This window comes from Acanthopagrus latus, chromosome 9 (assembly GCF_904848185.1).
Source record: "Acanthopagrus latus isolate v.2019 chromosome 9, fAcaLat1.1, whole genome shotgun sequence".
Taxonomy (NCBI): Eukaryota; Metazoa; Chordata; class Actinopteri; order Spariformes; family Sparidae; genus Acanthopagrus; species Acanthopagrus latus.
Window position 1 is genome coordinate 23,407,568 of NC_051047.1, and position 144,179 is coordinate 23,551,746.

General features: G+C 41.5%; 4 protein-coding genes across 15 annotated transcripts; 2 read left to right on the forward strand and 2 right to left on the reverse strand.

Annotated features, from left to right (window-relative positions):
* Positions 1-218: 218 nt before the first annotated feature.
* On the forward strand, positions 219-9,209 carry ccnt2a (cyclin T2a). Of its 3 annotated transcripts, XM_037110753.1 has the most exons (10): positions 232-444; positions 1,164-1,245; positions 1,355-1,483; positions 1,784-1,844; positions 2,404-2,466; positions 3,287-3,332; positions 5,514-5,677; positions 5,762-5,832; positions 5,971-7,261; positions 7,419-9,209. In XM_037110753.1, exons 1-10 carry the CDS (start codon positions 287-289, stop codon positions 7,490-7,492), a joined length of 2,139 nt encoding a protein of 712 aa, XP_036966648.1. In that variant the 5' UTR covers positions 232-286; the 3' UTR covers positions 7,493-9,209. The 3 variants fall into 3 exon arrangements, 2 of the variants coding, with proteins under 2 accessions (XP_036966647.1, XP_036966648.1); XM_037110752.1 differs by lacking the exon at positions 7,419-9,209 and having other exon boundaries at positions 230-444; positions 5,971-7,406; XR_005077133.1 differs by lacking the exons at positions 5,762-5,832; positions 5,971-7,261; positions 7,419-9,209 and having other exon boundaries at positions 219-444; positions 3,287-3,723; positions 5,514-5,652.
* On the reverse strand, positions 8,105-21,868 carry map3k19 (mitogen-activated protein kinase kinase kinase 19). Of its 2 annotated transcripts, none has more exons than XM_037110749.1 (17): positions 21,747-21,868; positions 20,974-21,143; positions 20,188-20,382; positions 19,724-19,884; positions 19,378-19,493; positions 18,255-18,418; positions 17,694-17,754; positions 16,707-16,794; positions 15,900-16,022; positions 14,944-15,098; positions 14,752-14,786; positions 12,568-14,667; positions 11,854-11,958; positions 11,422-11,660; positions 11,053-11,305; positions 10,756-10,964; positions 8,105-10,498 (listed from the first exon to the last, which is right to left on the reverse strand). In XM_037110749.1, the coding sequence occupies exons 2-17, from the start codon at positions 21,133-21,135 to the stop codon at positions 10,375-10,377; spliced, it is 4,290 nt and encodes a 1,429-aa protein (XP_036966644.1). In that variant the 5' UTR covers positions 21,136-21,143; positions 21,747-21,868; the 3' UTR covers positions 8,105-10,374. The 2 variants fall into 2 exon arrangements, with proteins under 2 accessions (XP_036966644.1, XP_036966642.1); XM_037110747.1 differs by having other exon boundaries at positions 16,707-16,797.
* A 1,261-nt stretch (positions 21,869-23,129) lies between these two features.
* Positions 23,130-85,806, forward strand: ramp1 (receptor activity modifying protein 1). Of its 6 annotated transcripts, none has more exons than XR_005077134.1 (5): positions 23,130-23,405; positions 23,486-23,560; positions 24,104-26,974; positions 63,177-63,481; positions 81,690-83,226. XR_005077134.1 is itself a non-coding variant. In XM_037110757.1 (5 exons), the coding sequence occupies exons 3-5, from the start codon at positions 26,917-26,919 to the stop codon at positions 83,507-83,509; spliced, it is 453 nt and encodes a 150-aa protein (XP_036966652.1). In that variant the 5' UTR covers positions 23,130-23,405; positions 23,486-23,560; positions 24,104-26,916; the 3' UTR covers positions 83,510-85,806. The 6 variants fall into 6 exon arrangements, 4 of the variants coding, with proteins under 4 accessions (XP_036966652.1, XP_036966655.1, XP_036966653.1 ...); XM_037110757.1 differs by lacking the exon at positions 81,690-83,226 and adding an exon at positions 83,254-85,806 and having other exon boundaries at positions 63,343-63,481; XM_037110760.1 differs by lacking the exon at positions 81,690-83,226 and adding an exon at positions 83,254-85,806 and having other exon boundaries at positions 63,346-63,481.
* Positions 85,807-99,479: 13,673 nt separating this feature from the next.
* On the reverse strand, positions 99,480-142,543 carry ube2f (ubiquitin-conjugating enzyme E2F (putative)). Of its 4 annotated transcripts, none has more exons than XM_037109684.1 (10): positions 142,278-142,542; positions 138,640-138,821; positions 136,495-136,524; positions 133,349-133,414; positions 124,168-124,235; positions 121,971-122,041; positions 121,486-121,543; positions 114,951-114,983; positions 113,882-113,944; positions 99,480-103,112 (listed from the first exon to the last, which is right to left on the reverse strand). In XM_037109684.1, exons 2-10 carry the CDS (start codon positions 138,752-138,754, stop codon positions 103,062-103,064), a joined length of 555 nt encoding a protein of 184 aa, XP_036965579.1. In that variant the 5' UTR covers positions 138,755-138,821; positions 142,278-142,542; the 3' UTR covers positions 99,480-103,061. The 4 variants fall into 4 exon arrangements, with proteins under 4 accessions (XP_036965579.1, XP_036965580.1, XP_036965578.1 ...); XM_037109685.1 differs by lacking the exon at positions 99,480-103,112 and adding an exon at positions 105,475-105,669; XM_037109683.1 differs by lacking the exon at positions 99,480-103,112 and adding an exon at positions 105,746-105,965 and having other exon boundaries at positions 142,278-142,543.
* Between the last annotated feature and the right edge of the window lie 1,636 nt (positions 142,544-144,179).

A 144,179-nucleotide genomic window follows, 5' to 3' on the forward strand; every position in this document is an offset into this window, starting at 1 on the left:
GTGGGTTAATAATCTGTGGGTTTAATGGACTCTTCATGTCCTTTGCTACGAATGGAGGTGACCCAAACTAAACGCAGCGTTGTTTAAAATGTGAATAACCGTATAAAAGCTGCTGAAATACAATAATATCTCCTCAAAATGAAACAGAATCACAGTGTTTACAAATGCGAATACTGTAAAAGTGCACCATGGTCTCGCCACCATCGAAGAAGAAGAAGAAGTGGTTTCCTGTGCGACACCGACGTCACGTCCGGTTTCTCGATGCCCAAGCGAACGTTGGAGAGCAATGGCGGCGTGCCGGGGATCTTCGTCGAAATGGTTTTTCACCCGGGACCAGCTCGAGAACACGCCGTCCCACCGATGTGGAGTAGAACCAGACCGGGAGCTCTCCTACCGGCAACAAGCGGCGAATCTGATCCAAGACATGGGTCAGAGACTCAACGTGTATCCTTTGTAAACAAACTTATCCCTCGACGGGACTGCAAGCAGACATGGCGCTAGCAGATCGAGCGGGCCCCTGTTAGCTTTAGCTTATTTAAACAGACTGCTGCGGTTAGAGAGGCCGTTTATGGACTATTTCGTGTTGTACGTTAAGTTTCTCTGCTTGCAGAAATATTGTTAATCTATACGACAATCGAAATGTGACATCTCAATATCCTAGTTTAATCTGTAGCCATGCGTTAATACAGCATGCTAACTAGCTAGCAGAGGGTTGACGTAAAAGGCCATTTGGCGTGTTTGCAGCTGTTGCTAGTCCACCTGTCCGCAGAAATATGTGTATTTACCTCTCGGTTCGACAGGGTTTAGTCTATTAATTAACGTTATGCCTCGTTGGAATACATACACTGATGCACAGAGTTGGTATTTGACATACTGCTGCTATTTTAATGCAACACGAGTAGCGCGAAATGATCGCGAAGCTAATGCAAGCCCCCTAATTAGCTTGCTTGCTTTAACTGTCACAGTGTCGTTGACTCACCTGTTTAGTTGTCTTTAGTTTGATTTTAATATGTTTTTTTTAAAATTACATTTGTTTCGGTACGTTGTCGGAATATCCCATGTCTTGCCTAGAAGTGAGGGCATGCAAGCTAACTGTCCCCGCTGCTGTAGGCAGCGTGGTTTACACAAAGTGAAACTAAAATCTACCTTGACTGGCCCTCCAGCTCCCAATTAACAATAAATACAGCCATTGTTTACATGCATAGATTTTATATGCACCACTCTTTCACCAAATTCCACAGGAATGTAAGTATTTCGTTTCATACTCACGGCATTGACCTGAAACACATGTATCTCAGTTTTGGTATAATGACACTGTTGGTATGTATTAAAATGTCTCCACACTTTTGCACAGATAATATCCCCAACCACTTTATTCCTGGCCGCTAAAGTGGAAGAACAACCCCGGAAACTCGAACATGTCATCAAGGTTGCACATGCTTGCCTGAACCCACAAGAACCGCCTCTAGACACAAAAAGCAATGTAAGTTCATGAAGCTTTCCATATTATGTGGTTGATTTAACCCCCCTGTCTGCATCTGACTTTCCAGTTTCTCAGTGGTCATGGTTTCCCTTTGTTTACCTGGCTGTGCCAAATTCCCTTGCCCTCTACAAAGGGCCTTATTTTAACTGCCCCGGCCTACTGTTACACCCAACAAGGCTTGCATTACCATTAAAATGAGCCTCTTTGTTTGGAGTTTTTGGCCTTTTGAAACAGTTGTTAGGGGGATAGATTAATAGACTCATTACAATTGTGTTGTAATGACTGTCTATCAAACTTCAGGCATACCTCCAGCAAGCTCAAGAGCTGGTGATACTTGAATCCATAGTGCTGCAGACCCTGGGTAAGTAGTGGTGACTGGAATGGATGATGAGATGAGATAGTTTTATTTATCATAATCATTTTCTTTGGATTATCTTTATCACTCAGGGAGTAATGCTACTGATCACTGTTGAATTTATTCATCACAGCCTGTTGAGTAAATTGTTTTATCAGCTGCTGTATGGGTATCTTGTCATTTCAATATATTTCGATAAATCATGTAAAGGTGACACGTCATTCCCTCATCGATAGTCCTGAAACATGTTATTGATATGGCGTTAGGAAATGTTATTTAATGTCACTGCACGGCAACATTTTGCTTTATGGCCGCCACATTCTGTGCCCACTTATTGATTGCCTTCTGTTACCCAAAGAAAAAGTGGTCAAAGCTGATTGGATTGCACTTCATTTGAAACGTACATATATGAATTGACCATCAAGCTCAGGTATTTCTATACAAACTAGATTCTGAATCGATAGCCTTAAAATTTAGCAATTGATCTGTTTGATTAATCAAGAAATGACCTGTCACCTCCCAACTGTGTCTGTGTTGAACTCACCTGTCATGTATTTTGTTCCAGGCTTTGAAATTACTATTGATCACCCACACACTGATGTGGTGAAATGTTCCCAGCTAGTGCGAGGTAGAGGCTTCCTTCTTTGCTCTTTGTGCCCTCTGCTCTTGTTTGTCCCACCTCAGATATGGGTGGGGAGGGGGGTCAAAACCTTGCTGATGTAATGGTTACGTGACCACACACACCTTGCTCTTTTGATGACCTTTTGAGTTCATTGTATGATAAAACACATAAAGAACAACATTTATCGACACTTATTTGGCCGAGTCCAAGTCTGAAACGTAATTATTTTACTTGCTATATCCTTCTGAAACTTAGAAACTGACACCCCCTTAAATATCAGTGGTTCTGTGTGCCATTTGCTTTGTGTATCCTGTATGATGGCAGAACCGGAACTCCATACCTATATCTGTTATTTGGGGGCTAGGGAAGGTTGCTCTTGTTGAAGTTACCAGAAAATTTAAGAGAATAAGTAATGACAGTGTTTCTGACAAACAGACTTTATTTGGGCATGCAGCCCAGGTATATTAATGGCTGCCCACTTACATTTGGCAACACAATTTAGCTTTTTTTGGCGTAAGTCCAAGAGAGACTCTGTCTGCGATTGATTAACTAGTCTGCCGTAGCTCCACTCCACCAATCCACTGACATTCATTAAAGCTCTGCAAAGAAACACAGTGTGGTAAATATGTATAAAAAATTCAATTTATCTTGCAGTGCAATTTAAACTAGGCACCAAATGTTGTTTTCAGTCTTGGCCCAGGCTTAATCAGTGCATTGAAAATCACATTCAGTTCCTGATCTAATGATAGTTAAATGCTTTGTCTTGCAGAAATGTAAATCATTTTTTTCTTCCCTGTTTTTCTCTTTTTCTGTCTCTCTCTTACAGCAAGCAAGGATCTGGCACAGACTTCCTATTTCATGGCTACCAACAGGTTGTTATCCTGCCCCTCCTTTGTTGCACTTTGACTGCACACCATAGCTTCCTGTAATGCAGGGTACCCTATCAGTGTCCAACGGGCCCTACTTGCGCTGGTGGTTGTTGGGATGCTTGCCTTCTCCCCTCAGCTTCCCTCCTTTGTTCAAAGGGAGCGGGACAGGGTGGCTTGTAGCGTTACCGGCCCCAGTCGCAGTGCGGTGTATTGTACAAGGGACCAAGTGTTGGCACAGATGGGTTGAATGCAAGATGTGAAGTGTAGTGGTGCGCTTGAAACCCACATGTTTGTTCGGTTGCGAAAAAGTGCATAAGTCTAAAAGACACTTTGGTAGCCTGAATAGCAGCTAAAGATTTCACAGATGTAAACATTTCTCGTAGAAGTGCTTCCGGTAAGTACCGCAAATACACTTTTACATTTATTTCTTTTTCATATCCATTTGTTAAAAATGCATTATCTCTTCAAATATTTCTCACCATATGCAATATTTGCTTGCCTTTACACATTTTCTCGCTCCTCTAAAACATTCTTTCATACATGTAGTTCACGTGATAGATGTAACAAGAATAATGACCCATTAAGGACCTCCAGAATATGTTCTGCCTACAATTTCAGTGTCTCTTATATACTTGGTGATTAGATTTTATTCTAAAGTGAGGAAAATATGACTTGTAGTTGGAAATCTGGGTCCTTAAAGGGTTTGTTTAGAGTAGGCCATGGTGGAAAGGACTTTTTAGAATGTAATTAGCTTTTTGTACAGCTACATGTACTTCAAATCGGTTGACACTGTCTGGATGCTGACTGTTTGTAGTCTTGCACTGAGTTGGCAGTAATTCAAGCTGCAGCAAAGGATTCTAGAGAATAGTGGTTGAGGAGTCTCATTCAGATAAAGGCAGCTTGGGTTCGTGGTCCAACCAAGACTCAGTGTTTTATGACCTTGGAATGAGACTCGGCAACTAACTCTCTTCTCCAGAACTGCTTGTTACACTTCTAAAGATGGAAACCCAATGACCGTTCTAGAAATAGCTCCATATGCTAACAAATGTACGTTTTTAATGTAGTCAAGAATAATTTTTCCTAATGTTTTAAATGATTTGGCATGTTGGTTGTTTACCGTCACTGTTAGCGTTGTTTAAGATCACTGTAATGTGATAAACCAGACTCCAGACATTGTACTTGTTTTAAATTTCAGCGATTAAAAAAAAAATATTATTATTATTATTATTATTATTATTATTGCTAGTTCTTTGTTATATACAACTTGATGCTGAGGCATGTTGTCAGGAAAGTCATGTTGGATTTACTCACTTAATCTTCATGCATTAGGATTACAATATTTTCCGGTCTTAATAGTAAATGTTTTTTGGGGGGGGACCAATTTACATGAGAAATAAATCCTGAAGTCATGATTTAGTATCAGTTTCTGTCTGTTTTCACTGTAAAACAAATATGTTGTACTGTCCAATTATGATGTAAACTCGCATATTCTACAGTTCCAATTTCAGTCTTACAAGACAATGTTATATTTCTGAAATGATGATTTTACCCCTGGATCACCATTCAGATTAGATTAGCTACGATTTTAGAAATAGTAAGGATCTGAGTATTGAGACAATGTTTACACTTCAAAAAAACACTAGATTTATACCTTTTAAACAGAGTCCCAAAAAAGAGAGGCAAGCACATAGAGATTTGTAGGGGAATCCGCCGGTCAGTTTGCTGTACAATGATGCAACTGTCACATGGGTGGCCCCATGTTTCAGTGTTTCACAATGGCAAGGCCACGCGTGGCCCCTTCCCCACTTCCCTCATTTTTGTTATTATGTCCCAACATTTAAACCAGCCATTAAGCCTAAATTATTGACTCTTACTTTCCATTACATCACAGAATCATGAAGTTAGTTCATGTGTGTTTTGAACTGTTTTTCAAATGAGCCGTTATGATCAGAGTTTGATGTTTCAACAGATAAAATCATCTCCTCCAACCAAAGCCTACAGTTGATTAAACCTGTCTGCTCCCTCTTGTGTTTCTTTTCTTTCTCTTTTCTCCACATGTGGAACCAATCGTGACGAACACCTGGCCTGGCACATGCTTGTACCTTCACATATGTGAAATATTCATTCTTTCTTGCACACACTGCACACACTCATCACTTACGCCTATCCTCACACACTGTACAGTCTACACCTCACTACCTTCTGCCTCCAGTACAAGCCCACGGTGATCGCCTGTGTTTGCATACACCTGGCATGTAAGTGGTCCAACTGGGAAATCCCAGTTTCCACTGACGGAAAACACTGGTGGGAGTACGTGGACAACTCTGTCACTCTCGAGCTGCTTGATGGTGAGATTGAATGATGTATTTTCCTTTTTCCATGATGAGTTACAGCGAATAAGTTGTTTGATGTCGATATTCTTGTGTTTGTAGAGTTGACCCATGAGTTTCTGCAAATTCTGGAGAAGACACCCAGCCGTTTAAAGAGGATACGAAACTGGCGGGTAGGATACGTTTCTGTTCTATTTCATGCCTTGGAAAGACATTGTTGACATAGTGTTGAACCACTGTCGAACCACTGTCGGCTTAACACAAAGTAAAATCAAGCTGTAAACAGGGTTACAAATCTCTCTACCCTTTAGGCAACACAAGCTGCCAAGAAGCCCAAGTCTGAGAGCTCTCAGTTGTCAGACAACTCCTTTCCTGGGCCTTCCATGCTCTCAGATGGTGATGCTTCGCTCCCAGGACTCTCCTCCAACCCAAGTTTTTCCAAAGGAGGCGCCTCCTTCACTGCATCCCTGTCTCTGGACAGCTTGACTGGCACATACAATCCAGGTAGCCACAGTGAGTGGCCCCAGGGCAACCAGAGCATAGCAGGGTACTCTTCCAGCTGTATAAAACAGGAACCCCTCAACATCTCCCTTCAAGAGCCCGCACTGTCTTTGCAAACCTCCACTTCCTCTTTGCTTCAGCATGCACCGGTATACAGGACTGAAAAAACAGTTGACTTCAGCCCTATCAAACAGGAACACAAAGGAGCTGGCGGGAGTTCGGTGGGCAAGCATCAGCCACCACCTCAGTCTGCCTACCTTCCACCCGCTCAGCCTCCTCCACCACAATCTACTTCAGCTCAGAAGCTGTCTCTGGACAAATACAGAGAGAAGCATGCAGAGCTGGCTGTCTCTGGTCAGAAACGTAGTCATGAACAACATGGAGGGGTAATGGACTATGATGTGAGGGGGGATATGTCGTCTTCCTCCTCTTCTAGCTATGCACCATCCTTTACGAGCCAAGTAGACCATAGAAAACATTTACAGCCCCACCAATCAACCCACGGTAGTGGTGGAGGCACCACTGCCTCCCCAATGAAAATGAAAGTCCCTTCCTCAACTTCAGGGCAAGATAGGCGCCATCATGGTGACAAACGGGACAAAGGCTCGCTCAAACTCCGCCTGGCTGTTCCTGGGTCTGGTGGAAGCTCCCAGCTGGATAAAAGTGGACAATCAAGCAAAGATGAGCTTAAAATGAAAATTAAAGTTTCCTCATCAGAGCGCCACAGCTCATCAGATGAAGGCATGGCAGCCAACAACAAGAGTAAACATTCCAGCCCTCTGGTGAGCAAGGACAAACAACATCGTGGAGCAGATCACAACCTCCATCGCCATCACAAGCACAGTCACCCTCATCCACACACACACAGTGGGAATGGGCGAGGAGGCCCTGAGGGCCCTGGAGGCCTACTACGTGGTCCTCCAGGACTGGTCAGCATGGAAGGGACTACACTTGCCCCTCCCGGATCCACCTCTTTGTCTTCATCCTCATCGCGCAAGAGAGTGCACGCCGAGGCCAGCCACAACCACCACCCTTCCTCTGCATTCTCCACTTCTTGCTCCAAAGTGAGCAAAATCTCCAAGGGTGGCACTGGTGCTGCAGGTACTACAGCTTTTTCTCTCCCCTTTCTCCCCCCTTGCTCCTCTCCTGTACTGCAGTGTGTCTCGTCTGGCTTGCAGATCTAAGGCTAACCTCCCCCTCCCCCCCTTCCTCCTCCTCCTTATTCTTGTTTCTCCTCCTCCCCTCCTGTCATACTCAGGTGGGCTGCGGACCTCTCAGCAGTACCCTCCTCCTAGTGAGTCGCCACATGAAGTGGGAGAGCAGAGACACTGAGTCCACCACTCTGCAGCCATGGCCAGCACATGGAAATGGCAGCAAACTACCCACAGACTCTGAAGACTATGCTCACCTCCCTGTTAAGTGCCCTAGGAAAATAACTCTTTATGTGATGATAAACCCTTTATTGAAAGGCAGAAAAAGTCTGCAAACAAAAGTATTGTTGGACATCTCGATTTCTGAGAGACAAGAATGATGAAAAAAAAAATGCTTCCTGACTGTCAGATCGCTGAGTTGTGTACTCAGTCCTGTCTTTCTGTTAGTGTGTTGAATTGCTGCTTGGTTCTCCTTCATCCTCAAATGAGTCTAGGAATGTGCAAAGATGTGTGTGTGTGTGTGTGTGTGTGTGTGTGTGTGTGTGTGTGGTTTCATCATGGGGTTGGAGTCCTTTACCTACATTTCAGATCTCCATATGGGAAACAAAAGTATTAGTAAGTACTATAAAAAGGCATGGAAGGTGCGCTTTTCTTCATTTTCCTCCTAATTTTTTTTTTAAGAGTAATTTAATTGAATCACATTTATGCGGTTGTATGGAGGAAGCCGATGGGCCAGCTGGAGATGAGTTCAAGCTATGTTTGCTGGCATTCCATTTAGTACTGTTTAGTACAGTTTTTTTTTTTTTTTTAGTGTAAAGTTTCATCTCCTCAATTACTTTCTTGTCTTGATTTCTTTTTATACTTAAGTACTGTGCGTACGATTTGCATGTTTCAATCATCAAAGGGATTTCAAAGGAGAACACGTACTTGCTGTTTACAGAAAGTGGAGATAAATGTACATACGTTTTTGTATGTTTAAAGAGAAAAAAAAAGCTATACCATGACTACTCAGGTTTGGAGCTGCTTGTAAGTATAACAAGATAACTATAATACCTATAAAAGACTTTTATTTTGTTGGTTGGGCATCATCGGGTGAATGATTGCAGCATTCCAGCGGTGTGTGCTTCTTACAGCCTTCCTACAGAGGGCGCCGTACTGTGCTTTCCCCATCACAGGAAACATCAGTTGATGCCCTCAGTAACACCGGCACATCCAACACCTACTTATCACATCAGAGCGATGCAATTTGTACCAAAAATTATTATTTTTTTGGACCTCTAAGTAGACCTTAAGCTGGATGCCAAAGGTTGTGCCTCAAAAAGAAAAAAAAACTGACAGACAATAGTAGTGTGCTCTTAAAGTTTACATAACCCTTTTTACTTTGAAGTGCATCAGACATAATATCATGACATGAAGCTGTAGCTCTTAGATGTCAGCCCATGAAGGGGGAACATGTAAGTATTACTGAATCAACCTTTAATCAGAAAAAAAAAAAAAATCTTTGGAATCGGTTTCCATTCGAGCTAGAGTTGTCAGAACAGTGAGCAATTGGCCATATGCAACATGACCTGCTGGGTAACGCAAGTATCTGCAATGTGGACGTTCCTCATAGGTTTTGTCACTGATGTCCTCATCCAGTTGGTTGACTTTACATTTGCAGCCATGTACCTGTCCGGACACGTCTTTACATTAGTTCTCTACATTAAACTCGATATTGTTCTCAAATGTTGACATGAGCGTCCCCTCTGTTTTTGATTGGGTTACTCATTCATGTGCAAATACACGACAAACCAGAGGCTGGATTGTTTTTACCCCGTTTCGGGCACCCAGAACAAAAGCAGTTGTGGACAAATGAGCCAAACCCACTCTTTGCATCCTTTTCCCCCCCATTTTCATTTCAGTATTACAAATAAACTTCAAAGTTGGCGCTACCCTTACACAGTATCAAAACCTTGGTTGTTGCTGTCATTTTATTATGCATGTATCCATGTTACTAGAGTCAAGGAGTAAAGAAACTTATAACAATGAAAAGTTTTTATAAGTTGCTTGTCCTATACAGTTTTACATTCTCATATGTCAATAATCCATCGGAGGAAGTATAAATTCACATGCTCGGCACTGAAAAATGACAAAACTGAATAGTTATGGAAATTAGTTTATAATTTAAGATGGAATATGCATTGGACACATTTAATCACAACCTAATATCAGCCAGTAAAGAAAGCTCTAATTACACTGTTAAAATGTAAAACTGAAGGGACAGTTAACCCCGGAATTAAAACGACACCTGCAGTGCTGTTTATCCATCTACGTTGTTTTGGTGTGAGCCGCATAGTTTTGGATATATCGGTCTTCTTTGGAATGTAAAGGAACTGCAATATGTGGAAATCTCATCAGCAAATTGTCTTTGTTAAACATCACTGCACAGAATGAAGCATGCATCTACTCGTGGATGAGTAGCTGATGTTACAGCAAAGCAGAGGATGGTGCTACAATGAGCACAGATATGTACGCTTCCCTCTGTGTGGTGATACAGAGAAAGTAATCTCTAGTTCCCGAAACCGATCTGTGGATTATCTTCTGGACCTTTTTTTTGGGGTACTTCGAGTACCACAAGCAGAGTGCCTGTTATTTCCACTAAAACTGAGAGAAGCCAGACTTCTCTACAGCCAATATCTCCAAAACCTGGCTACTTGGATCAAAACAATTTAGGTGGATTAATAGCACTAAATAGAAAAATGTGGTTTTCATTCTGGGGTGAACTGCCTCTTTAAGGCATATGATTGGCACATTTGTAAGATTGCTATAGAAAATACCCAAAGTCAATAACAAAAGTCTGGCATCTATTGCTTCACATTTTAAAGGTGCTATTGTTTTACCAAGTGAAATGTATAAAAGTGCTTCTCATGCAGAAGGGTCTGCTCCAAACACACTACTGATGCATCACCGGGAAAAGGCGGCGACGGCCCCTAAAGGGTCACAAAAGAATACTTTGTGTTCTGAGTCATCAATCTGAATGAAATTGTTTAATATCCCCGCGGACTTTAAAATATTCCATTCTTGTTATCGACACTCTGAGTGGCCACAGCAGTTTTTCTGTGTTGCCCAGGAGTTCATTCTGGTCTCATTTTGGGGGATGAATGAATGCTTCAGCAGCTGGTTTGCAGATGGCCGTAGTCTCTGGTCACTGGAGTTCAGAGAAAACACAAAAATCAAGGGAACTTTATTTCAAATCAACTGTATAAATACAAAAATATCCACTGAAGTATGTGTCAAGGTCATGTAAATATATTTTTTCTTTATAATTACATCCCTGATTCCAAAAAAGTGTGGACACTGTGGAATCAGGGTTGTAAATCAGTCAGGTGATTGTATGAAAGACCTTACATTTACTGTAACAACAGGTATGTTTGGGTTTGGACCCAGGAAGACAACAGGACTCACCTTGTCAAGCAGATATTTACAAAATCTTTGGCGTTATCTGAAAACCCATCTGGCAAAGAGGGCATCAACCCTCTCTGAGCGCCAATGTAGAACAAGGCAGCCATCTTGTCCATGTGTGCCAGTGGGGGTTTCCCTGTGGCCATCTCAAACACAGTGCAACCCACACTCCAAATATCTGACTTCCTGCCATATCCCGTCTCACTGATAACCTGAGGTGTGGAAAGAAAAATTCAAATTTAAAGTTCAGCCGACCAGTTAAACAGAATCCTCCTAGCCGAGAGGAAAACCTGAATCTACCTCCGGTGCCATCCAGTACGGTGTCCCGTGGACTGATTTGAGCAGATCTCCACTGTTGCTCGCTGTGTGGTTCAGACAGCTGAGACGACGGGCGCAGCCAAAGTCGATGAGCTTGATGACACCGGTGGGCATCAGCATGACGTTGTTTCCCTTCAAGTCACGATGAATCACCCTGTTCAGGTGCAGGAAGGCCACCCCTTCCAGGATCTGATGGGTGTATAGAGCCAGAACGGGCTCTGGCAGAGGACCAAACCTGAAGGCAGGAGAGCGGACCGCGTGTGTTAAAGACTCATAATGACTTGAGGTCAGGCTCAGTGCTTCAACAGATACTTCTGGGTAAGTTGTGAAGGTATCTCGGATCAACCTAACCTGTGAAGGATGCTAGCGATGGATCCTCCTGGGATGTACTCCATGAAGATGGAGACCACATGCTGATTAAGTGAGGTCCCCAGGAAGCCCACGATGTTGCTGTGTCTCAAAGTTTTAAGCAGCTCCACTTCCCCCTGCAGGCGACTGTACTCTCTCTTTGCAGCATCGGGGTCTGAGGCGTCCAGGCTCACCTGCTTCACAGCTATCAGCTGGCCCTGACTGGTCAGGCCACAGTGCACCTGGTGAGAAGGCAGCAGTGATTGTCAGGGTTAGTTAAACATCAATACCTGCTGCTGTGCCCATGATGTTTTGAGATGATAAATAGTGTCCTGATGGTCAACAGACCTACAGAGCAACACTCATAAAACTGGTGAGGATGCTATGTCATTTCCTGTTTTTTTCTTTTCTGAATATGTAAAGTAGCACACTTACTGTTCCGTAGGCTCCCCTACCGAGTACTTCCCCCTTTGTCCAGGTGATGGTGTCGTCGACAACCAACCCGGAGCCAAGCAGAGCAGCACTGTATGTTGAATTGACCTGCAGTAACAATGAATATCAGCAAAGTAAATGAGAAAGTGGGGTGACTTGGATTGCCAACCGGAAATCACTGATGGATTTGCAAAGCCTGTGAAGAAAAAAAAAAAAATGTCTTTGAAGCTTTGGGGGATCAGGATAATCTGGTTTCTCAGGGTGTTGAATTAGTTTATTGAAAATGTTCAGTTGATTCTTAAAAGATTAGTAGGCACATGAGAACGTCATAGCGTCTTAATATTTGTAAGTAACCGTGTGAAAGTGGTTTTGGGTTGAACCTTATATTTCACAGACATTTTCTTTACTCGCTTTTCTTGACTTGGAAGAACAGTTGTTTGTTTATTAATTGTGTAGGTGGCCAGTGTAGTCGGTAGAAACAAAAACAGTTCTTATATTAAAATGCTTGTCATGATTTCCGGTGAGAAATATTGCTGAATTGCTTTTCAAATGTGTTTTGAGCCCCACAAGCTGAATGTCGCAACTCTGCAACTCACGCCAAAGAATTATAGATGGATATCTAGCACTACAGGTGAAAGGAAAAATATGAATTTTTGATTTTGGAGTGAACTTAAACTAAGGATTAAAATTTAGATTAAGGTCATTAGAATAGTTTACCTCAGGGAATGCATTTCTTCCCAAAACAGGATCATCTTCCCTGTTTGACATCTCCTTGCTTGCTCCCAGCTTGTCAGGACACGGGCCAACCGATACATCCCTCTCGTCCAATGAGATCAGCTCCTCGGCCAGACACTGCAGGAGGTCGTCTGTAAGTGGCCCGTCTCCCACCTCGTCCAGAAACTTCTGGTAAACCGGTGACATGATGGTGTGGCTGCTGCTGTCGGACGAAGTCCAGGTGTTGATCTTCGGCTGTTGAGGACTTTGAGACGATACTGGCTCATGAACCGGTGGGTTTGATGACTCCTCATCACGAGAGGAAACTGCTGCTGCAATCAGTGTTTTGTCGTCTGATTTTAATGTTTCAGACCCGTATCTAGAAAGAGCCTCCTCTATGATAGATAACATTTGAGCTTGAGAATTATTATGACAAACATCTTTTGCCAACTCAGCCTCCGTGTGTCGATCCAGTTTCGGCACAACCTTCATTTTTTGTCGGTCTTTCCTTGGTAGGGGTGTGAGGTGAGGTTTCACCCTCGGGGATGCAGGTTTTGATTTGCTTTTAGCTGAGACGACCAGCCTCTCCCCTGGACCTCTCCTCTGTGCTTGTTTCAAAGGTCTGTGTTTGACTTTAGCAGACTGCACTTGTCTCTCCTTAACTTTGTCGCAAGAGCTTGAAACTCTGAGATTATCGTAGATAGGACCAGCAAACATCTCATAGATGGCTGGCCCTTCATCTCCACTCTGTATTTGCTGAAACATGTCTTTGTAGGTGACAAAGTCCACAGCAGATTTAGATCTTTGTGTCCCCGCTACAACAAGTCTCTTTATTTGTCGGATCACTGGTGGGTGCTGTTGAGATCTTATCAACTTGTCTGGAGTTGCTCTTTTGCTCTGAGCATGATCGATCACCTTCTTCCGTGGTGACTGAGTGCCGGTGTCGCAATGAGCACCTTTAACAGATTTAAGCTTTGATTTTACTTTTGTGACTGTCTCTCCGCTGATTATTAGCTCCGGGCTTTTCCTGGTTTTATCTTTAACTTGTGTGGAAAGTGAGGAGTTCCTCGGAATGCTTTTGGACTTTGAACGATTCACGATGCTGCGGTCTTTGTGCGTTAGTATGTTGAAGGACTGGTGGTTCGTTTGGATATTTGCTCTTAGTTCACAGTTAGTTCGGGTTCTTCTCTCCTTGCTCCGGAGAGGCTTCAGGGCTTTCAACATCCCCTTGTCTCTCTTGCGATCCATGTTGGACTGCAGAGCATTTACAGCTCTCTCCTCGGCAGTGTCAGTATCCAACTTTACATCCTCCCTACAAGGGATCGGCTTATCTACCTGGGTTCCTTCAGAACAGAGATCCTTCTTTGTTCTTTCTGGGCTGTTCAGGTTATTGCTGTAATTCCTGTCAGGGCATGTAATAGCATCACCCTGGTCAAACCTTGTCCCGTGGCTAATCCAGGTCTCAGGCTCTGCAGCATGGTCCACATTGTCCTTTTCCTCCTTAGACATTGATGTGATAGGTACGTCCGTGTTCACAGTTGAATTCACAGTGTCTCCTTGCTTGCCATCAGGCTCTTTTGTGTAACTCATATTGCTGGCTTTGCCTTCACAGTGACAGTTTAAAGCTTTTTCAGTGCCGAAACGATTAGTTGCATGATTGATAGGCTCTGGAATACGACTGATCCTTGGCTGAACATTAAAATCCTGCCTTCTCTTGCCAACCGAATCAGTCTCGGTGCAGCTTACATTGTCTGAATGCCGCAACAATTTGTCTCCGATGAACTTCAGATGGCTCCCGCCTGACGTTCTCTCATCTTCCTCCTCCTCATCCTCCAGATCGATGGAACTGTGGCTGCTGCTGCTGCTGGACCCGCTCTCCTCACTACCACCCTTAGTGCTCAGTGGGCCAGTACGTGGACTGCCCCAGGATAGTCTCTCTCTCCTCAGTCGGGTCCTGGAGCACAGGGGGCTCCGGCTGATGGGCTTCAGGGGAACGTGGTGCTTTAGTGCTGGCAGAGCGGCAATATCCCTCGGCCTGCTGTCGAGTGGTGCCAACAGCTTCGGCGTTCTGGGATGCAGAGTCGGCAAGGGACCCTGTGAGAGCTGCAGAGAATAAAGACATTGACAATTAATTTGGGAGTGATATAAGCTGATGTAAGGAGGTGTGTTTGTATGTTTGAAATGTACCTTTTGTTCATTTACATTGTCTTGAGAACCCAGTCCTGTTGAGAGGAAGGGAATATATATTAAAAATGACATACACAGAGACACAATGCTGTAAGAATTGCACAGAGTCTTAAAGATAAATAAGTCAAAGCTGCCACATTACTGATTATCTTGCTCAGAAGCTTGGACACTTGAGTTGGAACATTTACGTACGTGTCTGGATGTGCGCCCTGGCCTGGATCAGAGTGTTTGAAGACAGCAGTGGTTCCATGATGCTGGGGGCTGATTGGCTGAGCTGGCTGGACTTGGCCACAGACAGCAGGCCGGGGGAGGACGGGGATGCAGCAATCACACTTCTTGTTCTCTGCCTGTGAGGGACAATTCAAAATCACATTTCAGAAACTTCTGAAGGTTACCACAAATGTCTTGAGTCTTCTGAATTAAAGAAACTGGAATGATCAGAAAAGGAAAGGGCAGTAAGTAGATTTCCATTTGCTCCAAAGCAATACATGTATACAAATTAATTGTTTTTTTCACATTATAGGTCAAATATTAATAGCTCAATAAGCACTTTAGATTAATAATTACTTTTCACTGTTGACTTTATCACATGCTTCCAACCACCACAATTAAAGGGTGTAGGAGACGTGAGGGTTTAAAGTTTAACCAAACCCTAAACCGTTAAGCCTAAAATCTTCAGGTTCAGGTCGAGGGTATGTGCTTTACAATCACTCAGACGTCTTTGTTGACTTTTAATTTAACAAAAAATAGTTTAGAAGAGCCAGCGACTCAAGGTGGGCATCAGTGTTTAATTTCCACCACTCACATGAGGCTGACACTGTTTTGTTTTTTCTCAGCTCTGATCTCTGATGTTGATGTATCTGCTATCGTTTGGCCTTTCATACACTGGCAGTTTTTTTTCCTCCCCAACTTATGACCAAAAGAAAAAAACAAATGGCATAAATGACGTTCGTCGGGTGCAGACGTTCTGGAGGTATAAACACTCTGGGTCACATCGGATTCTGCTCTGAACTGGAGCCGTTCACCGATGGAAGCAGAGCTCTGATATTACTTTGAAAATTTTGGGATGAAAAAGCGGATTTTTCTTCACTCTGTAGTAGTTCGGCAGAGCTGACCTCAGTCGTTAGGGGAAAGGGGAAGGTTGTTACCTGTGTCTGGGGGGTACTGGGAGGCAGGAGGTCCTGGTACTCAGCAGACCAGACGATGGAGCAGGATCTGGTTGGCTCCAGCGCCGGCTGTTGTTGCTCAGGCTCGGCAAAAACAAACCTCCTCTGAAAACACAAACACAGTTTATTTAGCCTTGGACATGAAGCGAGTGATTATATTCCCATTAACAATATTACAATAAATGCTGATGAGTTTTATTGCCTCGCGTTGAAGTGAACATTAGGCCAAAATCCTCATTTCCTCCCATCTTGCTGTATTACTGGAAGCTGATGCTATGAAATTAGAGACCCGCTCAAAGACCTTTATTCTCCTCGGAGAGTTTGGACTTGATTCAGCGGTGAGAGCTCCACATAACAGACAATGGGCTGATTCAACCAAGCCCTCTCTCCCCCTGTCTCTGTGTTTCTAACCTGTTTGGGGAGAACAGGTTGTCCTCTGGACACAGTGACAGGTGCCTGCAGACAGAACAGGAGTGTAACCAGATAGGACACTCTTGTGCTGCCTGTGTAGAAGTAAGAGGCTGTTGTTGACTGGCCTGAGGAGAGTGTGTTGTTTATACGAGTGACTGTGTGTTGGGGGAGGATGGAGAGTTTACTGTACACACTCAAAATGTGTGTGGTTACGTATGAACAGATGTCGATGTTTTCATATGTAAATGCAATCAGCTCAGTGCCATCAGCTTGTAAATAATTGTGTCTCAATAGCAAGTATATGTTTATGTCTGTGTGTGTGTGTGTGTGTGTGTGTGCGCGTGTGTGTCACAGATTGTGAGGTTTCACTCGCCCCACCTGCTTCCCCTCCCTGCCTCCTGGTAGGCTTGCCTGATGTCTCTCAGTGTTTCCATGGCGTTTTGGAAACAGAGGGGAATTCCCTTATCTGCTGCAGACACACACACACACACGCACAGTTAGATCCACCAATTAGAAATCTATTGTATTTTCAGTGCTCACAGTTCTACAACAAATGTAAAACTCAGTTACATATTTGCATTTACAAAAACATTGTTCAGAAAAAAAAATTACACAATTTTAGAGAAATGCCACAAAACATAAATAGCAACAACCAAAACCTGACTTCACTTTGCATTTCCTTAATGATTTTGAAGCAGTTTGGAGAAGCTGCATCAGTGTCAGTTGTCAGGCAACAAATCTGATGTGTTTCTAGATGCCAAACCCACATCATAACACTAAAATGTGCTTACCTTTTTCTGAGCTCCTTAGTGTTCAACTCTGCTTCCATATCGAGACCACGTTTAAGGACTTAATCAGATACGTCCTCCCTCTGTTGACCTAATGATTATACCTATAATCTGTCTCTCGTCTCTGTATCCTCAACATATCCAGTCCTCACTGTGACTCTCTCCTCTCTGCCTCTCGGCCATGCTGTTGTGGCCGAGGTGCAGGCCGGTGGGCAGGTTTGTCATCTGAGAGGTCGTACTGTGTGTGAGGAGACCCCTCCCACCAAGCCACGCCTCCCTCAGTCTCCTCCCTTTACTAGGTGATTTTATCTGACGGCCTGTTTGGGAGCTGACCGGTATATTTTTGTCACTATAAAATACCAAAATTGGATAAATATTTTGACCTTCTTGAAGTAGTAGTAGACACCCATGTCCCCTTGTTGTGTTCTGCCCCAACCCCTTTTATCCTTTATGTCTAAAGATAGATATTTTTGTCCTTCTCTACTAAGCCCATAAAGGAAATAGAAAACTTCCATTTTCATACACTGACAGTTCACACCTTCATCACTAACACCAGTAAGTCTGCAGGAGTCCTTACCTTGGTCGAGGTCTTTATGGTGGTCAGATTTTGGAGGGTACCCTGGAGACTCCAGCACTTCCTGGAAAGAACAAAGACAAGCAATTAATTCATTATATGTCCCAGACTGCAGAGGTCCTGCAGCACAAATGTGAGGTCAGAAAGTTTATATTCTTGGGAGTTTCAACGCTACACACCACGCTACACTTCTGCAGCTTTTCCCCGTAAACCACCTGCTCTTCTCCTCCAGCTCACCAGCTGCCCTGCTCATCTGCTCCATAAACACCCATAATACGGCAGTATGGCAGCCAAGTGTCAGCTACCCGGAGCACCCCTCCTCCACACACACATGCACACACACTTATTTAAACAGCCAATTACTGCTTCCACATATTTGTCTTCTGGGTGCCGTCTTACTGCCACTCCTGCCTGAGAGCAGCCGTGCACACATGCTTACTGCCTTGTGAGTCTCACTCGCTAAAATCTTGCCAATTCAGTGAATCAGTTACTGAATACAGACGACTTCTGTTCCCAAAAGCTCTGAGGAGAGATGACAAAGGCCTTGACATCTGGATCGCTCACCCCCGTGCTGCTGTAGAGTAGAAAGCGATGCTGCTGGGTTGGTGTCTGCGTGGGGGAGGCAGCTGTGGACCGATCGGGACAGAGGCTCTCAAGGTCCAACTCTATGTCCGAATCTTCACACTCCGAGTCCAGATCCTGAGCTAGGAGGGACATGGGGGCAGCATCTGCACAAAATCAGAAATAATTATGACCCTGTGTGGCCTTTATTGACACATTTAAAAGGAAAAAACTCAACTTCCAGTTACAACCAAAGCAGGTCAAAACACTTTGAATTCCACGTGTGGGTCCCCACCCATGGACCCTGAGTCGTTTACACAAGGTGAGGAAGTGTTCTGAGGGTTCTTTTACCTTTCTGTTTGTTTTCATCTCTCTTTCCCCCCCACCCCCCACCCACCCACTGCGTCACCTTGTTCTGTGTCACCGTCCATGGTACAAACTCTGACTCTAGCTCTCTCGTGACGGGTGGCTCACATGCAGACAAACAAGCCTTTCTTACACCCTCCCACATAAGTGGCGGCTTTGAGCGCAATCGAGGAGGTTTTACTCTGAAAAACAGGATTATGAATGAGTGCGGTATGTTGTTGGTGTGTATGCATCTATGTGTGTGAAAGAGAAAAAAAAAGTGTGTGTGTGAATAGGAAGCTATGTATAACGGTGTAGACGTGTGCATGCTGTTTATTAAGAAGGCCTACGAAAGCATTATGTTTGTTCCCATCATACGTCCTTTATGATCTGTTTCCGGTCTTATTTTGTTGTTGGTCTGGAGAGAAAAACTTGACACAGAAGAGAAGCAGTGTGGCGCTGTGCATTGTGGGAAACGCTGGAGTTCAGGATCCTTTTCATCGTACAAAAAACCTTGGCTGACTTCATAATTCTAATCAGATTATAATTATTGTGAAAGAAACATCAGAATGTACAAACTACTGGATAATCCCGACTCTCCCAATGAGGAATCACATGAACCGTCTGAATTGAGATCAGAATTTTCCCACAACTTTAAAGCAGCATTAATAGATTTTCTGATTACATAGGGGCAGCGCAAGATGGACTTGATAAGGCGAACTTGCCGGCAAACAACTGCATCCTTCTATATTTAGCACAGGATTATCAGAGAGGTTTGCACCTGTGAGACTCAGGGCCTCAACCATCACGTGAATGATGTCGTCCTTCAGAGGGCTGCTGATGTTGGCGGCGTAGTGCAGCGCGGAACAGCCACTGTGGTCTCCTGCCTGCAGATCACTGATTGAAAAGGTTTAGAAAGAGAAAACTTAATTTCAAAATGTGTTTCCTTGACACATAAATCTTAACTTGGTGTGTTAATGGTTGCAAAATGTGTGCTTAAAAGTAGTTTCATTCAAGGAAGACTGACCAAATAGACAAGCTGGCGACTGCTGGAAGTGTGACTCTAAACTCTGAAGTGCTTGTCTGTACAGTATATCAGTGCGTGAGCATGTGTTTTTATTTCTTACGCCGAGAGTCCCAGCAGCTCCTTGACCACTTCCACAGGTCTGTACTCCCACGGCAGCGGCGTGGCCATGCCCTCAAACAGGTCGACGTCCCTGACAGCGAGCATCAGAGCTGTCACACCGTCGCTGTTCGGAACATCCACATCCACCCAGTCCGCCTGAGTCTGACGTGTACAGACAGACACAGACGGGATTAATACACAGCAAAATGGCACTTAGTTTGAAATTAAAAGCAGTACATAGTAAAGATGCATGCAGCCTCATGCTTTGGTTTGTGGTCTGTGACAGTCTTGTGTTCATGTGTCACCTCATAACCCTGTTAAATCATCAATTTAATATAAGGAGTAAGATTTATTTGATCCATTTCGAAGACACACCTTACACAAAAACAGACAGAATTCCCGGATGTGTTTTTTGTAACAGCTCACCGGGGGAATCATCTACCGCCTCGTGTGTGGGAGTCTTACCAGCAGGTTCCTCAGGGAGCGCACGTCTCCCTGCCAGGCAGCCTGCAGCAGCCGAGCCTGGGGAGGCAGATGAGGCCTCCACATCCACCCCAACACTTTTCCGCGGAGCATGGGAGGACTCGCGTGGAGCGCCGTCTGCCGGCTGCAGTCACACAGGGTCACATCAGCACCGGCCCTCAGGAGCCGCTCTGCCACCTGTTAGCAACACCAGCAGGTACACATGAAGTGAAACAAGAAGGACATGTAGGAGACTTTTACTGGTAGATTACAAGAAGAAAAATCAGGCTATTTAAGTGTTTAAACTCTGTCCTTTTGATTTAAGTGTTTAAGTTGTTGTTTCTAAATATCATCAGTTATGTACTGTGACTTAATTCCACTTCACAGGGGACCATGAGGGGAGTGTCTCTCCTTTGTTCCCGGTAAGTCATCTGCTTGTTTTGAATGCAGCACCTCCCCGAGAGGCTGCAGAGGAGTTACGTCAGGAGCGAGATCCGAGTCACACAAATCCCACATGCACATTAGCACATGTTGTTGTTATTGACAGGAACTGTGCAACCTGCCAGTGCCGGAAAGCTGACCTCACCTGTAGGAAGTTTCCACTGAACAATGGTCTGGTGAAAGGTCTGTTTGGCTAGGCGACCGAAACCAAAGCATGATCACGATACAATGGACATCAAACTCTCTCGCTCACGCACACATACATCTGAACAGTTGGGATGCTGTGTGTTCCTGAGCCCATTTTATGCAGCATCCCAAGTTTTTTTTGGAAATCTCGGTCGCACATACCTCAGCCCTGCCTCTACGACAGGCAGTGATGAGCGGAGTGGATCCCTGCTCCTCCTCATCTTCAGTGTCCAAGACCTCCACCTCTTCTTCACTTCCCTCCACCTCTCCCTGCTCTCTTTTCAGCATCACATCAACACTCCTTTTCTTCTCACTTCTCTCCATGATTAAATCTGTGTGAAGTGCAGAGACACAGAAGGGAAGAGTCTGTGCAGGAGGTCAGACAATACTTGAGTTTTGCAGGAAAAAAAAGGCAAATAAGTGATCGTAAACACAGCACCTGCCGCTCAGCCGGGCGTCTGAGTTAAGTCTGTGTGTTTGTGTGATCATGACCGGGATGTTTGCCCCGTGATGTTAGTCTCTAATGATCCACTGGTCCCCGGAGAGCACGGGCGAACTAATCTCACACATTATTACCTAATCAGAGTAATATACATCATCATCCATTAATGAGCTTCTCCTTCATTGACCAATGAGTGGGCGTAGCCGTGTGTGTGTGTGTGTGTGTGTGTGTGTGCATGCAATAGACACAACTCTAGCAGGGCTGGACTCACTCCAGCTTAATGTTTGACAACACTAACAGAGCAACAGTCAAGATGGCCGAAGTGTTTTAATGCTTCAGCTTGTAAAAAGTTATTAGAATGACGCACAGTTTAGAAAATATGAAGCAACTTTTTGGACATTAAATATATTTATTAGTTTTGCTTCCACCTGCTTTAAGCTAAAACACACATAAATGAAATACAATGTTTATGATGAGCTTTTTCTTTACTCACTGTACTGATGTCATGTCCTCACAGTCCCTGGTGAATTATTGCAGCTTTATGTTTCCCTCTGTCGACATCTGAAAAGCGAAGCCTTTGGTCCTTTTCAGCAGACTCTCCACTCTAGTGTTTCCTCTCCTTTCTTCTTCTTCTTCTCCCCCCCCCCCCCCGCACGCCTCCTGCTGTTGGTTTACACTTGGTCGCCTTGGAGACGGTCAGACAGGCGGGTGGCGAGCAAAGGGTTTAAATGCCAGGAGGCTGTTTGTTGCCTGACGTGCTGAGAGAGAGAGCCAGACCTGGAATATCAAAGTTGTGCCAATATGTTTTTGGAGTATCACCAAGTCAAGTGTGGAGGGAACTTAAAAGACATGCTGGCTGGCTTGCAGTCGTATTTGAACTTGCAGCAAAAAAAAAAAAAAAGATTTTTGAAAGGAACAAACGGCCTTTTCATGCCAAATTTTCATCTCTTTTGTCCTCTCCTGCCTCACAGTTTCACATGTGAACTGAATATTTTCACAAAAAAACAAAACATTTAAATAGTGGAAAGAATTCAGTGTCACACGTGATCTGGACATTTTCACATGTGGATTCAAATCTCCACCAAAAGATGGCAGAACAGTCATGTTAACGTTGCATCTTCACACGTGAATTCAACTTTTTCACAGATTTTCAGAGGGGATCAGCCTTTTTTTCCACAAACAAATGTAAATGTCCACATGTGCACATCTGTTTATACGTGACTGATATTTCCTCACTTGTGGATCGGAATTTAAACATGTTTGAAATTGCTTTTGCCAGCAAAAGACCTGCAATCAATATAATGCATGAGGATCATTTATGTCATTAATGATGAACACCAAAATCATCACTTGAATTAAACAATTGAAAACTATAATATTCACATTTAAGAGTATCATCGACTGTTTCCTGTAGTGGACAGTTTAAGTATGTTAACACAAGTGCAACTGAAAGTACAATTTTGAGGTACTTGTCTGATGTATTTCCATTTTCAGCTACTTTTTTACTTCCACTCCACTACATTTCAGAGGGAAACTCCATTTTACAATTAAGACAATTAGATTCCGATAATACATTTTTTTTAATATTATGTATTTTTGTCACAATAAATATGTCCTGACACTATGTTCTGTCTTTTAGTGAGTGTGCTGGACATGTCTTGGTCTTGTTTGTGTCCTCTCTCTCTCTCTTCCTCTCTCTCTCTCTCTCTCTTCCTCTCTCTCTCTCTTCCTCTCTCTCTCTCTCTCTCTCTCTCTCTCTCTCTCTCTCTCTCTCTCTCTCTCTCTGCACACCTGCTCATCATCAGTAATCAGCACACCTGCCTGCAATCAAACCATCACTGCCTCACAACAAGAGCCCTGCGCCGACAGTCTGAGCTGCATCATTGTGCTGTTCATGGTGTGTCAAGTGTGCCACACTTCTAGCAAAGCTTAGCTGTTGCTCAGGTCGCCTCGCCTGCCAGTTTTTCCCCCTCACACCTGTCCACACACTCTCTCTCTTCAGGATCCCCTGCATACCTGCCTTTCCTTTCTCACCAGCTTGGTAAACCAGCCAGCTCACATCACTGGGATTCCCACAGCAACATGTTGGATTTCCCTCCACTTCAGCTCAAACGCCAACCACCACCTCACCAAAACATGTCTGAGTTAACAGGTTTGAATGCTTCTTGCATCATTTTATATTAAATGCCAACAACTGATGTGATATTTATTCTTTCTCCCACTTTCTTCCAGCTGGATGAGATCACTGAGCAGCTCTTCAGGCACGATGCAACTTCAAGAGTTATTCCTTGTAATGAGCTCTTAAAGGTGCAGTATGTCAAATTATCAGCATAATGTGAAGAAATAGCAGTTTTGACATTATGATGTTTTTGTATTGTGTTGCAAAGATATGTACTGATGCTGGCCTCTAGCCCCAAACCCCTCAAGTGGTGTAAAGGTGTAAACAACAACAATCTCAACCCTGATGGTAGATTCTGATCTTTCTTTACTTCTTTGCAACTTTTATATCCTCTCGATGACCTTCCTCTCTGCTGAGTCCTTCTCCCCGTCCTCCTCCCAACCTGCCAAACGTTCTGTCTCCTTCCTCTACGTCAGAGCTAACCAAGCGTTTTCTCTTCATCACAATGCTTCATTTCCTTTTTTGATACTTTTCTGTTCACGCTCCTATCGTTCTTTTCATCTCGAAGGGAGGTGATTTAATCATTCAGTTTAATCCCCTCTGCGGTCTTTTTAGCATTCTGTGGCAAAAACCCCTTTAGGTCCCTCAAAGTGTGAAGGTTCCTCTCAACTTTATTCCTCTTTTTATCATAGTGAAACTTTCCTCCTCGCTCTGTTCTGTTTCTTTCACAGTATTTTGTCTTGGCCTGACTGGTCCACTGGAAGAGGACAATATTCGTTGGTCTTCTCTTGGTCTCGCTGCTCTTTAGTTCCTCGGTGGTTACACAACCTTGAAATAACGTTACACACAGATATTTGTGTTTTTCTGAACCTTTTCCAGACTTCAGTGACGGACTGATCTCAGTTGTCGTCAGTTTCTTTTTTGCCATTTACCTTTCACCCCCTCTGCTGCCTTTTCTTTGTGAAGCCTCCCACTGGTAGTTTTGTTGCCTCTGCGTCATCCACTCTGACCTCAGTCTGTCCCTGCGGACCTGACTCTGTTTCAGTGGGAGATGGTTCGACAGGTTTTTCCATTAAGTTATTTGATTTTGTGAGTTTTTTTTTTTTTTTTCTTCTTTTTTGTTGCCAGCAGCATCAATAGATGAGTCATCTTCAGGCCTTTTCATCCAAATGAATGCGTCTCATCACGCTGGGTTCAAAGCAAAGTGCAGCAACATTTTTATAAACTTTAAATGGCACTGACATGTTATGTTTCCTGTTATTAGTCTTTGAAATGAAAGGACAAATACTCAATATAACTAGAGTATGATGTCTATATTTCAATGGGAAACAAATTAGGTCCTCTCTACTTCTTGGATGTGCTTAAATGATCCAAAGAAAGCAAGGCAAACTCACCGTCCTCCACCCGAGTCAGTCATAACAGTAACTTCTTGTTGAGATCACAAAGTTTTCAAAGAGACATCTTTAATATTTCCAGTATCTTGAGTCTTGAGTTTAACATAGTTGACATCATATAGCTTCAGTAAAGAGTTAGAACACACTGATGCACAATAAAACAGATTAAATCAGGAGAGGATGCAGTTTAATCTTCAGCTCCGAGGGCTCTACTGAGAGATTTTGTGACGGAGGGACGTCCGCCCCGAACAGCAGCAAGATTAATCTCCCCATGAAGTGCAGACACTGGTGCTGGTGGCGGCTGATGAATCTCCTGAAACAGATGGAGTGATAAAGGTGATGAAACCTGGAGGTGGAGGAAGCAAAACGGCAGCATGAAGGTGTGTCTCTGTGCTACTGGATAGATGTGACCGGCTGCTGTGAACAGCTACTATCTCAAGTGATGAGAGGAATGAATGACGGGATGGTGTGAGGAGTGAACTGCAAGATCAGTCTTCCTGCCTGAACGCTTGCTCGAGCTCCATTCGTAATCGTATCACACACACAGAGCTGAATCAACTTATGAGGGCAAACAAGAAAGTGGATTTTGATTAACCGTGGACTCAGAATGAAACGCACCACCTTGTAGATACAAATATACGTTTCTGGTTTGCTGCAGTAAAACGCAGTGAAGGGGAAATATTTGATTCTGTTTTTTTCCTCCTCTCTCATCATGAGTCGCTTTGAACTGTGTTGCTTCCAAAGGCTGAAAATATTTATCAAATAAACAACATTAATAATTGAACAATGGGACAAAGTTAATGGGCCCATACAGTCTGATCAAGAGAGGAGAAGTCATCCACCATCCTCTTGTTCTCGGACAAGGAGAGTTTCATGTTTTTATTTATCTATTTTCTTTGTTTGTGCCCGTCTGTCTTTAAGAGTGAGGAAGTGTCTGGCAGTTGTTACAGTCTTGTTTTAGGGGGTGCTGCAGCCTGTCAGCACCCCTAGTTCCTGTATCCATGGGTGTGTTTGTTTGTTATGTTTCTTCACTTTTAAGCTAAAACATGTTAAATGTCACTTAAAATTAATGTATGTGAGATCTTGCATTCTTTGATAAAGTCTAAAAAAGGATAACAAACATCAACCAAACGACCTGCAGATGAGGAAGCTGCGCTGTAATGCCTCAGTCGACCACAAGGTGGAGATGTCGCTCAGCTCTGCACACATACTGCAGCTGTCAGAGCCACAACACAGGCGGACCGACCACCTCACCACTCCTCTGAAGTCACATCTGATGCATGTTCTCCTTTCATATTATGTGGGTTAAGGAAATGAAGTGTCACCAGAAGTTGTGTGTGAATCTGTAGAACAGTTTTCTTCAGTTCACTTCAACTGTTTTTTTAAATCTTCTGTGGAAACAGAAATGTCTACAATGAAAATACAATTTGGCCAGTTAGATTTGATTAGTTCTGCCTGTATTAAATGACTTTTGTTTTGTTTGTGCAGTTTATTAATATATGAGGTGTTTTGTCATAGGCTGCTTCAGTCGCTGGTTTGTATCCGATTAACCAATGGAAAAGTACCCAAAGGAATCCCGCGCCTCCTCCCTCGTCCAAAACTCACCCTCCCCCCCTCCCCTGCTCTGTAATTGCAGAGTTTTGGGTCTGTCACCCAGATCCTCCCGTGTCCTCCCCGAGAGGAGCAGTGAACCCTGACGGTCCCTTCAGCTCGGCTCCGCGGGTCCCAGCTGGTGCGTCCCGTTGCGCACAGCGCAGTTTCCTCCAACACTGCGCGCTCCGGATTTCTCCCCCAAAACCCGTCAGGACGGCAGCTGGGAGAGACAGCGCCAACTTTACGAGTCAGTATGTCTGATGTGTGGCTGACAACGCGTCGGTGACAGGAAGACTCGGGGGAGTTCAGGTTGAGCAGGAGGCGAGGACGAGTCTTGGCTCCCCCCCCCCCTCCTCCTCCTCTCCACCCTCCTCAACCGGAGCAATTTGCGCAAGGTGTTGCGGGAGAGGCTTCAGTCGTGGCTGAGTGAACGGACCCCCGCAGTGCACTGGATGTGTTGAGATGTTACCGTGTCACTCTTTGAGCTCTTGTTAGGTGCTCGCTCCTTTCACTCCCCCGCCAAACTTCAGTCAGCGGATCGTTTTGAGGGCGACAGGATGGGATCGCAGACCGGAGCCGCTCTGCAGAAACAGACGCTCCTGTGGTTCATCATAGGTGAGTCCCAGTGTGTGTGTGTGTGTGTGTGTGTGTGTGTGTGTGTGTGTGTGTGTGTGTCAGGAGTCATGCGTTTAGTCTAAATGTTCGGAAAAATATGAAACAAATCATGAGATGTGACGACACAGAACCAGTTCGGGTCACTTATGACGTCGACTCTTCACGTTTTTGATCACTTTCCTTCACATCTAGAGCCAACGAGAGGAATCCCCACAGTACTGATGGTTTTTAAGACTTATGGGTGAATATCGGTTTTAAACAAGTTTGATGTTCAAAACTACCAATATAATGAAATGCAATATTTCCACTGGAGCTCTGTTTTCAGAGGACAATCACATTAAAGGGGCACTATGTGGTTTTGGAGAAGAAATCCAAACTCAGAGTTTTAATGATATAAAAGTATAAATGTAAATGTATTAATGTGCATATCATTTATGTTTTCCATCACTGAATAAACAAGCTGTTCTCAGAGGAAAATAAAGAACACTGTTTGAGGCTGGAAAAGGTGGCAGGGTCCGCCACATAAAAACAAAATATAACAGTATGAAACTGTGTTGTTCTTTAAGGTCAGTTTTGTTTATTCAGTTTATTTAGTCATGAACACAAAGACTGTTTGTTTATTAAGTTTTTCTAGGCATTAAAAAACTCAGTCAGTGAGGATCTTTCTCCTCTGATTAAAATTTCTACCCCAATAATGCGATTTGGCATAATGCACCTAAAAGTTCAAGTCAATATGAGCCAAATCAAGTCGCTGCCTTCAGAAGTTAAAACCTTATATATCTTAATATATTTATAATAACACTTCCAGCTGTGTTTTCTTGCAGTCTCTCCGAATGGCCCAGGAAGTTTAAAGAGGCACTTTGTAGTTTTAGAGAAGAAACTCTCAGAAACTAAGAAGTTTAATGTTTAAAATATTAATGAGGTGATGATACAAACTCTGTATTTATTCTCTTCCATAACTAAATAATCAAGCTGTCCTCAGAGGGAAATACAGTCTCCAGAACACTGTTTGAAGCTGGAAAGGTGGCAGGGTCCGCCACATGTAGATGAAGTAAAACTGTGTGTTGTCCTTTAAGGTCACTTTGTTTATTCAGTCACGAAAATGAAGAGTTTGTGTATTCAGTATAAGACGTAAAACAAATCTCTGCTGTTTGGTTGTACGGAACATCAAACTTGTTTTTGATCAAAATTCACTCATTTGGCTCAAAGTTTTAATATGCATATTAGGGATTCGCCTCTCTTTGTGAGGGAAAAAGGTCAAAAACCTCATTAGTATAACCTTTCATAACTTTAATCTCCTCGTCGACATTAAAATACTTTGAGGTCATATTTTATTGCTATATAGTCAGGGAGTTTTTTTTTAATGATGTGATATGAGATTTATTATAGGTTCCAGTCACACTATGCAGTGAAGTGCAAACAATTCATTTGTTTATAGAGAAGATGAGCAGCAGGACAGATGGGAAGCTGCAGTCTTTAAACACAAATCTATAAACGATGGCACCAAGAGAGAGGTGAAAGTCTCTGGCCCTTAATCTGTACAGCCAAGACAGACTTGTTCAGCTGTGTTTTATCGATTAAAGGTCAAATAATGACACTCTCTTCTTACAAATAAGAGCTTTAATCAATTGTTTGTTTGGTTCCATGTTTGGAAGAGGATTAGTATCTGTTTTTCCTCCTCATCTGAATGTGAAGATAAACCGTCGAATTTGCTTTTAACTGTATTTATAATTCTTAAAAACAAAACCAAACATTCATTAAATACCACCCACACTCTTCATCTCTAACCTGAGAAGTTAACTTTTTAATTATAATATTCTTGCTGTTTTTTTTTTTTTTTTTTAAAAAGTAGGAGATTTGTCCAGAGTTCCCAGTTCAGCTGCTTTTGTTGACTCATTTTAACATCTTGAGGTCGCAGTAAGTTCAGACTGGAGGTAACGCTCTTGTCTTTGCTCGGAGGTCAGAATACATCGAGGTGGCTGTGCTGAATATACATCTGATTTAATGACGATGAGAAGTCCAGAGGTCAAAACTCGCTCTGAGGTCTTTCTCTTTCTCTTCGCCGTGCAGAACGAGCGAGGAGGTGGAAACCATCGGGTCACACTTTCAATAAGGAGGATGTAACAATACAGCGCTGCTCATTATTTCTGTAAGGAAGAAAAAAAGCGCTCTGACATCCAGAGAACCTGATCCTGCCGCGGCGCGTTTAACTTAATCAGTTTAACGGGTGGGTGTATAAGCTCCTCTCTCATTGGAGTGGCAGCATTCGTGCAATTATGTAGTTTTATCAGGTCGTTATCAGGTCAGTGCAATCACGCTTCCCTAATACAGCAGATACTGAGGCATGTTTGCTCAGTTGGGAGTTTTATGAACAAGACAAATATACGTGTAGGACAGTCGCGTCTGTCGTTCAACCTGGGAAACAACTACAGTGAAAAGGAATGAATGATCTGTATTTATGTATGTATCCATCTGTTAGCAGCTGTCAGCCACAGACGTGTTGTTGACCAAAGAGAAGAGCGACTTGAGGAATATATCCAGACTGGAATTAAACCAGATATATTTCGGGGTGGCCCGTCGACCCAGTTATTAAGGCGCTGACCGTGAACCTTTGTTACACATCGTTCGTCTTTCTCTCCCCTCATCTACCGTCATACACTAACGATCAGTCGGGGATGTTGGGATATGGGTGCTAGCTGTATACACGTGTGCTTTGAACAACAAAGTAATGCTGCTTCTGTTTCAAGGAGACAGTCTTTGGTTAACGAAAACAGTAATTAGCATTAATAAGGCACTGCGGTGCCACAGTGGTGTGTTGCAGGCTACACTTTCATTTAACAGGTTGCATTTTGTTAAGACGGTTAAAAACGCAGCTCTTTAATCGTGAACATTTAACTCTTCCAGGTCACAATCAGTCGGGTTATTCTTGTTTGGATTAATTTATAACTTCTGCAGAAGCTACGTGTGAACGGTTGAAAAGCTCAAACCATTGTACAAAAGGGAGATGGAGTGTGTAGCCGGTGTCTTTGCTTCTTCAGACTTTTATACTGGAGTTACTGATTCAATCAGTTGCTTTTAGAGCTGGAGTTCCCCCCACTGCTGACTGAGAGCACTGTTTGACAGCCCGGCCTCTGATTCCTAGTGCGTTACTTCCTCTTACTTCAAGACTGCCAAAAAAACCCAGAAACAATTGTGATGTTTCATCATTCATTTCAAGTATTCACTTAAGGCTGCTTTAGTCTTTGTCCCGTTGGTTATTTCACAAAGGTTAGCAACAAAGTAGCAACAACTGTCAGCACAGTAAAGGAAACTGTTGTACTGTTCTTTGTTAAGCACCTTGCTGTTAAAGGGGCACTATGTAGTTATGGAGGAGAATTATTTTTTAATATTTCTATTAATCAGGTAATAATACAAACTCAGAAATATTTGTTTGTTCCGTAAGTGAATAAACAAGCTGATCTTAGAGGGAAATAAGGTCCCAGAAGTCTGTTTGAAGCTGGAAAGGTGGCAGGGTCCGCCACATATAAACAAAGTTAAACAGTATGAAGCTTTTCGTATACTGAGTTTATTCAGTGATGAAAACAAAGAGAGTTTGTGTACCTAGTTTGTTTAAAAACAAGACCATAGAGCTGTGGCTGAAGATTACTGGAGGGTTATAAGCTACTGTGGTGTAGCTACTATATCTTCTATCATCTTCTATCATCAATACATGTTTTGTGAAGCATCAGTGGAAAAGTTTGCATATGCAGACCGTACAGAAGTTCATTCAAACTGTGGTCTGTCTGATATCGATGTGTTGTGCATACTGTATCATAGGCAGCTGGATGTGTTTCAGTTTCACAAGCCTCATAACGTTGTTCCAGAACCATCAATGCAACTTAACAGAAAAAGTGACGGACACGGGATCTTTGAGGTTGGAACGAGCGGTTGTGGCTGAGTGTGCTACACATGGGGCTTTTAATCAGGAGAGTGGATATCGAGAACAGAAAAATCATAGATCACGTGTCTTTACATTTTTTCTGCCAGGTTTAGGCAAAAAATATGCTCGGTTAGGTTTAGAAAAAGATGGTTTGGGTTAAAATAGATCTTTTCAGTTGCAGCAGAGCACCATTAATTATGACGTCCTTGGAACAGGACTCATCTTTGATCTGCTTTTCAATTTGACCACTCAGCTTAGAAAATATGATATTCTTGAACTTATTACAGCAAGTATGAATATTTCAGACAAACTGAACGAAGCTATTTGAATCAGCAATATTATAATTTCCACCTCTAGTCTGCTGGATCCATGTGTGTGATCAGAGTGCTGGATGTGATTCCCTTTATTAAGCATTGCCAACTATCACAGAACGTATGATGTGACCACTCAGCTGATACAGACACATCTGTCCCTCTGCTCTCCAGAACGTGTGATCTGACACTTACTGTATGAAAGACATCCAGCTCACTCGGGTTCATTCCTCGACCTCCAACACCACCGCTGACCACTAAATGCTTCAACTTCATCTGAACTGTAATGCGAGTCTCACCACTAACCCCAAAACTGACCGTCTAACATCATCCTGAAAAATGTTTCCGGTATCCGTTTACACTTCTGGTTGTTTTGTAAAAACTTGTTTCAGACTTCTCATTGTTTATGAAAAAAAAAAAAAAGGAAAATTAGCACACAAAAAAACCCACCGAACTGCTGTTTGCTCTCCAACAGAAAGTGTTCCGGTGAGCTTCCTCTGCTCTTTGGCCCTTGTTTCCTGTTACAAAGGCTCTGTGTAGGTGTGCTGTGTTTATCGAGAGACAAAGTTATGACTCATCACAGCAGCACCATCGTTACTGTTCCACCACATCCCCATCCAAAAGTTTTCCTCTAAAGAAAAAAAAAAATCATTGTTTTTTCTTACATCCCATGATTATCCCTCATTCAAGGCGGTTTCATTCATCCTTGCAGGATCCATTTACTCTGTCAGTCTTACAGGCACATTTGTAAAATCAATGGCAGGCTTTAATCAACAGCTCACAGCTGATATCAATCAAAATAAACTGTGCTGTTTAAGTCATCATTTGTGCCACGACAGAAGCCACTTTTACCTTTTCTTTCCTGGTAATTTATTTCTTGGCCAAGCGAGTCCTGGACGGATAAAGGGAGAGGACTCTTTTGCTCTTTCACATAGATATGAAGGGATTGGCACTGAGAGGCACGTTAATCCTCTTTTCCCCCCGACATGATCGTCTTTCATCCGTCGGCTCAGGATTCAATATGAATTCAGTTGAAATATTTCACACAGGCAGACACAAACACACACACAAGCTACTGACTAGACAGCAAGTGAAGTGACCAAAGGGGAATACCTTGTGGAGCAGCTCAGGGGAAAACATCTGGGCGACTCTGACAGTTTGACTGAACGTCCTGGAAGCAATCATCGTGGCTCATGTCGGGCGCTCCGGCCGAGGTTGGAGACTCGGAGCGGGTCATGAGACAACGTCTGGTGTCTCAAGAGCAAGCAGTCTGCTACTTTGTTTTAATAAGTCCTGGTTTAGGGCGAGCATTTATCAATTCCTCTTCCATGATGAGAAAAGTTATTAAAAGAAAAGCTCGAGGTAATTAATTTTTGTTTCAGCGGCTTCGTTCAGGATCAACCAGGCTCCCACCAGGAAATGCAGCTGATTTAATTTCAGCTTCTTGCAGATCTGTCTCATTAAAATACTCCTGATGAACTCTTATCGTTACCTCCCGTTCATGCTGGCCATGAAGTGAAGCCCATCACTAATGTCAGACTTCAGCAGTGTGAGTTCAAATCAAAAACGCATATCGTTGCGACAAACCAACATGTGAAGACCGACACAGATCTCTCTTCACTGCTGCTCAACAAAACAAAGCTGGAAATGTAACTGTAAAAAGGCTTTAACTTCTGACAGTACCAACTTGATTTGGCTAAACTCTGACAGAAGCCTCATAATACCTTGAACGTAAAGGTGCATTATGTAGTTTTTGGGCAAAAACTTTAGTCAGAACAGAAAAATCTTTACTGACTGACTGATTTTTTTTTAATGCTTAAACTAAATAAATAAATAAAGAAAACTTACTGGAGAAAAAAAGAGCAGGCCAGTTGTGATTAATGATACTGGTTCTGAAGAAGTTTGACCTCCCTCGGCTTGAAGGTCAATAAAGTGAGCTAACAGTAGCTTATTCAAACTCTGACACAAAACAATATGAGTGCTCATTTAGGAGTCATGTTTTAACTCTTCTTCGAGCTCTGTTTTGGTCTCTACCAATTCCTGAGGTGTATTTCTTGCTCTTTAGCTGCTAAATGCTCCAAATGTATGTTATCCTCATAAAATTTGAAGGCAATCGGCTGCCTGCTGTGGCTAAGAATAATGTTTGTTTAACACAAAACTTTTTTAGTAAAGAGCAGCTATAAGAATGCATTTTGCACAAACAAGGACTTAAGCTTCTGCCCCCAATATGTTATTGTGTAGTCCAGCATTTTTCAATTAAAATTCAATGAGAAAGGAGAAAATCACCCCAAGCAAAAATCCAGAACATCATAATGTCTAAATTGGTCAATAAATTAGTGCCATATTTACTGAAGAACACTAGTAACACTCATCATCAATGCTTGTATACAGTCCTCAAGTGACTGCTAAATCAAATAAAGTAGAATTAAAGACTAATTATAATTAAACAACACTTATTTTCAGTTTTCAAATTGGATTGCAGGGATTATAAATGATGGTGAACTCAAAGGTTATATTTCTAAATTTCCCTGGGCAGCAATCTAAAAACATACATGGGACAAATAGAAGTGTAATAATTTCTTAATATTTTATGGATTTCCCTCGGTCCACCCATTAGTGACCTTTTGGTATAGAGTATTTCTCACAGCTGGTAAAGTGAGGAGGGAAGATCACAGGGACCAGTAAATGTTTTTATCGTACTTTATCGCAGGGAAAAAATGTAACCTGCCCTTCAACTTACGTCTTTGTACTCCCAATGTTTCTTCAAGTCAAGAGCAGGAGACAAGAAACAGACTCCCTGATGATGAACTGCTGCATATTTCCTCGAAGAGATAAGCGTTTGTTGCATCAGTGTGAAAAGATTTGACTGTTGATTAAAAAGAAAAACAAAAAACTACTTCGCTGGTAGTTTTTTGGCTGACGTCCTGCAGCAGCAGCAGCAGCAGCAGCAGCAGCAGCAGGCGTGGATGTCTGACAACAGAGAGGAGGCTGAGAGAGAAGCTGACTTCACCCCCTCCGCTGCTCACAGACACATTTTGTGAGTCTGTGATGTCGGCACCAGAGATAATCATGTTAATTTCTGTCAGGTTTCTGCCCCCAGTTAAGCTCCCCTCTGTGTAGATAACATGGATTTTATATTTAAAAAAAAAAAAAAAAAAGCAGCAGCTCTTCTGGTGTGAAGGACTCGAGGGGACGTTTTTAAGAATCTATATAAATCAGTAGAGAGAGAGAGAGAGAGAGAGAGAGCGAGGACAATGACAGGAAGAAAGCAGTCTAACAAGACAGAGAGAGATAAATGAGGTAGGTGGGGCTGGATGGTGAAAGTTTTAATAGCGCTGATATATATCTCCGTCTGTTTGCCGTGCTGTGTGTTTCCTGGTGTGTGTGTGTTTATGTACATCCTGTGCGCCCCGACCCGCCCACCGGACTTTGTCTAATTAGATAGATGGAAAACGAGGGGATGAGATGAGGAAAAACAAAACTAACAAATGGAGCCATGCCTCCTTTTGATGGAGCTGTTTTCAACATTTAATATTAGATAACTTCCTCCTGTTGACTTCCTCTCCTCCGCCGCAAGTCTCTTTTTGCATCTCCGTCGCTGCTTTCTCAGCGAGAGTTCCTTACAGCGGAGGTAAATATAGATATTCACGGCAAAACAACAACAGCGGAAAATTCAAATATCATCCCCAGGTCATGCTTCTTCACTTCGCCGAGGCTTTTCAGCTTTTTTTTTTTTGTGAGCTGCGGCAGAGGCAGTCTGCTGCACTCCGATCAATATGTGCTCGCCGGTGAAAGAACTCTTTCCAAGTTCTCTCTCTTCAAAGATCCCATTTTGTACTGTGTTGAGCGGATTAGTGAGCCCAAAGACTCAGACTGTAATAGGCGAGCACAGAAACTGGTTTGTCTCCAGTTATGTGGAAAGAGAAAATCTAAGTGGGTGCTGAGAGTGTGTGTGTGTGTGTGTGTGTGTGTGTGTGTGTGTGAGATATCAACCGTCTGTGAACAACTCCGCCTAATTAGTTGCAGATCTTTTGGTAAATCTCAAACGTCTCTCTTGTCACAGTCTCTAAATTAACAAACTACCCATTTTGTGTGTGTGTGTGTGTGTGTGTGTGTGTGTACACTTGATGTATTTATCCGTTTGGATCCCCATTAACCACAACCAACGTACTCTTGTTTTGATTCCACACACTACACAGTCAGTATTATAGCCCACTCGCTCAACCTGCTGTTGATTTCGCACCTCCATTGACTAGTTTTAAATGTTGGCTGCAAACTTTTCCCTCATGAATTAATGATTCCTTCAGTATCCGAGCACTGCAGCCACAGAACAGTTCAGGTATTCAGTAATCTCTCAATTAATAAGCCTACGTTGGGACACAGGCGTTTCCTGGTTATTCATTCAGCAGATGTGGCGCGACATTAGCATTCATGTTGTGTTGAGTTCACCTGATGAATGCAAATCCAGTATTCACTTTCCTTTCATAGCTCCTTTCAGCACTCTGGTTACTCCACAGAGAAGTATCTGGTCTTTTTAGCAGCCCAGATGCTCCACGATGTTCACCAGCTATCTTTTTTCTGCCTGCTTTAAGTTGATGTGCAGGTTTTTGTTTGTTTTTCTTTTGTTAAAATCGTTGAGACTCAACCAAAACACAAAAGTTGTGAATTGTAAAAAACAAAACAGTTTGCTGAAAGAAGCGTCAGCCCTCTGTACCAGCTCATAACCAGTTTAAAGTTCCTCGTTGGACGTTTAACTAAACTTGATAGACTTAAAACTATATATTAGTATTTGCATTATTATTGTCAACATAAACAGTGAGCTGATCTTTCACAATTGTAATATTTCTTAATAAATCTGACCACAAAGATCCTTTTACTGGTACCCAGTTGGTACTCACTGACGCACTGTTTTAGCAATGATGTATAATTAATGGCTGCTTCTCCACACTACATCTACGCAAGTAGCAGCGTTCTTATTTTTTTTCTTTTATAAGAATTGTACCAGAAGCTGTGAGCATAACTCCCCCTCGCCCTCCGATCCCAAGACGTCAGCCCCCTCATTGAGACCCGGAGAGTAGATTTTACAGTCCATTTATCCGGGCCGCTGCTCTCATACATTACATTTAACCTTACGTAACAGCGACATAGCGAGCCTGTCGTCGTGCTACACTCAACCAGTGCATCAGGCTGGAATTTTTCTTTTGAAGAATTTCTTTTTTCTTTTTTTTTTTCTCACTGCAATTTCTGCTTCAACAGAAAGTACAACGCCGACATGTCAAAGTGCGCCCACAAGATCCAGAGCTCGTGACACGCAGTCATGTACAGACAGCAAGAGGCCTGAAAGGGATTTCTCCAAACATTTATCCAAGCAGACTGGTCAAATAGTAACACATCGGTATTTATAGCAATGACCTGAGGGAGGAGTGGCTCAGGCATGGAGACTTGTGCACAACGCTGGAAGTCGGGATCTGTCTCTTTCTGCCGCAGTTCTTGTACCGCCGACCGCGGAGCTGCTCAGCTGGAGCGGTTTGTGGCTTCTGGGCTACAGCACAGGACAGCAGGAGGCTCAGTCACTTCTAACTCTGCACCGCGTACGACTGTGGAATCAGCATTTTTTAGTTCCACTACCTGCTGGGAACACAGAAGAAGAGCGTAGAATTATTCAGAGACAGATATTATTCCTACGGCCTTTTACATCCAAGAAGAACTTGAACTGTGGATGATTGTGCTGGATGTTGGCAGTGGATATAAACTGTGATGGTCCAACTCTGACATCATTTCTAGTGATACTGAAGAGTTGTATTATGTTTAACATGGTATTCTGTAGGTTAGGATTAGGATACTAATGACACACTAACTTGAAGATGATGAGTGGCGAATTTAGACATTATTCATTCATTCATCAAACCTTTATTTACACACAAGATGCAGTCAGGTAGAGTTTGGAGTGGAGCTCAGACTCCATCCAAGCACAAACTGCCCCAAGAGACTGTTAACTGATCCCAACCTGAACTGCGTCATTGTCTGCTTTGACGATTCAATCAAAATGCCTCCATCCCGCTGATCCCCCCACACTCTCCTGACGAGAACTTTTGCTCCCCCCGACACTATCCAGAGATGCCGGTTTGGTGTTGAGTATCCCCTGTTAGAACTTTGGTAAACCTGGATTTGCAGCATGCTGCTCGTGTATTGGATTAGGTGTATGAATGTTAAAATGAGAGGAAGCTCTGAAGTGTGACTGGGGATTGCTCAGTCAACCTTCCAGCGGCTTAATAGGTTTTTGAATAATAAATAATCTATCTCAGGGTGAGGGATTCCTGGTGGCTTTCAGTCTCCTTGGGGATTATTTTAGGTCAGGGATTTGAACTAGTGACCTTCTGTTCCTCTGTTCTGTGAGACTGGCTCCAGGTTCAGCACCCTTGTGGATATTATTTGACTTCATGGCTTGTTTATCCCCCGTTGGCAAATTTATGTAGGATTTTCTGTATATGTTTCAGACGGTCTGTTGCAGAGTGAGTAACGCACTGGAGCTGTGATGAACTGCCTTCAGTCAGCATTTTTTAATAAATCCTCTCTCTGCTGCCTGCGATGCGTAACTCACCAATTTACTGCTGGGGATTCAGTGCTAAATTGAGCCAGGCTGTGTAGAAAAATTGGACTGAATGAAAGCATCTGGTTTTGTCCATTTGAATTGGAGCGGCTGTTAATTTTCCTAGATGTGGATTTAAACACAAACATTTGTAGCAGCAGAAGAGGAAGAAGAAGAAGCAGCAGAAAAGCTCCCAATAAATTACCATTTAGATCGTATCTGTCGGCCAGTGCAAAGAGGAGTCATGTCCATACATTTACTGTTAATCTCTCCCTCCTGACAGCGTTTAAACCAAGATGGATCTGAGCGGCGGCTTCAGTAACACACTGGGTGTCATCTCCTCACTGTAGCTGTGTGTAGATCCAGACAAATGGCCCACCTGCTCCACACTGATCGCCTCGTTTTACGGCTCATATGTCTGTGGCCGTCCTGCCTTTGACCTCAGGTAACTGAGGCGCAGCATCACCTTCACGGAGCTTTTTATTGCCCGGCCGACACGTCCTGTAAAATGTTCACCTCCTATGGAAATGGGGGATGTATAAAAGCGCTCATCCTCTCCCTCCACCGCTCTCTGTCAAATTGATCTTGCAGGAATACGAGCTACAACTGAGTTAAACATCACTTAATATCATCAAAAGTTCTTCCTCTCTGCCTCTCTTTCATCACTCTCTTTATCCCAGTAGCTCTTCTTTTTATCACCACAGCTCTTTTCTCTGCACATTAACCTGTTTCATAGCTGGTCACGATTGGTGTGTGCTCACGCAATTGTGTGTGTGTGTGTTTACGCTTGTGTGGTATGCGTGTATGTGTGCACACTGGCAGAGCAGTAACCCAGTTTTCACTGTCACGCCTCAGCAAATAATGAGCAGCGTCGAGGCAATGCTAGTCAGCGAGGCGTGCGTGCATATGCATGTGTAATACTTGTGTGTGTGTGTGTGTGTGTTTGTTTGTGTATTTATGTGTGTGTGTCCGTGGCACACGCTGTGGTTTCCACTACCAAGGCGCTGAAGTGCTTGTCAGCTCCACGACGGCTAGATAATTGCTAATGGCCCTTCCACTGTGGACGGGGCACTCGCATGTATTTACACGGACGATCCACACACCAAAAATATGCGTCCATACTCGACACCCGCGCTCAGACAATGGGAGACGGTCACGCGTCGCACACATACGCAACACACAAAAGGAAACTGGAGCACGCGGCCTCACACATCACCCTGTACGTGTGAACACAGTCGTGTGAAGCACCGAGCGAGTCCGACGTGCTCTCCATGTGGTAAAGGTGCCCTTGAGCAAGACGCTCAGTGCTCGGTTGATGTCATGGGAAGATGTGGCTGTGTCTCTGCACACACACACACTGTGTGAACTGTGTTCATTTCAGTAACCTCAGTGGAAGGAATCAAATATGTAAAACAATGGAGAAAACAGGAGGGGGGAACAGTAAAATGTTCTGATGCATATAATCTATATCTGATGCAGATCCAGCGGTTTATGTGACGTGGTGAAATTATTTAAATTTTAAGTGTCAGCAGCAAGTGCAGCAAATTTATTTAAGATGTTGACCAGACAGTTTCATGTGAACAACTTCAATGGCAGCCATTTATCAGCTTAGTTTGCCACGTATTGTTTTTTTAAATTTCATTTAGCGAATCATCTCAGGAGGTCTTTCTAAACACAACTTAGTATTTTGATATCAGGTTTGTCATTTTATCGACAGTTTAGGATTGTTTCCACTGAGATATTTCCATCTAGAAATAGTATAGTTGCATTTACAGGCAGTTTTTAATCATGGTATAATAATGATAATGATACAAATCCCTAGAATTTACACCATTGTGTTAAACCAGTTTGTTGTGCATTCTAGGGCTTCTTCAGCGTTCTGCCGCCCTTTTTTTGATGAATTGCAACAAAATGGCTGCTGTCTGAAATCTCATAAAACACAGCAAATCTTGATGTAATGATGCTCTTCCCTCACAGTCAGCAGTGAACTGACTGACTGAAACTATATTGCCATCCATAGGTCAAGTAGTGGACGCTTCTGCTCAAGTGCATTATTGTACCATTTAACCTTATTCATTATTAAATCCCAGTTATCCCAGTTGGACTCGAACTCACGGTGTTGGCAGTTTTGCTGCCTTGCTTGTTGCATTAACCCAGAAACATTCATACCCACGTGATACATGTGTATGTTGTTTCAATAAAAGTCTAAACTGATCATGAAATGTCATCTCGGACTGCTGCGCTGTCTGAAGACGTCCACTGCCACATTCAGGCGTCGACACGCTGACACACCTTTAAACCTGTATGTTACATGGGGTGAGTGCATGTGCATAAATATATTCATAAGTGCACAGTTGAATGGCTGAGTGCAAAACACACACACACTGCATGATAAATGTCCATGTGTGGCCCTCCTGTGCACCTCCAAAGGAGGAACACATATGCAAACACTTCACAGCCAAAGACCTCTGCTGATGTTGCAGGTGACAGCAGCTGCTGCTTTCAAACCATGATGTTAATCTGGATACATTTTCTGGATGGGTTTTTCTTAAGTGTCTTTTGTTTTTGCGGAAGGGATCGTCTGTAGCTTTGTGATGAAGATCTTGAGAAAGCAAGAAGAGGCAGAGTAAGATGACCTTTAAAGACGATGGGTGAATGTTTGACATACAGATGTGGCCAAACTCGATAGATTGCATTTGGCCGACAGCTGATCGGAGGGCAGGAGAGACCGTGTCCACATGTGTTCTGATTTATTAAATCACTCCAGACTGCAATTAGTTGACACCGTATCCAGATTAAGAATGCTTCATTTAATATTGTTTCTATCCAGGTGTCATTCATATAAATCCGCCCAGCCCACGTCTGCTTACAAGACATTACCTTAAGAGGCAGGAGCGAGCAAAAAGATGTAAACATGTACTGTAATCTACAATCATCTGTCACTTCAAGCAGACTGGGACGCCAAGCAGACATTTTCAGGGAAAGTTCAACTAAAGGTCATGATGAAAAGGAGAATAATATTTCCCTGGACAGTGTTTCCCTTATGAACTGCTGTGAGTCGAATGATATCCTCATAATTGTTATAACTCAGACTGTTAAAGCCTCACAGTAAACTCTGGAATATTTTTGCACAAACTGAAGACTGAAGATTTTCTCCCTCACCTCTTGAAGTGAACACACATGAAGACATTATCTTTTTAATGGTCACTTCAAACAAGAGAAATGATTAAAAACAGCCTCTGTGGACTAACGCGGCGTGAGCACCATCGCCTCCCGTTGTAGAGATCATGATGTCGGCTAGTGTGTGCAGATTTTTTTTGAAAAGTGAGTTACAGAAAAATGCAACAGATGGTGACAAAACTGTACCAGCAGCTTCTTCCATCAAGCTGTGAGACCTCTCAGTTCGTTCCTTCCGTTTTGATGCACTGATGCTGCGGAAGCTCCTAGATTGCATGTTGTCGTGCTTTGTGCATGTCTCCATCTTTTGCTGTTTGTCCTGAGAGCTGATCACAGTAATAAAAACACATTTTCACTACTCGTCTGGCATCAACAACGCCACCGTAAAGCATAAGTAATGGTTTGGCTGTGCTGATTGCGGTGCAAGCGAGAATCTTTGTTGTCGTGTTGCTGACGTTTAAAAAGTGTTTGTTCGCGTTCGCCAGTACCGCTTGAGCAATTACAGGCATGGAAAAGTTACGTGTCCTCTCGGATGGAATAATGTTTCCAGTTAATAGGAAGAAACCTCGCCAGAGTAACTAAATAGCGTCGTCCATCTTTATCTCGTGATCTCTTTCATTATAGCTTGCCAGTCAGCGCCAGTCAACTGGAAGCTTTGAAAATTTAATCAACCGTTTCACAAGCATGTAAGCGGACGCGCGCTCACCCTGTATGAACAGATTGCAGGTGTAATCTGAACATCTGATGAAAATTTTACACTTAACCTTTCAAAAGGTGGGCTGGAGCGGCGTCTCGAGGAGGAGGAAAGATTGGGGTGAGGATGTTCGGAGCACTCGGCGGAGAGACGAGAGGCGGACTAAGAATAGGAAAGAAGTCGGTGACATCGGTCGCAGGGTTTCACATGTAGTCACACTGAGAGAGCGACGGCACGAGGGAGCGGGATGGAGTTATTGCAGGTTATACTTGACAGCTCCTTACTTCAGCGATTATGCATTATGCAGATGAGTCCTGGCTGAGCGTGCAGCCGGCGTAACATCGTGTTGATTTACAGCTCACCTCTCTGTGATCTTTCTTCACGCTCCCCACTCGCAGCAGTGTTCAATTAAATTACTTTTTTTTTTTTTTTTAATAAGATAAAGGGAAAATTTGCCATGTTTATGTGGATGTCCAATCAGTGTTGATGGTAAATGTAGTCAAATGAAGCAATAAATTCCACTGGGGATACCTAGTGGCCATGAAAGGTGAGTCCTCCTGCTGCAAAGTCTGTTATTCTTCTGAGACTACTGACAGAATTGATGTTAAGGAAGAACTCAGTCACCAGAATTCATGTGGGCAAGTTTATGAAACTTTAGAGTTCTTTCTGTTGGATTTACAGTTTTATGCTGTAGATTCTGTACAAACACAGCTGGTAGTTACCCTGATGTTTGGTTTTCAGCTGGAAAATGTCCCGACATCTTGTTGAAAGTATCCAGCTGTGTGTGGAAAATGTCCCTAGGTTTTGTAAAAAACATCTTCTGTCGTGTTAAAAAATTAAGTTGTGCTGCCCGCAAACATGCGTGGAAGTGTCCTGATGTCCTGTCAAAGTAAACATCTGGTTTAGGCTGGAAAATGTCATGTTTTGTTAAAACATATAAAAAATATATAGTTTTCAGCGACAAATTGTCCCAATGCCTCATTCAAAATGGTCAGTTCTTTGTTGCCAAAAAAACCTCTTTTTAGGTTCAAATCATTTACCTGGCTTCTTGTTAAAAAAACACCTGGTTTCGACCACAAATGTTGAATTTTCGACTTAGAAACATCTGGCTGTGTTGCCACAAACACGTCTGGAAATCATCCTGACTTCTCCCGAAAAATACCCGTTTTTCAGCAACGAATTGTCCTGATGTCTCGTTAAACGCAAAAATTGTCACATCCCACAATATGAGCACTTTGGATGTTACTGATGAGAACGTTTTACATCCTGGGACATCCAGAACGGTTTCGCAGCAGGAGAATGCCGCAATATAGCTCACACTGAAAGATTTAATGCTTTAAAGACGACATTCACCATCAGCTGATTGGACATCTACATAGAATATGTGAAAAGTTCTCTTTGATACTCACACTGTATCTCCCTCCTCTCTCTCCTCCCTCTGAGCTCACAATATCATGCCGCTTTTGCGAGTCCGCCAGTGTTATTACTGAGCCTTAATGAAACCTTGTTAATGCCTTGTAGACACTCAACTCTTTGTGTCCCTCCCTCTCATCCTACTGTTCTGTTTTTTGGCTAAAAGTCCGGCGACACAAAATGTCCAGTGAAAGACACAGAGGTCTCAGCTGTTTGTGGCGACGAATGTGCCCTTTGCTGGCTTAGAGGTGCTGCTGGCACTGCAGCAGAGCTGGCTTAGTGTCTGCTCTCTGATGGGATCACAGAAAAGAGAGCGAGAGAGAGAGAGAAGGGAAGAACATGGCAGTGTTGTTTTTTTCTTCATTTTGCATATTGTGTTTTGACTGAAAGATCTTTAGGTTGAAGATTTGACATGAAAGAACTGAAAATATAACTCGTAATGATAAATTTCAGGCATAATAACCCATGCGGATGGTTTGAAGGTAAATTAAAGGAGAAGGTTAAGTTAATGCAGATTGAAGCGGAGAGACACGGAGAGCGATATCGAGGCCCCTCGGCAGGAATGTGACCCTGCGGATCCTCTTTACTCTCCTCAGGGTCTCCGGTCGCTGGAGCCGACACTCGGACAAAACAACAAAAGGCGGAGGATTTATGCCTCCATTCGCCGGAGAGTTCACTCGAGAGGTTTCTGTTACTCTCCCGCTTCAACATAATCTACAGCTGTACGTTTTACTGCCGCTGCAGGCACCTAAAGCTCACAGCGGGGAGGTCACACGGTGATAAATCAACAGGGTTTGTTGTCGAAGCTGAAACAAAATGTAGTTTTGGGGAAAATAAGTCAAACGGGGAAACACACATTTGCAGATTCAACCAAAACAAGTCATATTTCACCCTGTCGACAGAAAACGGTCTTTCAATGACATGATGTGGCAAATTAATCCAAAATTATTAGCAATGGGAAAGGCTAGATAAAGGTAATGAAGGCAGCCGCAGCAGCTCTGTGATTTCACTCACAATGTTGGACACTTCATGAGTCCTCCCCTGCAGCTCTGGAGTGGATGAGTGGTTTGGTTTTGGCTCCGGCTGCAGGCGGTGCTGTGACATGAGGCGAGACGACCACCACCCCGAACTCGCGCTCAGCCACAAAAATGTCTAATCAGCTCCACGAACTGACCGTGGCAGCTTTCCATCAGCCAGTTTGGCGCTCTAATCTCCAAAACCACTGCTGCCTCAGAGCGCAAGCCAACGAGCACACAGGATGAAAACAGACAGGGACGTGGACATGTTTATGATGTTGTCTGTCTTTCTCGGCCGTGGTAGTTTTTTTTTTAATCACAGGAAACGTGGATGAAGTGCGTCAGCAGGTGTAGACATGTATCCTGTGTGTCGTCCAGGTCGTTAACCAGATGTCGTCCAGCGCCCTCACTGCATGTTCTGTTTTATGTACTCATGTTATTAAGTCCAAAAGTCCAGAAGGATCGTGAATAGTAGAGAAAAATGTGACCTGTTGACACCTGCAGTGGTCGTGCTGAGGACCATGTCAAAAGGCTGTGTTTGCAAGCGCTATGTTGGGGGTGTGGCTCTTATTTTAAAATTTGAATGTAGGGAAAATAAAACACTGTATTGATCTGACACCGTCCCCTCAACCTCCAGATACAAAAGTCATGTCAAAAATGTGATGTGAATGTGATATGAGACATATTGTGCGATTGTCTCTGGTAACTGATTTTACTTAGAAGTCAATTAACCCTAAAACAGCCTCATCAGTTTCCAGTTTGCGTAGACACAGATTCCTGTGTCATCACCGCGACATGCAGACAGAGAGCGCGTACGTGAGTGTTGACGGCCGACCAGGCAGCTCATTCCTTCTCTCCCAGCCTCTAAATCCTCCTGACAGGGTTACGGCCTCTGTCTTCACCTCAGTGGCCTCATCAGCCCCTCTGCTCACCTCCAATCAAACCCGCTCCGACACACGCTGCCTGTGGACCGTGTGTGTTTCGCTGCCCGTGTGCGTGCATCCGCTCGCCACAGCCAATCAGAGTGAATGCAGATGTGTCTTCTTGCCCTTTCCTCTCTTTCCAGTCGCTGGGTGTGAGTGACAAACTCCTCATCTCCTCGTGTTTCTCTGAAGGAAGATGGAGAACATGACAGATTTAAACTCCTGTTGGTGTTTCAGTGCACACAGACAGTTTTGAGCACAGATGCCAGAGTCCATGTGCGCTGACTCTTTCTTCCAGCTGTTTCCTCAGATTGAGACTCTACGGACGCCTTGCCGCTCAGATCCAGGGACACGATGCCTCTCGAGGCTCGGGACGTCGATATGGACTCATGATTCAGTCCTCGCTCCCTCTCTCAGACCTTGTTTGGTATCATTGCTGCTTACCTCCATGGCCCATTTGCAAAATCTCCTCCGTGGCAGACAGAGCGGAGTCCGGACTGTATTTTCATGCCTAAGATTTGATTCACTTTAACTTATTTTCATATTTTGTTTGGATGCAGCATCTCCTTCACCAGTTAGAAGTAGGGCTGCAGTTAATGGTACCCTGAGTGGCTGTATTTGGACACAGTGAATCACTCTGTAATAATGGAGGTGTTTACTCTAGGGGTCGACCGATAAGGCTTTTTCAGGGCCGATTATTAGACATCAAGATTTCTTCCGCAATGAGGGATTACGGGAAGTGTAGTGTGTGATTAGCCACCAGATAGAAGTGAGAGAAATAATGATACTTGGCCTGAAAAAGTCCATTAACATGATCTTTTGTCACCTGGTCGTCATATTGTACAAAACAACTATTTCAGTCCAGTTGAACCAAACAGTCGGTGAGATATTTTCCGTCTGGACCAAAGTGGCGACCACCCGACACACAAACCAGCACTGCCATCTATGAAGCTGTTGGCTAGAAAAACATCAAGGTTCTGATTAAGGTGTTGGACCGCCTCAAACCTCCAAACCAGTTCTGATTCTCATTCTGATCCGTCAGTAGTTTTTAGGCTGAAGGTGTTAAAAACCTGAGGGTTAGGAGAGGAGGTCAGGAGATCATGGTGACTGTGAAGGCCACTCAGTGAGCTGTGTCCTGTTTGAAAGTGTTTATCGTTTGTCTCCACATGTGTGTTCAGAGTGTGCAGTTTGTGTATTTGGGAGGAAATTTGTGTCGCACTTTGATTGAAGATGGATTTTCTGATGATCAAGTGGTCTCTCAGTAGCTCCCGTTAACATAACGAGCAGCTTAACGATGCTTCTCTCAGCTGGAGGCTGATGTGTTTCTGTGTTTTGTTCACGCTTCTCTAAATATCAGACAATATCATGAAGTAACAGCGCTCTTTCCCTGCTGAATGTCAATACAGAGAATATAAAATGACAATTGTTGCAAGAAAAGAAGATGAAAAAAATCCATGTCTTTTATATTCCTTGTAAGAACAGAGGGTCGCGTATCGCTGCATGTATTACCTCGCTCCTCTCTGCCCTCTGGTCTGTAGATAACATGCTACTGAGGTGTTGCAGCTCATCCTATTGTTGTGTGTTAATTGTATGCTATTACCAGATAGACCCGGGTCAGGCCAGACCTCTATCTGTGCTGAAAGCCCCGCTTCGCTGTAATGATCAGCCGGTGATGGATGAGTCTCAGCTTGACAGAGATAGATGTGGTGGACACACACACACACACACACACACACACACACATGCACACACTAATGCACCACTTCTTCAGTAATTGCCACACAGTACAGTGTGTGCGGGGGTTGAGTGTGTCTGTGTGTTTGAGGAGGTGTGGGTTTGCAAAGGTGTGTCTATTTCAGTGAGCTGTGTGTCAGAGTGGAGACGCACAGCGACTTCAGTCATTATTCTATTTATTAGGAAGTGTGAGGAAAATGGAAGCGTGTCCGTGAGCTTTTCACAAGGATTCGATCAAAGGGAGCCGGACAATGAGACCCATGCAGTGCGTCTGTAAACACACAGAGAGTGTTTGAGGATAATGGAGGAACTAATGAGGGTCGGCTGTAGCTCAGGAAGCAAAGTTTGTGTTTTTATTGCACTTCCCAAGAGCGGACATCATGAAGCGCTTCAAACTAAATAAAAACAAGGGCAAGAGAAATAAAATACAAGCACATTCTAATGGTTGAATATTAAGGGAGAGTCAAAACAACTGGGCACAGATCCTAACTGTGCAGCAGGAGGAAGGAGGAAAGTGTTTCACGGGTTATTTTTTGACAGATTCATTTCCAGCTGTGACAGCCCGGAGTTCAGTCTCAGCTAAAAGGGATTAGAATTATTTTAGGAGCACAGTGGGACACTAGAGCTGAGTGGACTGGTCGTTTTGTGAATAACATGAATAAGTTAAAGAAGTGCGACTTGAGGGCAGATTGTGGACTTCTTGAGCACATCAGATCGTTATCAGGGAAAGAAGCTAAATGTAAATGCATCCAAGAAGCGTTCAGGACAGAATGAAATCCAGTTATATCCAGAATGTACTGCTTCTGATTCTAACTGCACCGGTAACCAGCCCATGGAAGTATCCTCTACAGGCAGCGTTGCACAAAGTACCCAATAGTAATTCTGAGTAGAAAGCGAAGATATCATGTTAAAATATTACTTATTAAAAGTGAAAAAGTCACTCGTGCAAATTATATTTGAAGTTTTGAAGCATCTGATATGAAATGAACTTGAGTAATATAAGTAAAAGTAAAATAAAAAAAAAAAATATTTATTTATTTTTTTTACTGTAAAACTTCCTGGAGCCCTGAATATGGCTAGACCAATGATTGGGCTAATGTTCAGCATTTTCTAATTATCGGTAATTGGTGATTTTTCTGTCAGATGCCGATAAAATAAACAAATGTGTTACTTTGGCTCTGGACACAGTGTCCTGCCCACAACAATATCAGGTAACACGTCATAATTAAAGGCTATAAACTGCACAGTAACTAGTGACTAAATGTAATAAATGGATGTAGAAGTGCAGAAGCCTCCACAGAAAACGAAAAAAATGTTGAGTGATGGAGGAGAAAAGGAGGATCACAGGTAACAGATAAACTGATCTGCGTTGTCAGCAAACGTGTGGTAAAAGTAGCCATTATCCATCATTTGTCCATTAACAAATTCGATCAAACAGGATCAGAATTCCTTTATTTGTCTCGTAAACAGGGACATTTCTGTGTCCCGGCATGCAGTCATCCAAACTTTGAGGAGCTCTGGTTCTGGTTCTGGTTCTCTGGGAACGTCCCGCTCTGTAGAGACATATGAAACCGATTACACTGCAGCACTCTCTCTCTCTCTCTCTCTCTCTCTCTCTCTCTCTATCTCTGTCTTTATTAAATACCGAATCAATTATAAACGCAATTAAATTGGTTTTACGTCAGATAGCGAACAATCCCTGGAGCCTAATCCCTGTGATAAAAATCTCATTTACTTCCAGTTGATATTGATAAGAGCGAAACCATGAAATCATTTGTTATTGCGCCTGGTTGCCAGGTCCGCCCGAGCGTTTAATGTGGCTTGATAAGTCTAGGAGGGCCTGTTAGTTCCAGTGAGGATGGATATGAATTAGAATGAATAGAAATAATCTTCAGCGCTTTTCACACTTCCGCACAGCTCTCAGCCTCCGGAGTGAAACCTCTGTATTGTTGTTCCTCTCAGAGCACCATCACAGTCACGTACAGCGCTGCATGTGTAGCTCCAGGGAGAGAAGGTCTAATCTCATGGAGTACGATGGTTGTCAACACATTTTATTTGGGTTATTTCCGGCATAAACGAGTCCTTTTCTTTCTTCAGCTTGTCAGCCTTGTGTGTGCGTTTGCATCATACAGTATTATGTCAACATTTCGCTAACTTTGCACAAAGACTGGAAAAAAAAAAAACAGCTCAACTTGCTTCTCGTCCAAAAGCAACAAAATCCACCTGCTGCCTCTTAAGATCATTAATTAAAACACTTTAAATGTGTAGAAAATGATTTTACACGCAGTGGAGAAGAGCGATGGGATCACATCACGCTCTGACTTCATGTTTGTTCCTCAGTCCGGTTTCTCTCTCGTAATTTACACCGTGACATCGGAGCAGTGGGCGCACCGAAGGAGGGGTTACATCACCGGGTAGCAGATTACAAGATCCAGCCGATTTGCCGCTGGCTGTTTCTCTGCCTGGTTTGGACAAAGACAGACACATTTAAGATAAGCATTTGCCTGTCGTGAGTTCTGGAGGAAACAAATTGGGGATTTCTGAAAAAAACGGCTGCACTGTTTCTTTGAATCACTGGTAACAGGCGGCAGCAGCAGATTCGGGAGTTTAACACACTTCAGTTCACTTCGCCACTCGTTTGTCTTTCTTTCTTCTGCTCAGTGTTGTTAGCTCACCGTCTCACTTTAACCACATCATTACGCGAGCAGCCGAGGCGACGGACATTTCTCTGTGCGTTTTCAACCTCTTCACTCTGAAAAACACAGCCGCTACAGTGGAAGATACCGAGTTTTGTTTCTTCAGAACAGTCCCGGCGCTCTCGAGATTGTGACCGAACAGAATCTGAAAAACATGCTATGCAAACTCTCACTCTCACTCTCCACACCACCTCAGCTGTCTTCCTTCTCCCAAGCTGTAGTAATTGCTACAACAAATAGAGGCCGCTGCCAACAACAAGCGTAAACATGGCACGTTATCTGCTGCTTGCATTCTCACCGGCAACTAATGAACGATCATTTTGAGTATGATTTGAGCTGCAGTTTAGTTTCAGTTTTCAGTTTACAAACCAAAGTGTCGTCTTCAAATTCTTTCTGTTATCCAGAGCCCAGAAGACTCCTCAGTTACCATCAGAATCAGTTGACTTTTTTTGCTTGAATAATGACAATTATTTGATTATCATGATAGGTTGCAATTAATATTTTAACTTTACACTGATTAATCAGGCAGTTGTTGCTCAAATTAATGGCAAACAGCTCCAACTGTTAAGATTTGAATATTTTATTATGCCTTCGAGCCAGCGGTGATGTTGGTCAGAGGCATCATGTTTTCAGGTCGTCCGTCCATCCGGCTGTCCCATTATTGTGGACGCGATATCTCAAGAATGACATGACATGAAAGATGAACTGATTATTATCAAAACAAAAGTCACTGTTACCTCACAGTATAGTCATGTAACTTTTAAGTAGCTATGTGAAAACTAATTTTCTAGCATGTTCGGCAGCCTATATTCACCTCTGGATGGTTCATCGAAGGGCGCCATAGTGGGCCCTTTATCACGCTCTATTCCACATGTAGCGGGCCTCTCTAGAGGGCACTTGTCATGTTCCCTCTACCGCAGGGACATCTAAGAGGGCTGTTTGGTTGTTATGACACTATTAATCAGTCCGACACAAACAGGCAGTTCAGCCTCTTTAGGCTACGGCACACAACCATAATTTAAAGCACTCAGTGAAAACAAAACGGCATCTGTCTGGCCCTCCCCTCAGAAACACTTCTTGTATCCTCGCTGTGTGCGTCTGTAGTTAAATGTCTCCTCTGATCTCGAGTCCATCCGGGTGGCTCGGGGCTCTATTCAAATTCAGGGACTTATTTATGCGGCTGTTTTTTTAATTATTATTATTTTTTTTTTACAAGAGGCAGTGACACATCGCAGTGAAGCACGCTGCAGGGTTTAATAATAACGCTCGAGTACCTTGGAGGTAGAGAATGGCTTGTTAAGCTTCATGGCCATCTCGAGGCGCTGCATCATAGATAGAGGATCGGGTGTGTGTGTGTGTGTGTGTGTGTGTGTGTGTGTGTGTGTGTGTGTGTGTGTGTGTGTGTGTGGTTGTAATAAAGTTACACCAGAAGTAAGAGATTAAGGGAATAAATTGCTCATTTTGACATTTCTTTGAGGGAAATCTTCCCCCTGTCGAGGATGCTGTTAGTTCTTTGCCCCCCTGGGGCTCTGGCTGTCTGATCAGGACTGCAGACAGCAGAGGTGGAGGGGAGAACTAGTGTGTGTGTGTGTGTGTGTGTGTGTGTGTGTGTGTGTGTGTGTGTGTGAGAGAGAGAGAATGAGTGACAGAGCTGGAGGTTAAACTGTAATACAATGCAATGACGGCAGCTGATGCACCGCTGCTGGCGTTCCTCTCCACTAACTCATCCGACGTGCACACCACTCGCTGAACAGATAAAAGTGTACGACTGACTCACTTTCACGCAGCTCCTCTCGTATCCAACTGTGATAAACACACGATTTACATATCAGCGGTTCACCAGGTTCACTGTGATTTGTTTTGTCTCGGAGAGCACTCTGTAGAAAATGTAGACTGAGAGGGTAAAAAGCTCATTTAGCTTGTGTTCAGACAGCCTTCGGGGGGGTTGACATTTCAAATTCCCACATTCACTGTGGCCAATGGATGGACAAGCGAGTTTGACATTTTTGTGTTTCTCCCATTGACCGATAATTTATGTCAGAACAGCATCGTATAGCAAGTTCTTTGAGAACTGCTTAAATGATCAATGTACCTGCTGAGTGAACACTGAGAGGAAAATCATTAGATTGCTTTCGACGCATCATTCTTGTGCTGTTTGTTGCACTTTCTGCACTGCAGCTGGAGTTTTCAGCAATACGAGACGCTATAAACATAAACTGTGACGATGCCTACATTGTTTATTGCCATGTGGGGGCATCAGACCCCCCAGGAACCTGAAACCCAATATTAAAAAATCGACGAGAGAAATCCTTCATTATCCAATGATCCTGTAGAGGGTCCTGTGTCAAAATCAGATTTTAAAGCTAAAGTTGGGAAATTAATTTTCATGTTCTGGTGGAAAGTTAGATGAGATTACTGATATCACTCTCATATATTTATGATTCATGAAACAAAAGCCAGCCGCTGGCTAACTTAGCTTAGCACAAAGACTGACAGCAGGGGGAAACAAATGGCCTGATTAAAGGTGCTGTCTGAAAGAAAAGCAGATTTTTTTTTTAGTCTCTTTTCCAACCCAACGCTTTGGTGTCATTATTTGACAAATCTCATCTCATTTGTTTAATTTCTACAAAAACAAAATTCTTTGCAAGGGCGTTACGTGCCAGAAAAACTGACTGAGACTACAGGAAGTAACTGTGTATGGTTACCTAGGCTAGCTGTGTCCCTCCTACATCTCTGAGGTAAGCTAAGCTAACTGACTACTGGCTTTGCAGCTAACTAAGAGTGGTACTGATCTTTTTTTTTCGAGTCTTGACTCTTAAAAGTTCACCAATTTGCTACAGTTTCCATGTTGAACTACATGTTTTTGTCAAAGCTGGCTTCCAGATGTGTCTGCTCTCGTTTAACAGATGTGTCCAGCAATCAGCAACAATAGATATGAAAAACATTATGCACTTACTTTATAACTCCCACAGATAAATCCAGACATGATTAATACACAACATAGTATAACATCAACTCTATGTAAATGATGCAACAGGCTACTTTCATTCCCACAATGCACTGCCTTTACAAAATACAGACACACGAAAAGTCGACTGCCCATAAAACTGTCAGACACTCTTTCAGACACTCACTTAATAGATCTGTTACGTGTAGTTTGGACCAGTGGAGTAAACACTCAACTCCAAACATGTGGTCAGTTTCTCACATGCTCACGTCCGTAAACCACTTCTCTTTTGATAAGTTAGGTTACAGGCTGCAGACTGCCGAGGATGAAAAACACATCTGTGCGTCAGAAGCGCACAATCATTCTGAGGGAACATGCCACAAGTGAAGAATAACCATTTTTCCACTGATGTTAAAAGGAACGTTACATTCTGCTGGTTTATTCAGCAGCTGTAATGAGAACATCAGGAAACTGGGAGAGAACAAAAAGACAGAAAAGATTTTTAGCAGACCGAAATAATTCATGTATGAGAGCAAACGGAAGCTAAATGAATCACACAGTCAATTTTTATGATATTTTATGGCCTTAATCATTCATTCTAGAGCATCAGTAGTGCTGAAGCGGTTAGCTGATTAATTGATTATTCCACTGACATAAAAAATTGGGTAAGCCTTTAACTATTTGGTAAATTATAGCTTGTTATTGGGTAACTACTGCAGGTAAGAAGCAGGTAGCTACAGTCCCATAATCACTAGCTATTTACCCAGTAAATATATGGCAACAAAAATGTGTTACTAGGTATTGTATTTACTTTCTTATTACCATTGGTAATTGCCTAGTAACACTTTCGTGTTACCATGAATTTACCAGGTAAATACTTGGTAATTAGGGTACTGTAAAAGGCTTACCAAAAATGGTTGTAAAAATGAATTTTGCTTCATCACAGAACAATTTAATTCATAGATATATTTAGTCACGACCTCGATCACAGACATCCCTGTACGAACTTTAACAGTCAGAGGATGTGAAGACAAATTTGGTGACAGATGAACCCGATATTTTAAATTACTCTTCAGTATGTATAGAGAAGAATAAATATGTCAGCGTACAGTTCCACAAACTACAGATATGTTTCTTCATTTTTGAATTATATGTCGTAGCAAGCCCTTTCTTCATGTTCGGATCAGGTTTAGGCATAAAAATACTTGGGAAGGTTAAAGAAGAGATCGTGTTTTATCTGATATTGTTGCCACGAAAGAAGATCTGGAAAATGTCCCAACGTGGTTTAACGCTCATAAGTGTTAAAGCTTTCCAGTGGTATCACGCTTGATAATGTTGAAAATATCCAGTGGTTGTAAGCTTGAATATTAAAAAAAAGTCTGTGATTTTACGCTTACAATTTTCAGTGCTTTCAGGCTTAGAAATGTTTTTCTTTTTTCTTTTTAAAAATTCAGTGGTATTGTACTTGCAAATTTTCAAAGCGGTTTCACATTTCCAAAGGTTAAAAAACATCCAGTGGTTTCATGCTTACAGATGTTAAAATAGCCAGTGTTCTCAGGCTTACAATGATTTAGCTTTTTGTTTTCTTTATTCAGTGGTATCACGCTTGCAAATGTGAAATCTCTTGAGTGGTTTCATGCATACAAATGTTAAAAATATCCAGTGGTTTCATGCTTAGTGGTTACATCCCATACAACTTATTAGTATTTAGTTTGTTTTTCCTAATATTTATTTTCCCCGCAACATTTCTATCTTAGCTAAATCATTTAATTTTCTAGCAAGCCCTAAAAATCACTGCACAAAAAAAAAAAAAAAAGAAAATCTCATTTATCATTTGGCAACAAAAATACATGACTGCTGTAACTAAAGGACTGACAGCACTGTGTTTATTCTGGCACGCTGGACACCAAAATGTCATTTTATAAAACCGTAAGGAAAGGTTGACCCGGAGCAGAACCAACAGAGGCAGACGATGGATTATTTATTTTTTTTCCCGTCTCATCTGAAAGAACAGAGCGGCTGTTCTGCACCAGCACAAACACCGGTGGCATTTTGCTCCTGAACATGCAGCACGCTCGCTAAAAGACGGAGAAGGGGAAGAACAACTCACTGTCACATAGCGCTCAAGCTGCAGACTGCTGACTGCACAGAACTGAAAGTTTTTCAATGCATAAATTGGGAGCATGCCCTGATTTCCTGCTGTAGCAACAGGAAAGACTTAAGATGCAAAATTAAAGAAGTGCGCCAGACTCGCCCCAAACTTTTCCAAGTGTAAACATCAAATAGATCAAGTTTTTACAAGGAGAGCTGAAATGTGTGGGTTTTATTATAAAATATGCATAAAACCTGTGTAACTTTACAGAATCTAAATAGAGCTGTCGGAGAGGTGGGAAGAGAAACAGATCTCTCGTTTTCTCTCGTTCTCCTCTACTACTCCGTGAACCCGAGATGATTCATGACTTTTAAAAAAAACTGTTTGAAAGTCAAGGAAGTGGGAGTTTTGATGTTAGACTGGGCGACAGGGCAGCGGTGGTCAAACATAATCCGGATCAAAAGGCCGAAGATGTAGATTTCCTTCTCTATGAATCATCAGGGAGAAAATGATGAGAGAGGCAGAGAGAGGGAGGAGGAGGAGGAGGAGGAAGAGGAGGCCGGTTCATTTGTGAACATCAGATCCGGCTGCTTAATTATTCGTAGCCTTTGACAGAAAACATCTGCCTGCCTCTTGTCTGTTTGTCACTTCCAAAATGAAAGGAGTCACCGGCTGCTGCGCGTGAAATATTTATCAGGCTGGATCATCCGTGACTCAACAGTCTGAGACGACTGTCTGTCCTCTGTGAATGTGATGCCAGGACGGCTGCTTCATTTATTTATGAGACAGTTTAGTCAGACTGTGGAGCATTTACTGCTTTTAACTCAGGCTTATTAACAAGTGCTGTCTTATAGTGTGGCTTATAACTGTGGTGTGGCAGTCACTCCACGGGGAAATGGGACAGGTTGTTACAGGGTCAGCCGACCAGATCTCTTCATCTGGAGGTGAAACTGAAAAGTGACGGAGCCTGGAAGGTGTTTTGAGAACGGCGAAGTGTGTTTCATGTCAACAGTGGGGGACTGTGGCGTCCATGAACACTGCCAGCTTTCCTTCCTTTCATATTGGAGATAATAATTTGAATATTCACCTTTTATTTGTCATTCAAATACATTTGCTTAGCCCTTTGTTGTCCGTCTGTCTGACTGCTGATGTTTCTGAGCGATGTCAACTTTGTTCCGGATTACAGAAATTTGTTTGGAGAAAAGTAAGTTAACGCGCATACTGGCCAACAATTAGAACACTCTGGCTTCAGCGCAACGTATGCAGACCGCTCCCAGAACTGATTCTCTGATGTGAAATATAAAGTTTTGACTGCATGTGGTGTAGGACTGCGTGAGTCCCGTGCACAACAAGAGGGTGAGCCTGCTGTTTTGGGATGGCTTATTCAGTTTTTCACATTTTCCTCCATCCTCAAGGGGAATACGGTCCCCAAAACACTGTTCGCAGCTAGAAAAGTAGCTACTTACAAGGTTCCCTGCAAATATACAACTGTATGAAATTGTCTTGTCTTTTGAGGACAGTTTGTTTGTTCAGTTCATTCAGTCATGAAAATCCATCCCTTCTTTCCCAAACCTTAATTGTGTAAAACCGAAAATACTGACACTTTACGACCTGTTTCTGGATAAAATGGCCGTACACACCTCCCGTAGAACATACAAAATAGTAGGCTGGCACTTTTTAACGCCTGTAGAGTCTTGGGGTCTCTGTCACACACTCACAACATTTACAGGCCGCGCTCTGTATTACTGCTGCTGCCCTGCAAAGAACAAGATACTGCAACCCAGGAGTTCGCTTAAAATAGCAAGGTTTCAGGTACATTGAGACTGATATTCACATACTCAGCAGCTGCTCATACGTGTAAAGTCTCAAATAAAAAGCAAATCAATACACATATTCCAATTTGTTTTATTTACTGGTGCGACGCTGGATCAGCTACAGACAAAAGCATGGACCTGGAGGTCTTACTTTTGTCATGTCGTGCTGTGTTAGGACAACTGATGAACAAGTCACTAGTCTAACTCATGGACCTTTATTTCTGCGCTGTGTCCTTGACCTCACCTCACCACTGACATGAGATGAGCTTCGGACGGAGACCAGTGGCATCGAGAGCGGGAGGAGAATGTAATTAATACATGTGTGTGATGGGAGTATTGTTTCATTGGTGGGAATCAGGACTGGAAATGGTAAATCCAGAGAAGTTGGAAGGGATTAGTTGTCATCGTCTGATCGTCATCATGCTGCTGTTATTTCTGCAAATGAGAGCTGAACGATGGTGGGGGAGGTCCAGAGAGGAAACTTCACAGTAATTGCATAATATATTTAATAACTACTCAAGTTATTTGAGTAGATGCTTTGTAATTGTCATCATCAGGGGAAATAATTACTCAAGGCTGGGGTGGGATTTGGCGTGAAAGTGACAGAGTTGTCGTAGGATGGAGACTGGAGATGGAAAATAATTCAGAACTGGGCAGCAGGGAGAGAAAACATCCTTCCTTTTTAACTCTTTGTCCTCTGTGACAAGCATATGAAGACTAAAACTGTCTGCGGCGGGAGGACACGACTAAAACTTCTCAAAAAACGCCTCCAACCTCCTTCTTCATCAAGGCGTCGTCATCAATGCAGTACATTGAAAATGATCATTTTTCCTCTCTCAGGAGCGCTCACTCTGCCAACCCCTGCTGCTTTGTGCATTACTGTGGGATGCTGCCGAGGAACATGTTAGAAATTCATGAGAAAAACAACATCTGACTCTACTGAACAGCACAAGAAAGAGAACGGAGGATGTTCATGCAGTTAGTTTTCTCTTCTGGGTTGTGTTTACTCTCAGATTAAAGGTCCTGTAGGAATTTATATTTGTGTGTATTGTCCTTCAAATCTAAAAAAAAAGACCAAACCTCAGTTAAAAAAAACACACACATCATGTTTATTGATCAGCTGTCTCAGTTTTAATGACAGTGTTCTGCGTTTGAAGTTTCATCTTCACTCTCTCTTGCACAAAGTTCCTGAAACAGGTCGACCTGCAAACTGTAGAAAGTTACGCCACAAAAAGCCTCAGAAAGAGATTCTGTAAAATCTCTCCTGTGACGCAATTTGCATTAAGCGATCGAGTCAGCGTTTGAGAATGCCAAAAAAGTTGAGTTGCCGCGTGCTGTGAAGTGTCATCCCTGAAGTTTCCCCCCCCCGCCTCATCTATATTTAGCCCTTGATTTCATCCGTCGTGAATCTCGGCATCAGCTGCACGTCTGCTGCGCCCCCCACCCATCTCTGTAGTCACTTTTAATATGCATGTAGTAGCTTAATATTTCATCTGCCTTCCATCTTGGCCTGTTTGCTTCCATTTCAAACAAATTCCCCATGTAATCCCCACTTTTTTTCAACAACTTGTCCTTGTTTCTGTTTATTTCAAAGCATCTCCACATGTCAGGCATAAGCTCAGAGGCTGTTGTTTGGAAAGGCTCCAGATATGATTTGAATATCTGGCAGCATGATGGAACCGCCGCAGATGAGCGGCTGTCGAAGTTTAAAGATGGGAGTGTGTCAATGTAAAATGTCTAATTTGCAAATGGTCTTTGAGGCATTCAAGAGGGAAATGTGGTGAAGAAATTAAAGGTCAAGTTCACCCAAAAATGAAACCTCAGTCTTCATCTCGCCCTCATGCCTATGAAATGTTGTGTGAAGTTTCATAGTCAACAAAAGATTACTGGAGCTTCACAGCAAAACCGTGTTGCAGCATTTTCCTAAAAACACAAAAAAACAATACAAAACCAAAAAATAAATAAATAAAAAAAGAAATACAAAGAACTTAAAATGGCTTCATATAGCTTGTTGGGTAAATCCAAGTCTCCGGAAGCTAGAATTGATTTGAATATACGTTATTTGCTCCCTTTTAATGCAAAAAATCTTGTAGATGCTAGGCTAAAAGCACTAGCATGCACCCCGTCTGATGTGTGCACAAGCTGAACCACGCATAAAGGAAAAAAATAAATAAATAAATTAAAAAAAAAAGCATTTTAAGACAAATCCCCATCTACCTCAGTTGTTTGGGATTTGCTGTAACGCTCCATACATGTTTTGTTGACTATGAAACTTCCCTCCTGACTTTCCACTGGCATGGGAATTAGTGAATAATGACACGACAAGTAATTTTTGTTTTGTTTTGTTTTGTGAGAAAATGTCCTTTAATAACCTTTAGGTGAGGGTCAGAATTAACTCTATGTAAGTTCACACGCAAACACACAAATCTCCCGGCAAACAGACACTAAACGTAACACATGGTCCCCGCATCTTTCATCTATCTTTTGTAAACAAATTAAATAATGAAAATAGAAAAAATTCTTTCAGTAATGAGCCCCTGATGTGCAGATCACTTTGTCTTGCTGTGAGATTAGATCTGTTTGTTTCCGTGCTGTCAGTTTACGGCGTTATGCCTCTTGGATGACGATAAAGACGGTGCATAACTATAAATAGACAGATAGTCCAGATCTATCTCACACACGTACACGAACACACATGAAGCACACAGAGCCCCCTGGAGCTAGCTGCTGGATTGGCTTCTACACAGACAGAGGTGCATTCTGGGAGTTTTCCCCCCCGACAGAGAGGGGAGACGAGGCAGCATGTGCCGGGTCAAAGGTCACTGTCTACTTACAAGAATGACTTCAAGTGCAGTCTCTTGTTGTTGAGTGTTATTCGACCAGACAAGTCGACTAAGAGCCTGCTTGTATTTACAGAAGGAGGCTTAATGCCCGGGTCAAGTCAAGTCAAGTTTATTTAGCCCAGTGTGCTGTTTCTGCAAGCTTCGCCCCAGAACTCCTCCAAAAAGTCTCCAGATGAAAAATGTCTTGAGATCAAAATCCTCAAAGTGTGTTATGCCAGAAAAAAGGTCAGAAGGAGGGAACTGTCTCAAAAATACTGATTCACGACAGCAAGAAAGAAGAGTAATGAAGTTAGATAATCCCCTATAGTAGTACAGTATGTCTTGTGTCTCAATACAACATCTGCTTGAAGGAATTAAAGAGTTAATAATCTTCTTTGTGGTTTGGTGGGGGAATGATGATGTTCTTGGCATTAAACAGGAACAGTTAAGTTACTCAGTGAAAGACACAAAAATGTTCAACATTATCACAAAACCACAATCTTTCCCAACCTCTCCCAGAACTCCTGGAGCTGCTGAAACTACTTAGTCGTATGTTTTTTGGGTACGGCACACCCCCAAACCCCCCAAAATGGAGCCAGGATGCGTGACCTCGGTATTTCTAAAATGCAGACTACGACCCTCAGAACTACAAATATGTAGCACTTCCCTCACTCAAAGAACATCTACTGGATACATGATCAAGACAACAACTTTATTTCGTAACACAACATGATTGGGAGTGTTGTTTAATGCTGCAGAGACAAGGTTGAAGATTGAGAATGAAATTGTACATTTCCTGTAAAAATTAAAAACATGAACATATCCACAATTTGCAGAAACTGTTGCCGTTTGAAACATATTCCTGCAGTAGTAGTAGAGCAGGGATAGGGAGAAAGTCGGACCCATCTCGGACCAAACTTCAGCACCCTGACACACACACGCACATGAGTTATTCTCGGGTTGAAACTCGGCCTCAGTGCATTATTTTTAGTTTCATCTCCGAATCGATATATGGATGCAGGAGGAAATGAGAAAATCTTCAGTCAATCATGACCTTCCCGCCAGTCTGGTACAAAACATCGATTGAAAGCGGAGAGATTCATGCAAGTGATTGGATGAAGATGACTCATGTGAAGTTGAAATAAAAAGCCAAAAAAACACTTTTTCAGACTGTCTGGGCTGTTTCACTGTAAACTTTTGAGTTTCAGGAGGAAAGATAGGATTTTTTCTTTGCAAAAAAAAATATGTTTTTCCATTTGACTACTAGATAAGTTTCCACAGTAGCAGGAGCTTCGTACTGAATATCTTCTGCTGCTACACTAAACACTCATGGGAAGACTTTGGCTATACAATGCTGCTGCCTTCTGATATGATGTACTGGCAGCATGCCTTTATTTAAAACCAAGTGATAAGGAAACTGGCAGAATATAATTAAAGTGGTGGTGATGTGAAACAGTGCTCCACATTTGATAAGAAGATGTTCAGCTAAAAGGCAGAGAGGAATAAATGTTACTACTTATTATCACATTTAACGCTGAACACGATCTTACATTATTCTTTTGGTTGGTGCAGTACTGACACCTAGATTGTAGAGCACAGATTGCCGTCATCATTATGTAATTAATTAATTTTTCAGGCTCTGATGCGTCAACATATATGCAACTGAGCCATCATTAGCATGTTTCAATGAGCCCACTCACATGGATGGATTTATTATGCAGATATATATAGAGAGCGCTGGCCTGAGGGCCCTGCAGTCAACAGGGATTTGGGTTCATTTTTACTGTTTCTACGCACATTTACACCACAATGTTGGTCAGTGCAAAAGTCATGAAACATACAGGTTTCAAACTATGTCTCTCTCATGGAAAAACAACCATAATGAAAATGACTTGTCTCTAAGAAGAAAGTGTTGTTGACGTGTGATATTGTTATATCATTTCAAAACCTTGTGTGGCAGGTGGGGTGATTGGATGGATCCCTACCAACAAAAGCTTCTTCTTATCATGATCTCTCCTCCTCGTTTCCCTCTGGTGGAAATAATTATTTTTTTTCTGACGTTGCATGGCGGCAGCTAAAAAGAGCTAGAATAGTTTTAAGGATTGTTGAACGCCTCGATGGTCAAAAGGCTCAAAGCAAAGAGTTGTTCAAACACACCGTTTAAGTTGTAGTTCTGAAGTGTCATATCTCACTTTCTACTTCCTACCTTTGTCTGGTTTCCCACCCTGTGGACTCCTCACCTGTGTTCTGTCAGTTAATCAGTCATCTTTGTCCATCCATCTGTTCTGTGTTCCTGTGTCTCCCCGTCACTTCTTCCCATCTTGTGTCCTGGCTTTCATGTCCTTTCCCTCGCAATATTTCTGGTTTGTAGTTTGCTTTTTGGCTTGAACTTTTTTTTTACCTTGGAGTTCTTGAGTTTTTTTTCCCCTGACTTTTGTTGCTTCTCTTTTAGATTTGGATTTTCTGGTCTGATTTGGTATTAAAGCTTGCTTTTTATTAAGTTGCTTGTGTGTCTGCGTTTGGGTCCTCTTTGTGAAACTGCGACACCAAAGTTACCTTTGTTGATGCTCTGCAAAGACCCTGTAATGACTAGATGTGGGTCCAGCTTGAAATTGCATTGACAGCTGGAAAAAATAAAATAAATGAAGAAAAGAAAAATATTCTCAATACAGTTGTGCATGTCAGTAAAGTTCTAGTCACTTTATTTCGCGTCCATGTAAACAGTTGCTGGAATCAGGCTCAACCATGTGGCAGATATAAGAGCTGGCACATGAATCATTTTCGGAACGGTTTTAGAAGGTGTCATGGGGACGAGCCATCTGATCAGATGACTCACAGCAATATATTTGTCGACATATTGTTGCAAAGAGATTGTAGACGTGACGCGACTCTCTCTCTCTCTCTCTCTCTCTCTCTCTCTCTCTCTCTTCTTTTATGTCTGTGCTTTTCACAAACAATCTTGATCTTTGATCACCGTGTTTGATCAGAGTCGTGTAGACGAGCAGATAAACCTTTTCATCCTCCCTCTTCACAGCTTGAGTTGGAGTCTTTGTAGGAACGTAAACAAGTTTGTTTTTAAACCTTCATTCTATACGGTTTTCCCTCCATGTTTATCGTTTCTTATCTGTTTCTGTCCCCCCATCCCCCCTGCAGTATGGCATCCACACATAAGCATATGCATTTGCATGCATAATACAGTTGATGTAAGTGATTCTGAATGAGTGAGACATACGCAAACCCATCAGTCCACTCCTTCACAAACTCTCAGGGGGCAGGAGAGAGAGAGAGAAGTTGTAAGAATTCAGAAAGGAAGGGTATGAATGGAGGTTTACTGTGTACAGATCCTCTGAGGCAAAAACATGAGAAACAGCCACTTATCAAGAAAATGAGAGCGAGAGATGAGTGTCTTGGGAATAACAGAAAAAAAAAAAAAAAACGAGATGCAATGCAAAGTATGAGGAGGCTGCAGGGGAACAGGAAGAGGAGAGTCAAGAGGAAGTCTTAAAAGAAGGATGATCAGGGAGAGTGTTTTAAACGAGACAAATTCATGTTCCACATGTAGGTAGCACTGCTTTTGAATGTAAAGTTTACATTACAAGATTACTGCCATTAAAAAAGTGACTTTTTATGTTACACCATTACAGACTGGGAACATTTGCGCTACCAAGAAATGAAAACTCCCCTCAGCAATTCTTTGTGCAGGCTGCTACTTATATTGTACTTGTACTTGCATTTAAATCTATTGATTCTGTTGAGAAGTTTTTAGTTTTTTTTCTCAATTAGAATTAAAATTAATAAATAAGTTGAATCATTTAAAAATCCGTACATGAAACAAAGAGAAGCCGACGTTAGCTGACAGGTAGCAGTTGAAGCACTTGGCAGCTAACGACCTTTCAGCAGCTTCCTCTAAAAAAAAAAAAGAAAAAAAAAAGGCTCATATAACAATCATACCAACCACTAAGTAACCAGTTAAATAGTTGTTTTTTGTAATATTGTGAGCAGTTAAGCAGCTAACACTGTGACAGCAGATGGTGTTTATGTGTCACGTCCCACAGATGGGGAGACATCTTGGGTTGCAGCGATCGGAAAACAAACAACAACATTTAAGGTCATGGCAGCTTCTCACCCCACTTTAGTCTTCAAAGCAAGCAAGATGGCTTACGCTGAGTTTTCTGCCTTTTCTCTCATCCACATTCTCTCTTTCGTCTCCCCTTCACTCAGCAGTGTCTCAGTGTGTGTCGGCGCTGGCGTGTGGACCCCACTACGAGCTCGCCATCGAGGAGTTCTGCCTGGCCAAGTTCAGACTGGACATGCAGGAGCTGGACCAGAGACACTGGTGTAGCTGGGAGGACACAGTCGAGTAAGTATTTTTGGCTCGTGATCTATACAATCCACCCAAGTTTTTGATCATTTTCCAGCAGCTGATTAGATTCTGCGTGAGAGAAAACAGAGAAAGAGAGTAAGTGAGTGGAAAGAACGAAGGGGGATGAGAGACAGTCAGTGCAGAGAACAAAAGATGTATGTTCCTGGCATGAACACAGATCTTTTGTGCCTGTACAAATATTATCTTTGCAAAAGACGTCTGGCACCACAGGATTTCATTGCTCTTACGATTTGAGTGCCAGTTATCGACACCGCAGCAATTAAATAATCCTCATGATCATCAAACTTTTTTGTATTCAGACAATAAAACCTTAATTGTAATATCATGCTGCCTCCCTGAGATGGCTCATAAGGCCCCACTCCCCTACTTTCATCAACCTTAGGGGAACCCAATTAAGCAGGTCTCTAATAAGTCTGACCCCAGGCTGGTTTGTTGTAGTCTCATGAGCAGCATTGGCTCTGATCTCATGAGAAGTACGCACTGTTGCTTTTCAATCCCTTTCACATTGCTTTGGTCGCAAGCCAACTATGTCATAGTAGGAGTGGAAAATAACCAGCTGCAACATCAATTTCGGTAAAAGAGCAGTGACGCTCGGCCTATATTAGGACCTTAATATTCACTTAGCTTGCACTAACTGTAATGACTCTAAAGACAATAAATCCCAACACAGGCTGCACTCTTTGTGTTTAGATGAATAATGAATTGTCAACAGTGGGAACCTGAACCACGACAGCAACACAAGGCTCTGTTTTTCAATGTGTACATCGTCCATCCACGTGGAAATCCTGGTGCATGCAGACGAAACATTTATCTACATTCAATAAGCTGCAAGAACCAGTGGAAAAAGTGGCTGCTTGAGTTTACCCATAGTCGTGCGTGTCGCTGTTGGGTAGATGTGGTTTACACAGTACATAAAATAAGCGTAGCAGAAAGTTCAGCTATGTCATGTTTGCATCGTACCAACATGATTGACTCGATATCCTGAAACATTATGGCTAAACTACAACCACAGGAATAAACATGGATGCTAGAAGAATTATGGTAACGCTTTACAAAAAAATAGAAATGTAACACTAGAGCAGATACCAACACTTTAAACTGCAGGTCAGAGCAGTCACATCAACTACACTGGAAACAACAGCAAGGAGATGACGAGGGAGTGAAATTACACAACAAACTTAAGTGTTATTCAACATTTTTTTGTGGTCATGTCTAGGCTGGCAGCAATTGGATGAAGTGAGGGAACAGTTGCCATATTTTTTAATACAGAAAATGACATATCTTACAATTAACAATTATTTGAAATCCCAGTCTTTCCCTCATCTTAACCAAACACAAAACCCTGGACTCTGGTGTAACGTTCCTGCACTTTGTATGTCCATCATCCACCCTGACCACATGGTGCATGGCACATAAAAGTAGTTTCTCATTCAGTCAAAGAAACACTGACACAGCATACGATCACTTTGTCATTACGTCACCACGATGTAAATACAAAAGCAGTTCAGTAATGTACAAACGTAATTTCTAGGAGACCGTCTCAGGTCTTGGTTATAATGATATTGTTGCTGAGTTCTGGCACCTCAACAATATCAGTGCAACAAGGTCTGCTGGGGCATGAAACAAGCCTTCACATAACATTTATATTACCTAACTGCTTTATTTGGAGGTGAAACTGAAATAGAGCAGTCAGAGAGTTTGTAGTTATCTCTCATTTCAGGAAAACTACACACACAACAAGGTAAAGTTCAGTCAGAGCCTATTTTATCAAACCACTGACCATTTAAGGCATATGGCTTTACCGTTAGGCTTATTGCTCTCTGAGGGAGAATCTCAAAGAATGTGAGCAGTGACGATGTTTCTGGACAACTAATCCCCCTGCTGATAAACATACACAAACATTACACAATTTTAGTTACATCAACTACACCAAAAATATAGCACACATGGAGGAGGCTGGGGTGGAGGAGGAGGAGGGAGCTGGTACCAGAACAGGAAAGCGAGAAGTGTCGGGTTATTCTGTACACCTGCATGGATGTGATTGGATGTTAGTAGTTATGTTGAAGTATAAATGAAACAGACGATGATGTGGATGAAAGTCATAGTCATTTCTCTTGTTGTCGGACAGAAATTGCATCTTTGAACAACATCTGATCACCTTTCTTAGAGTTTGAGTTTCAATCCGAAAAACAGAAAAAGCAGGAAAAGAACAACAAAAAAAGAAGATGGATGAGTAAAAGATTAAAATGTCAGAATTGCTCAGCTGAGTAGAAGAGGTCAAATATCAGCACAGTTGCTTCCTCCTCGAGGAAAAGCTGCATCTTGGCCAAGACGCCACTGGGGATCTCTAATTCAGTTCAAATGACATTTGGTGTCTGCGTACGTGTCTGTGTGTGTGTCCTTTCCTCAGATCACAGAATATTCCTCTTCCCATTACACTTTACAAGCTTTCACAGAGAGAAAAGCGCTCAAGTGTCAAACTGACTTTGCATGGCTGCCTTTCGTCTGCATTCAAAGACATTTAAATTAAATACAGTATGTCACCTTCAGTGAAAACAACCCAGTCACCAGAATGAATGTTGGTGATGTGGGTTTCTGCAAACTATAGCTACTCTATGTTGAAACTTCACATGTCGTGATGTCTGCTTTTCATTTTTCATGTTTTGTTTATGGGTTGAGACACAGAAGCAGAGTTCTCCTTACAAACAGCCATCGGTTTTGCACCCTACAACATGCTCACATGTGTTTTTAACACCGTCTTGAACAGTGGTCTCTGGTTTTGCAGCATCTTCCATGCTTTTATATGTTTAAACACTGTCATGTACAGTGGTCTATTGCTTGGTAGTCTTCACATTGAAAATAACTTACGGTTTAATGCTAACAAGTGTTGAAACACCATCTTGAACAACAGTCTCTTGCTTGGTAGCCTTCCTGTTAACATCATCCAGGAGTTTCAGGCTTACAGAGTTTATTTGTTGTACATTAGAGCTGCTGTTTTTATATACAGTGACCGCAGCATCTCACAAATGACTTTCTGTGACCTTTCAAGCTAATGACATCCATTATACATTTGCACTCCCACAGCCCCTCGTGATACTATTTGCTCTCCTGTCAATATGCTGTGGTGTTCACATCAACTCCCAGCATGCAATGAGAAAAGGGAAAAGAAATCCCCCTGAACAGGTCACCACACCATTAGCTGCCACTCAGTGCAGCGATGTCTCAGTTCAATTCAGAAGCAGTGCGGCACTCAATGACACTAATGAGCAGATAATCACAACAGTCTGTAGTATTTCTAATCAGTCCACTGGAGATGGAATAGCAAATATCCACCTTTTCAATCAGATTGAAACCAAATACACAAAGGTAACCATGGATGTTAATAATAGTGTGGATCAATTCTGATGCTGCGTGAAACATCCAGACAGTACTGGGCACAATTTCTGAATGAATGTTGAAGATTTTCAGATTTATTTTTATTTTCTTCAGGGGCACATTCAGTTGTGGCAACATCCTCTGAGAAGGTACGTGAAGCAGGAGAAGTTGATGTTTCACTGCGCTGACTTGTAGGTTTCTACTGTGTCTGTATGACATGACCGCGGGCCTAATTTATATCGTATTAGAACAGTTCGATGATAAACTTGATGACGGTGACGCTGACTGAATTTTGTGCAGATTGATTTTGATTGGTGAAGTCCAAACTGAGCTTGCATCTGCAGACGTGGCGTTTTCTGTGATGGATTGGTAAAGTCAAGCAAGTCCCAAGAGTCTTATAATCAATTCTCACAGCTTATGGAAATGTCTGGAAATCAATTGGAATACATTCTGACGTGTGAAACTCAAAAAGGAAGAGGATTTACAATGCATTTAGACATTTCGCGTCAGCTGTGGTGATCCTTCTAAGCGGCTCGCCGCACCAGAAAAGCTGTTTACATCCAGTAGGCGACGCGTGACTCGATCACAAACTCGGATATCAGCATGCACCCAATTCCACACGAATTCATGTTCAAATATTTACTGCTGGATGTTCGGCTCAGTGAACCACTGTAAGATGTCAGGCTTGTTTAATTACCTCCAGAAAACAATTCCCAGGGAGGTGATGCAGCAGAATGGACGGCGGTCACCTCATCACCTAAAAACCTTGAAAGAGGTTAGATATGACTTCTTAGCAATTATTTGGGGGAAAAAAAGAAAATGAGATGACTTCAGACAGGAAAGAGGAGAAATTCAGCTGTTGACACGGTGATCTTTAATTGGGACGAGCTGAATTACTCATTCCAGCCCCGCTGAGACAGTGATAAATTAGCGGGTTGCATTTAGTTGTATGATAATTCGGAGAAGAATGTTGTTGCAGTTAATCACGTCCGTCTGCCAGCACTGACCCAGGTATGGAAAAAGACACTTAGCAGATGGAAAATATGACGAGTGTGTTAATGCAGATGGAAGGCAGATGGAAAGACGTGGACGTCCAGCTGGAGACAGGAATGATAACACGTCTCCATCTAGGTTCAATTTGAACATTTTCCAGCGTGTTGCTCTAAAAATTAAAAAGCACTCTAAAGCTGTCTGCATTTGATCCGCTCATCTGACACTCTCAACGACGCATAAAACAAACTGAGGCTTCTAATATATTTTCATGTCCTTTTTAGGCTCATAAATGCTAAAAATAACGACAGGGGATACACGTCCGTCTGTTAGTCATTTGTTTGTCCTCCGTGCTTTTATTTTTAAAACCTCTCACAGTTCCGTCTCTAATTACGGCTCAATGAGACGACATCATGATTAATCAGGACGCGCTCCTGTTGATGCCGCGTGGTCACTCACCCGCAACACAGGCCGCTCATATCAGAGTCGTCATTAGAGGCTGAGTCATGCAAAACAAAGGTGAGCTGGAGGGAGGAAGCGGCTCATGTAGCTAACTGATGTATGATCTTTTTAAAGGCAGTATGAACACCAGTGGTGAAAGATCCTTCACTTGAAATATAATGTAACTAGACGGCACTGAGGTTTTTTTTCTTTTTCAGTTGCAGTACAAGTGCCTATTAGTTCCATTATATTTGAGACAAGACAGACGACTCTTCAGCTGATGTCTCCAGAACAATCTAGATGGATGAATACCTCCACAGACAGGAGGAGTCGAATGTCCAAGTCCCTCCAGATCGATTAGAGTATATTCAGATCACCTGTTGCTCAGCTGTGGAGACTTCCTCCTAATTACTGATTAAGAGCATTATGGGACATTCCCTCATGACCAATCAGGCTGCGACAGCGTCCTTTCACGAAGGCTTAAGAGGAGGGCACTGACACACGCAGGTCATCTGATTCTCTCCCAGACATACTGCAATTCTTGACTTAACAGCTTCTATCTTAGCCAGGAACTGATCTGTCTTGTGATGTAGTTGAGTGACTATTTCAAAAAGTCATGATTCAACTTAAAGTCACCTGCATCAGAGGTTGCCTGCAGGTTTCGGTTTCTTTTGTTGTTTTTCTTCCCTGAAGCCTCTTTATTCACGTTCCATTCATTTTCATTCAATTTCACTTAATTTCGAAAAGCTCAGGTTAAAAATTAGTATCATTAATTTAACCCTTTTAAAACATCAAGTGAATGATTGACGCAGCAGAACACCAGCATATGACAATTTTGTCAATAACTCAGAAAAACAGCCCTGTTTTTCAGCATTGTGACGCTTCATTTTAAAACAGTTTCTGAAAGGGACACTTCTTCCTCCTCTTAATTAGAAAAATTCAAATTCGAAATCACAATTAATACCTCTGAGATGCAGTGGAGCAGAAATAGAAACGCTCAAGTACCTCGAAGTTCCACTCTCGAGCTTTCACCTCCGTCGTGGTCTTTATTTCCTCGTTCAGCCATTAAATCTCTCACTAAAGTTTTCATAGCTTCTGGGGCCCGGGAGCTTTCTGTGTGAGGTCAGGGTACCGAAGACGCCTCAATAATGCAGGCGTCGCCTGGGTCACGGCACGTGCCAGGAGGAGGATGTGCACAGATTTAGTCTGACTCTGATGGTTGGTAACTGTAGTCATTCCAGGTTTTTAAATTGGGATTAAATATAAAATGATGAAATTTGCCAAAAAGGAACTGATCAGATAAGAACTGCTGGAGAGAAAAATATGTAATGATAAAGTACTCGGTATTCAGCTGTCATGTCCAATTACTCGGTGCCAGCGGCTTCTCTGTACAAAGAAAGTAGCAGTTTAATTGCTTTCAGCCGGTGGGTTGCAACTCCAATTACTGAGTGTCTGAGTCTTCTCAGTGGTCTTTTTCTGCAGCCATTAAAAGAGGAAAAAGCCTTCTGGTAAACCGCTGCGGCACGAGTCTGTGTTTTAATCCAATCCAATCCACACAGAGATGATACAACTCAATCATATTGTTTACCAGAATAAGAGCATTAGCAGAACATCATTAGTCAAAGTCCACAGAATTTAACAGAAGCTCCAGAGATGAATTAAAAATTCTCCTTCCTCCTGTGAGCCTCTGAGTGGGCGGGCAGGTGTGCAGGTCTGATTGACAGCTGAGGAGGAAGGGACGCCGTGGCGCGATGTAACGTGGGCCGCACTTCAAAGGTGTCTGCTGTGAAGGCTGTTATGTACAACAGTGCGTGGACAGGCAGGAGACCACATCATGAAAACCAAAACAGTAAAAAGAAAAGTGATATTTATGTCTCAGGAGCACAGAACGTGTGCCTCATGACGCTGTACAGCATTGTTGTTAATGTTGTAGTGTGGTCTTCTTTTTTTAATCTCCACTCATCAATAAACTACATCGCTTCACTCAAGAGGTTGGCTCAACCTCATCACCCCCAGTTTTCCATCCTGTATTATGCCTGCAGTAGATGACTAGATCAGCTTATAGTTTGGAATCAGATTCAGCCAAGAATCACATTATCATGATCAGCATCCGGACCAGAGCTCACTTGTAACCTTCTACTTGTGTATTGTGTTGTTGTTCCTGATGCACGTACGCGTGAAGTGTTCTGCTGAATAGGCCCCAGTTCACAGTAATTTCACTTCCATGTCCAGATGTTAATGTTAGTAAGGTGAGAGAATTCCTGAGTTGTATTTTCTCACAAATTTCTCAGATTTAAACTCTGAATAGACTTTACCGTCAGGGCCCCTCAACTTTGTAACAACCAACCTGAGGAGACGAGTCTTTTTTTAATTGATTTTTTCTTTCTTTTTTCCACTTACTGTTCTACTACTATTCTTTTTGCTGATTTTTCATCGTTTAATCTGTTCTTAAGACCTTTGATGTGATGTTGTCTTTTTATTGATTCATTTTTGTATTACTTTTCTCTCTTTCCTCTCTGATTTTGCTGTTTTTTTGTCTTTTATTCATTTTTTCTTACTTGTAGTGACTCAAGGCAGTTGGACCAGTCATAAAACGTTCCCTCTAGCCACTGGAGTACACATCCATCCAGCTTGTGACTGAGAGTCATTATTCTATTTTTAAGTTATTATAAATTACCATACATAAGGTTATACTGACAATCAGGTTTTTGCTGTTACTTTAAGCCAAAGAGTGATCTTTTCTAAAACCAAAAACCTAACCTAAAATAAATCGCAGGGTTTGTTTTTCAGTTTTAAAGAGATGAGAAACAAATACGTAAAGATTGGAGCTCACATCACTAATATGCATTTGATGGAAAAAGAAAGTTCACTTGCCCTCCATCTATTCCTCTAAACTTTAACATCAACAACTTGAGATAATCCGCTGCGTGTGAATATGTATGAGCTCCGTTAAGAATGCTTCTGCTTTAGTCAATCCATCTGCCAGCCTCCGTAACACACGACCCTGTAGGCTGCATCTGCTCATCCGTCCGCTCTGTCTGTCGGGCTACTCGGTTATTTGTGGCACATTATTACTGCGTTCAGGGTGACAGCAGCTCAACGTAGCCTCCAACACGCACACAGCTCCTGTTGCATTATGCATGATACGGTTCAAAAACACCACAGAAACAACTTTTCTTTAGTTTTAGTTTTCATTTTCTATGTAAATAAACTAATTAGGCTCGACACAGAGCCTCCGAGGGGAAAACAGAAGTTCCAAAAAGTTCTCATTATGAATCTTCAGGGGTGAGAAGACAAGTGAAAACATGTGTTTCAAGCACTGGTCAATGTTGAGATTTCGGGCTATTTTGCTCCCATGACTGAAATGACTCAAAATGTATAAAAATTTTCATTTTAGCTCTGATTTTGTATTAATGAAGTGTGAATCAAACCTAATTTTTGTTCAGAATTTAATTAGAATTGGGTTTAAAACCATAAGTCCACTTCGGTAGCACTTATTACACCAAACAACCTGGTTTTATTCCCAACTGTATTCCGAAGGTTTTAACAGGTTTCTGATTCAAACATTTTATGCTGAAAAACAAGGCCCAAGTGGTTTTTGTTTTTTTATGGCTGACAGGATTTTTTGTTTTATGTATTGATTAAACTGCAACCCAATCTCATTATTAAGTAAGTGTGTTTATGCTAAATCACAGATAAGTTAAAGCTTTATGAGGTTTAGGTAAACAAGTTGGTAAAGTTTATGACAACATCATGTTTTGGCTTAAAATACCTGTTGTGATCAGACAATCGTGGCTTGTAGATTTTACAACTTCCCTTCAACAATATTTACTTCTCGTTGTCACGAACACGGCTGGGAATTGTCTCGCGGCTTAACTGAAAAATATCCTGTGGTTTCACACTTAGAAAAGTTGAAATGCACACCTGAACAGCGGTCACCAGCTTGGCAGCCTTGTTGCAACTACACCATCGTCCCTCCTCCTCCCAACATGAAATCCAGATAGTAAAGACGTGATGTGAACGCAATATGACGTGTTCTTTGGAAATGTCGGTACATGTATCTGATGACGCATACACATTTTAATGAACAGTATCTGTGGATTGCAGAAAAACGTTCCTTTCCATTATATTCTGATTTACAGAACATTTTATTCAGGATAAATATGCTAAATTATGCTAACATTTCAGCAAAATAAGACAACGATTTTGAACTTAGCTTTATTCAATATTCAGACTTCTGTTTTTGGAAATATATGCTAGAAGGCATTTTAATTAGAAAGTGTCTACTTTGCATATTCATCTGTAGTTTCAGAAAACTTGTGCAGAAAATAACTGTCTGAAAGCAATCGGTGAAGTTTTCAATTTGCTGTACGCTCTCCCTTTAATGCTCCTGTTCCAGCTGTGCAGTGTTGGTTTTGGTGACCTTGGAAGCGATGAGGTAATTAGTAATTTTGTCAAGTCAGCTTGTTTAAGCACCTGGCTGGATTGACGTTGTTTCAGAATCAACAGTTTCCGCAATAAATCCAAAGACCAATAATGTGTGCTTGATTAATCCTAATTAAGCTGTTTATTCTCCCCCTTTGCCCTTATCTCTGTTTTTGCAGGCTCTTTGGTTAAAAATAGCTCAGTGTCTTGGTTTTGCAGGAGCTTTTCTCCTGTGCGATTGTTGGAGGGTATTTTGGTCGGTCAGTCCTACATGCATGCCTGTCGGCCGTCTGTAATTATTCAAAAACCCTTTATTGAGTGAGCTCACATCAGGTTACGAGCAAGCCCGGGCCAGACAAATCCAGCGAGCTCTGTAGAGTGGAAGTGTAATGAAGTTCCCTTTCGACGGGCCTCCGTGACTAAACAGCTGATTAGTCTGTGATTAGAAGTAGATTACCGTATGTTTTCACAGCTCTCATGACTGGATGGCATCAAGTATTGTCTAGATTGCCTCGAGACTGCAGATGTTATGTTAAGAACACTAGGACAATGATTTTGAATATTTGCCCTACTCAGGAGGGTTTTTTTAAGTGGGATTAAAGTTTGATTAAAAAATAGTCTGTCGTTTTTGAAGATCATCAAACTGGCTTGGATGCCTCGTCTGCTGCTCGGAGGGAGAAACCACTACATTTATTCTTGTTAATTCAAGGGAACAAACATCGTCTCTTCCCCTTCGCTGCTGCAGCTCCAATTCATTATAATCTTCCACCTCCTCTATCATCATTATGATATATTGGCACGTGCACACAGTTCTGTCTTTGAGAATCCAATTCAGAACTGAGTACATACACTGAAGCCCTCAGAGGCAGGAGGTGTTTCCCTGCTCTAATTGAGCCATCTCCTTGTATGTCAATACTGCAAACATTGTGTTTGATGACTCATTGGTCCCTCTGGGTTTCTGTTGAAGCAGGGATTCAGGATGAGTTTCCCCAAAACCATTTTTTTTCCTTCATTGTTCACCAGGGCTGGGTGGCCCAGCTAGCTCTGGAGGAGAGCCAGACCTCCTGGATGTTAAACAGAAAGGGTCTCAAACACAACATACACATGCAGGTGGGTAACTGAACAGAAAAGCAAGCTTTAGAAAGGAAAGAAAAGAAACAAAAGGCAGGTGGCAGAAGACACGCAGTACAAAAGTTAATGCAACAAACAAATCGAGGACAAGCCAATGAAGAGCTGAGGACATGAGGAGCAGGACTGACGCAGGGCTGCAGACAGGAACAGGAGACATGTGACAAACAGAACAGACGGACTGAGTAACTGGAAAACACAGACTTCAACACAGGACACTGGTGGAGAGGAGGAAAAGTCAGGAAAAAAAAGGAAATGAAAAGCAAACATGACACATGAGGACAGAACTAATAATACAGCAAATAAATACACCACAAACTCAAACTATTACAGAGGAGGAATAAAGATGGCGCTCAGATCTGATCTGCCTTTTACCATCAGGATTTATCTTCACTCCTGTTTATCAACCCGACTGCAGCAACAGTCCAGAGATTTTTTTTGTACTGTAACGTTCTCGACATGATTCTCTGGGTTTGAACCCGGTTGGAAAACTTTGCAGTAGTGAGAGTACACAACTCAATATTATTTTATTATTTAAGTCTCTGTCGCTACTTTCACCACAGACTTTTGGGTAAATTATAGTTTCAGTTTAAGTCAGTTTATGTTTTAATTTTACTATTTCTTACAATATATTCTACTAGGATTGTTCAATTAAATTCAAAGCAAAGAAGAAAAGTTCTGTTGATACCATCTTGATTTATAGAGTTCCAATTGCACTAACAATTACGCATAGTTTACATAGATTATAATATATTTTAATAAATCTTTCAAGTTAATGTACTTTTTTTTTCGAAAGGCATGTGGCAAACAAAATTAAGAGAAAGAAAAGAGGAGATACAGAGAGAGGAGAGAGAGAGAAATGTCACGTCATGATGACAGTAATTATTTAAACGATAACAAAATACAATAAACTTAAATAAAACCAAGTTTTTGGTTCCCTTTCTTGTTAGTTATAATGCTTCTGACGCAAAGGTCAGCACATGTGAATGATGTGAAATTGCCTTGCTGTAGCATCTGAGTTAGTTTATTTGTCCAGGTGTGGTCGGGGATATTTTAGCACAGACAAGACAAACATTTATATACACACATGTATAAACTGTATAAACAGGCGCAGGAACAAATTCATACCCGGGGCAAACACACACTTGGAGCACTCCAACACAAACACGCATGCTGCACATGTGCAGTTATTCACACAAACACGAGCACACGTGTGTCGAAAACAAACGTCAGCGCAGAACGAGCTTCGTCTGTTCAGCGTGACACCGACTGACTGATTGGAAACCGATAGAGAAGGAAGATAAGAAGCAACCGAGAGAAAACTGTGTGTGTTTTGGAGGCCAGAGACGACAAGAAACTGCTTCAATGTTAGAGAGAAAAAAAAAAAAAAAACTCTTTCAAAAGTTTTCACTTGTTGTGTAGGAAAGAGAGGGCTGCGCACACACACACACACACACACACACACACACACACACACACACACACACACACACACACACACACACACACACACACTTGTGCACAGGCTCAGATGTTTAATCTCCCTGGAGGGAAAGGGATGCAGGAGGTTAGCAGAATAACAAAGTAGAAAGAGAAGGAACATTTTGTGTGATGTCCTCGGCGGTGACAGATTGGCCTGTTTTCTTTTGGATTTCTTTGGTTTCAGAGGGAGGACTCTCTCCCTCTCTGCTCTGACGTGACAGAAAGGCTCCACTTCATCACTTCCATTTACTGTGGAGGGTTTGGGTGATGACACATTGTTCAAGATTACAGGACAGATGCCAGGTCGTGTTTAGACATTTAGAACTGGAGCTAAATGAGCGCAGATATGTATCTTTGTGTCAAATGACAATAGGCTTTAATCTACAATAGGCTTCTCTGTCTGCTGTTCTCAGTGCCTGCCGCACTCTTTTCATGCTTCATGACCCATTTTCCTTCTCCAGGGGATCTCTTTGTTATCCTATCAGACATTCTCCTCAGTTATAATGAATATAATAACCCTATCAAATCGATTTTATGTTTCATAAATTGCCCACCAGCCGATTTCTTAATCTTTTGATGACAATGGGTGTTAATTTAGTGTTCTTAATAGACTCAACTGTTCTTGTTTGTGTGTAATTAAAGGGTAATCCCGCCAACTTTACATGTTAGAGTGTGTTTCCAGGTCTTGTGGCATACTGCATGTGAAAAAAAGTAGCGTAAAGGCTCTTGTGGCCCCAGAATAAGCTACATGTTGTCTGATAAATGATGTCACTTTGTGGTTAAGTTGCATTGTGGGTAAGGTTTTGAGGTGTCGTCTTTGCACTCCAGTAACACTGTCGGACTTTTATTCCACACATTCTTCTTCCTTGTGCCTAAGTTCCCCACATCACTGGAGGCATCATGCAGCTTCCTCTGGAGCCACAAAAAAATTTCTACCTACATTTGTCCACATGCAGCAGTTTTCCCCAAGACCTGGAAACATACTTTAATGTGTAAAATTGGTGCATTTGCCCTTCAACATTGTAGATTTATATTCAGGACGGCGTCACATTACTACATATTTTATGATAACAACTGTTTAAAATTCCAATGTGTTCTTCAGATATCTGTGCAAAAGTCTAATACCAATAACTTTTCTCATTTAAATCTGAATAAGCGATGATCAGTATCAGCCTTCTTTATAATCGTACACTGAAACACTCAAAACATACACTTGGATAATGATTCAGCCTGAGCCCAGACCACACACACTCACAGTCAGACATACTTCTTCAGTTGACTGTTTACAGCCTTTTTAACACAAACAGCCAAACATCTTCAGTTTCAAGAGTGCTTCAGTTGCATTTCCATAATTAAGGCTCCAGGAATAAATACACATCATGTAGTTTTTGTGAGCTTTTCAAGCGTTTGTTTTTCTCAGAGCACTGATTATGCTCATGTTTATAATCATGAAGCTTCACCTTACAGAACGGAGTATGCAGCTCTTTGTTATTCATGTACACAGAATGACTATGTATTATTATTATTATTATTATTATTATTATTATTATTATTATTATTATTATTATTATTAACCCTCTAGAGGGTTAATACAGAGCGTCTGTACGATGTTTCTTTTAAGCCATTTGAAATCATTTCCAGTGTATCAGAACACAGAAAATAAAGTCGTAAACTTTGTGATGTAGAGTTTACATTGAAACATTGATGAATTATTAATTGATCATCTAAAATGTCTCCTCTTACTCTTTATAATCTTAATGCCGTAATATTGTGCAGTCATCAACACAGCAGACTGCCACCGTCCTTAAAAGGGGACACTTGGCCCGTAACAAGGTGCATGTTTAATGCCATAACTCTTTTAAGAAGAAGAATCTTTATTTGATCACATACTATACATTGATGAGACTGGTAATCTGCATTTAACTCATCCTGAGGGAGCGGGTTGACCCTCACACCTGGGGACCAGATCTTATCCAGTGCCTTTGGTCAGGGAGACTTAACCTGGAGTTGATACCGACTACTGTGCGGGTTAATTAGCCTGGTGGTTAAAACTCTGCTTCCCCAGCAGGATTCAGACCCCCCATGACATTCTTACTGTGAGGTAAGAGTGCTAACCACTGCCCTTCTTTTACCATGACACTTGAAAGCACCGGAACATGAAGTCTTGATGTCCCTCTTATCCCAGAGCACTGTCTTTGGTTCTTTGCCTACAAAGTACTGATAAACTGGTCCTCTTCACATGAGACACCAAAGCTTGTGACACACTGTTTCTTGGAGTCAGAACTTAAATTAAGCCACAAGTTTGTCACTGATGGGTCATTCAGTCAGGTGATGACAGTCCATTCGGGTGGCTGAAAACAGTCCTCTGTTAAAAAGAAATGCATTTGGCTGCACTGGTCGGGAAGGTTGAAATGAAATACAATCCAGGAGGTCCTGTTTGAGGAATGGATACATCAGTATCAATGATTATTAGCACGGCACATTTTGGACCTCTAGGAAGTCACAGCAGCCGTTATTTTGTATTTTGTTGCAACGATTGCATGCCAGACTGAAGAAAGACGCAAATGTTGCTATATAATCCACCAGGCCTGTGACTAGTCTCGCTCCAATGAATGAGGGGACGCAGTTTGTCTGAACATGACCAAACAGCCTGACCCTGGAGATGTTTGCCACTCTGATGGTGATCTCAAAGAGAAGTTTCACACGGCTAAATATAAACTGCTCCTGAATATAATATGACGCAGAGGTTGTCCGGAGGGCAGTGGCAAACAAGACATGAGTGGGCTTCGCAATTTACTTTTTCAGACTTTCAGGAAAGTGTGACATGTTAAAAGCTAGAAGGTGACAGCATGATATTAGTCTGTTTTAAAAATAGTATTTCCAACTGTGTGAATGGTTCCTGCAGAAATGATCAGTCCTCCACTTAAGCTCAAGCTTTTAAAGGCTGGGAGGAGGATTTGTCACTTGAACAAAAACGTTTCAAACTGCATCCGGATCCACACAATAGAGGAATCTTTTGTTGCAAGCCCGTCTTCATCAGAAAAACGGCTGCATAGGTCAAATGTGAAATAATGCCATGTTTGAATGTGGGTGGAAGCTGTAGCGAGCCAAGTTGGTTAAACAAGCCCCCCATATTGGAAGCTACCAAGATAGCCACGCAAGTTTTATCACAGGATAATCGTGTTTGTTTTGGAATAAACCGACAGTCCATCTCATGGTAGCTTAAATACACAAAAACTTACAGCTTCACTTACATTTTTCCAAGTCACAATTTGTTGTGAATAAAATAAAATACCATCTTTTTTTTTTCTTAAACCGCTGGGTGAACAACATCCTCTCGCTCAACACGCGTCACCAACATCGATGCGGCCACTGCCTCAGGACAGAAAAAGTACTGAAATAGATTAAAATCATAATAAATCTGTGCATTTTATGAGGAATATACAGGAGCAGCTCTGCAATGTTTAAGTTACAGGTTTTGGTGTGTTCAACACTAACACACCTGTTTTATGACAGACTGTGACTTTGGCTGTGATCAAGGGCGTGACTTTGGCACTCCGCTTAAACGGTGTTAAATGATACACGAGAAACAAACTCTGTCTTAACACAGAACGACTGAAGACTTTGGCATCTGTTTGACCCTGAGCAGAGACATAACCTCCTTGGCAGAGATTATGTGACTCATTCAAGGCTCGGACAACCTCACTAGCATCTTTCTGCCTTGAAAGGACAGCAGCGCTTACATAACTATGTCACATGTCACCTTGGCTTCATACCTGTCCACCTTATGTACTGAGCTCTGTGGCTGTCCCCCAGTGGAGTAAAGGAACAGTCCGGACTCATTTCACAAGTCACTGGAGCAGCTTTGCACTGTCTTTATTTATTCATTATCCAGGTTTTATTTATTCACACTGTGCTCCTCAGTCAGCAGATCAAACTACTAAAAACAGCATGCGGCTGCCTAATTCAGCTGCCTCTGTCCTTCATCTTTGACATCAATAAACACGAACTGTTAAGCTTTAATTTTAGGCCCGTCTCTCACTTCACGTTTGTATCTATCTCTTTATTTTGATAGTTTAACTCTAATTGTCTCCACGTCTGAGTTGATCTGAAGATGAATTTTTCATTTGCTCCCAGACGATATACGAGTACAGGTTTTTGAAATCGTTTTCCGAGCATCATTTTGCAAGCTCAAACTCCTAAACATCCCTTTTTCAAAAGCCATATCGCCTGAAAAAATAAATGTAACATTGCACACCTCATCTCCCACACACTTTCGGATTAGAAAATACAAAATCAGAAACCACTCAACGTGAGAGTGGGCACACAGTTATGCACAGACTTGACCATGCTTACTGATGTGTGCTGTCAGATAATGCAAAATGATATGGAAGTGATGGGCTGGACAAAACTGCACCCAAAACAGGAGCAAAAAACAAAACAAAAAAAAAAAGGTATGTGAGCAGTAAACAGACAGTTTGATATCATTTGAATCTTGTTTATGTCAAGTCCTTTCCATAAAATTCATATTAAGTGGGCGCTGGGCTCTGAAACCGGGTGAGTAAAAGCAACAGGTGAATCTTTGAGATGTGACGCTGCATCATTTTCAGGAGAATGCGACACTGACTTACCTCCCAAGGAATACTTTGACCTTTTGCTAGAAGACGTTAACAGCCTGTAGAAGCCGGGCATATCATTATCAGTGGATCTAAAGTAATTTTAAATGGGTGCCAGGGCAAGAAACACTGTTACTGTTTAGAATAGCTAACCCTGTGTGGAGCAGCGCCGTTTCTTTGTCTAAATAAGATGAGCCATCTATGTAAACCTTTTTTGTCCGACGTCCTGAGGTTCAAACTGGGATGGCAAATGCAGTCTGGAATAGATAATTCAGGGAACTCAAACTCAACATCCATTAGTCGATGCAAACATAAACACCCAGTACGCAACTGGATTAGAGAGTCTGGCTTTCACGATAAACTTTAATAATTTGGCCTTTGAAGCCTTTGGATTACATCACTGGGGTTTACAGTCTCATCTAGAATGCCACTCTGTAGAGCGCATACCTCCGCCAAGGCCCAGCAATCTCCTTTAATTCACTCAAGTCAGCCATAACTGCTTTACCATAATTTAAGCTCATCAGATACAAGATCAGCATCAAATTGTACTGAGTCACAGACCAGTCACTTAGATGCACATACATTTTTTTTTCCCATCAAGATCCAAAAACCCCTTTCTTTAAGAAGGCTGAGGAAAAATGTCCTGGATTGTTCCAGATCCACACAAATTCTATTCTGGGATCGAGACTCATCCTCCATCCAAGTTTTGTGAAAAAATCTGGACACTAATCCTGCTGACAGACAGACCAACCAAATAGACAAACAAACACATGTTGCTAAAAGTTGCATTTCTCTGCTCTCTGCATTGTCCTAAAAACAAATAAACACTATTTACTGCAACTGTGTTAATCTTAAATGCCACTGCACCTACTGCGGCCAGCAGTAACCCTGTTACCACCGCGCAGTCATTGCTGTTTATTGATCCTCACAGAGAAAACAACAAGAGCATAACAAGATATGGACTCTTGATTACTGCGCTGATCGAAACCAGTATCATTTGAAATTTCATTTCATTTCATTTTTGTTACTGTAAAAGAGGAGCAGTAAGCTCTGTGTTGCCCACCAACACATCTGATATCTCTAATACTCAAGATGCATTTCATAAAGCGGACAATCTGTGGTAGTACTACTGGTCACGGTACTGTTAGGATGGAGATCAGTGGAAGCAGAAATTAAATTTTACACACTCCTGACTGCCTCATTGTTGTTTCCAAGTCCCCGTCTTTCTTATGGAATGGGGGAAAAAATGCATTAAAACTTGATGGTCAGTACATGCATAATACAAGGCTTGTTCCTTATACATGTACACATGAAATTGCGGAGGTTAAAAACATAAAAATAGTGCTGAATGTTTCGGTCGTGCACAAGTTTAACAGTGTGTAACTGCTGTGGTTTTACCTCCCACAGGGTGATTTATTCTGTTCTGTAATGAGGTAGGACGATGAAAAAGGAAATAGTTAAAAAAAGAAATGAAATACTTGATCACATTCAGCAGCACACACAAACACACACGCTCTCATTGAAAATGCATGCTGTCAGGTTTAATTTGACGCTGACCGTATCCTCATGCGGTGAGCTTGTAACCGACTGCATCTCTTTGTGTACACGACCCTGGCCTTGACTCTGCTGCGACTTCTCAGTCGGTGAGTCATAAACATCCTCCGAAAACCTCAATGCTCATTAGACCAGCAGTATGACCGGAATTCTCTTTTTTCTCTGATTTGTAGAACTGCAAGGATAAAGCAGAGGAAGGAAGTTCACAAGCAAACAGAGTGAACCTGCCACCCGAAGCAGCCACAGTTCTCTGTAGCGCTGGTCCCATGCCAAGCTGCCCTGAGCTGTTTACAACTACAAAACTTCACCAGAGAAACACCTCGTGTTCGGGGCGCATCATCAAAAGATGTTAAAATATTAGAATTATGATACCAGTATCCAGAAGCAGCAAAATAAATAAATAAATGAATAAAAAGTGCTGATGAATCCGTTGCTCTGCACCAAATGGCAAGCAATCAACATTAGCGACTACTTGGTGAAGTTAGCCTCGGGCATTTAGCTAGAGCATTAGCCCCAGAGATATTTCCCTCTAGGAAATGGTGGAGACCAAAACAGAGCTAAAAGGACTTGCATTAGTAAAGTCGCCAGAAAGACAACTGTTTTCATTCTACATTAGTCAAAACAGCTCTAACGGAATGGTACTCTATGTCAGGGGGGTTTGTTCCCTATTTGCTAAATATACGCGGAACAGCCACAACATTTAAACCACTCACCTGGCCTCCAAACTTCCCAGATCCAAATCTGACTGAGCATCAATCGGATATGTTGAACCATCTCCGAAACATTAATGGGTCAGACTCATTACGGCATGTCCAACAGATGCTTGACTGGACTGGGTGCTGGGAAAATTGGAGACCAGGTTGACACCTTGAGCACTTGTCACATCTCTTGGGAGAATCTGAGCATTGAGGAGAGTTGTTGCTATGAGGGGGTATACTTGGCATTGCAACAAGATGATCAATATTATTCACTTCACCTGTTAGTGGTTTGTTTTTTGTGGCTGATCCATGTATGTCATGTCTGATTAAGAATTTCAAAAAAAAAAAAATCTACAGCACAAATCGGCAGTTTATGTGCTTTTATGTGCGTCATGGAAAAAGAACGACCTCTTCCACCACCTGGCCGTGCCACTAATGAACCTCAGTCAATCAACTGTCACTGTGTAAGTGTGCGTATGCCTGTGGTCTATGTAATTATGATATGCCTGCTTGGACCTTATACAGTATACTCTAAGTGTTATGATGCATCTGACCTTAATTTGTGTGGTCGCAATGTCCTCGGTGTGCTCAGTCATAGTCATGGGTCATTAACTCAATTATGGCCCAGTGAACTCCGACGATCGACTCATCATGGAGGAGCAACACACTCACACATTGTAGGTCTAAACTATAAACCGAACGCACACGACTGGTGCCTCTCGCTCCTTTATTCTTTTTTTCCTGGAAGGTCTCTAACGGTGAAGGTCAAGTGTCCTGCCTCTGAGTCACCTGGATAATTTAGCACCTCCTAGTTACACATCTTAATTTATCTGCTATAGCCAAGATCAGGCTTGAGCTCATCCTGGATGGTATCAGATCTTTGGATAAGGTTAGCTGTCTCTAAGGTTAGGGTTTAAGAATGACTAAGAATTTGGGGCAGTACCTGCATATGTGCAATGTAAGAACAAAGACTGGTATAATTCCTTTTTGATTATTTTTCGTTCACTTAATCCTTTTCTTTCCTCTCACCAACATGCAGACTCTACGGCGAGCTGACAAACTGCACCTTCCTGGTGGCGGAGAAGATGAAGTGTTACTGGCCCAACAGGCTGGTGGACGAGTTCTTCATCCGAGTCCACAGGCAATACTTCCACGACTGCTCGCTGTCGGGGCGGCTTCTCAGGGACCCACCCAACCGCATCCTGGGTCCCTTCATCATAGTTCCCATCCTGGTCACCCTCCTCATGACTGCCCTGGTGGTGTGGAGGAGCAAACGCAGCGAGGGGATTGTGTAGTGAAGGGACAGAGAGGGGCAGGGTCACAAGACTTAAAGACAAGAGGTACTTTTGGGCCCTTAGGTTCAACCTCAGTGACCAAAGGATCTCTTCTCGTGAGTGGTTGAGCTTTCAATCGGACCATAAACATGTTTTCATTGGCCCTTGGAGAGGAGCTTAAAGACAAACTTAAAAACTACTTCATTGACGCTTGAATGCACATCGATGTGAAACATTTGCAGCGACAGTCTAACTTGGACTCAAATCATTTGTTTGGTTTGCAGAGCAAAGAGGAACAGAACTGCTCAACTGAATCTGATGTGGACCAGGATAGTGACTGGTGGAAAGATACTGTAAATACAAGGGGGAAAAAAACGCTTTATTGAGAGAAACTGCTTCAAAGATGTGGTGATATTGTTACTATATATACAAGAATTTAACAACTATTTTTGGAGACCATGAAAATATTGCTCACTGTAACTGCAAGAAATGAAGTGCAGTGCTGAACCGTTTTACACAATGGCAAGGATACAACAGGACAGTCCGTCCAACCTCTGTTAGGGAACCCAGGTACATCAGATATTATGTGTATATAAATATACTGTATTTATTTACAGTGTCATCTGTCAGTGGATTGAGAGACAGAAAGTCTTTGTAACACAATCAAGACAGCAAACCACTAAACTTATGTGTATTGTATCTGAAATGTATACTCTGAATCAAGCAGCCAGCTCAACCCAGTCACCAGCATAAATGTTTGCCAAGTATGTTTTTGCAAAACCACAGACCAGTTTAAACTTACGATTTCTTTAGGTTGCTGCTTAATGTAGCGCTTAACGGAAGTTCCCTTTTCTATTTCTCTCTCGTCACAGCACTCTGCTTGTGCACTGGTTAGGTTTAGACACATAAACTGATTGGTTACAGTTTGAGAAAGTCATGGTTTGACTTCAAATGGCCTCGCCCCCTTTTTGGTCACCGCAGACTGGCTGGAGATGGTCCACCCTCCTGTGAAAAATAATTGGCTTTGATCACAACAAAAACAGCTGGAAAACTCCCCACAAAGTCAAACTGGGGTCGCCGGTTGGCAGCCTTGTGGCATGTGATAACACCGCCACCGTCCCCTCTACCTCCCGATAATAGGCATATAATGTCCCGCGTTTGGTACAAATGTCAACCTTGGATGTATCTGTGGTTTGCACTAACATTCACCACTGTCATTATATCCTGGCAGCTGGGCTGGGCTGGCTTTCTGTGTTCACACTATCAAGCTATAGTGGGAGCTGAATGTGTCTGTTTTTAGTTCTCATTTCCTTTCCTCTGCTCATATCAGAGACCCTGGCCTCAGGTCCTCAACGTCTTGCCATAACTAGCATTCCATCTCTCTTCCGAATGGGAGACGAAGCATGCTTAATAGCATAGTGCACACTGAACCAGCTGGAGGAATCCAGGTGGTAATGATGTGGCAGAGTAAAGATCGGCTGATGTGCAGTGCAAAGGACTGAAAGACAGCACAGCATGGAAAGGACAGTCACTGCTCAGGGGTCTATTCCCCAGTTTGGACGGGCTCAGTGGTGGCATCACCTGCAGCTTCCATCATTCATCACCGGGGGAACTAAAATGAAGAAATGCCAGCGAACACACAGGTAGAAATAGCCAAGAGTGAGGACTCTGAAGGCCAACATACAGAGGCAGAAGTCAGACACACAAAACATTTAATTAACCAAAAAATTCTTATACTGTCATTTTTTTTTCTCTCCCTCAAACACCTCTTTTATCTGTGCTGTTTATCATACAGAATAAAACACCATACCAACAAAATACCACATTGATTTCAGCCAATTGACGCACCGACATTTAAGATGTGAAAAGAATGAGAACAAAGAGTAGGAAATTCACAGCGGAAAGATCACAATCTATCTACAAAGAGAACATGAAGCAATGGATTAGCCAACGCACATCTCTGTTGAACATTGCCATAGCCTAAAGCACAGTGTGTGGATCACAGACCTAAGGTTTCTATTGATTCGTGATCTCCCGGTGTGGTACCATGTGCAGTGTGAACTGTTTCCTCATTGATATTTTTGAATGCTCTCCTTCCTTTATAGATTCATTGACCTGTAACCTGCCTGTCAGCAAAACACACTTTAAAAACACACCCACACTTCCTCGACATGATCTTACTTTGTACTTTGTGCCAAAAGCGGAGGGAAACGTTTGCTCTGAAATGTATAATTCTTTTTGTTGGAGTGACTTCTGATGATTGAATTTTTTGACCGTGAAGAAAAGTTAAATAAAATGTCTGATTAATGTGTCTGATACGTTGAGGATTGGCACTTATTGTCTAAAAGGCTTTTGTACCGTCTCTCTAACACTTTAGAAAAATATGTGTTGAATGTGAATTATGAGTCCTGCATTAATGTGTGCATGGCTCAGTGCACCAACACTGAGTCATAATGAACGCACTATGTCTAAACCCAAGTGTCGTTTGCTGAAATGTGAAAAATATGAAAGAAAGAACTATATTTAGTTCTCTGCAAACAAAACAAAGGCCTCATGTTTTATGTCCTGAGGAATTATCAGTATATTTAAATTAAGTCTCATCACCTCCTCACTGTGTGGGCATTGCAAGAGGAACTGAATGAACAGTAGTCATACAGCATTATGTCTAGATCTTATATCTGATGCCTCTGTAGTGGAGCTGTCAGAGGACCTGCTCAGATTCAATCACAGACCATACGAAAGGTGAAGCTCAGAATAATCTGAGTACGCAGCTTGTTCTTAATTACGTATTGCATCTAATTATTAAGTCATTCGAAACAAGTCTGAGTCAAGTGTCAAGTCATTAGAAACATGTCCCAAATGACTTGCCACTTGTCTTGAATCTGTTGTAAATTTCTTGAAATCTCACGCGTGAAGTCATTAAAGACCAAGTCCAAGCTATTTGGGACAAGTCTAATTCAAGATTCAAGTCACGCAAGACGTATGATTCAAGTAGTCCTTCAAGACGACCAGTCGGGTTTCATGTAATTTGAGACGTATTCAAGACAAATGTCTGGTCATTTGAATTAAGTGCCGAGTCAATCGAGACAAGATCAACACAGGTGTCAGGTTTCCACATCCGAACTGAAAGTGGCGTGGGAACATCTTACTTCCCTGTAACTTGTACAGACTCTGGCTTCACTGATTGACATCCGTTCAGGCAGGAAAAATGTACATTTTTAGTAAACTGACATAATTCCCACCATAACCTCACCCTCCTTCAACATGAGCAGATATGAGCCTGAATGACTGACAACATCTGTGTGGGTTTCAGAGTTTAAAACATCAGGAGAGTACAAAAAAATCCACTGGTAGTTGATTTGTCACCTCCGATAATTTGGCACTTCCTGTGCATTTTATTCTTTCATTCAACAGCCCCTTTGTTCATTGTGGGGAAGAAAAAAAGAATAAAAGCCCCTCATATTATGAATTGCCATCTGCAGCATCATTTCTCTGTAAGTGCTGTGAAGCCCATTGTTCAGCCGAATTCTGATCCTTCCACTTGTGTCACACTGACTGAGTGATGAGTTTGGGCTTGTACATTAGACTGACTGATGTTAATTGGTTAGCTTAATCCCACCAATGCTTCTGATGTAAAGGTGTACACAGCGTGACACATTCTGAGATCAGTCAGGGTCAACAGGTCACCCCTGCTGGCTACCAATTTCAGACACAAACCTTAATAATAGGTTGAGTTTGGCTACTGATATAAAACGTTAACATGACGTTTGTAAGCGTTTGACATAGCAATTTAATGGAGGCAGTGGCTATTGTTAGCTTACCTCTTATGTTGACACTATTTGTAGGCACCTTTCTTACAAGCTAGGCTAACCGGGCAGCCGGCAGTTTTGAGCTGCAATAGGGGAGAATCTTTCATTCTCTCCGTGGTTTTTAATGTTCATAAACCATGTCTGACTATCCTAAAACATAACAACACATTGTTGATGCACTGAGCTAGCCGCTAACCTGCTGCTAACTATGTATACATAACTTTATGTTTCTATGTGGTCTATGTTTGAAGGCAGGTCTCAGTCAGCCAGCGTCTTCGCTTGACATTTGAGGCTGCGCCCTCGGTGTGTTCTGGGGCAGTCAGGCAGTCACACTGTGCATATGAATCTTGCCTTTCCCCCTAGACAGATGAATGTACATGTGATGTTATCATCAAGTGAGCGCACAGTAAACATTGACATAGGTGATCAAATTTAAAGAACATATTAAGATGTGCCTATATGTCTCTTCACAGCTTGACCGTCACATATTTTCATCAGCACAATGTCAAATATGTCAAAAAAATACGATAAATGCTGTATATCGCTCTCAGCCATAACCTTTTCCACCAACACGTACTCATCTTATTAAAGATTTGAGTCTCCCAGGCGAGTTGTTGATGAAGGAGAAAAGCAACCTGAGGAGATTTAGATGCCGGAGCCACACGTGTGTGCGAGAGCGGCAGATAATGTGATGGGAGCAATGATGCACCAGAATGTTGATTTTCATATAACAACCAAGGACAGTGAGTGGGCTGAGGTCAGAGGTCAGGCTCAGAGGCACAAGTCGGAAACAGTCGCCCCAAACCATGTGGCTCGTTTTGCTGCTCAGAGGAATTCAATCTTAGAGTGAAAAGGCCATTTTGGAGTATCATGCAACAGTTTAAAACTGAGTCTTTATGAATTTGGGAATAGGGAACAAAGAAAACACTGAAATCAGCAGTACAGGTTTAAAATGAACTTGCAAAGCATTTCAATTTCAATTTCGAAACAAAATTTCATCAGAGAGTTGAACTGAGGATGACGGTTATGAGCTGTTTAAAAAATGATCAAGTAAAATTACCTGACTGTACTTCAGCTTTAGTAGAGCAACTTCATTCATAGTCCTAAAGCTCCTCTGAGCAGGTGCATTAATAAATGGTGATGTATGGTAATCCTCCTGAGGGGAAAAAAAAAAGGCTTTTAACACCATCACACTGTTGGCTGCTTTTATAAAGTTTCTTTCCATTAAAATATTTTACCAGTAATGGGTGCTGCAGAAGAACAAGAGGGTGTAAAAATGGTCTCCTTTCCAGTCGAGAGCAGTTCTCTACTTCTACCTGTAACATATTTTCTCAGAAATCTGACATTGGAAGATTAGATCTCCAGGGTGGACCTGCTTTACCACACAAAGGCACACATTTTATCTACCCTCTCTATCTAGGTCAGTCACGCCGATCTTTATTTCTACCTCCCTATGTTGTCTCAGTGTTCCCTTAAGTGTGTTTTTTTTTTAACGCTCAGTAATTACTCCTCTGTTCTTCTGATTAAAATTCCCTCCCCAAAACTACATGATGCTTCTATTTAAGAGGGAATGCTCAGTCAGTCAGCCAACCAACACACATACACACATTAAATCTTTAAAATTTTGGCCACAGACGGCACAAATTAACATTTGACTGATATCATATGATCCCTGCTGCAAGGCGGTGCATGTAAGATGAGGCAGTACAAGGACTTATTATCAATGCAAACAGAAATCGTAATATTAGGGTAATTTCAGCTCACTGAAACATTGAATGTTATAATATTGTTTTAGTCCCAAACCCTCAATATTTCATACTTCAGGGCCATTTTCACACTTGTGCAGAATAAAAGAAGATATAATATTATGATTATTATACTAAACTGAATAAAAAAAATGTACATCATAGAATTATGTTACCTATAATACAAATTTAATATGTGTTTAAGCGATGCTTCTTCTTCAGAGGATATGAATGGCTCTTGAATGATTTGGTTTCTGTCGTACGAGCTTGTTGTATCACTTCTGCAGCCGGAGGAATCTGTGTCCCTGTGGAGACCAGAGGAACTGCCTCAGAGCGTGAGACTGACCTGGTGGAAGTGTTTACCGTGGTCTGGAAGATTAGATGCCACTACCTGCTGCGCGCGTACACACACACACACACACACACACACACACACACACACACACACACACAGTTCACGGCTCTTTTTGCACAGCAACTGAACTTCAGACTGATGCCCCAGCACAAGAAACCTCCCTGAAAACACACATCAAGCGCTTTGATCGTCTTTAAAGGTCCTATATTATCAAAAACATGTTTTCTCTGGTCTCTACATATATAAGCTGGTCCTCCCTGAGCCTACCAACTACCAGGATGAGGAAAGCAAACAATTCCTGCATCGTCTCTGCAGCCCACACACTGGCAAAACGGCGCTCCTGCAGGCTGTTCAGATTCAGCTCCTGTCGTTACGCAATGACAGGAGTCATTTACATCCCTTTTTTAGAATCTGTTCCTTAATTTCTGACACTGACATTGATTGTGCAGCCGGATGTCTTCGTTCACACCAGCTCAGCTCCACCTCAACCATCGGCGAGCGTGTCCCTCAGTGCAATTTAGAGCCATATGGAACCTTATTCTGGAAAATGTTTGTATAGTGAACGAAGAGACAAATGATTTCTGATTCTTTTTAAGTACATTTTCTGTGACCAGGCAGCGGCCATGTTGGTGTTAGTGATGTGTGTTGAGCAAGATGTAGTTCAGTGAGCGCTGTAACACAAAACTAGATATTGCTATTGGTAGCTAATTTACAACAACCTGATACTTTATTGACTTTGAAAATTATCTTTATTATCTATATCTATTTATAAACTTCATATGTCTAGTTCATGGCACAGTTCAAGCAGGACTGAAAAATAATTTCTCTCCCTCCGATCATTATCATGCATATTTTTTTCCTAAAATAAGGTCTCATGTGGTCCACTGGAAGGGCTGAGACTTTGGCTCTCTATGTAGGAGAGTTCAATCTTAACATATGTCTTAGCTTTTATCCAGACAGCATACATGTCACACTCTATAATGGGACTGTTTCTCTCTGATGCCAATAAAATATAATCACCACAAAATGTATCTCCCTGGAGAAAGATACTTTACTTTGGGGACACTTTGGTCCAACCCAAGCTGCCTTTTAATGGTTAAACTATATATATGAAAGTTTCCTGCTGCTGCGATTTCTGTGACCAGCTGAAAGGTTGGAAATGAAGAGAATCCGGCAGATATCCGTCTGAAATGGTGGAGGAAGAAGGGCACGTCTCAGTGACGGATGTCAGAAAGTGCTCCCAGTCGCCTCCTCCGAGTGTCCCCCACATGTTAATAACAGATGTCTTAATGTCATTCGCAGATGTCTGCCGTTCATGATAATATATGTTATTTTCAGCGCTCTGTATGTGTGTGTCAGAATTCAAATCTCCTCTGCTCCCAAGCGGCTCTGGTGTATTTTTGTCTTGTTCGCAATTTCCCAGCGGAACCTCGAGCAACGTTTCAATCTGCCCACAGACAGCCGAGGAGATGAGACTCTAACGACAAGTGCCCAGAAAAGTAGATTTACAGGGCCGACAGCTCCGGTGGATCAATGAACAAAAATAACTCTCTCGCTTGTGTTTGTTGGACTTTGGTTTCAAATGTGTTAATTGAGCTTCTCCATACTTCTCTTTTCCATCTCAGCGTGGTGTATGTTGCGCAAAACTGTAAATTAAAAAGCACACATTCTCTGGGTCATGGGTGGTGCTTACGTTCGTGAGTCACGCAATGTCCATTTATCTTTTCAGTCACATTAAGCAGCTCCATCAGACAAGTCTCACGCTCTGAAGCCCAACAGTCTCCAGAGATGGAGGAGCACAGGAAGGAGTCATACAAGACTCCAAATCAGGAGAAAGTAACTGAAAGAAGGTTTAAGAGTATTGACATGTAATTGAAGGAGGAAAACTGAGGTGATATGTGAGAACGGCTCAAATTTTTAAAAAATTTAACAGCAAGAACACGACTGGCTTAGAGAGGTTATGGTCTGAAAGGTCAAAGTCTGATCAAATAAAAAAAAAAAAAATCTTCGCTTTGTCGTTTCTGATTGGACTTATGTAACCAGGCGTTGCATGCGTTGTGTTTTGTGGAAGAGGCCCACACCAGGATATCTGGAGGCGATCTCTGTTTGTTCTGACAAAACAGGTGAATAACAAAATCCTCCGGTCAATGATGCCCACAAACCGGAGCTCCTACACCAATTAAATGGCGGAGGAATATTTTAGCATACTGAACAAACAGCTGAGGCTAATAAACAAACGTAGACATGTGATTTATAAACAAAAAGGCTGAAACATGGGACCCGCGAAAGAGGACATAGGAGTGCAGAAATGAGTGTAAATTATAATACTACACAATGAAAATGTATATTTACCTCTGTTATACATATTATTGCTGTTTAATGGACCTTAAATATATTCAGTATCGTCATTTGATATAATGGTGGCAGGGAGTACTGTATGACTGCTGTATGACGTGGTTGTCCATCAGCGTGCACTGTTCATTTTTCAGTTGCAAATATTGGAAACCCCACAGCTAAGTGCAATTGTTAGGTTACAGAAACAAACAGACAAAATTGTAAAAATGAAGAATACTGTAGCTGACATATAATTATTTTGTTTTATTATCAAAAAGGGACCCTGTGGAGTTTCTGACCACGAGAAGCACTGCTGAGGAGCGTCAGTGTCAGTGTTTGTCAATTTAAAAGATGATTTTTCAACTCGAGATAATCACAGTTTGTCATAAAACAAATTAACAATAAGAGCTTGAAAATACATTCATTTGATGGACTTGTGGTAATGACACCGTCTCGTTTAAATCTCACCAATACCCGTAACTGAATCCTCGTTGAAATGGTCCTGTAGTATATTAATATTATATTTATATCATCAAACTCAAGAAAAACGCAGGTGCTCTTCGAAGAAAAGGAGCAGGACAGTAGAAGAACGTTTGTTTTGTCTTCTCAGGATAAAAAAGAAAAGAAAAAAAAAATCAGTCAGCCGATGAATAGTGCAAAGAAATTTTAACCATGCACCAATACAGCCTGCAGTATCTGTCAACATTACTATCACACATAAACTGCTCATTTAGTTAACAGAAATTAACAGTCTTCTCTCCAGAGGCTTTCATTTGACTGATTGTAATATCCTCAGCATGGTTCATTAGTACAGCAGGAGACTGTTGGAGAAGGCCGATTGAGATTACTTTGCCTTTGGAAACTAATTAGCCAGTAAATTCTGTTTGAAACCTCAGAAACAGCTCATGAGGTCGCTGGTGTTGGACGCTGCTGACGGCAACATTTAAGCAGGTGTCACAGAACAGTGCAGAGCAGGGAAACATTTTTCATTTTTGGAATAAAAATTCAGTTCATCTTAGAAATTGTGTTCATCTAAAAAACAATGTTTCACTGCTTTTTGCATGAAGTGCACAGTTCAGACCTTTCAGTTTTCTGTGAAGAACGAAATGTCTTCACAGTCAAAGACATAACGTGATAATTTTGCATTGCAATGTTTAAAAACGACAACCTTTGTTCATCTTTTGGTGGGTTGTGTATGTATATTTTCAACAATGTTCAAACCAGAGGAATCCACAAGTTTTCTCAAGTTAACAGAGAGTTTCATTCATTTTCCTGTCGCTATAACTTCCAGGAGACAGTTGGAGTGTGGAAGAATGTCAACAAATGAGACTTTCACCACCAACAGAGCAAGTTCGAACGCAGGATAATTTGTGGTCATTTGCGTTATTTGCATGAATGTTTATTTGTCCCCAACAGCCGGATTATTTCACTGTAAATTAGCTGTAAGATAGCAAGCCATGGTTTACGTCAAGACACTTTGTGTCTATTCTTATTGTCTCTCCTCTGTAAAGTCATCCGTGTAGTAAAGTAAATTCCATTTGTTTTCGAGCAGTCATCATTACAGTAAAACACCTGACAAATGGATCACTGCTACAGTCAGACTGATATACGGGAGTGTAAATAAATCCACTTTTCAATATTGAAATCTCTGAGCTCTCCTCGTGTTAGTGCACAGATTTGGATCAAAGCGGAATCAGATGTGAATTTGGGTGTTAATTCCTCTAGAAGGTCCAGCTTGTCACCGACTCTCTCCACTCCTCTCAACACATGGAAAATATTGTTTTTCGCATTTTTACACAGAGACCCCCAGTGGCAGAAATGACATATTGTCTGTTTAAGATTACATAATAATGGCAGAAAACTTTATGATCTGACAGCTACTTTCAAGCATTTGTCTTACTTACAGTCAGTAATTCTGATGACGAAAAAACACTGACAGATCTCTTTCTTGTATTGAGAATTTTAACAAACATACAGTATCGGCAGACAATAACCAAAGAACTGTGGCATCTACTGAGCAAAACTTTTTAATTTTTCGTATTTTTCATATTCAAGCTAATGAGGAAAGTGACTTTACATTCACCGCTCTCACCCATAACGCTCTTTTCATGTATGCATCGTCACCATGTGAAGCACTTTGCGCATTTGTGTGAACGTGTGCCATAAAAATCAACTTGAACTAAACGGGTTTTTAGGACTTAGTGTGACTCATACTTGGCCTAACATCCACCACTCAAAGGGCTTTGACTCTGAACCCACAATTAAGCAATAATGTCAAAAATGCATGTTCATCTGACATTAACTTTTGTTCCAGTTGAACAAAGTAATAAGAGCGGAGCTGGAGCTTTATTTAATTACAGTGATGGAGTCATTGTTTCTGCTTCTGTAGAAGTTGGCATGACTAAATGTATTAGTGCTGTTTGCAGCCTGCCAAGCTAATCTCACTGCACAATGAAGAGCCTCCCACGGCTGGAACGAGCATGTGGGCAGCTTTTTAAAGCGGAACAAAGATTGTGGAGAGAGGCACATACTGGTAAACATGCTCCGTGGAACATAGGTGGACACGTATGAGCCTGGATACATGTCCATTCACTGCACGCACACACACACACACACACACACACACACACACACACACACACACCTGGAGAAAAGGGCTCTATGGCTTTATGAAGGAAGAGTCAGTCAATAATGAGAAGAAACTTGTCCTCAATCTTTCTATTCAACATCTTTATTGTAAAGATGTAAAGGTTGTAAAGGTTGCATAATATATCTATAGGTGCCCATCTGTTTATTGCGGACACTGTGACTCACACAGAAAAATTAATACTGTGTACATATTTATTATTTAACAACACACTGCCACACTGTTGTAATTATACTGTTCCTACTGTAAATATCATGTAAATACAATATATATACACACAAGCCTGTTTCTATTTTCCATGGGGTCACGGGGTGTTGCTGCTGGAGCCAATCCCAGCCTTGTCTCAGGGCGAGGGCAGGGTACTCCCTGGACAAGTCGCCAGCTCATCGCAGGGCCCTCACTGATGAGCAATGTGGGGTTCAGTATCTTGCTCAAAGACACTTCGACATGCAGCTCAGCCCGGAGCCGGGATTTGAACTAGCGACCTTTCGATCACTAGTCGACCTGCTCTACCCGCTGAGCTACAGCCGCCCCATTATACTATTACTGTCCTTTGGCTGCTGTGACACTGAAATGTCCCTGTCCGCAGGACAAATAAAGGAATTCTGATTCTGATATGCAAAAATGACAAAGAGGAGAGGTTTTTAATGTATTTGATTATTTGTACTTGAATGTATCTGCTGCTATTGTGACCTAATTTCCCCCCTGAAGATTAATAAAGCTATCTATCTATCTTTCTTTCTTAGGGGAAATAATGTAACTTAAACAAAGGCCTAATAAGATCAGAAAAGGACGGTGGTGCAGAGGCCAGTTACAGGTTGTTTAATTTTAAATGTCAGTGTCTGAGTGCGCACTTTAGAAAACAGAAAAAGAGGAGGAGGAAAATTAATCCCAACATTTAGGTATGTTGTCTTTTTATATCATTAAAAAACAATACTGTGTTGTATAAAGATATCTCATTATTATTAGCAAACTTAAATTAAAAAAGCAATACAACCTAATAACACTAAAAGCTATGTTAGCGAGTCTGTTAACTTATTCGGCTAACTGCTGCTGCTGTTAGGTGTCCCCCCTCCAACCTAACTACCCATATTGTTGGCCATTTGTACTATTTAATTGTTGTGCAACCTCTTTAATTTTACCAGTGCATAATCACAAGTTACAGTAATTTTTTTAATTTGTTATGATGAACAACTGGTGCAAGTAGTAGTGTGTAGGCTGCAGCAGTTGTTTGGGGCTGTAAGACCCTTTCCAAAAAATTAGAATATCATGGAAAAGTTTATTTATTTCCATAATTCCATTCAAAAAGTTAAACTTTCATAGATTATAGATTCAGGGCCCACAATTTAAACGATTTCAAGTATTTATTTGTTTATTTGTACATAATTTATAATTTATTTATTTGAACAGACACAGAATAATAAGACTTACTGTCTGCTGGCAGAAAAACTGGACATGTATTTTAGTCCGGTTGGTTCATTGGTGTCAATATCAGGAGTCCTTCCTGCATTTAACCTACAGGACCTCTCTCCAGAACACCTTCTGAAAGCTGGTGTCAACATATCAATCCAGTGAGGGGAAGGGAAGAACATCCCCCTCACATTTTCTTCTATTTAAGTCAGAACCAAAAGGTTTGTGAAAAGCTGCAAAAGTGAGAATCAGCTTGGAAACTGCCCGAAACAGCCAGCTGGAGGACGAGATGAAGTGTGCACACAGCTGAGCGATGGGAGACGAACGTCAGAGAAGGAGAAGAGGAGTGAGCAGCTGGCACCAAAACACCCACCAGGTCAGCACAACAAGCAAACACACATACATTCTGTATACATAACGCACATATAAAGTGAATTACGGTACAAAGATGAACCTTTGACCATCGCTCCGTGTCTAGCTCCAGGGCTAAATAACATTTATAATCTGATTTCCCTTCAATGTGCATACATACAATCAATCAGTTTACAAAACACCCGGATTACCCTGCCAGCCATTTGTAGATATATCTAGATGCAACGGTAGCTCTAACCAATGGAAATGTGTAAATCTGAGGTGTCAGTCGAAAAAATTACATCACTGTAAAGGATTAATGTTTTTTTGGATTCAGTTGAAAAGCCAGGATAACTTACTTATATCTACTAATTATCAACAACTACAACAATATGAAAATGTTTTAGCACAGACAGCAAACTTGAGAACTTGATCTTGAAATTGCTGTGAGTTGTTGATTCAGAAGAAACTTGATTGACTTTATGAAATAGTCTTCATGTAAATTCGGCAAATGTTACACATCAAGTGCTTTCGTTCTTTGTGCTTGTCACAGGGTGTTATGTGTTTCCCATCAAAAAATGTGCATAGCGTACATCATACGTGATGAGGTGCGCCTTGCACATGCCTCCATCCAGTGCTCAAACAAGTTTTAGTGTCTTCATTTGAAATGGAAGGAGAGGCAACGGATGAGGAAGGAAATAGAACAAATGCAAGTCACCAGCGTGGAAAAAAAACAAACAAAAAAAAACAAAAATACTATTTTAAATCCTGACTTGGTGAAACTTTTGGAATTTGAATGGGTACGGCCGATCCAGGGAGACAGTTTTTCCGCTACATGCATTTTGTGTCTGGCAAAAATCTAGTATGAAGGAAGGAAGGAAGGAAAAACGTGTGTGTGCCCATTTACCTCATCCTTAGAGTTTATGAGTTCAAAGCAAGTTTTTCCAATTGTATTAATACAGCAAATTGCACATAAAACATAGTGGTTCCTTCAGCAGTGACGTCCTGCTGCTGTCAGGGTCCAGACTGCTGGAGCTGGGACAGAGCACATACGTGACGTAGCAGAGCCAGTGGAAGTAAACACATAGACTAAAGTGACACCTGTCTGCTCTGCTGCTGTGACGGAGTCGTGACGTAGAGGAGCTGGACTGAACACACATCTGGTGGAATCCAGCTGTAAGAAGAGCGGCGGCTGGTTGATCAAGAGGGACCACAATAGCTAAATAAACAGGTGTGTTTACAGGAAAACTACAGCTCACAATCCCTGTATTAGTGCCGCCATTGCTGACAGTTTGTTATACAAATGACCTGCAATCAAAACTACACGTAAGAAGTACGTGACGGAGTGTTCATGCAGGACTCAAGTTGACAAACTCATGAGCTTACACAAAAATGAATCACAGAAGAGCGTACAGCAGGATGTCCGTCCACACGACAAACACACGGCACACAAACACAACAAACAGCACTGTCACTGGTCCTTATTTCTCTGCAGCCAATGTCATTTGTTCAAATGTTTCTTTAAAGTTAAAACTGAGGGGACTCGAGCCCCCTGAAGCCTCCTCGTGGCACTGAATCACAGCTTACAGGGTGTTGTTCCTTTGACAGATGACCCATCATTTAAACCCATTTAAAGCCATTAATCTCCTCCTTAATGTGGCGGACGGGTGTGCTGTCAACACCAAGTCTGCAGGGGAACGATTTCTGCTACCGCTCATTATTTTCTCACCACCTCCCAAAGGCTGTTAATGGAAGAGGAAATACGCACTTCACATTAATTGAGGCCTGTTTAAACTTGATACAGAATGTGTTTTTATCCAGCTGGTAGTGTGCTCTGACAAAGAATTATGATTTATAACTTTCAAACACCTCGTTACCGCACAATGGCTGCCAGTTGTCACACTCAGGACGTTCATGAGTTAGTATAGTCGAGTGTACGGTACGTTGCGTCTCCTCCAATCTACATATAATGATGGGCCGTAGGAGTGACTGGCAGATGAGTGTGTGAGTGTCTTCCTGAACCAAACGTGTGAATGGCTGGCACTTAAAGATGGAGTGAAAAACTGTGTTTAAGTGTGTGAGAATTCACATGTGCCCACCTCACTTCTCACTCAATAGACTGTTACCACAAAGCTACAAAGAGTGAGTAAATGTCACAACTGCAACTCTGACCAAAAGCTCGAAACTCGTTTAGAAAAAAAGCAATCAGCACACTTGGAAATAAAAGGAATGAAAATGATGATGCACTGATCTTTGACAGAACACTTCTCAACTCACTTACAAGGTTTACTCTGGAGCTACTCCAGTCGCCAGGATAAATCAGGATAAAAGCCCCAACTGTTGTATTTCTGACCAATAAATCTAAATTACAATGATGAGTAACTGTAGTAACCCGAGTAAGAAAACAATATTCCTCATGTCGTGCGAGACATTTTTGCCATGTTGCCTCTCTGCAGCATGAGTAACGTTATTTCTCTATACCAATTCAACCACTTCAGAGCATCCTGAACAGAAACTAATGTTGTAACTGCACGGCCACTTCATAGACACTTTTGCTAACTGTAGCCACAAACACAAAGCTAAACACTGCAGTTAGCATACAAGCTAACAAGCTAGACTTAGCAACAAGCTACATAGCTTGACTGCAACATCGTAAGGTGATATGTGCTACTGCGAGTATTACTGTAACCCACCGCCATCTTAGCCCTGTGGTTAAAACATACAATGAAACATGTACCAAGCAGGGGTCCTTACTTGTCCAGTAGAAAAGCGGCCAACTCTGCGTTGCTCTTTAGCCTCTGAAATGACGCTCCAATATTTCTCCTCGTTTTCTTTTGGGCTCGGGCCAATTCTTTCTTTTTACTCTGCTTTTCTTCGTCAGTCTTCTCATGTCCCTCTCTTTGACGTGGCAATGGTGCAGCATTTTTACAGGTTGGGCTTCTACATATCTGACCAGGTGCTAGCAGGCTCTGTACCTGCATGAGGGAGGGCTGCAGGCACATGATTGACACTTCTTAGACACTCCCCCTTGGCTCTGATTGGTGATCTGCTGCTGCTTTCATTGAATTAATCCATATCGTCCATGTGCACCTGATGACCTTCAGCCTCTGTAATCCTTCATGAGATCTTTAGGGCTTGTTGGTAAGGCAAACAAGCTAACTAAAGATGCTAATTTGGACTTTATAGATCAAATTATTAATGTAGAAAGTCACTGAAAACTTAGAACTTAAAAAAAGTTAGTGAAAGACGAACATGATAAAACCAACAAGACACATGTTTTCATTTATATTCTCTTTAATATATCTTAAAAAATGGATATACAATCTGAGAAAGAAAATGTTGAGGATTTGAAAAACAGGCTGTTAATTTTCCTCCCCTGGCCCAAACATGGAGTTAGCCCAATGACATCCTGGGATAAAAGCACTGCCAACTGCCAAATTAAAGGACGTATGACGAGGTTTCCAACAGGAAGCTAAAGTCTGAGTATTATAAGGCTAAGATTAAGTAGAGTATTGGGCCATACTGGGCGATTACACAGAATGGCTTTATGTTAACAGGCGGTTACAATAGCCTTTGCCCACATTCAATTTTGCTTTCTAAGAACCTGCTGATTGTCATATCCTCAGGTCCTTTATTTTGGCAAAACAATGTCGTCTGTCACTCTGTTTACTTTTGCTGGGGGAAAAAAAAAGGAAAAAAAAAACATTGAGCTGTTGAACCCTGGGCCAGAATACCTAAAAGAAAAGAGGGAACCAGGGCATGCTAACAGGTCACATCATTTTCAACATACTGTAACTGCCCACACACATGCGCTCACACACATGTGCACTCTCAACAAACACAAAATGTCAACCTTTACACACACACACACACACACACACGTACGTATACACACACATACCCAACGTAAAATTGCAATCTTTGACATTTCTGACATCCTTGGTAAAATGCACCAGTGGCAGATCACGCAGACTTTGCCTCATGCAGACATGTGAACACAAAGCTGAATGGAGTGAGAACAGTCTTAATGCTCAGAGATACGACTCAAACTGGAGGCACAACGCCAGCCGGGGTTTGAGTGAAACACACAGACACACACACGGACATGTGCACGCCACACCACTGAGTGACAGTCTCTCTTTCTTTCTCTTACAAACACAAACACAAAATGAGGAGGATGCATGTCATGGCCAAAATATCAGCAGCAACAGAGGTTCATGAGGACAGTTTGAGGTTATCAGTTTAGCTTTTACAGAAAAGTGCATCTACTCATCTGTTTTCAACTCAGCAGTGCCTACACAAGTTCACTAGCAGGTTAACTAGCTAGCAAGTGAGCTAACGAGCATTGCAGCAAGCAAGCTAATCCACTATCCAATCACAGCGATCCCTTTAAAGCTCACCCCAGCCCCTTATCTATAGGGTGCAATATGTTTGCATTTTAGTTTAAAACATTCAAAAAGTCTAAAAACAGAATGGATGTTATATCAAAGACAACTTTGTATTGGGTTGATATATAGAATGCCAACCTTCTAGCCCTGGCCATTCCTTTATTATAGTACCATTCCCAGTTTGGACTGCTGGCTGCACAGCTAAATGAGCTAACAATCTCAGGCCAGCTACAGTTAGCAGCAGGTAGCAGTTAGTCTGGTGATACACTGCCCCCTATTTGTTTGGAGTATGACCCTGAGGCAGCATTTTCCCCCAACCCTGTTCATGACTGTTTGTTTACAATGATGGGATTAAAAAAAGGGGGGAAAAAAGGACTTTTTGGTGCAATCCTAGCATGTCTAAGCATGCATCCTCATGTTGTGCATGAAGGGCAGCAACCTTTGTATCAACCTAGCCTTGATTAGCCTACTGTAGGTTAGCCTTCTACACTGAAAGGATGTCAAGAAGCACACATGATTCATGAAAAGAAAAAGGCCCTGGCACTAACACACACTCGTTAGCTGGCTAACTAGCTAGTCAGTAAGCTCACTTATTAGTGTGTAAGCTGTACCTCTATAGTTAATTAGCCTTTGAAGCGCACTTGTTAGTGTGCTACCTGTAGCTTGTTAAGCTCACTTGTTAACGGTTACCTGTAACTCACTTCCTAATTAACTTTAAAAACTTACTTGTTAGTGTGTCTCCCGTTTCTCACAAGCTAGTTAACTTTTAAAGCTCACTTGTTAGCTTTTTCTGAGTGCTTTTATGAGCCTCTGCTGTTGACTTTCCCAAACACATCCAGACTCAAAACATACAGTCCATGTGCACAAAGAGGGAAAGAGAGATTGAAAGTACTGCAGCACAATGAGCTTAAAAATGAAACAATGACTGTGAGGTTAAAGCACTGACTTTGAGCTTTCAAGGTTTTTAATGGTGTTCCCTTTCAGTGTAGGACTTTGTAATAATCCCACATTTTGGATAATGATCCTGAATGAGGAATTGTTAACTCTTCCTTTTAGTGCTTTTAACTCTGTTTTTGGTCTCCACCAGCTCAGAAATGGGAATTATCTGGCTCTTGAGCTGCTGCGTTCTCCGCTAGGTTTACCAGCTAATCACGAACTGTGCTGTCAGCTCTTTGGTGTTGAGCAAGCATTTTACAGTGAGTGTTTTGCAGCTACTGCACTGAAAACGACACCATGAGAGCATTGACTGTTCACCAGAACAGTAAAGTTGTGGCCAGACGGCTAAAGAACGAGCTGAAACTCATTCGCTTCGTAAAAGCTGAAGGAAGCTGCAGATTCATGTGATAAAACTCCTTTTTCACATTATTTGTCACTTTGTTTTTCACAGTCATTTGATACTCTTTCATAATAAAGATATCAATTACAGTCTCTTCAAGTTAAATCACAAGGAGCCAAAATTCCTACGCTCTATCTACTGGACGTAAACTCGTCGTCACTGCTTCATTTTAAGCCAATTGTGCAGAAGTACAAAGTGAAGGCGCCACTTTCTGATGGCACAGTCAGAGTGAATGAACTGCTCCATCCTCAGTGGGATGATGTGCGTGTGTTTGTGTGTGTGAAACGCAGAGACAGATGACGGGAGGACAGAGATGGACAGTGAGAGGAGGAAGAGCAGGGCCACAGAGATGAGAACAGTACAATACATTTGGCTGTGGGTATTTTTTTTTTTTTTTAGTTGTCCTATTTTATCCCACTGGAGCTGAAAACACACACGGTGGCTGTGAGTTTTGTGTATGTGTGTGTATGTTTGTGTACATGCAAGGAGAATGACAACAGAATGGGACAATGTGGTCATTCACATGCTGTCTAGTGGGGCTGTGTGTTTGTGTTCACCTTTTACTAGTGTGTGTGTGTCTGTGTGTGTGTGTCTCTATGTGTGTATATGTTTATGAACTCACATGCATTTTCTCTTTAGCGATGCGAACATGGCAGGCACTGGAACAGAGAACTGATAGTAACATATATTCTTTCTCTTGATTCGTCATACAGCTGAATGTGACTTCATTGATTTATCTTTTTTTTTTTCCTTTTGTTTTGTTTTTTGCGCCGGTGAGTCATCGCATCTAATCCCCTCGCCATGTCGTTGCCATGGCTCGTTTTCCAACAGGCTCGGCGTGGCAGCGTCATTTGGCGATCTCACCACAATGAACAGACATCGTGGTCGTTGCAACACTCAATCGATTAGGATAATTAAAGCATATTTTTCTTTTGTATGCAAGCCCTTCCTCAAACACGTTTTTTTTTTTTTTTAATTTATTTTGTTCCTGCAACATGGAGTTTATTGCAACCCTGTTGAGCAGCAGGTCATGAGTGGGGCGGTGTCGTCGTCATCAGGAGGAGGGGAGTGGCAAGAGTCATAGAGTGAGCTGTTGATTCACACATGTAGAGGGGGTGGAGTTGGCCAAGATAAGCAGAGGCAAGGTAGAGCAGTTTGGTTGGTTGGTGCAGGCTGATGTAGGTAGCCGATGCGTCTATCATCTGGCGTAGTGCTTGATGTAATCTTGAACCTTATTTCGAAAATCCTCCTGGATAAGAGACAGGGAAAAGTAAAGAGAGAGCATGAGACCTACATGGAGGAGCCAGAGAGAGAGAAGTTGTATCATCCATCATGTGAAAAAGACAATAAATAAAAGACAACATCAACACAAATTTAATGGGAAAGAGACTCAAAAATCCACCTTCTAACAAGCAGTTTTTAACAACTTTTACAGCAGAGCGTTAGCTAACATTCTTACCGGAAACATCACAAACTGGCACTGACTTCATAAAAAAAATTGTTCTGCCCAGGACAGGAAGACTCAGCAGGCTGGATGGCAACAGTATGAGATTTTCATGTGGCAATAACCACCTCATAAAGCATCACCATGTCACTCTATACAGGAGCAGCATCAGCAGACCGGAGCTAGACTTTGAGTTGTTACGGTCTGATTGTCAACAAGATCTGGTCTGAAGCAGCACTCTATCTGCAACATATCTAGCAGCTGAAGTTACTATAAAAAAAAAGAAAAAAAAAAAAAGAACTAATAAAGTCCAATTTTTGCCTCCAAAACCAGAGATAGAAGTAACTAATTACAGCTACTCAAATTTCTGTAATCAGTAACATCTAATTGAGTACTGAGTATAATTTGAACTATTATCTTATCCTTTCATCTGCATTTTATAAGCCAATAAGACTCGCTGATTACAAACAGGCGGGTGGTTTCTTGTCCGGTGTCAAAGAGTGGAACCACATCACTTCTTATTCATGAGGTCTGTTATTCGAGTTGACTTTTCTGACTCAAAGCCCTTCTGGTCATGTGTGCCCTCTCCTTCCCTCTCCATCTTCTTACTCTCCTCTTCATCATACCCCTCCTGGTTGTGCTTATCTTCCTCCCACCCCCACCCACCATCCACAATCCATCATCCATCACCCCTCCCTCCACCCAGTAACCTCCCCTCTGTCGCTCTCTTGACCCATCCCTCCTGGTTACATCGAGCTTCGCATGACCTCTACTCTCCATCCTCGTTGTTCCTGTCCATCATTTCCAACCCCTCTGTGTGTTCTTCTTGGACTGTGTTGGAGGCACTCTGTTGATTTAACTTGGTTTGCTTGTTTCCTCTCCACATTTCAGTCTAACTATTGTCAAATACATCAGGCAGAATGTACTACAACACACACACACACACACACACACACACACACACACAATATAGATTTTGATCAATGGCTGTAGACTGCTATTAATCTAAGCTGTAGCAGCTTTCCTCTCTGTAAAGATTCTCTTCATTTTGTCTTTACCAGAAAAATGCACAGCTTAGCAAAAATGCAATGCAGCTAGATACGCTGTAAATGATAGAAACTGTTGTAATTGGTCGTACAAGTGGTCATTCTTCACTGGGATTATCGATGATGCAGTTGACACAGGGACTGATAAATTACTTCTGAAGAACTAAAATAACAATGGTCACATCAAGAATTGTATTAACTATAGTTTCCCTGCAAAGATTGCTAAGTAATTCATACGGAATGAACCTGAGGTGGAAGTTTGGCTCTCAACAGCATTTCCACACATTTTGTTTTAAAAGATAAGAGAGGCAAGAAAGTTTTGAATGTCGTTTTTGCTTAAAATGTTAATGTTCAGTGCAGTGATTACTAGATCAATCGGTGAGTCGAAAAAAAAAAAAATGTAATTACTTGCCTACTATTTTGATAATTGATGAAGTGTTTCAGTCATTGTTCAAGTAAAGATGTCAAACACAGCTTCTTAATTGTAAGGATAGCAGATCTGTGATAGCAGAGAGGTTTTGGGTAGCTGGTTGGGCAAAAGAAGCAATTTAAAGACTTCACTTTGGGCTCTGGGAAACAGTGACCAGTATTTTTCACAATTAGAATATAAAATTTTTTGAATATCAAACAGCTGTTATGGCATCGTTTGGGCTTTTATTCTGAAAAAAACACACATGGAACTGTTGTGGCAGCAGAAGCAATGTCTGACAATACCTGGGCGGTTGGCATAATACAGCACTGCATGCAGGCATTAAAGTACAGACATGGAGGACTTGGTCACTCCTACTTGCCAATTTGGCAGTATTTTGTGTTTAGAGCAACAGAAACTGGTGAGCTGAGGACATAAATGAGGCTGCACGTCTTTGTCATAGGCACTTGTTAACTTAAGGCAATACCACAAATTCACCCTGAGGAAAAGTGTGACGATAATATCTTCTACTTTGATATTTGGGTGGGACAACATTGTGAGATAAAATGTTGGACATCGCTAAAGCCTACTACAGACAAAATGTACTCAGACTGGAATGCTTCATTCATTTAACCAGTTTATTTCTGTCAATACTCAAGAGGGATATCATTACTCTGCATCCTCAGCCCACCAACCCTCACCCGCTCCTCTCTCTTGTCCTGTTTTTTTACTTGTTACCCCAGTCACCAATCCATCAGCCATGGGTCAGAAACATTTAATGCAGTCATGCTCTCCGAGTGCCGCTTTCCAACAGGAAGTCTCACATACACATGTCCCACATGGACATCAGCGCACTTGATTTGCGCCACAGCTCCAGCAGTCAGTTAGTCACGCATCGCTGGTGCTTCTGTGTATGAGCAGTAGACAGAGAACGTGAGAAAAAACATGATGTGTGTGGAAACACATGACAGACAGGAATGCTGAAAAGCTGCCAGCAACAAAAACTTCAGCAGTGATGACAGCAGTTTTGAGTGTCTGTCTCCTGGGGGAGGATGGATCCGTCCCGTGGCTGCTGAGGGCTCTTTCTCTCCCTCACAGTCCTACTTTTATGGCTTGAGTGCAGTGACCAGCTCAACATGGTGGGTCTGCGTGGGTAACTCCAAGTATATTTAGGAGCCACGGCAGTATGTGCAAATAGCCAGGCTGAAAAACAAAGATACAACTTATTCCAAAAATGGCTCTGTGCTGCTTAGGATCAGACTTTATACTCTCCCACTGGAAGCTCAGAGATGCTCCTTCATGTTTTAAGCCCCTGTAATCTTTGTTGCAGTTTGAAAGGTCACTAGTTGAAATAATTCAATAAACTTTTTACACTTTGTGCTCAGAAGTGAGGCGTGTCGTCAAAGCTGTGAGCAATGTGCAAGGTAGAGAGGTAAAATTCACATACCCTCAAACATATTACATACAGAACTCCCCTGAACCACAGCTCAAAAAGGTAAAATGGATTACAATATAATAACACATTAGTGTTGTCTATATCTGTTTAACTAGTAATAAAAACAAAAAAATGAGCCTTTCAGAGCGCCTTGAGGAAGAAACTCTTCACCACACTGAGGCTGCACATCGTCTTTGTCATAAGCACTTGTTAACTTAGGGCCGCACCACAAATTTGGCGGTCCATCACCCTGAGCAAAGGTGATAACATCTTATACTGAGAAATTCTGGTGGGAATTATTTCATAATCTCAGCATGGCATGCAGAGTGACTCAGGAAGTCCATCCATTAACAGAACTTGGGATCTTGGTACCATTTTGTACCTTAACAACACAACTCAACACAACAGGAGTTTGATTTTGGCCTGTGGTCCACCGTTAAAGGTTCCGAGGGGAAAACATTTGGGCAACTCTGGAAAGGTCAGAGGATCCCCAGAGTAACTAAGAATAATCTTCTGTACCCAACAGATGCTGAGATATTTCCATCTGGAGAAATGTGTAGACAACCAGACAAACCAACATCACTAATGTTGCATCCCCTGAACCACACAGTAAGAATGTCTAAAAAATAACCCACATGAACACAAAAAGCCATGAAACACCATAACATTTTGTTAGTGCTGATGGCATCTCCACTTAAGAAATGCTGTGACTCACAGTAAAAGTACAAATTGGCGGATGATTTCTTATTTGTACGGTGCATTGGAGACGTCTCAAGACTAACCTGAGTGAATATTCTCAACAGAGATCATTGTGCCAGCCCTTATCCATATATATGCTATATGGTGTATGCCAGAAACTGCTTTTATGCCTGTTCGCACTTTATTCCCACATCTCATTTGGAAAACAGGCTGAATAAATAAAATAAATAAAGATCTTCCTCAATGGAATAACACATTCTGTCCACCTGTCTGTGTCAAATTGTCTTGAATTAAATGGTAACCACTTGTAAATATGGGGTATGGGTCCATCTGTCACTCCTCCTACCTGCTTGTCTTTCTGGCATATTTTGTTTATTCAGATGCATCGTGCAAGCCTCTGTAAATGTTTGTGGGACGAATCGTCACAGTAGACAAACATACACAGAATGTGTCACAATCTGACAGTTAGTGGAGAAAATGAGGGATAAGAATGTTTTTGCAGGGTGCAAGAGGGAGTGAAGTCAAACAGCCACAGCGGGGAGAGTCTTAAAAAATGTGAAGCTTAAGCTCGCCGCAATTAGACCACTTCACATGGGCTCGAAGGATCGAGCAAACAGCCTGAAACACAAACACACAAAATTTAGTTTAAACAAGCTCCAATTAAGATGTCCAGCGCAGATTTGAAGGCACTTCTCGATGGATGCAAGACAAAAACAAAACATCTTTGAAAAATTCTACCCAATTAAGGTATCACACATACATTTGAAGGATATGTTTAACAACCCTTTCACTGCCATCTCATACAAATTTACATACATTTACCTTCAACTATTTTTCTGTGTTTGTCCCCATTTCTCTCTCACAGCAGCAAACTAGCCGAGCCTGCAAATTACTTTGTTAGTAAACTCTGCAGTCGATTAAAACTTTGCTAGGCTATAGCTTTTTTTTTTTGTTGCTCTAATTCACCCATTGAAGGCAATTAACTATCCTGTCCTGCAACAATCCATACCGGTACTCGAAATATGCACCACCATCAGAGGGAAAGGGGATGCAAATCGAACCCTGTGGGTACAGACGCTTACTTTAAAATCAGCTAAAAGTTGAGACGAAGTAAAGGAAAGCCTCAGGGTTTATCAAGGCAAACAGACTGCGAAGGGAAAGATGAAGAGGGGAGGAGGGGTGTGAACAGGGAAAGGAAGAAATGGAATAGAGAAGAGGGCGATGACAAGGGACGCAGAGGTGTGGAGGCCGTGAGAACGCTCAACAGTCTCGGGTGTTTTCTGAGAAGTTTTTGTGAGAATTTGTGGGGAAAGTTTTGTATAAATCTCAGAAGCATTTTCCTGCCATGTTTGAAGCAACAGAACCAGGTAGTCTAAAACATTATACTTTCCTAGCCCTGACCAGTTGGTTTTATGGCAAAACCTAACCAGAAATAGGCACAATGACAAATCTCTCAACAAATCTCTCTCAAGAGGCGTTAATGGTGCGACAGTATTCAATTTATCTTTCAACAGGGATAAAAGCAACAATAAATGAGAGAGTGCACTGCCAGCAGACGAGATACAATCACAGGAGTTGGAAGACATTCATGGTCCTTCTCAAACACACTTCACAAGTGTTGATACTTGCCAGGGCTTTAAAAAAACAGGTCGTCTAAGACTTAAATATAAAGCAGCAGGCTGGAGAAAGAAAGGAAGTAAGTTTTTGTGACAGAGTAAAAATTTGCCTGTTTCCTTCCTTCCAACTTTTGCATTGATCTCTGTCAAAATTTGCATAAGCAAAGCCACGGCCCCAGTCTTTTCTATTAAATCAGTTTGTTTGAAGAGGTGCTGAGCTTATCTTTCTTCCTTCTCTGTTCAATAAGCAGGTGACAGGAAGACAGCCAGTCAAAACACAAAACTTCAAGTCTGGCAATAACATTTCCCAACAATTCTCATCTTTAAATCACTTGCCAGACTGGCCTGCTACTGTCGTCATTCACCGCCTCGCTGCCACAACAGAACCTCGTCACTGAACAAGAACACAAAATAATTAGGTGACTGGAGCAACATTTGACTGGATTATTTATATGCTGACTTACCTAGATGTGGCATTAATGATCATTTACTTTCTTTTACTTTGACTGTCCCTCTGTTTGACAGGTTTGACATTACTGTGATGAGACCAAGATGCAGAAATACTGGAAAAGGAAAAGGACTGAAACATGACAGACATTGCGACTGCATCATTATCACTGTCTTGTTAACACACTACCTACACAGTCCAATGTACTAGTAGGCCATAATAAGCATATGGATACATTTGGAGACAAGTGTAATTAGCTTTTACAAAAACATCTGCTCAAACTCAGACTAATAATGTGTAGGATCATATTATATCAGTATGAAGAACAGTAAAAAGTTAAAAAAGAAAAAGAAGAAAATGAGACTATACTGATAATAACTGAACATCATTAGCATTTCAATCAGGGTCTGATGTGGCCCAGGAGCAACCTTCATGTCTCCTCTCGTTGCTGTGTCACATTCATGGGACCCTATGGGGCCACAGCTATCACTGCTCAGAACAAAAAAGATAATAACAGGGACAGATGCCAGAGCAGGATGCAGCAAAATGGTCTGTGTGTGTGTGTGTGTGTGTGTGTGTGTGCCCCCGACATGATTGACTATTGATTGAAGAGGCTATAAGCCACTTGAAAATACCTGAGGAAGGCAAAGAGCGAGCGCAGAGGGAGAGAGGTCGTCTCTCACATCGACGAGTAACGATCAGTGTAGACGGCGGGAACTTCGTATGCAGAGGAGAACACCGGAGCTTTAACCAGTCACAAATCTTCATGGACCTTGTCTGTCACTTTGTCTGCTTTAGTCATCGTCAATATCACATTACGATAAACCATGAACATCTCAAGCAATATGTCCCAGATACGCTGGCATCAATATTTCATTTTGATGACATGCAGACTTCTCAAATGCGCTGCCTTCAAGCAGTTTGGCCTTTTTGCATGATATTAGACTTTTGACATTTAAATAATAGCACGAGTGTTCATGCTGCTGGCTGGTTTGTTAAGGAGTACGAGCCGATGCACTCAGATTTCAGGCAGTCTCGTGGTGTGAGCATTTCAAAGCTCAGCATTCGTCACCAGTCTCCACAGTGATTTAAACTAAAAGTACTGAGGGAGTCGCACAGAAAAAGATGGAGCTTTGAAACAATCCCTGGACATCAGACTGCCTTGAAGTGAGAGTTTTCTGATGTGAGGCTGAGCATTGTACTGCTAAAGGGGACCGACAGCGATACACATTTTAGCCACCTAAAAGAAGACACACCAAAAAAAATATGTATATCCATTTAAGTGTAGTCTATATTTTTAACATTTTTGGTGCTTTACCTTGCCATCAGACATTTCCATGTCCTTTCAGGGGACATAATGCCCCCTAATAATGAATCTGTTTTAAATCAGCAGGGCTGATCAGGAGGGCTAGTAAACTGTTAGCAGTTCATAGCTGATGGGTAGCACAGAGAGCTACGGTGCTAATAGCTTATAGCTAGCATGGCTAATAGAGCTGAAAGCTTGACACAACACGCAATTCTGTTCTAATTAACATAAAGCACTGAAACAGTGAGCTGCAGTTTCATGTGACAACAAAACAAGTTCACAGAAAATAATCGTACTCATGTTCTTTGGCTGAGTACAGTTTGGAGGTAGAAATACTTTGAATTTTACTAATTTAAACTGACTACAGATACTACAGATGGTAAAAACACATTCAAACACATACTGTGACTGGGATGGAGCTTACATTCACCTTGAGATGGTTAGAATCATTGGGATGCACTGGGAGTGTGTGACAAGTTAGTCTAGAGGCCCATACAGGTGAATATATGTACACACACACAAAACACAAACCCACTCACAACCAACAACTGTACGAAACAACACTCACAAACTCACACACACACACACGTACACTCACACAGGCTAAATTGCCCATGAGGATGCTTCCTTTCAGCCACTTAAACCAGCAAATGTATTCAGAGAGCAGCCACAGGAGTTCCACTTCAAAAGCATCGACACACAATAACACACACGCACACATACATCCACGTACACAAGCAAAAGTATGTGCTGACACACGCACACCCCCACAGCTCCACCCACTCACCGCCGAAGTGGATTACAGCAGGCTGTGACTCAGTGGGAGGAGGTCATGGTTGAATGACTCTGGGTTTTTTTCAGTTGTTTTGACTCCAGAGAGCCACAACAGCACAGCGAGGCAGCAGCACAACTTCCACAGAATATATTTTCATTCAACACGTCCTCCTTCATTTACACAGTTATTCAGTTATGTAAACTAAAAAAAACGAAGTAGGGTTGATTAGATCTTTCGTAAAGTGTTCAGTGTTTTTAGGGAATAAAACATTTACGCAATCTAGTTTTGGAAAGACGCAACTCTCCTTTTTCCTTTGGATGCTTAATTGAGTGAATGAAATCGGCTCAAACTCCTAGAAATCAACTTCAAGCTGAAAGTTGATGCCGATAACAACAAGTACAAGGGATACAGTCATTCAAAACTTTGAAACAACCCTGCTTTCCGTCCATCCCACTGAATCAGATTGCCTTCCTCTTCACGACTGAAAGCTTTTCTGTCTGATGTTCCACCACAACAGCCTGTTTCACCGGTAAATTACATGATATTACAGAAATGCTGATGACATTTAATGGGACCTTTCATCAACTGCAAAAAAGGGAATCCTCCCAGCAGGTCAGGAGACAAATACTGTTTGTAGAATTTTTCTAATTTGGACAATAATAAATATATTTAATTGTGTCTTGTTATGTTTACGTAAAAGCAATCTTAAAATCATGGATCATTTTTGTTGTTGTCTAAGCAGAAGAATGAAGCTGGACTCTCTTCTGTGAAGTCTGTTATAGAGAAAAATGATGAAAAAATGTTTTCCCCACTTCTACTCTAAGCCGTTATTTGATTTAGAAATAGATGTCCGCCGCATTTGTTAGGTGACCGACAGCTGATTTTAAGGTATTCTAACTGTGGTAAAAATGTGATGACAGCACCTCTGCTTGAACAGAGGTGAAAACAAAGGGAGACCAGGGTGCCTTATGTTTTAAAGCGTATAAACCACGAACCTGACAGGCGACTTGCACGTGTCCCAGGGCCAATAGAGACCATGGAACGCTGCACTTGCATGAATACTGGGCTGTGTCCAAAGGCACTTCCTCATTCAGGCAGCTTTTTTGCATCACGGTCGCCAAGTGCTCAAGGGTGTAAGTTGCGTCTCTGTAAACTAATTAAGAGTGTGATGGACCTGCTGAAAACTGTCATGAGATAACTTTTGTTGTAAATTGGTGCTATATAAATAAATTACTTGTACGTGCACAGTGTGTCCAATGCACGCTAGTCCTTTTGGCTTTACATTTAGATTTTAGGGCATTTCGCAGACGCTTTTGTCCAACGCAACTTATAGTAATTTGTACATACATTAATACACCGATGGTGGTGGCTGCCATGCAAGGCACTGACCAGCACATCAGGAGCAGTTTAGGATTCAGTATCTTGCCCAAGATACTTCAACATGCAGACCAGGGGAATCGAAACAGCGACCTTCCAATAACAAGACGCTGGCTCTGCCCCTGAGCCACAGCCGCCCGTCAGCTTTGGCTCACTAACACATGAATCTGGGTTTCTGACAGCATAAATGAGTACTTTGTTGTATTTACTTCACAAAAGGCTCCCATTTGACACTCTCCTCCTACACCTGAGACTATTGACTCATCTAAACAATCAGAACCACGGCCACAAACCAGCAATCATTTTTATACACCCTCATACTTCCATCTCCTTTCTCACAAAAAACACACAGAGACACACTTTTTCAAATCTAATGGGGTCACATGGCAACCATTATAGTGTCCTGCCGGGCACACTGCAATGCAGCATGGGAAAGGTTATCTGCAAAGTGCCAAAGGTCAAATATTGTACTTTAAAAGGCTTTCAGCTTGCCTCAACTCAGGCTCAACTAACAACTATTTCCCTGGACCGCGGGCTCCCTGCAGAGTTATACTGGTTCAGTTGGCGATTCAGGAAAGCAATTACTGTAAGCACAAAACGGAGAACATCGGTTTCTCCTCACATTTGGACACAGCCTGATGCTCTGATAAAGACCTAAATGGAGAGATGATGCACAAGATAGAAATTAATGGGAGAGGGAAAATGGGGCAATACATTCAAATCAATTAGCCATGCTGTCTATCTTTCAGGAGCATCTTGGGTATTTGTTTTGCTAAGAGGGAGGCTGGCATTCAACAGCGCCTACGCCTGCTTGGAGGTAAGGCCGTAAAGGAAAATCCTCGATAAAGTATAAATAAAGTTACAGTTCAGGAAACGGACACACACGACGTACACATCAGCAAGAGGAGTGAGGCTCGTGGGAAGTTCTGGTTTCGGGTGTCGGGCTTATTTGACTTACAAATTGTCGAGCCTGCTGTCTACTGCAGAGGCAGAGAATTAAACAGTCGGGCATGAACAAGTACTTAAATGGACAAAAAAACCCTCCATATGTACCTGTTCCATGCATGCAGCTCTTGAATATAACGCCACAGCCATTTCTCTGCATAGAAAGGCAGCTGTTCGCTCTGTCTTCTGCCCACTCTACCAGATTAAAGTGCTCTTATATCACATGATTCAACCTACAAACGCAAATATTGCACACATGGAAAGCTGCAGAAGAGAATGTAGTTTGTGTGACAGCTGTACATCATGTCCAAATGCATTTTCCTTTCTGGCTTTCAACAGAAGCTAGGGTATGAATATGATTATGGAGACTATAATCACATCTGAGACAGTCTGAGGAGGCAGCACAGGTGAATCATCTGCTTGTCAACGACAGTCGGCTCTGATGATAAAATAGAATTGAAGATCAAGTCAAAATCGCCCTGAGAGCGTCACTGATCGTCAAAGTAGGGAAGCCTCACCTTGTCTCTCAAATGATGTTCTGCTGCATCGATGTTCAATGGGTCATCAAAGTTCAACAGGTCCTGGATCAGAGGCAAACAGAGAGAATCATGTGAAGAGAAAAAGGTTCAGGGAGAAAAAGTTCGTAAATGTTTGGTCATATTAGAGAACTTTCAAAAGTTCAATACTCCACTATCTGTGGGCCAAATTTTGTTTCCCAATAATTTTGAGTCTGCAGGCTCAGGGAGATATTGCCCACATCAGCACTATTTGCTATCTGCAATGTCATCCTGGATTCTGCAACTGCGACGAACAAAACAGCCTAATTATGCTGTTGCCCTAGAGATGCCGGGCACAACAACTGAGGCAAGAAGTGGAGTGTTATTAGAGAGATAAAAAGGAGAATGCCCCGAGAGGTTGTTTCCTGATTAAGAGGTAAGATTCAGGGCATGACCACGCATCAATGCCAATTACCATCACCATTATCATCATAGACACAGTGCTGACCTTGGGGGGGAGAGTGTGGATGTAATCAATGATGGATTTAAGCTAGTTTGCAATTAGCAATGTTTTGAGGTGAACTAAATAATCTGCTAACTTTCAGCTACTTATTTTCTGCTTGCTTTGGCATCCAAAGTGTTTGCTTGCATTACTGAATGAAATCCTTTTTAGCCTATTTTAATATTCTTCTGAATGATGGAACATGTCAACACTTGACCCCACTGTAATCTGATTAGTTATCACTCTGCATCACTTTCTGAAGGATATATAATAAATGGTGGCCTATCTCTGAGTATGCCTGGAAAAGCTGCCACTGGGGATGCATTTCCACAAGCATACAGTGTAATCAGATGTTCATGCTTTTATTTCTCCCTTTCATCCCCAAGTGTTCCTCATTATGAGAAAGATTATTTCTCCTAAGTCAAAAATGATGGTTTTATTACAGCTGTAAACAGAGATCGCAATGGCAATTAGCTTGGTTAATCTGATCTGAGTTGGACTAATGTCATTGGTGCATAAGAAGTCCACTTCACTGACGCTGTCTCTGTTTCTATCCATGTTAATAAAGTAAAAACAAATAGAACTTACAGTAAACAAGGAGTTCAATCCCCAGACCACGTCCTGGAAAAAACAAATGAAAGAGTATTAATGATCACCCTGATTCACCTTTTAAATATGAATTAAAACATAAACTATTCGTCCAAGTGCAGTTACACCACATTTAGATCAAAAAGTTAGAACAGCATAAAACATAAATGAAAACACAACAAAGTGATTTGAAAAAAAAAGCATTTTATGTAGTGTTGCTTTAATCTCCTAAATACAATCTTGTGGTTTACAGAGTGGTGTGAACATCCTGCTTGTGACAAAGGTCTAGTTCACACATACACAGGTGTTTTTGTAAACGGGTCTAGACGAGCGTTTTAGCCTTTCCTGTATTCTGCTTTTATACCCAACCAAGATACTATCACTTATTCAACAACGAACAAACCTGTGTGGAATGTTCCAAACTGGTGTTTCTTTCATTGTTCCGGTCGTAACTGATTTAAAACAAGTTGCTAGCAGAAAATTCAAGATAAGCACATTTACACAAATCAATGTTGATTTTTACAGGAACTGACCAGTTACCCAATAATGTTTCCTTTATTACCATTAACATCAGTTTAAACCACCTAACTGACTATAACAATGCAAGTTCTCCTGAGTATGAGTACAATTGCAATCACCAATGTCCAAGTGCTAGAATTCGATTAACGCATGTGTAATATACACACTTAATTATCTAATTAAGTGTACATCAGTTTCTAAGATGGTATATATTTCTATTTGCAATAACCTTCACAAGGAATAATGAGGAATTTCCTCAAAAGTTCTCTTGAGAGAAGAAGGCACAACAGCAGTACATCAAAAGATGCAAGTTCAAAATCATCACATCCCCGTGTCTCCTCACTGCATTAGTCATGCCACTTAAAAGAAACCAATGTAACGAGCAAGGTATGACTCTGTAGTAAGTCTGACGGTACCTATAGGCTCTACGCTTCTATGTGTGGAAATAGAAAGGTTGCATTATAATAGTAGACCACTGTAGCTTAAGACTTTCATTATTCCTTACAGGAGAGCAGCAGAGTCATGGTGACAGAATATAACAGTGGAGAACATTTCAAAGACTGGCTGTTTTTTTTTTTTTTTTCACTGGAAGATGCTGCAAACAACTGGCGGCTGGTCCACTGATTGAGTTAAAGCTTTCAGGGCTTCCATTCAATTATCTTTAGTTCATTCCACACACATATGTTTAGTTAATTTACATAATTAAAAGAAGCCTTGAATGTTGAGATAAACAAACAGCTAGTGAACTGGCTGCTTTTCTAACCATGAAACAACAGCAAATGAGAATAACCTTAGACAGAATTCCAAGCTGAAGAAATGACAGAGGCCAATTTATTGCATTTTCTTGAACTCCATCTCCCGTGTTCTACTGTACATACTAGGTTCGCCATACTCAATAACCTAAGTGTATTTTTAACTGACTACAACTGAACTATGTACCAGCTTTAACGTGCACATAACAATGAAACAATCAGAAATCAGCTGTATTTAGTGTGCATGCAGGTTATGGTTGGAGGGTCCTTTCATTTGTGAACACACTACATACTGAACCTTTGCAATCGTGTCATGTACTTCTCTGCAAGGTCGCCCTGACAACAGACATGTTCTGTAGTTTGAATCAGGAGTCACGGCTCCACGCTATCTCTGACTGTAGCATCCAAGAAAGCAACATGTAGCTTAAACAACAGAGAACGGTTGGCAAAATGATAAGATTATATGCTAAACAGTGGTAGAAACCTCCTTTATTATCCCAGACTGGGTAACCAGACTTTGCAAGGCTGGATTACAGAGCTGCTCAAAGAGATACAGTCGCACTGAAGCCCTGGTTGTGGCCTCAAATTATCCTACATGACAACTGTAGCAAGCAGCTTTCCACAGATATTTTAATGCCATATGAGTAATTATAAAGTCATTATCAAATTCAGACATCAGAGCTCATTACAGATCCAATGACGTGAACATGAACTAGGGAGGAGAGCAAGTGAAATTAACCCAGGCAGAAAGATGCCTAGTCAGCCCCGCCCTCCACCCCTCCCTAAATGCCTGCTCTGTTTACCTCGCCTGTGTTTGTTTAACTTTAATTCTCTGTAATTAGCTACCACATTTTCTTTTGTGATTATGCCTTACTGTTTGCCACGGTGGCAAAGATTGTGGCACGATGCTGCTCCTGCATTGTTTCCCTCTCAGTAGTTTCTGTGGTTGCCATGGTCACACAGCGAGCTGCAGCAGCAAGTTGGAAAAGTTTAACCATCAGAAATTCCAAATGCAGTAACAAACAGCCCAGCACGCTCATGTGAACGGTAGGCACCCTCCGTCTATCTCCTGTCGACACCCTCAGCAGCACAGTTGTCGTCATGTCTACACTGAAAACAATACAGACAGCGAGAGAGCGGTGACCGCTTGCTGTCTGAAAGCAAGACCCACACCTCATAACTGCATCATCCCTGGCTTGACTCCAGCTGAAACCCTTGTTATAAAACCCACCATGTGATACTTCTCAAATTGTGATGAATTTAGCACACAAGCCATTATTGCAAAGACAATGAAAAAGTGTGTGTATGCAAGTGTGTGTGTGTGCGTGGGCTCAAGTGGAGAGGAGTGGTGACCAGTGAAGAGGGACATCATCACCCACTCAAAAACACAATCCTTTCTGACTCACAGCTTTTGCACTCACTTTTTTCTCACATATTCTCACATATATTTCTGCACGCAACGCGACACGCATAAACCCAAACCCATCCCCTCTAACACATATGACCAGATGACCAGAAGCTGCATCTAAAAAAAAAAAAAAGAAATAAAAAAGATAGTTGGCATTTCATCCGGGAGCAGGAAGACAAACATCCATTAACTGCAAGACGTGAGCCAGGGCCAGAAACAAATGATCACAAAGACACTCGATAGTCTGACAAACACATCTGTGACAAGAAATCTAAACATCCGTCAGAAAATAATGTCAGCCTGCCTGATCGTTCCAGGCCATGGCTTCCTTTCACAATCATTGGGCTGCCACTACTAATCAGATTTCCAGACAGATAGCCATTAAATATTAACAAATTCACACCTAGATGAAGGCTTCCTGCCAAAAGAACAAAGTGCAGAAATGCTTCGTTGCACCAGGAAATTAGCAACAAATGAGGTTAAAAACGGACCCATACTTTTGTGCAATACACGACCGATTTGAAATCACTTTGAGTGTTGGACTGAGACGTTTATCAATTTGAAGTGGGTATTATTTTTAATATGCAATGAAACTGTGGCCTAAACCTTTACAATGGGACAACTCAGCGGCTTTAAATCATATGGTGTTGAGTCACACTGTTTCACAAATGCATTCATGCCAATTACATGAAAGCTACAAAGCCAGGGAGTCATGAGTGTGTGCTCAATGGTTATTATTTCTGCAACGAACAAAAAACACCAACACAGATAAGCACTCGCGTTGTTTGCAAAGCTGCTTTCCTTGCAGCTTAGACTCAAGGCCAAGAGGTATTCAAAACAACAACAATACACAACTCAGACGGGAATACAATAAAAAAAAGACAAGGTGCTTGTGTGTGTAAGGTCGAGATACGGTTAAAAAATATACTATGAATTGCTAATTTTTAATCAAAGGAAATGCAATTACATTCTGATGACTGCTGAAGAAGTTCCACTGGTGGATCAGAGCAAAAGAAAAAAAGAAAAAAAGAAAGAGCAAATACCAGAAAAGGGCAGCAGTGTGTGAAGAAAGGAAAATGAGTATATGAGTGTATGTGCACAGTACAGTCACACAGGAATGCAATCAGGAGAAGGCAAAAAGAAAAAAAAATACAAGGCTGTGTGTCTGGTTGAGCACCAACTCCAGATCTCACAACAGAAACTGATTATAGCAGCAAAGCCTGGTTACAGACAGCGAACAGCTGATCAGATGGCACCTATACGCCTGTCCCAATCCAACAACACAGCGTGTGTGAATGGCAGGAAAGAAAGGAAAGAAGAAAACAAAAAGACAGACTGCACACATACAGTACAATTGTAGGAACGCACATGTGAGAAGTGACTGATCATTCTGTCTCCTGCATGCTGCTGTTAGTGTTAGCAGAACATAGTCAACATATCTTTGGAAGTTTCCCCATAGTTGAAACCAATACAGAGATATGTGATTTTCAAGTCAACAGAATCTTAACTGCATACTGTATGTGCTGATTTTATGGCAGAAATTTCCACATCGTTATCACAATAGTACCTCTCACAGTCAGCCACACAAGTGTCTTTTGGCTGTGATGTAAAATAAGTGGTTGTTCGCATAAGCAAATCATTCTTCCAGGAATGAATTGCCACAAAATGTTTCATTTTACACTGTTCATTTCATGCCTTAGTCTTACCAACCATTCCTGAGCCTCTTGTTGTCTGACTGACTGATTGCCTGGTGTGAAATTCGACCTGCAGCAGTTTCCCCTTCATCTCTTCATCAGAAGCTTTATGATAAAGGACAGACAATACTGACCTGGATATAACGCAGCCCATACAAATCCTTGATATATATACTGATACATTTGTTTTATATTCGAGCACATCATAACATAAATGACCTGAAATTTAAGCTGTCACACCACATGTTTTTCATTTTGTACAAGAGAGGACTGCAGAATTTGACTTCTCCTGAAAGCGGAGAAAGAATATTCCAAAGTGGAAGAAAACACTTAGGAATAAGACAAATCCTGACATTGACTTCGAGAGCAGTCCTGGCAGGAAGCTCAGGAGGACTTAAGGGATGACCTGCTTACACTTGAGGTGGGCTTTATAAAAAAACCCTGAGCTCCATTTAAAAAGGCATTTGCTCCAAATATGCAAACATTAACATATTTCCATGATTACAATGCATCCCAGCACAGATACACATCTGACTATATCAGGCTGAATTAAAGTCAGAATTAAACATGGAGGGCAGAGCTTCATGGTACAGCTACATTAAGTTCAACACTGTACTCTCCATCAAACACAATTTTATTCAAATCTTGAGTCGGGATAGCTGAGGGCGTCCTTGCTTTAAACTTCTGTGACTGTTTCTTAACAGCTTGCAAAAAGTGCTCAAGTGAGTGAAGGGTAAAGCGTAAGAAGTCAAAGCAGTCTTTTATGTGCCGCTGAGAAGCCTTTCATTGTGAAGTTTACCTTCACATGGCTTCACAAAAGACATGCACTGCATCGTGTTTTGCAGCATATTTCGCAGCCCTCAGCAGTATTTAGTGAACCCCCGTTTTGTTAGTTTAAGAAAGAGAAAAGTTGGCTGAAAATAAACACTCCAAAAACATAACTCCTTTAAGATGTTAGCACAATGTTGACATTTTTACAGGATCACAGGATTTATTCAAAGACTTGGTATTTTCTTTTTATTTGTTAAACTATTCAACCAATAAATCTGACTAAAGAAACCTTTTTTAAGCACTTTCCGTGAAACAGCTAGATTCCATCATTAGCCCTCTGACATTACCCCAACAAATAAAAGGAAATGTAAGATTTATATGCTCCCTCGACTGACGATGTACGATAAGAAAAGCCTCACATCAATTCCCTCTGGAGTAAATGGGAGTGCTGGGGCTTAAAATGACCAAGAAGAACATGAGTCCTGTGGTGATACAAATAATAAGTTAATCCCAAGTAAAAGCTAAACAGGACGAGACGTGTTCTGTGCTATCTTGCATCAATCGCACATCAATCCATGCGTCCTTAATTTGACCCAGATATTGGAGTACAACATGAGACATACTTTCTCAATCTAGTTAGTTTGTGCCTAATTGTACATTGTGTTGGTTTAGTAATATTTGTCTCGTTTCCCTAGTATTTGCTACAGAATCAGTCCTTCATTTTACAGGGCAGCATTACAGAGACTTTATACATCTGAAATCCTGTCCTATCTCACTTTGGGATGACATTTAGGATTTTTGAAATTACAGAAACGTTTCATAACTGCACTGAGGAAAGAATCATATGTTATCTCAAGATAAGGATTTAGCTATTACAGAAACACCCTTGACTCCTCAGGATGGCATAGTCGCAAAACGACACTGAAAACATCGAAGCTAAGAAAAACATGAACACAGAAAAATTATGGCTGAAAGGCTACTTGAAGTGTAACTGTTGGAGAGGTTAACAATCATTTTAGCTTTCTGATTCAACCCGTTAGCTCTAAATTAGCTTTCAACTACTTCGCGCTAAAACTGATCGCGTGCTAGCTAGCTGGTGACAAGTGAATAGAGACAGCTGTTGTCATGGATACAGGCAGTCTCACGTACATTCTAAACACAGACACAGACAAAACAGGACGAGTGTCGATTGAAGAATCAAGTTTGCAAGTTGTTATCATTTCTTTTATTTATTTATTTGTCTGCAATAAGCCCTGAACTTTAAAGACCACAGATGAATATATAAACTGCACTCCCTTTTCCTCTGCCTGAAAAGATTAAAAGCACAGTAAAACGTCATATTAGCATCATTTCTAAAGGCACATTCTCTTTAATAAATGCAGTTTATTTACCTTTAATGTTCTAGTGGGGGCCCAGCCTGTACCATCGATAGAGTGTTCCCGCAATAAGCTGCATTGAAAAAGAAAAAGAAAAGAAATACGGAGTCATTTAAAATACTTGCGTGTTAGCGAAGACATTGTGGCAGCTTGTCACTGTGCATTGTTTCTGAGTGTGTACTGTAAACTCCTCAGCGTGATGCCCCTCCAGCATGGCCAAAGGTGTTAGCTCCAAGATTTGTTTGTGCAACCTTTAACAAAACTGGAACACTTTTCCAGAACTTGACTTGCTACAATCAACAGTTAGCTGATAAAATTCCTGGTCACGTATGTGTGAATAGATCTTCCAAGAATGGAGTACTACGTTTAATTGGCTAGTTCCATTCATTTATTCTTGCAGGAAGGAAAACTATGTAAAATGAAAAAAGATATGATAACTTGAGACAAAGAGAGGAAGAAGCAGCACAGGTGGGAACAAGTCATGAGGGAGGCAGTGTTACCTCAAACAGATCTCTCCATTCTCTGTGATGTTAGGATGCCATATTCTGGTCAGACATCTCACTTTAGGAGGCTGGAGATCAACATGGAGAGAACAGCAAGACAAAGGAGAGAAAAAAGGGAGAGAAACATGTTTATCTATATTATCATCTAATTCCATTTACCAGAATTTACTGGTCAGAGACTCAAGTATGAACTTCCGATGTATAAAGACATTTTGCTTCCACTTTCACACCGACAATCACCATTTAAAAGCTTTGGTCTGTTAACTACTTCAATACAAAACCAGTTAGGGAACAATTTTCTTTGAAGGTTAAACAGCCATTTTTTAAAGCGGCAAAAAGCTTCACAATCCTCAGATGAATGCATGCTCTTCTTCTCCTCATAGATCATTTATAAAATGCACTCCAAACCAATTCATAGATATTTTTTCATGACTTCGTGCTATTGAAAGCATTTTTTTTTTCAGACTTACTTCTGTTCAGTAACGACACACATGACACACACACACACACACACACACACACACACACACACACACACACACACACACACACACACACACACACACACACACACACACACACACACACACACAGAAAAATGGGCTAGAAAATGCAACAGGGTATATAAGCTAAATTAAAAGCTACAGCATCTTTCTCTGAGGTGCGGTAGTTAAAATGGTTTTTAGAGAGAGTCTTTAGCCTGAGCAGTCAAACAGATAAGCCCTCAAAACTCAGGCCAGGGTCTGGACAGATGGTTAATTCACTGTTGTTGGACAACATTGATACTTCTGTGCCTTCTGTGTCTGTATATACTCCAAATCTCACTGTGTTCTGTTTTTTTACTTAATCACTCTGGTTAGTGTTTGGATTTGTGAAGGCAAACATCCCCAGCACGGTATCTTCACTAACTCAGTTTCAGAACCACGTCCCAAATTGTCTGTATTTCAAGAAACAAATGAAATGTACTTGTTATTTTTTTATGAATTTGAGAAGACACTTAGCCTTGGCTGGCTCCTCTCATTAAACAATTTTAGAACAGTGAGTGTGTTTTTATGGTGCAATAGGGATGTTTTGAAAAAGAGAGTTGGCTGTCTTTTTTCTACTCCAGGAAAAGCCACAGGCTGGTGTTCAAATGCCTATAATAATGCAATTATTTATAATACCATTACAGTGATTACATGGAAGCTCTGAAAGTGAGAAAAGCAAAGAGGAAGACATTTTATGTATAAATATATATAGTTATTTAAGCTACAATTAAGACAATTAAAACCAGGCTGTCGATAGCTTTCACTAACTGATTACATGTGCAGACCAAACAGGCCTTGGGGAATATGTTTATCCAAGTTCTTATCATTCCCTTGGCTTGCTTCAGCTACATTTGTGCAATGTAACCCCATTACAGATTGAATACGACTTCTACTGCTGAGAAAATCCTCCATAACTTAAACTTCCTGTCTCGTCACAACGCTTTTCTCCAATTTACGTCACAGGAACACTTCTCTTCTTGAATGCCACTAGGCACAACTCTATGAATCGATCTACATTTAATGGCTGTTTACTCTTCAGCATTCTGTGGCAAACGTCATAAAAATGTCGCAGATTGCTGCGTGTGGGTGTGTCATAAAAGGCTTGGACAAAAGGAGAAGATACAGGACATACATGTGTATGCAGAAACACAAAGACATACAAAGATTCACACATACACAAACACCCTGGCGTGGTGAGATAAAGCCAGTGTGACAGGAATGAATGGAAGAACTGACAAACAGGATGAGGATGAGGTGACTCCAACTCATGAGGGTCAGGTGATAATGCAGTATTCTGCAGACCTTTCACTCAGGAGGAGAAAGAAAACTGTAGCTGGATTTAAGCGCAGTACTTCGATGTCCGTATGTGAATTTTAATTGGAAGAAATGTGATACTGGTGCCACCATGCACATGTTTTTAGTTGGTGACAACTTTTGATCATTTAAAGGAACCAGTACTTTTTTCTAGAGACTGCTTTATGCACAAAACAACAGGTCGGAGCAGAATCCGACGGCAAATTTGGAAGGGTCGTTATTCTTAAAGGCCAAAACAGAAAGCTACCGACTAACACGGTCAACACAAATATGCGGGCAGGGACACACACACATGGGCAGACACACGAATGAAGATTTTAGATGAATCAATCTGAGATAAACAGATCACTCACCACCATGTTATAGGCTTCTGGGACATCTATTTCAAATTGAAACCTTCCACTTTGGTAGTAACCTTCATCTGGAAGCAGACAGAGAAAGACAGAAGGTTTTCAATAATGAACACACAACAAAATGTATTTTATGATAAACATCAATGAACGGTTGCCTGTGGAAAGAAAGAGGGACTTTAATCATCGTCATACACTGCAGAACAGGGTTTACAAATGGGAAATCAAGAACTTCTTGCTGAGACAGATTTCAACTACAAAAGACCCATAGTGAATTATAACTTTAGGTTCACTTCAATTTAATGTTCCCACACATTTAAAATTATTGCACTTTAGAGTGATCACGTGTTTCTTGCAGTGAGGACAGGTAACAAGTGCATCCACACAGCATTATATTTTTTTTTTCTGTATTAATGCTGAGGTAATTTAGCGTTTTAAAACAGAAGGGGCTGTGTTGGTGTGGTGCCAAAAGTACCAGTTCAAAGATGAAACACAAACCATGAAGTCCAGTTGTAATACACAAGTCTGTCTCTACAAAAACATTGCCACGGCGGTTGGTATTATTGGTGTTACACTATTCAGACACACACAGATTAAAAATGGCACCGTTTTTTATGCAGCAGCTTCACGCACTTCAAATTAAAATCACGCAACACTGGTGGCCCGATGTCAAAAACGGACAGTTAACCACATATGGGCAGTATCAATCGCACAGCAGATATTGATGTCATGAAGACAAATTTCACCAATATTTAGTCAGTGTTATACAACACAGGGTTGCATAATGAAATAAAAGTTTGTAAACGCCTTCATGGTATCTTCATTATGGAACATCTGTACAGTTATTAATATACAAATATAGATAAACAGGTTGTGCATCTTTTGAATCTGCCTCGGGGTGTACGTATGAAAGTCCGTCGATCTTAATCAAAACCACCAGCTTTCTTCTCCAGCCATAAAATGGCAGTTAAAAAACAAAGATGTAGCATAATAATTTGGAGGGGCTACTGCCGTCGCCATAGCAAAGACAGACGATGTGTCTGAGCTCAATGTGACAAGAGCCAGTAGAGATCAAGCAGCTCAACTAAGATCAATTATTCAGTCACAGGGGAGTAAATGTGAGGACCAACTAGAAGGACTGAATCTTAATCAAGGAGTTTTGTCTCAGGGGAGTGAAGGCCTAACGTGTAACATTTGAGTTGGAACACATCCTGAAGGTCAAACATAGCCCTGGGTTAAAGCTCTCCTTCCATCTCGTAATGGTTTACAGTACACAGACATACACATCTTGTTCAACACATACATTGGGAGCATACAGATGAAGAGAGGGCTAGTGTCCAATAAATGAGCCAGTTTCAGTTGTTTGGCCAGTTTATGTGTATCTTAGTAAGCTTGCAAATCAGGCTCACACACACACAGTCCCTCCTTCTTTCTTTCTGTCCACCTCTTTCCATATGCAGCCTTTAAAGCCAATTAAAAGCTTGTCAAGACATCAGTCCAGGATCTGTCTCGGAGGGGTTCTTTAATTGGTTGGATAACATTTAAAATTTCCGCTGTGATCTTATGGCACCTTCAGGGATCAGAGGAGACCCAGACTTGGAAAGAAGGAAGTTACAGCCTGTCGAGCTCACGCCTTGTTAGAGCTCGCTCAGGTGGACCGATACTCTTGGGAACTTCTGATTGAACTCTAGAAAAGTGAGACAGAGATCGGCACGACAATGAAACACTTGGTAATAAGCCATTAAATGGTCCGACTGTGCGAGCGTGTGACCATGTGTATGTGCTTGAATGACTGAGCGGTAGATATCAAGTTTTGCACATTTTGCCTACCAATGACTGCACTTGTATGAGTTGTATATCGAATACATAATAAAATACACTTCGGGGGATTGTTTAGAATCATTTCCATTGAGGCAAAAATGTTATTTACACCTTTTAAACCAAGATATATCCATGCTGCTCAGACATAGCATCAATAACACTCAAAATTGAAGAGTTTCTGTTCCACACACGATCAACATTGACAAGCAGCTCTCTTGCCTTCACTATCTCCCCCCTCTCTGTGCACTCAAAACGCTGAGCAATTTGAGATAAGGCCTCTGTAAAAGGGGCGATCTAAACCTCACCAGAATCTATTCACTGCAACAAAGACGGAGTTACAATTTAATTAGACCACACAAACAATCTCCCCTGTATTATAAATGAGACGAGACCAAGGGAGACAAACGCTGCGTGAAGTGGAGAGACGCAGCTCAAACAAGTCTCAAGTAGAAAAGAGCTGGAATGACAGGAAAAAAAGAAAAAAAAACAAAACACAAGCAATGGATGGATACAGAAGGAGCAAGAGAGAATAACGAATGGAGGAAAAGCAACTAACTTAAAGACAGAGAGAGGGGGAGACCATCTACAACTAACAACCGCAGTCAGAGGTCATAAATAATTCATGAGTGTCTTCAGCACACTGGAACAATCCGTCTTTACTGTCACATGACACTGGGCTTGCACACATACATTGTAACACACACACACCTAGGAAAAGCTGAAACAAATTTGTACAAAAATGAAAGAAACAAGATTGTTATTTACCTCTGGTTGTGTGGTGTTGCAACATTTCAGCTCTGTTAATGAGGAAATACTTAAATACCAGCACAGCACACCTGTTACAACTCCACTTCATTTCCTGCTGCGGATGCGTCTCCCATGGTTACCAAATGATTAATCATAATTATATAGACTGCTTCTATAGATACTTTGACAAGGCTCATGTTCACCAGCTGGATCGTATTTCAAGTTTAAACTGACGCTTTACATATCTGCATCACAGCGTGGTGTTACTGGTCTTCATTAAATTGAAGTTCAACTGGAAGCTGAGTGAGACTGACCTTTTCAAGCTGTCTGAAAACACCCTCACTTAACACATAATTGGAGGCTTTGTCGTGACTGTCAATTTTGATAACGCTACCGCAGCAAAGGGACAGTCATGTGAGGAAAGAAATTAATCATCACACTCGGGTTAATTGGCATTATTGTGATTTCCCCTGCAGGAACAAACAGTGAAGCAGCAGAGCGACAGGTACAGGGGCGTGATTGGTGTTGATATATAATTATTGTTTCTGACAGAGCTCTGAAAGACAACATCCATAATTGTGAACACAATGGAAAGAGACAGTGACATTTCCGGTTTTTCATCGGACTGAGAAGATGCACTAAATAAGACAGTGGTCCTAAGAGGAGCCTTATTACCTTTTCCTTTATTTATTTTTTGGGCTTTCAAGCATTCCTTGTTTTCACTTAGGTGTAAGACATTTTCTGTGCACACAGGAAGAGCAGTTTCCTGTAAATTACTGTTAACATTGTTCATTTCACTATCATTAGTGGTCACCAAAGTCTTTTCTAAGAATTTGGCCCCCACTGTGCAAAAATATATCCAAAAAGTTGTTAAGTCTCTGCCAATGTTGAAAAGATGCCTTGAATTACAGTGAAGTCACTCACGAACGTTGAAAAGACGGCTAAAAATGACGACAAACAAACCTTTTATTTTTGCTCTCCATTGGACGTCTTTTCAACTTCGGCAGTGACTTCAGTCACAGACATCTAAGGAACATCTAGTGGTTCAAAATTAAAGTTCTTATGACGGCCATAATTTACTTTAAGATTTGAACCCCCTATTTCAACCTCACTAGTCTGAATGAGGCATTTACATCACCAGGTGAGCACGTCCAACCTGTCACATCAGCTAAAGACCTTCACATCTTATTACATGACATAGTTTAAAATTTGAGGGTGTAGATATAGTCTTTGATCTTTTACTTCAATGCATGAAAAACCCTAAATGTGGAAGGTGGAGAAGGATATCACGAATCAGTATGAGGGCTACTTTAAACTGCTTACCCAGGCAGCTGTTTTGAGATATCTGGTGCATGAAGCTACACATGAACACACTGTCCTGTACAGGAATGAACTTCTGATGACCATGTAGCCTCTTTTTGGCTGGTTGTTTACCCCAAAGCACCTCTCACTGTTGCTGTTTGCTTAATCCATTGTCCACCCTGTTTATCTGTATAAACATTCAGGAGAAGTGCCAAAAGCTCTAACTAATGGTTATTTAAACCATCCAGAGCACTACGCAGGCCAAGCATCTATTTGTGAATGTACCTTTCGAGTCAATTTCATTTGACCAAAGTGTCCATACATTTTAGAGAAGAATCTGGGACAAACAAAAAAGCACAAAACATCTCCAGTTTGTGGGCTCACAAACCCAAATTACATGTTATTTTGACATCAAGGGATCACTGAGTGAAAAAAAAAAATACACAACAACCCATTAATTATATTTATGCAAATCAAGCAGAAGAAGTACACATCTAAAACACGTGGACAATGCACACTGTCCATCAATTTTCTTTCATCATTGCACTTCTAATAGACCAAACAATGACATGTAAGAATGTGTTCACCCCTGAGTGTTGCTGCTGTCCCCATTCCCCAGACACAGGGGTCTGGTGCTGTGGGGTCACAGCACAGAGCTGCTGTTGCATGGGAAAAGGAAACTAAACAGAGTAACTAAGAGACAAACCACGAGATCCGAGTTTGAAAAAGATCACGGATATCAGTGTTTGATTTTACATATATAAGATGAACAAGATGAACTAAACATAATAAATGTTTACTTCATCTTGGTAAAGAAAATATATTTTGATAAAATATTCAAATGGTATTTAGATGTGGTAAGGCACATACTCTCAACGACTCACCTCACTTCAATTAAGACTGTAAAAACAATCACAAACCATTGGTTTGTCGCTGTGTGTTTGGTGCGTATTTATGTATTCTTTGATTAGTGTTATTTTGTGGTTGAATCATCTGAGTTAGACTGATCTGATCTAATCTGATCAAGATATCTGAAGACAGAAAAAGCAGCTTGACACTAAAAACATGAAAAATAACGTTGGAATCCTTCTTCACCTGGATGAATATTGCACCACATGCCTCAGGAGAAAAACCTCACTGTTAATATAATGACTGTAAGACCCATAAGTGGCTTTAGACACATGACATAACAAAGTTTTAGACCTTTTTTTGTAATATTATTGTTGCGCTGTAAAAGCATCTGTGTGTGTACATATTTTGTACTGTGTGTTGATGTTTAAATGAGGACAAAGTGAAACCACTGAACCTAAATGAATGACACCACAGCGCTTCGCAAACAGCTGAATTCTGGGGCTTATGTATTCTATTCTATGTCTGTGAAGCTGTTTGTTTTGCGGCCGTTAACACTTAAAATTACAACAATACCTGCAGAAGTGCTCATACAGTATACCATAGACTACTGCCTGCCATTCCCATGAGAACCATAAAAGAAAACAAAAACAGAAGATAAGACAAAGAGCAAAGAAGCCCTTGCCTTGAGCCAAAAATTGTCCTGATGAGAGTCAAGACGATTTTACCTCACACTCATTTGGATACAAGAGATATTGGACAACCTGCATCCTGAGGCGAGTTCCCTTTGCATTTTTTTTGTTTTGCTGTCTGACCACAATTACATTCCCCACGGTGCAAATGATAGCTTCTGTGAGTATAATGTCAAGCTAATGTGCTTGCAATTCTTAATGGAAATCTGACAGCACAGTATGAGGACAATGGAAAAAATGAGTCACCCAACACCTTCCAGCTATCACAAAGACACACAGCAACACCTTAATGAGACACTGATTGTACAAGAAGATGAAAGAGACACAGTCCACGGAACAATAAGATACAGATTTATGCTTTGTAGAGATAACACACAGGCTACGGTGACCGCAATTTTGTTTGCATGCTCACTGTATCTGTATGCCCATTAGTGCTTTGGATAATTTATTGCATGTAGATTGACGCCTGGGCATTAGAGGAGTGGACAAAGAGAGAAGAGCTGGAGAACATATAATCAGGGAGATGAAGCAAGAGGAGAGACAGAAACCCAATAAAAGAAAGAGCAAGTGAAAGGAAGCGAAAATGGGAGAGAGAGAGAGAGAGAGAGAGAGAGAGAGAGAGAGAGTGAGAGTGAGAGTGTGTGTGTGTGTGTGTGTGTACACATCAATAGAGACAGACGTTTGAATAATTGAGCAAGTCTTTCTCCGAGAACTCAGTCTCTTTACCAACTCCTCTTAAAGAACATGACACCAGAGCTCGTCTCTAATTGCTGATCTTTGCTTTTCTCTGCAGATTTTGCCGAGAGGCCTTTGTGAAAACTAAGCTGGAGCAGAAATGCGACTCGGGAGGCGGAGAGAAGGACAAATCACACACACATACACACACACACACGGCCTGAAACAGCTCGGAATCTTAAAATAAATTCACCACTTAATGAAATCCTGACTTTTTATATAAAGATCAGAATCAGATCAGAACATTTTAACTGAAAAAAGCTGATGCAGTGACTTCCATCAACTCTCATGAAACTGATGTACTGGGCTGGAGAGAAAAGAAACAAATTGATACCATTTATAAGTAAGGGTGTAATGATTTCGATTTAAAATCGAAATCGACTGAAATTAAGTCACATCTCGCACTTCGAATTAAAAAAATGGAATCCTCGATGCTGCCACGCCTCCATGTCAAGTCCGGTCGGCTTGCCAAGCGGGAAAAAAAACACACACGTGTTGAAGCGCTGTGAGTCAACCTCCTCTAACTTAGCTACTAGCTAAGCCAGTAGCTATTAGCTACAGCCAGCCAAACGATAACATGGTGTTACAGCATTCCTGTTTGGCTCCCGGACTGTGGTCGGGAAGCATAGGGGAGATGACATTTATGTTTACCTACTGGGTGAACCACTGTCACATGTCAAGCTGGTCAGGAAATAATATCTGGGAGCTTTGCTGTATATAGCCGTCGCCTTTACTCACAGCCAAACTGCAGACTATACTGTACACTTTATTCCTTTCACTTCTCCTTCCTCTCCCACTCATTCACTGTCCGCACGTACGAATGCTCCCTCACTCTCGCCACTCTTACAACAATGGCAACTGCAGATGCAGGAGACCCATAGACAGAACTTGAACCCCCTCCTCTTTCACTGAAATTGCTGGTGTGGAAGTATTTTGGATTTCCAGTGAGTTATGTTCACAACATTCATGTTGTCGACAAAGAAGCCAGTTTGCGAGCTCTGCAGAAACTAGATGGTAGGTTAATCTGTTTAAGTTTCCAACTGACTTCAGATACAAGTTATTGTTACATTATTTTGATAATAAATGTTTTAAATTTGACAATGTAGTGTGGTACATTGCGAACAAAGGTCAGATATTATATTGCATAAAAGTCTAGTCAAAAAATGGCATAGCAACCTGTGTTTTAAAAAAGAAATACATGTAAAAATCAAGAATCGAATCAAACCGTGACCTTAGAATCGAAAATGTGTTTGAATCGAGGTAAGGTATTATGGTAATACCAAATAAGGTATTTGAGGGTGGTTTCAATGACGTGACTGCAGTTTTACAAGCCTACAGTCTATTATGAGGAGGAAACCATGACATAGACTTAAATTTGGCACAATACATTGTAAGAATCAATCGCAGTTTACAGGCTAAACTGTGATTTCCCATTGCTGAACACATGTTATTAAAAGAATTATTATTTTCAGTTTCACCTCCTAACAAATTGGTTTAGATAATCTGTTGTTTTTTCATATCAGGGGCACATTATCAATACAACATATTCTATTACTTTCTCATGTTTACTTCCTACTTCCCCATATTAGTAGCAACATGTTCCTTCAACTCAGCAATTTCTTTAGTGTGCATCAGTGTAAATAATTTGGTAATTGAGGATAGTGAAGCATGGCCGGTATATTTTCAGTCTCTCTCTTTGTCCTCCTCTTACAATTACTAACACACACACACACACACACACACACACACACACACACACACACACACACACACACACACACACACACACACACACACACACACACACACAAAGCTATGTTTTCTTCTCCTCTCAGTCTTTGGCTGGTGCTCTCCTTTTTACACATCTTCAAGAGAAAGATGAAGATAGGTTTCCACATTTTATAAACAAGAGCAATGCGAAGGTGACATTGGGCTTGAGGACTGAGAGAAAGTGTTTTTGACAAATGGAGAGCAGGAAGCGAGAGGGGAGCCTCCAGAGACTCGGGTAATCCCACACCAGTGTGTTTGGTTCGGTTTGACAGGTAGCCCACTTAGATTGGAACAGTGCTGAGAAAGCAGATTGGACTTGGGGAATAATGACTGTGCTGCAGTAATGTTAAAATACAGAGAAGGCTGGAATACCGTCTAAAGAGAATATTTGAGGACAGGCACAGACTAACAAATGAATTTTGAACATTTGCATTTACTCCCATTCCATCACACACAACGTCCTCCTCCTCAACAACAATCTGCACAGGAATAACATGCACACAAGATGAGAAAGCAGTGGACTGAATGTCGTTACTGGAGGCTAAAGCTCTTTAAGCAGAATCTTGTTGCCATACACTCTGTATTCAGGGAACTGTGATCATCACATTAGTCTGACAATTTCTATTCCAATTTCTCCAGTTCTACCTTCTTTATGTCCATCACAGTAAATTTTGTGGTTGGGTGGTTAAAAAAACAAGACTCTTACATCCTGCCATGCTTTTGCTCCTGCATTGCTCCCTGCAGAATGGCCCGACTAAAAACTAATTTTAATGATTTGACTGACGAAATGTGGGATACATCACGCTTCTCTGGACGTATGACTTGAATCATCCATTTTCCCTCAGATGTACAATTTTATTTTCTCTGTCAAATTCACATGCAGCAGCCGATTTTGTTAAGGGACCCATCTAGTTTTCCCCACACACATGAAAGCTTTTGGATGTCTCATCTAGAGCTTGTCAATTAATCACTTAATCAATCTAAATTAAATTAATTGCCACCTGTTCTCCTATATTTTTATGAAAGTAAGTTTTGGTCTATTGATTGGACAAGAGAAGCAATTTGAGGATATTGAATAACAAATAACGATTAACTTACTAATCATCATTAAGTATGAGCCCACCAACATAATTAGCAACAAAAACACTGTTTCGATAAGTATACACAATATTAGCATCACAAAGAAAGCCAAAATTGCATTTATTTTTTTTCTGTTTTACATCATCAAAGCAGTTGGTAAAAGATTTATGTGATTGTTTGTCTCTTACCAGGAGAAACTGCCAGCTGAAAATGATGCAGCTTGTCCTCATCTGGGAAATTGGCTTTGCATGTACCTGAACAAGAAGAAAGCAGGGAGAGAAGCGATATTAGTGCATAATGTCAACATTTAAAGCCTGAAGCTGCTTTTGAAGGTATTCTATTATTTTTTTCTGAATTGCCTTAGCACCTAATAATGGCAATGATATCAATAATATATTGTATCTCTATTAAATCCTTCCTTATTTTCACACTGACTGCAGGATTTATGCCTCAGGACTCCCTGTGGCACCACATTCCCCCCTGGTGTTCAAGGACATGTACTGCGCTTTACACCACTGACATCACCTGGGAGAGCGTTTTCTAACCACGTTCATGTAAAAGGTGTTTTTAATGAACCTCAACCTTTTGTGTCCTGTGCGAAATTACTCTTGACACGCAGGGCTGCTGCTGATAAATAATGTAAGCCTGAAACGTGCTTGCGGTAATAAAGACTATAATAATATGTAAAGGAAATTAATTAGATCAATTAAATGTAACCGTTCAAACGATTTTTAATCAAGTAAAGCAGAGAATCTACTGTGGGATGCAGGTTAAGTATGAAGTTCTACAAATTATTGATGATCTGTTTTTCTTTTTGACAGTTAATTTGTCTTTTAAAAATGTTTCCCCCCCAAGCTCATAGATCGTTAATGCCAACTTGTCGTGCCTTACTGAATAAACATGAAGTGAAACATTTGAGTCAAAAAGTATCTCGAACATTGAGATATGATAAGACACTTCTTACATTACTCTTCATGTAGCGTAGAAAAAAAAACACTGTGGACTTGTTGGTACAAACAAATACCCTTCACAAACTGGCCAACCACCTTGGATGCGTCTCCCAGCTCAATCCTGATTTTCAGGATTTCTTACTTATTGTCTCTTCTCATTAATTGATTGTTTCGACCTGATAAATACCACATGATCATGAAGGGGGTGTGCATTTGTAAGATCGTTATTTATACAGTCTGCATCCATAAACTGCCATATTTCCAAGGAAATGGGGAGGAAATACTTTTATTGGAAGCTGTCAGAGTGAGAGGATCATTTAAGTTCTTCAACAGTGGCTATTTTAACTCCAATTTCATTTAGATTGCAGGATTATCATCATGAGTCAAAGTGTTTTTTCTGCTGTGGAAGGAGACAATCAGCTCAAAGTGGAAACAGAACACGTTCTCCATCCTTAACTTTTCTAACTGGTATTACTGTTGGTTCAGCAGTCGCAAAAACAAAGGTATCGATCGACTTTTCTCAGATTAGCAACGACCAACAACACAGAGAAAAAAAGTTACATTATTTGTTCATTTAGTCTGTAATGGAGAGGTGAAATCCGAAATGCTCCCAGGAGATTCTATGCCTGCTGGTAGACAAAACTGTTTCATGAAAACAAGTTTTATAGAGAACAAATCTTAGCATCATTGGAGTTATTATTATCATTCTAAAGCCATCATGATGTGCTAACATGGACTTCATAATGATACGTTAAAATGTGTCTATTGCTAGTTGGCTCTTCCATGACGCGCATTACCTGCCGCTTACTTCTCCCTGTGTTCTCGTCTGCCATCACTGAAATTAAATCAGTGTCATACAGACTCACGGCACAAAGCCAGGTTCACATAAACCCAAGTGCTGCAGCCTCGTGAAAACCCAAATGAATGCTTCACGCAGGACAATATTTCATTATAGTTATGATGATAAAAGTAGAGATCGGATGAGCATAAGGGTCATGTGACCTGGACGGTTTCTTAAAAAGTGCAGTATCCTAATGTAACCCCCGTCACTCACCTGGCTTCAAAAACATGTCAGTTACTTCTGACACCATGAGCATAAACAAACTGTTAACTTATTTTGTTTTCTTCTCGGTCCTCTGCTGCTAGCAAAAATTCATCAGACCAGAAACAAAAACAGGCATGCTGAGTTCAGCCAAAGCAATTAATCCAGCCCTCATGCATAGCAAAACCCAGATAACTGACTGATGAAGATCTTGAGCAATTGAGGGAAAGGTCTGTATGAACAAATAAATACCAACGTCATGTATAACAAGCTTGAAACCCCTCCAAGGCTAACAGCACAGGCTCTCATACTTAAGATGTCAGAAATATGAAAAAACACCCTTTCATGGCTAAGTTTTAATGTTTACAGACAAGTTCAAAACATTTTACCACAAAAAACGATGAGGCCTATTCAACCAAAAACACTACAATGGCACCAAGTACAGCGCAAACCTCCGCCAAGGTCCGACAGTCTACATTTGTACACACTAATAGATACCAGCCACATAAATGTGCCTGAGTTTTTTTCATTGAAACCCATCTGAGTTCCCTGAGAAGTTATTGAAAATGGGAAAAGAAAACACCCTTTCTTGCTTTATTAAAGAAAGTGAAAAAAATGTGTCTCTTTAGCTCGATCTGCACCAAAAGTTAATGGGGTCTATTCTGGGCTGAGACACATCCTCCATCCAAATTTCGAGGAAATCAATGCAGTGGTTTTGTAAAATCCTGCTGCCAAACCAACCAAGAAACAAACAGACACATACAATGTTCTGTCAAAGTGCTGTCAATCCTACCCATTCACTAAATTTACAGTGAAAAGCATTCAGGATGAAAGAGTATTGTAACAAACAACTTACAACCCACACAATATGGGGCACATCTATGGTCAGACTTTTTTTTTCACATGTGATATTAAAAAAAAACAAAACAAGCACACCACTGAGATGTTCTTTTGTTTTCCTGCCTTGACTCAAACATTTATGGAATTGTTCTAATATGCCATGGGAGGTTATTGTTGCTTCGTTTAAAAACTGCAGACAGACGAGCTGAAAGAGTTGGACAAAAACAATCTTAACAGTCCACATCCGCTCATTGTTACACAATATTCCTCCAGCAAAGGGAAGAAAAAATGCTTGTTTTTCCTTTAGTTGAAAAGAAAAATAGCAATATCAGCACACAAAAATGATAAAAATTCAAATGTATTTAACACTTTCAGATATTTGACTGAACAAAAAAAGAGACTGTGGCCATGGGGAGATATGCAAAGTGTAAGGAACTTGAAGAGAATGAGTCTGACTCATCTGATTTAATGAGATCAGCTTGTGAGTGTAAAGTATACTTACTAGGGAGATTGGCTTCAAGTTCTGCAACTTCTGTTGAGAGAGAGAGAAAAAAAATGATGAACAAGGGAGCAGAAAAGCAAGTAAAGATAGAAAGAAACACACACACACACACACACACACACACACACACACACACACACACACACACACACACACACACGAGAGATCCTTACACCCAGAGAGAGCTGACTGTCACACTCACACATTTTAAATGAGGTACTGAAATGCTACCTGCTTAGTCTGGGAAGCTGCTCTGCATAAAATCATGTCAAGTACTCAAGTGTTAAAGTAAATCATCTTCTTCAATCGAGCAGAGAAAAAACAGAACGACTCGATCAGCTCGAGGGGAATGAGAGAAGACAACCAACCAGCTGAATTGTGTCTGATTTTAGCACTAACAACCTACAAAAAAGCAGGAGAAATTGCTCGGTCTCTCTAGACAGGCATCGTAGTTTTCGTCATTTAGGGAAACATATTCTTTGAGATTTGCAGAGTGTAATAATGAGGTGCTTCAGTGACTTTACTTCACCCCCTCCTCCACCTACAGCTGGCTTTTATCAGAACAAGGAGTCTTCTTCGTAGTTCACTTGTGCCAAATGTCAGGCTCTTATCCATGTTTTTAAAAAGTTCTGCCCAAGAATCGTCCACAATTTATATTGGTGGTTCTCAGCTGTGTAACAACAAGGTCCAAACAAGTTAGTGTTAGAGTCTTCCTATCGGGCTGAAGTTGCTTTGGGAGGAGGTTCCTCTCTGCCTCAGCAAGTTAGAGCACGATTTACTCTAACAGCAGTGTGTTAGAACAAGCCCGTCATCCACAGTCTGACTGTTGTGAAGATTTCCCAAGACAGCTCATTTATCAGTTTCCAGCCTCAGAGCTTGACTTGACCTCGCATCATTACCATGCCTGTAAGCATCGAAGCATCCTAATTCAGTACCTCAAGGAAAAGTCACTGAGATGATGAACTGGAGGGCACCGTGACAGATTATCTGTCTTGAATGCACAATATAAACAGTGCAGTACTCTGATACACTTGGTGCATATCCTACTTTGATTGGGTGGTTTATACCTTGCCTCAGGCCGAAGTTATGAGTACAGATTTTTTTAGAAGGCAAACACGGTTGAAAACTTAATTCCAACAAGTTGCAAAATAGTGTTTTTTGCAGCACTAATAGTGTACTTCCTGTAGGCGAAAAAAAAACCCACTAGACATTCACAATATAACCAAATGTGTGAACTACTGCAAAGAAAAGTGAGGCTTACTTCAGACACATGCATACTGAGTCAAGATGTTGTTAAAAAGCCTTTATTTGTGAGGGCACCTCAGAGTTATAGATCACGCTGGGTGTGGGTCAGCGCTTTTTCTCCTTTGCAATTTTTAACTCTGAGATGCCCTAACAAATAAAGGCTTTATAGCAACATCCTTGGCTTGGAGCGAGTGTGGCTGAAGTCAGCCTACATGCTTCTTTTATCTAAGTTTATCAGTTTAACTTCAGGAGCACATCACATTCACCTAGAGTTTACTTTATCAAAAGTGAGAGTGCCTGGTATCCCTGGTCTCCTCCCGAGAAAGTTACATTTGTAAATGACAGAAAATAAAGGTAAAGGCAGACATGTTTGTCCTGATGATAAATTTAATGGAATTTGTATATTTTCTGCGTGTCTTGCTTCAGGTTTCTTTTTCTACTTGTTCATTTGTTTCTCTCCTTTAAGCGGTTGATATTGTTATGAGAAAAGATTATGTGTTATTGAAGTCTTTTGCAAATTCTCTGGCTGCCAGTAAAAGTGTGGGTACAAGAGGTGAGGATGAGACAAGAGAAAGACAAAATCTACAAAGGACAAGGACAACTCTTTGAAATTTAAAGGAGGAGCAGAGGTAGGTGTCTGGAAACTACTTCTCAAGGTACCTATAAATAAAAACCAAGGCGGTAAAAGGTAGAAACAGAGAGAGAAATAGAAGGTGATGCCCAAACACCTGTGGAGGAAGAGGGGCATGAACTTTTTCATATTTCTAGAATCAGGACAATAGACACAGACAACTGTCTTTACCTACATTGTAAGTCCTAAAATATCTATCTTCTGAGTTTGTTCTGCTTCTATATAAAACCATGATGAACAGAGCAGACCATGAACCCCCCTCCAGGTACCTTTGGTTAGGAGGCGGTCCCTGATGGAGACCCTGTGGGTGGAGTCGGAGGCTCCAGAGGCACGGCCCGTCTTCCCTCCATCATCCCTCTTCAGCTTACTGGCTAACGTAAGCATGGCAACACTGCTGTGATCCGCCTCGGTCTGCCCCACGCTGCACTGTGCTGCACTGCTGCTCAAATGCCTGACAATCGCACACAGAAAAGAAAGAATAAATAAATCTACTCACACCGCAGAACAGAGTTGAAAATGGACACGTCTCTCCAGGCAAACCCTACAACAGATTAATTAAACAATTAAAGGTTTCTTGGTCACAAAACAGTTTGTTTCAAAATTTCAGGAAAATATCATAATTACAAGGTGGACACATTGTCATGGTTTATCTCACGGTCCAAACACATGCACACACAATGAACTAACTCTAAATTGCTCACAGAAGTGACGCAGTTGTGGATGTGAATGGCCGTGTTGTCTAGACGTCTCAGCCCCATGACAGACTGATGAGCTGTACTCTGCCTCTAGCTCAGTGTGTCAGAATAGACCCACAATGCTGCACAGCTGAGCTGCAACTTTGAATCAATTAGCTGATCAAAAGGAAATTAATCCGCAACTGTTTTTGATAATCAATCATTTCTCAAGCATAAATGTCAAACATTTGCAGGGGTCATCTTCTTAAAAAGGGGCTGTGTGGAACTTCTATGTTGTGCTGAAAGCCGGTCGTTTATGTCAGTGGACTTGAATGTTAGCTAATGCTGCTCTCTGTTAGCGGAGAGCAAAGAGGCACTGAGAAGAGGCACTGGAGAACATGCAACAAGTCAAATCCTTCAGACTGTCATGGAAAACCTGACCCAAAACCATCACAGAGAAATCCACATTCGTCCACAGGCAACCAAGCGAGATGGAGAAGGTCTCATTTTTCACATCACCTTATATTTGCTCACATAAAGTCATTAAAAAATGATGAATATATGTTAATTGCTATAAACTGATCCTAAGAGCCCCCTTTAATGTAAGGATTTGCTAGTTTACATTGTCACATATGATAGGAAATGAAGACTCTTTGAGAAGCAATTTATAGATGTCACTGTGGGCTCAGAGAAAATGTGATGATCATTCCGAACAATTTTCTGATATCTAAAGACTAAACAAACAGGCAATTAATCATGACACTAATCTGCAAATAGGTCGATGATGAAATTAATCGTTAGTTGTGGCCCTACTACACAGATTAAGCGGATATAAACAACGGAAGGGTGACAGATGGAAAAAAGGTTCTTTAAGGGTAAACTATATCCAGAGTCTGACCTCAGCTCTGTTTTGAACTTCTTCACATTAATTTAGCATTTCTATATGATGTATCACAATAAACACATCTTTGACCAGCCTATATTCAGGCTATCTACAAAGTGGATCTAATGGTATTGGAAAAAAGGACAGAAAAGCCAAGTGTCTAGCAAGTGTTTATTAGGGAAATGATTAGGTTCATGTCTACTCCTTCCTGTACTAACTATAGCAATAAACTGACTACTACGACACCATTAATTACAGTGGAATAATGAAGTGCTTCGTATTGATTAAGGATAGCTGACTGCAATTAGACTCCTGTTGTGGAAATTCGTGCGAGGCTACAGGTCGCCTAAGAGTGCAAGTGCTGAGCAGTCTTGTTATATGTGATTAATTGCAATACACTGAGGTGATTAATACGACAACCTCTTGTTGAATTGCTTTCCTTTACACAAAGCCTCTCCTCAGCAACGGATAAAAGCTGTACAGTAAAAGCCAAAAGAGTTCATAATCGTGATCATCTCAAGCTTGCTTTCAGAGAAATAACAAGTTAGAAAATTGTGTGTATGCTTTGCAATTTGTACTGAGAGACATCTACTGTGTGATATTACTGATCAAAGATGCTAAAACCATTAATACATTGTGTTTTTCAGCAGTGGTTAATCAGTTGAGATCTCTGATGCATTCACGCATTTTTCTGAAAAAAGTTAGTGTACCAGACAGAAGGGAACCTACAGAGACAAGCCTCACAAATCTTCAAAAATAATAATCAACAGACACTCTGTAAAAGCAAAGTAAGTGGAAGACAAAGGAGTACTTCAGGTCATGCTCCTGCCAACTTTCCAATTAATGGTGCTGCAGCAGGAGGCCATTATCTATGGCATGACATTATTAAACTCAGGGATAAAAGCATTAACATGTTGTAAATATGTCTTCTGGTAACTATCAACAACATGCAACACTAACTGCCTAAGTGGTTGATAAGTCATTTCCAGAAGTGTTTATTGGGCCTTTTAAAGAGTGTGCTATCAAACTTGGTGTTTGCCAGATGTTGAACTTTCAATATTTAGAAGCCAACCATATTATCATCATCACAAGCTTGTTGCTGCTGTTTACATTCACCCAAATATAACTGGATGACAACAGAGTACGTAGACTTTCATTTTACTGTATAAACACAACAAAATCACAATAAAACTTGACCTGTGAAATCGAAAAAACTCCAGATTAAGATCACAATGAGAAATCTGCATTTAAATCAAAAAAACAAAAACTGCAATACATAACTATTAAAGCAACTTTCAGGAACATCAAAAGACATTTTCATTCACCTTGCCGACCACCGTGATACACTGCTTGCATCACTCAGACAAGGCAGACTAATATAGTTCAGTCTTGCTGATGACTTCTTCTGTTGTGAAAATGCCCCCTTTTACCCTAATTTTCTGCTAACAGCACTATTCTTTCATTGTTGTCCTATTTCACAGGTGTTGCAGAGGTCTTTCAGGGAGTTCATTCTGCACTCCGTCCACTCTGTGTGTCCCGCCTGAGCTCAAGTGGGGAGCAGTGGTAGCAGGGGGTGATGGTGTCAGGTGTCAGCGAGTCCGTGAAATGTGTGTCACTGAGTCTGACTCAACATCCACCTGCCTCGGCTGTCACTCACCGCACCCTGGAGTGCGCTCACTGACACAGACTACCTGGATGTTAGGTCAAAAGGAACAGGCCCATGCAGCATAAGCAGACAACACAGTTGGCAGGGGATACATATAGAAACACTGAGTGATGCACATTACATGAAATATCTTCTGTGCACTCACTCCAAACTCCTTTGGGTCTTCACACATAGGTACAAATCTCTCCGGGGTATATCAAGCTCATTTGCTATAACCACATTTAATCCTATTGTGTAAGCATATGGAGTATGATCACCTGTTCAGTAAGAAAAAAAACTGTTCCCTGTAACTCATGATAGACAAAAACTAGGTAACTTAGCTAAGGTTGACCAACAAGACAAAACCCTTCGTAGCGCTGCAACCAGGGGAAACATCGGATCGACATAAATGTAAAACCCCCCTGTAAGTTAGCCAAGTTACCGCCCCGTCACTGCACTTTTAGCTCGTTAACTAACCGTAATAACTAGCTGCTCTCTCTGCTAATTACAGCTAGCTAAGCACAGCGTCCGAGCTTCAGACCAGCCGCAGCTCAGGCTCGTTCCTCGCACATGTGTGTAAGTGCACTAAAACATTTCACCCGTTTTAACATGTAAGGACAAACGTTTAAGTTGTTAACAAAGTAACCGTGCTAGCCAGTGTTAGCTTGTATGTTATCTGAGCGTTGTCTTTTTTTTTTTTTTTACCTGCTGTGTCAGAGCTAGCGCTCCGTGCTACACCATAATCAACCGCCCTCCTCTGTTCACGTCAACGGCAGCCTGCGGCTCCAGCCGGATGTTAGAGGAGACACCTTCGACTGGAAAAACCTGCAAAAATATTTTATTTAGGGGCTCCGAGTGGATATGAACTGATTGGAAAATCAGCTGTCAGAACTTCGTTCCGGTGTCATGGGCAACGGAAGCGCAGTGAATGTCCGGTCGTTATTGTTGTCCGTGTAGACATGAAGGCATATAAACAGTTCCGCAGTACATTAGTTCCCAAAGTTTCGGGTTTGAAAATGTAATTATACTCACTAAACCTTCCGGTAGCGAATGGATTTATTTTGCTGTCGTGCTGTAGCAGAATTGAATATGATTATTCATGTTGATTTATTTACAATTATTACACGGTCTAATTTTCACTTGTTTAGAATGATCTGTGTGTGGATTTGGACACTAGAAGGCTGTTTTCACATTCATTGATCAAAATGTAAATTTTCTCTGTGCGCATTAAACCAATCATATTTTAAGAGGCAAGGCATGTGAGCATGATTTGAGACATCAGCAGCAGCTTGGAAGCCAAACCTGGTCCAGTATTCAGCATACATAAGTGACATGTGGGACCTTGAAGCCTCCGTGCACCCACACTGAGACTGGATTAAACAGTGAATTAGAAGGGGAGATTTAGCTTGTTTTGTGGAAAAACAATATCTTACACTAATTATTATTCAGTGTGTTGTATAGATAGATAGACAGACAGACAGATAGATAGATAGATAGATAGATAGATAGATAGATAGATAGATAGATAGATAGATAGATAGAGCCTTGAAACGTGTTTGAAGAGGATCAGTATCACTAAGCCCAGAAAACATTCTTCCAATTTCCCAGTCTTTTTAAAAATACAGGCCATACTTTGATTTTTTTAAGCCACTGTTCAAAATGACTTCTCTAAATTCAAAACTGATGAGAGAAGGTAGGTTATGCTTTCACCTAAGTGCATTTGTTTGTTTGCTGGTTGATTTGTCTGCAGGATTGCATGAAAATTACACAAAACTTGGATGGAGCATGGGTCTCAGCCCAGAACTGACCCCTTTAATCTTTGGTGCAGAACCAAATAAGTAAACAGATCCAGGATTTTTTTTTTTCTCACTTGCTTAAACATTGCAAGATGCAATGTTTTCTTCAACCTTTTTGTTTATTTATTTGTTAATCTAATGAATGGAGCTTGATTTTTTTTTTCTTAAATCATGGATCTAAAATATCTTACCGTAACCACAGAAGTGAGAACAATTTGATGCAGTGATCCTGGATCAGTTGAGCTTAAATTACAGTTAAGGGATTCTGGGTGGTTGGAAATTTGGAGGGATATAATATTAGATTAAAGGCGACTGTTGATCCTTGGCAGAGGAGAATCATTCACATGATTCAACCTCCAGTCTGCCTATCCTACACACGCACAAAAGCATACAAATACGCATACACATACTCATGCCTTGAAATGAGCACCGTTTGCAAAATAAAAAACTAGGACTCGCTTTCAGACAGAACAGCTCATTCTTTCTTGGAGCAAACCTAACTCATCCTAAAGTATCTGGACAAAGCTGTGATTCAGTGGTTATGAAGCCAGGGGCGCGGGGGCTGTCACTGTAAACAAGAACATGTTCTTGACTGACCTGCCTGGTTCGATGAAAGTTTAAAAAAAGAGGAGTCTATTAATCTTGGAGCGGATGGTTATATTGTATTTCATCTACATCTGTTTGGACAGGGGCTGGCCATCAGGCTTTCTGCGATGCTCACACGCCGAAGGATTTGCCCCCATGACAATGTTATGTTCACTCACTCGCTTTCACATGGTGTTCTGTTAAACTTTGGTTTTGTTATTCTGTG

Excerpts from the sequence above, each read along its gene's own strand:
- ccnt2a (XM_037110752.1), top strand. The coding sequence starts at position 287 with ATGGCGGCGTGCCGGGGATCTTCGTCGAAATGGTTTTTCACCCGGGAC. Across the intron at positions 1,246-1,354 it reads TCACCAAATTCCACAGGAAT|ATAATATCCCCAACCACTTT; the intron begins GTAAGTATTTCG and ends ACTTTTGCACAG. Across the intron at positions 1,484-1,783 it reads CTCTAGACACAAAAAGCAAT|GCATACCTCCAGCAAGCTCA; the intron begins GTAAGTTCATGA and ends ATCAAACTTCAG.
- map3k19 (XM_037110747.1), bottom strand. The coding sequence starts at position 21,135 with ATGGAGAGAAGTGAGAAGAAAAGGAGTGTTGATGTGATGCTGAAAAGA. Across the intron at positions 20,383-20,973 it reads GTCGTAGAGGCAGGGCTGAG|GTGGCAGAGCGGCTCCTGAG; the intron begins GTATGTGCGACC and ends TGTTGCTAACAG. Across the intron at positions 15,099-15,899 it reads CCAGTACCCCCCAGACACAG|GCAGAGAACAAGAAGTGTGA; the intron begins GTAACAACCTTC and ends TGTCCCTCACAG.
- ramp1 (XM_037110757.1), top strand. The coding sequence starts at position 26,917 with ATGGGATCGCAGACCGGAGCCGCTCTGCAGAAACAGACGCTCCTGTGG. Across the intron at positions 26,975-63,342 it reads GCTCCTGTGGTTCATCATAG|CAGTGTCTCAGTGTGTGTCG; the intron begins GTGAGTCCCAGT and ends CCCTTCACTCAG. Across the intron at positions 63,482-83,253 it reads AGCTGGGAGGACACAGTCGA|ACTCTACGGCGAGCTGACAA; the intron begins GTAAGTATTTTT and ends ACCAACATGCAG.
- ube2f (XM_037109683.1), bottom strand. The coding sequence starts at position 138,754 with ATGCTTACGTTAGCCAGTAAGCTGAAGAGGGATGATGGAGGGAAGACG. Across the intron at positions 136,525-138,639 it reads GGACCGCCTCCTAACCAAAG|AAGTTGCAGAACTTGAAGCC; the intron begins GTACCTGGAGGG and ends CTCTCTCAACAG. Across the intron at positions 122,042-124,167 it reads CAGAAGCCTATAACATGGTG|CCTCCTAAAGTGAGATGTCT; the intron begins GTGAGTGATCTG and ends GTTGATCTCCAG.